Below are 120,162 nucleotides of genomic sequence, written 5' to 3' on the forward strand. Positions count from 1 at the left end.
TTATGCAGTAAACATTCTTGTGTAGTTATCCTCAAAAGTAAAAAAAAATGTGGGATTTGTATACGAGGGTTCAGACACGTTTCCGTGGTATTTTTGTGACACTAAAATATTTTCCTCTGTTTATTAGTCCTTTTTGCAGGTAGAGTGACCTTGGAAAGAACAACAATTAACTAACTGTATCTACACAGCATAGATCTAGTACCGAAATGTTACAAACTTACACACCAAAATTCTATATTAAGGATGTTTAAAGTATCTCTTTTGACATGACTTCACTATTTAAAGATCAATATAAGCTTAACTGCTTTTTCTTTTAATTTATTTTTAAGAAAAATTAGAAAACTTGCTTTGGTTGCAAATAAGACATTTTGAAGCTTAAAATGTGCTGTAAATTAAAAGAATAAATATCAATTAAAATTTGACAAGAAGAGTGAGGTGAAAAAATCAATACATGTTATTTGTAAATATTTTTAAAATCTATGGATAAAATCTTCAGATAAAAAACACATTTTATTTTCCTCTATAAAAGAATTCTAGAAGATTGTTGTCTGTTCTTTACAAATTGACCTTGAGGTATGTGATAAGTATACTATTAGTTATTCCGTGTGTCTATGTTTTAATGTCTGTTTCATCAACTCTGACTCTTAAAATCCCTTTCCAACGATATCTGCAAGTTTAAGTAAGTTTAAACAGTTGTCTTAGAAAACATGTTTTGACTCAATTTATAGACTGCATTTTTACAACCAGGGTCTTAATGGAAATTTATCCTTTACTTTGCAGCTTCAGGATCAATTTTTACATCATGGGATTTGACTTAACCAAAATCAATGAAGAAACGAGGAGAATTGTATCATCATCAGATAATGTCAGGCTGAAAAATGACAGCCTCAAAGAAAATAAGCCAAAGCTTGTGAACGAGAGACCAAAGGATAGTCACTAGGCCTATAGACCAACAATGCACTCAACAGGCATTGTACTACATTAATGTAAAACATTATAAACAGTATTAATTTTTTAATTCAACTTATAAAAGTTAAAAAAAAATGCTCAGTGAAAAATAAAACATTGTTTTGAAGGAGAACAGTTCATTAACATGGCATATAATGGTGTATTTGTATAACTTGCGTGAATAATTGTTGCATTCTCCATATTGCAGCATATGATCACACACAATTTATATAAAAATGACTTACGTTGACTCTGAAGCTTGCTGTAGTCGGCACAATGAACGCCTATAACCATGTCCCCAGCCTTGTGAACATTTTCTAGATACCCTGAGCAAAATAACGACACTAATTGATTCATTTTTGCTTAAGTAATACAATTGTGTTGACATTTTACTTAGAAGTTACATACCCGACTGGTGAGATAATCAACTTTTACTAACGTTATATAATTTTGAGAAGGAAATTTAATTTTTAAACATGACCATGACATAAATCATATGACAAACCGACAACCCCAAATTGCTTCATACACTGTACTTTATTTAAATGAACTAGCAGTTCACTGTCGTAAAATAGAAAACTTACAATTTAAGGCATAATCCGCATTGTCGCTGCCATCTATAGCCACTATAACTACTCTCTTCGTGGATGTCATGGTCCTGTGTCCTGAATTTCCTCGGTTACGACGTGGCCTCTACTGCATCAATCGGTGGACTGGTTACTTCGTGAATTATCGCTGTCGGTGGATAAAAAGCACAACACACATGAGGGAAAACAGAATGCTGTGTATCTGTCAACAAACGTATGGCTTCGATTTAACTTTTCTAAAAGATAATGGCGCAGTTGTAAAAGGTAAAGGGAAACAATATATATCTACTGTCTACGTTCTAAATCGATCGTTTTCCACATACGAAGAACCGGGTCAACGCAGGTAAACAGCTGACTTCGTCGTAAACAAACCGGAGTGTGAAATACGCACCAATAGAATATAATGCATGTATTCAATTTATTTTTAAACAAAACACGTGCGTATTTTTTTAGCTAACATTTGTAAACATGTGGTTTATTATCCAAGTTCATAGCACAAATCAACTGGCCATAATAACAAAGGAGTCGATCTGCAAAATGGGAAAACTACTTACATTGAGGAAGTTCTTTGTTAGCGGTCAACTCGTGGGCAAAATAGCATGTGGTGCGATATCGTGCACTTGTTTACAAGTACTCTCTGTTGTAGCATTGACATACAAACATCGCCCCTATCTATTTACTTACAGGAAGTACATGAGCCAGTTAATGGAAGACTAAGCATTCTTGTTTAAATTTCTTTTAAATTCTTATCACAGTTCGATGTCCCCTATAAATTGAGATGGGTTCATGTGATCTAAATAATTGCACATATTCTATTCGTGTTCTCTCTTCAGCCTCCTCATCTTCGCTAGCCAAGGGCTTCTGATACGCTACTCTCCTCATAAGCCCTTGGCATACAGTGTTAAAAAAAGTTGGGATTTTTTTCTCAAGTTGTGATTGGAAGTTGATCGACATCGTTCGACCAATCAGCAATTGTTTTTTGCAAATGAATATTTGCGTTCGGGATATATACCTTGACTCTTTAAGGACATTGGCAAGGTTCCTGGTTATTGTATAGAATTTTTCAAGAACTTTTGAGTAGGTTTAAATGCACTAAACAGGCTATATTCTGGATCGTTTTACCTACCAATCCATCATTCTTTTTTAGATTTTGTCAAATTAGAGTTTTCACAATTCTTAATGCATTTCCTATGTAAAATGTTGATAAAAGGGACCTACATAATTTTTCACCATAATATTTCTTCAAAACCCATTTATTTCATACAGCTTTTGTATTATATACATTATTGTATCTTCATTTCCTATGACTTCTAGATATTTTGGCTAAAAATGTATATTTAGAAACAAGACATGGATATACCGGCACCGATCATTATTTTTGAGTTGCGTCCCTTAACAGCTAAAATTGGTCAAGAGACTGGTTGATTGTTTTATCATGTAATTGACTGAATTGAAACACATTGTCATAAAAATATTGTCATGGATTTTTTAAAAACTTTTATTCGTAGTTACTAAATGCCGATTCCTTCACATGACCTAAGAACTGTTCTCAGTCGGCATGGTCGACCTACCTTTCAGCATATGTCACATCTTTGCCCTTTCCAGCAAACTGAGCATAACTATGGTAAATAATGACCTGTTGGCTCTTTGTCCCTGAATACAATGTACAACAAAGCCATTACAGCTTTTCTTTCTTGCTGTATAGATGATTCTACCCGTTGAAGGAGGTACACGTGCTTATGTTTACCTCTGTGACATACGCTTTATTGGTTTTCACCGCTTAGAGAATTCTACACGGGAGATCACTCTCAATCACTAGTTTATAAGCGAAAAAACCCATGTATTAAACCTTTTTTCTCCGGAAAACCCTGACTTGCCAATGTCCTTAATATCGGTAATGCAAAACTCAAGTAAACAATGATCCGTAAGATAACATGCCATTCTGTGAATAGCAATATGGTGTCATCCAATTTCTAAATCAATGTGCAAAATATGTGATTAAGAATCTACTGAAGATGTAGATTTGCATTTTTACATGTTTAAAAAACAAATTAATATAACTCAATACCTTCTTGTTAATTATTCTTTAAAAACAAATTTTTTTTAAATACGCTTTTTATTTCTGTCGATGACGCAATCTGTGCGTACCTGGTAAGAATCATGATCACGTGACAAAAACAATCCCGTCTTTTGTCAGCACCGTATGCCAAGGGTTTATGAGGAGAGGAGCGTATCAGAAGCCCTTGGCTAGCGAAGATGCAGCCTCCTCTAATCATTGTAGTGGGCTAGCTGCTATTCAGTCGTAAAGTCCTGATTACTGTAGCTAATATACTCATGACCGTATATAGGACCACCCCTCCCCCAATTTATTTTCCTTACATAGTATAATATATAAAACATGGCTACTTTATGCTTGGAACCCCTCAATAATAATAATAATAATGTCTTATGACCTTTTTTTTTTTGCTTGTCAAGGAATTTTTCCTTCGCAGTCCCCCCCCCCCCAACTAATTAGATGTGCCCTTCAAACTGAAGTTGCTTCCTACGGGCCTGATACTGATGGCCTCTAAATAAGGAGCATGTCTTCACTAGTCATTTAAGTACTAGAAACTACAGATAGTTGCCTCTAAATGACATCCTCACTGGCATTTAACTAGCTACAGATGGTTGCCTCTAAATGGTCGTCTCCACTGGACATTTAACTATAGCTACAGATGGTTGCCTCTAAATGGTCGTCTCTACAGGTCATTAAACTAATAGCTACAGATGGTTGCCCCTAGATGGTCGTCTATACAGGTCATTTAACTAAACCTACTGATGGTTGCCTCTAGATGGTCGTCTCTACAGGTCATTTAACTATACCTACTGATGGTTGCCTCTAGATGATCTTCTGTATAACTCATTTAACTTGCTACAGATAGTTGCCTCTAAATGACATCTCCACTGGTCATTTAAATATAGCTAAAGATGGTTGCCTCTAAATGGACGTCTCCACTGGTCATTTAACTATAGCTACTGATGGTTGCCTTTAGTTGGTCGTCTCTCCAGGTCGTTTAACTATAGCTAATGATGGTTGCTTCTAAATGACGTCTCCACTGGTCATTTATCTACTAGTATAACTACAGATGATTGCCCTTTGATGATCGTCTTTACAGGTCATTTAACAAGCTACAGATGGTTGCCTGTAAATGATGTCTCAATTGGTCATTTAACTATAGCTAAAGATGGTTGCTTCTAGATGGTCGTCTCTACAGTTCATTTAACTTGCTACAGATGGTTGCCTCTAAATGACGTTTCCATTGGTTATTTAACTATAGCTACAGATGGTTACCTCTCAATGGTCGTCTCCACTGGTCATTTGAATATAGCAACTGATGGTTACCTAGCTTCAAGCTGGTCGTCTCCATTGGTTATTTAACTATGGCTACAGATGGTTGCCTCTAGATGTACGTCTCCACGGATCATATGATTACTGCTATTGACGATTGCCTCTAAATGGTCGTCTCTGCGGGTCATTTAACTATAGCTACTGTTTGTTACCTCTAGATGGTCGTCTCTACAGGTCATTTAACTTGCTACAAATAGTTGCCTCTAAATAGTCGTCTCAACCGGTCATTTAACTATAGCTACAGATGGTTGCCTCTAAATGACGTCTCCACGTGTCATTTAACTATAGTTACAAATGGTTTCCTCTAAATGATCGTCTTCACAGGTCATTTAACTATAGCTGCAGATGGTTGCCTCTAAAGGACGTCTCAACCGGTCATTTAACTATAGCTTCAGATGGTTGCCTCTAGATGACGTCTCCACGTGTCATTTAACTATAGTTACAAATGGTTTCCTCTAAATGATCGTCTTCACTGGTCATTTAACTATAGCTGCAGATGGTTGCCCCTAAAGGACGTCTCAACCGGTCATTTAACTATAGCTACAGATGGTTGCCTCTAGGTGATGTCGCCACTTGTCATGTAACTATAGTTACAAATGGTGTCCTCTAAATGATCGTCTTAACTGGTCATTTAATTATAGCTGCAGATGGTTGCCTCTAAAGGACGTCTCAACCGGTCATTTGACTATAGCTTTAGATGGTTGCCTCTAGATGACTTCTCCACGTGTCATTAAATAATAGTTACAAATGGTTTCCTCTAAATGATCGTCTTCACTGGTCATTTAACTATAGTTGCAGATGGTTGCCCCTAAAGGACGTCTCAACCGGTCATTTAACTATAGCTACAGATGGTTGCCTCTAGGTGACGTCGCCACTTGTCATGTAACTATAGTTACAAATGGTTTCCTCTAAATGATCGTCTTCACTGGTCATTTAACTATAGCTGCAGATGGTTGCCTCTAAAGGACGTCTCAACCGGTCATTTAACTATAGCTGCAGATGGTTGCCTCTAGATGGTCGTCTCTACAGGTTATTTAACTATAGCTACAGATAATTGCGTCTAGATGGCCGTCTCTACAAGTCATTTAATTATAGCTACGGATGGTTGCCTATAGATGGTCGTCTCTTTAACGTGCTACAGATGGTTGTCTCTAGATGATCGTCTCTACAGGTCATTTAATTGTAGCAACAGATGGTTGCCTGTAGATGTTCGTCTTTACAGGTCATTAACTATAGCTACGGATGGTTGCCACTAGTTGGTCGTCTCTGTAGGTTTTTTTTAACTCGGTACAGATGGTTGCCTCTAAATGACATCCTCACTGGTCATTTAACTATAGCTACAGTGGTTGCCTCTAAAGGGTCGTCTCCACTAGACATTAAACTATGTCTACTTGTGGGTGCCTCTTAATGACGTCTCTTCTAGTCATTTAAGGACAGAATGAGATGGGACACAAAATGGATGCCTGGATTGGTTTGCATTTTTAGACCTATTTTAGCTGTAAATAATTAAACTAAATTGCTAAACTATTGGAATTTAAACTTGCTACGGTGTTCAAAATTATACCTTTCTGCAATTGCCCTTATTAATCTGTACAATTTATTCTTATCACTTTATAGGGCTTTATTGTGAAATTTTGACTGAAAAATTAATATACACGCGGTTAAACTTATTCACTTTACATAGTTAAACATGACTAAATTGTTATTTTCATGTTTTTGTTTTTTTTAAGTTTGTATCATTTGTCCTTAAGAAGCTATTTATGGTTACTTCTAAATGACCGTCTCCACTGGTCATTCAAATATTACTAATGAGGGCCCCGTAAAGATGTCCCTATTGATCATTTTACTGCATACCGATGACGGCGTCTTTAGCACATTTTCACTTATCATTCAAGAAGCTACAAACTCTCTCTTTCCGCACTAGTAACGACTAAAATAAATTTAGAGGAGACTTAACTGATATGCCACCATTACTTGATACTAAAATAACTAAGTAGACTTCATTAAAATGCGATGAAAGGATAATTTATTGCAATTGATCACAAAATATTAATACAAGATCTTAATTGTTCAAAATATTAGGATTAGCAAAATTAATTAATTGGGAACCAATTGCAAAGAAATGTGCCTCAGAAGTATCTGATGCGACTTTGGTTCGACTGGGTTTGAACTTTTAAAATATCTGAGGAAAGTTGCAATAGGACTTCCAACTTTTTAAAATGAAAATATTATTATTACAGAATTAATATGATTCTTGACTTTTAATAATCTTACCCCCCCCCCCCCCCAAAAAAAACAACAACAACAACAACAACAAAACAAAATTAAACAAAAAATAACGTTGATAGATTTATATGACAGATAGATGACAGAATTAATTTTGAATTATGTGTATAACATATCTATATGTAATACTCAATGTGTCTATATTGTATAATTATTAATGTATATTATTTATATTGTGAAATATTTTAACAGATTATTCTCTACCGTTAAACATGACAGATCGAGGAGAGAATTAATATCTAATCATGTATATTATGACCCAACAGAAATTTGGATCAACACCAATGCATTGCTAAAGAAGTGTTGTCCAAGAGCTCATTCTCAAAACGGACAAACTTGTAGACGTGTTAATTAATATAAAACGACAAGACCGATTACTAGTACATGTGTGTATGCACTGTATTTGAATCTTTCTGCACCAAGCCAGACTACTGTAATAAGACGCCTGATCCATCGCTCCATAAGCACTGGGATCCTCTTGGGATTTTTCTCTCTCAACTTCTTTAAACAAAAATGCTGATAATTTTGGGTTTTCTTTCTTTAATTTTGTTTATATAAAAAATCCTTTTTGCCAAGTCACCTTCCATCAAAATCAACAGCACATGGACATTGTTGTTGAAGGAAACCATAAACTAGTATAAATTAAAACAAGTCGATCAAATACATGAGGAGTGTTTGCCATCAATAATAATGAAATTATTGGAATTATATCGATTTCATTACAACCAGATAAATAGAAAAGGTTATTAGGACTTGAAAAAATAGTAAGTGGAATGTATTACAGCTTGGCTTCACAAAGTTTTATAGAAATTTATTCAACTGAGGCTTGCTCAATTTCTTCAGTTCTCTGAGAAGGGTGTCCTGACGTGGTGTTCTTTTGTCTTCTCTCTTTTTACTCATGATTAACCCAAGGACACAAAATGTAAAGGTCATCTACCGGGTACTAGTAGATAGTAAAATGGCTGAATTTTTTTTTTTACTATGTTTATCGAACAATGAGAGCTTAAAGTTTACCAACTTGGAATTATTTACCGGACAAATAATTTCTAATGACAGAATGTTATAAACTATTATAATAGTCTGGACAGTGGGAAAACAGTTTTTAGGAAAGTATAATTATAGCTTCATTATTGAAACCTACGTACCAGAGAGTCAGACCCTTCGAGGGAAGATATATATGTATATAGTAAAGGAAGAAAACTATTACTGTAGGTCAAATAATCTTTACCCTTGTGTGGAGAAGTTTAAAGCACATTAATAGATAAAGAAGGAATGCATTGACTTTGTCGAATTGCTCTGATTTTTGTTTGTTTGTTTGTTTTTTTTTTAATTAAGCAGTCTTACAGAACTATAAGCCACCCAAAAATAACAAATAGGAAAAGAAACAGGAATTCACATAATATTTTATATACCTTAATTTCATTATATAAATATAATCATCAATATAAAAATATATGTATACCTTTAAAACAAGTAATCAAGGCATTGTAACAGAAAACAGATATTCCTGAAAACCTATATGAATATGAAAGCATTATATAGGTTTGGCACCCTGGTGTTTCAACACATTGCCATCAGTATATATTTTGTGTTTTCCATGTCGGGTGTTTAAGAATAACTCCAATATTCCAATCAGTGGTGTTTATCTCCAAAATTCTCTCTTCTTTCCACCAAATTGTCTTGGATACACATAATCACATTTTGCATTCTATTAAAATTCATATTTAAGGCAGTGGATTTCTTTAAGTTTCTGTTCATTCTTTTTGCCGACACACCATCACCGGAACTGGTGAGTGATGTAGAATGTACTCACTGACACTACCGAGCAACTTCCGACGGATTTTACCGAGACCACGTGTTCCTGTCACAATCATGGCCGCTTTCTCCTCTTCTGCCACCTTCACTATACCAGGTCCTGGTTCTCCGTTGACTCGAACAATTTTACCTTCTATCTATAAAAAAGACGATGAAAATGAAAGGGGCTGTAACGAAAAGTGATTATTCTCATAAATTCTATAAACAATACAAATCGAGGACCGGGCAAAACAAGGACCGGAAATACCAAAGGTGAGATCAGGTGCCTAGTAGAAGTAAACATCTCCTGTCGACTGATCACCCAACGCCAACGAGCCGAAGATTATAATTAAAACCAATGATTGATATCAACAAACTACAAAGAAAGTGAACTCCATTTTCATTGTACAAACTAGTTTTTAAGATATATGTAGGCACCAAATGTTACTAGTAGTTTGGTGTAGCTGTAAACCTTCTCCAACTACACATGTACATAACTAGAAGTCAAAGAAAATTATAATACCCACACCCTGCTGTTTGACTTTAGGATAAGGCCATTTTTGTAAATCCCTTTTTAGACCCAGATGGTTAATGAAAGATTCCGCATTGGGAGCAGGTTCAAATTTGGATTATGTAAGACTTACCGCTAGTTATATATCAAAATTCAAGGAATAGAACATAATTTGTCAGTCATTGTAGGGCTTATGTTAAAGCAACAATTTAAACTTTCAACCCAATGTACGGCATTAAAGCAATTTATGACAACAGTGAAATACTGTAATTTATTTATTGAATAAAAGTGAAATTCTTACACAGTGTGAAAGGATATCAAAATGGTATTCTCACAGTGTGAGAATATCAGATGTACGACAAAACTCGATCAATTTTCCTTCCCATCACGAAGAGTATTTTTTTAAAAAAACCTCCCTGGTCTGTTATAAGATAGAGTAAATGAACCATCCTGACAGAGACTAAAACTGCCAAAGTTTCTCCAAATATATTGTTAAAAATCCATGTAAACTTACAAGTTTTTCAATTTCAGAATCGCTTAGCTATGCATGACATCTCAACCGCTCAACTATGACGTCACAGCCTATGACACCGTGTTATGAAAAGACAGAGTCAAAGGGAAAATCAAAGAAAATGTAATAAACAGAATATTCAATGTTTTGTAGATGAATATGGAATTTATTTCACGAGTGGGACAGAATTTTTTGATAATTTCACTAGTGCGAAGAAGATGAATATGCAATTTATTTCACGAGTGGGACAGGATTTTTTGATATTTTCACTCGTGCTTAGTACTCGTGAAAATATAAAAAAATCCTGTCCCACTCGTGAAATAAATTCCATATTCATCTACAAAACATTGAATATCCTCTATATATCTATCATTAGTGGATGTCGCTATAATGTAAGGTTACTATAAAAGTCGTGTCCCATTGAACATGACCTGCTTTAATATTTTAACTTTATCCTTTATTTGATAAATGTAGGTCAAGAGCAACATGTCCAAACATACTCTGTTATATTCAGCCTCACATTATCCACTCGATATTAGAACAACAATAAAACTGTTGGTACCTAAGAATGGAAGTATTAAAACTATCATATATCCACTTACCCAGAAGATGTAGGGAAACATCGGAAGCATGCAACCCAAGATGCACCATTTTATTAATAGTAATCAAAACAGACTTTATAGTTACTTGGGAACAAACCTGCTCAAAGAAGAGCTGTCAGATCACAGATACAGAAAATATAGATCAAGTACAATATCTGCAGCAGTACTGATAGTTTACATCTCAAGTATGCAAGATTGGTCAAGGTAAAAAATCTAGTTACTCCATATGCTACAAAATATCGTCTGATCACTAATATGTAGAAAATATATGTCTCCTGCAAAAATGTTAAAGCTTATCACTCATTTGAAAAATCTAGGTCCAGTGCAGCATCCTAAATCTTATTTATAGTATACACCGAAACCTTGACAAGTCCTTAACAGGATAAAGATTCTTATAAAACCCAAAATGTACAAAGAAATTCAAGCCAATAGCTTTTTGACTCCCCGGGAAGCCCATGTACATCAAAACTCTGGCATCTTACTACACATCTACAGATCATGGCTAAATATAAGCAAAATAACATGTAGATGTTAGAGTTTTGATTCATTGGAGCTTCACGGGAACTCAAAATGACAGGCGTATTTTTTTAACCACACGACCACACCTTTTAGAGACCTAGCTTTTAAAAATGGAAATTTCAAAACTTTGTTGCACATTTACAGGACCAGGCCAATCAGCAGCAAAAAGAAATTTTTAGCTATTTCTAAAAAGAAAGAAAGGATGAGGAGAAAGCATTACAAATAGATAGAGAGATGAACGGGGCACATTGTGAAATAAGCAATATGATCGAATTTTCTCTAGAAATCTTCACATTTACATTAAAATCTTTACATCTTGTCGCTTTTATTTATTTGCAAAGGTACACACAATTTTACATATGCTACTTCTACTTAAGCCCAAAGGGATGGATTTAATTGAAAGAAATACCTAGATAATAGGGGTTTCAATTCAAACTTCGGTGAATTGTCAGCAAGTTTCAACAACATGCCTTTAAATGGCTCACTGTACACTGTTTAAGAAAACAAACGCATACAAAAGGGATTTAACCATACCAAATAATACAGTTTTTATATTATATACCTTATGATACATACATTGTGGACCATGATAATTACATGCCAATAAATGTACCTTTGAATACAAGATATAATACTGATTAATATACATTATAGGCAATACTAAAACAGTGTCAAGAAGACATTTTACCTTGTACTTGAGTACTAAGGATTCAAACTTGGAGGCTAAGTCTTTAACTTTCTTCTCCTCGCCATCTATCAGGTTCGTTATTAGGTTTTTGTCTACAGACATCAGGGTCAGTGCTGTGTGGGGAAAGAAAAACTATTATATTTACTGTATTTTTTTAAAAAATTTTATATACTATACCTGTACTTAGGTGAAATTATTCACTCAAAACCTTATCAATGTTGTATATGAAAGCATATCAAATGTTATGTACTTATAAAATGCGGAAAAAGCATACAAAATAAATTAATTAGTTAATGATCAAGATATAATAACGGTTTTTATCATGCTTATAAGGAAAACTGAAAAAAGTCAGAACTTTTTATTGTATTTCTCTCAGAGTTCCAATATTATTCGAAAACAAAAGATCTTAAAACTGCACAAAAAGTGTAATTTGTAATATGTAATATACCTAATTGTAATTACGATTGAACTCCATTTCCAAAATAGTAACTTTGTAATTAAAATTCAGATTAGTTTAATTAACTTGTGATACTTTTGTTATTTAAAGTAGAGCTTCCAGGGAGACTTGATGCACCCAAACTTTAGGTTTAAGGTTTTGGAATACTGCATTCAAAGGAATAAACCTCAGTAACAGCACGCAGCCATAACTTGACAAAAAGTATTCATTCAAATTCATAAAAATTTATTTACTCATGAGATATGGTGTCTTTATAGTCTGACTCACGATAAATAATACTATATTTATTTTGCCGGTGTTACATACAAGCATCATTATTATCTGTTGAAAACATGGCCTTCGCAGCTTCCGCTTAATTTATAGTGTGGTGCTTGATTAATTTTCTAGTTCATTGTCGTTAAAAAGAATGCAACTTAAGAGAGCCGTGTTGCTAAGCTATTGCATTCTAGTACTATTATACATGTCTAAGGCCAAATAAAAAAATATGTGTGGTTCCGGTTACCCGACCTTCCCTATTTTATACCCCCGACCCTAAACTTTTTTTTGGGCAATTTTCATATTTTTTCCGGAATTTCCCCCGATTTCCATCAATGGCTCCAGTTTAAGTTTTAGTTTCAGCAATGACGGCCTCCTTGCAAAACATAGTGCAAGTGTTTAATAGTGTTAAATCCAAAACAAGCTAGCATGTAGGTGTCCCCCTACCAATATTGACTAGTATATTATCACACCACATCTAAATGCCATTTGCAAAGCAGTGATATGTATTATTTAGAAAAAATTAAGAAAATCATTTTGTTTAAAAAAAAAAAAAATCCCTACCTACCTACCTAATTTTTTTGGAAGTGTAACCGGAACCACACATATTTTTTTGTTTGGCCTAATCTGACAGTTTGATGTGCAAAATGGTCGTGTACGCTGTATACCTGCGTTAGTTTAACTAAGTAATTAACTTTCACTTAACGTTGACCATGCTCAAGACTGTACCTTACTTCATATGTACGTTGACTTGCTATACGTTTGTATTCGGTACAGTACACTTCGACTTCGTGGTAACACTACTCCTAGTGAGAATCTCGATTTACGTCCAGTGGCGTATATTCCATATAGGCAAAAAGGCTGAATTAGCCTACACATCATTTTCTCAGGGATAAATATTTGGTTGAAAAAAAGGGGAGAAAAGTTAAAGATAAATCTTATCTATTAATTCTATTTTGTTGCAAATGCCTAAAAATGATTCTTAGCAATCCGCACTTTTATACCTATCCAACGTTTACAGTTTTACTTTATATATATAATGTCAAAAATATTCCTATGGCTGGAAATTTTTAAAGCCGTAATTCAAGTGTTATATTATTAGTCTGTATCAGACAATTTCAAAACCATCGACAGCAACAGGAGTCCATGATTAGTGCAGATAATAAAATTAATTACTAAAAAGGAAATTAAACGTATTGTTGTAATTGGAGTATTTAGTAAGGAATTTCCATATTTTCTAAGCAGAGTAAAAGTATAAGTTAAGAGTTCTCAGTTTTGCTAAGTGGTCTTCATATCATGATATAAACTGAAAATATGTTTACATTATTGTTTTCACTGGTCAAATGATAATAGTAGACGTCTTCGAGTTCGCAAAAATGCTCCCACTGAGACATCCCCCAATCCCTATCGAAAGGAGGCGACCCGCTCCTTGCCTACCCACACTTTGCGCCTCAGGTTAAATCTGTGACTTCACAATAGCCTACACATTAGCAAAACGGCATTTATCCCATGTTTACCCTTTTATCCCGTGGATCTCACTCATTGGATATTTTTTTCATATCCACTGCTGTGTCGTCACAATGGGTTTCGCGTGAGAGCGATGAAGTAAAATGAAGTGGATTCCTATATCAATATTAGTAATATATCAGTATATAAAAATTGATACATGGGATAACAAGAATCTCCCATGATATGTAGTTAGACATGATTTTTATCCAACTCATTGTCTGATTTTTTATCCCCTCGCCAAGGCTCGGGGATTAAAAAACACACAACTCGTTGGATAAAAATCAAATCCAACTACAAATCATGGGAGATCCTACATCTACGCCACCGACGTCCCCCATGTTCCATATATATTTAAGTTACGCGGCGCCAAGTTAAAAGTGTCTCGCCGTGAACCTCCAGCATGCTAAAGTGCGGTAACACACACTTTACTCACATTGACTTGTTATGCTGTTATATTCGGCGCAGAGCACTTTGACGTATTGTACCTTACTTACGTTGACTTGTCATGCTATTGTATTCGGCACAGAACACTGTGGCGTCTTGTACCTTACTTACGTTGACTTGCCATGCTGTTGTATTCGGTGAAGAAAACACTGTGGCGTCTTGCACCCTACTTACGTTGACTTGTCATGCTGTTGTATTCGATACAGAATACTGTGGCGTCTTGTACCCTACTTACGTTGACTTGTCATGATATTGTATTCGGTACAAAACACTGTGGCGTCTTGTACCTTACTTACGTTGACTTGCCATGCTGTTGTATTTGATACAGAACACTGTGGCGTCTTGTACCCTACTTACGTTGACTTGCCATGCTATTGTATTCGGTACAGAACACTGTGGCGTCTTGTACCTTACTTACGTTGCTTTTTCCTGCTGTTATATTCGGTACAAAACACTGTGACGTCTTGTACCTTACTTACGTTGACTTTCAATGCTGTTGTATTCGGTACAGAACAATCTGACGTTTTGTACCTTACTTACGTTGACTTACCATGCTATTGTATTCGGTACAAAACACTTTGACGTCTTGTACCTTACTTACGTTGACTTGTCATGCTGTTGCATTCGGTACAGAACACTGTGACGTCTTGTACCCTTCTAAAGTTGACTTGCCATGCTGTTGTACATGTATTCAGCACAGGATATTATGACGATCAGTACCGGGTACTGCAAGCTCTACGTGTGCTAACTTGCTATGCTTTTGTATTTAGCAAAGAACACTATGTCGGTACAGCTCATTTACTTACGTTGACTTGCTATGCTATTATATTCGGCACAGAACACTATGAAGACACGTACTCGGTACTGCACGCTCTACGTACTCTAACTTGTTATGCTATTGTATTCGGCAAAGAACACTACGCCGGTACCGCTCACTTTACTTACGTTGACTTGCTATGCTATTGTATTCGGCACAGAACACTATGACGACCTTGTCTCCCTCTCTGTAAGCATTCTTCACGTACCCTGTTGATAAACAAATGAAACAGATTTCAATTTCTTTTATGTAAATAGTTTATCTGTTCATTTAAAATGAAATCATAGTTCATCTGTGCATTCAAAATGAAGTCATAGTTCATCTTTGCGTTCAAAGTTAAATCATTATTCAAGATTAAGGTTCATTGACCCTCTGATAAGAGAGGTAACTCTCACTGGGATAAATTTCTATCATTCCTTTAAAGAATTGCCATTTCTGTCGAATTTTGCTCAACAAAATGCCATTTCTGTAAACTTTTACTCCACAAGAAATGCTAAATTTATAAGCATTTTATTTGTTAATTAGATTTGTTTTTGAAATCATTAGCCTTAAAGCAAATTTTTACACGAGTAAACAGAGGGAAAATGAACATAAGAGGCCTGGGTGGTCGAGGCCATTTTTAGACTATTTAAGCCTCCTGGGAAAGAAGAGCTTTGTTTCTGCATTAAATATTACAGTTTGAACATGTGGTTTTTCTTTACTAAATAAAAATTTATGGCTAGAAAAATCATATTTCATATTTTTAGGTGGATCTGTTGGGTAATGTGTTAACCATCTAACCTTCTTTGAAAAGGTCAAGGTAAACTCCAACGGCTATTGGCATTGATAAATCAACAGCTACATGTACATGTAGCTAAAATAATGAGTATATCAGGTCACAAACAACAAAACTTTAACATAGCTATAAGAAAATTCACTGAAACAGTCGGACTGGTGGACTAACAGTCAATTTATATAATTGGCTTCATGTCTCGATTATTAATTTGTGACAAATCAAAAAACAGTAAAGAAAACTGAAACAGATGATTTGGCTTTGCTACAACAAGTAAAGTAAATTTACAGTAAGAAATAGATAGATAATGTATGGCTCTCAAGTGCTCACTGAAATCTTAATTGCTAGGACATTGTAGCAATTATATCCAGAAGAGTCAAAATATATAAGATAAAAATATGAATTATGGAAGTAAAATCTTGCAAGATTAGTCCTAATTAAGCTAAGTTCTAAGTTCTGAAAAGAAACGATTGATATCCCAACAGGTAAAAGCAGTTATTAAAATCTTTTAAAATGGATTTCGATTTACTTTCATTTTTAGGTAACTAAAACCACATTAAAATTCACAGGCTGGACAACTTAATTTTAAAGTCAATATGTGCACTAATATTGATTTTTATACAGTTTTCCTATACAACTGCCCATTGGAATCATAAAAATGGGGTCAAGTGTCCCTGGTAATCTACCATAATGGCTTTTCAAATTCCATGTAGTAAGATCAGGTACATGTAGACTAGATACAGAAACACGTGTCCCTGAAATAGTTTAAAGGACACTATATGAAGTCTGGTGCTTAAAGTGCGAGCCGGACTTATTTTAAGGTTCATTGATAAGAGAGATAACTCTTAATGACATAAATGTCTATTATTCATTAATAGATTTGTCCAGTTGAAATGTCTTTTTTGATTAATTTTGCATCGCAAGCTATGTATTATAGTTTGTATTTTACTTATAAGATACATTTATTTCGGAAAAATCATAAAAGTAAAAGTTGAAACACTGATATGAAACGGCCCTCACTGGTCTGAATTCTCCTGTCTCTATATAGTCACATGAGCTGATGAAATTCAAATGGAACCTCAATAAAGACATTTTATATGAGTGAGCAGAGGGTTTATGAACCTTAAATTCTAGACCCCCCCCCCTCCTTTCCACATGTACTGTACTCATGGATATGTAACCTTTAGAAATCGAGTTTAGGGAGATATGGGGGGGGGGGGGGGAGAGGGGGTAGTCGTTTTCAGGAGGACCTTAATAAACATTAACTATCATGATTACCTGCATGTGATAGGTATCTGTATGATTGTGTAACGTATCTATAATAAATGGATACGATTTAAATATGTATTATTAGTTTGCACAGGTGGCCTTCGAAACTGTATAGCTGGTCCCTTTCTCCCCTGTCTTTTTGTTTATTTTTTGTTGATTGATTTCATCCTATCTAGTCATATTGGGTTTATTTAAAGAGCAATCAATAGTTGATATGCAGATAATGATAAAACAAACATCATCAATATTCAGTGTACATATCTGATCCGGGTCTTATCGGCCAGCCCTACCTATCACCTTTACCTGTCAGGTGTAATGTATGACATCACATTCTACCTGATTATTACACAAATACTGTGGCTTGGTTTAAGATAATTCACATGGGTTGCGTTGCTATTTTCAGCATTATATGTGATTACTTGTGAATAAACTAATACTTACTCTATCAAATCATTAATATTTTTTTAATCTCAAAAGTCCAGAGACTTGGATATTTTCATTAATATCGAAAAAGACAACATTTCATGTATATATTTATATTCTTTCAATCGGATGTTTTGGGCTGTTACTCCGACAAATATTCATTAATGTCTCATTATCTAGAAGTGTCACGTGCAAATTTTCTTTAGTCATCATTTGTTTGTTTTACATACGAGTACATGTATATAAGTTCACTCTGCATACAATGTGTACTGTACAATGATGAATTATTGCGAGCTCTACAAGATTTTATCAACATTGACCAATTATTTTTTTTTTAAATTACTGTTTCTAGTTTGTTTGCATATTGTAATAATATATATGTAATGAAGAATAAAATAATATATCATATATGAGTTGGATTTCGTTTTGAATTCAGACATTGTGTACTAGTACCCCTAATGAATGTAAATTTTGAATTGTTACATGTACTCACAATGAAAGGCGTAATCCGCATGCTCACTTCCGTCCATTGCTATGACAATTGTTCTGTTCCCGTTGGACGACATATTTTTTTATAGGAAGATCTTTCACACACGACTGAGTGACGATCAGTGATCTTCTCTAGATTATTTGTCTTCAGTTTAAACACTGATACGAAACGGCCCTCACTGGTCAGAATTCTCCTGTCGCTATTTAGTCACATGAGCCGATGAAATTCAAATGGAACCTTAATAAAGACTATATAAACACAGATGTGACTGGCCTTGTGCTGACCGAGGGTGAAACACTTGTTCATAGTTCATTTTATCGACATTTGTTCAAGTAGCAGATTTTGTTGTTAAATCCATATACGTATCTCGCTATTTGATGCACGGCACATTTTGTACAATCTCATTCGGCCTTGTTCGTGATCAAACCACGAATACTGTTTTTTTTTCTTCTATATTTGGACAAAACCTTGGTGTTTCACCAAAACACGTGTCAACCTTGTACAAATCATAAAATGTATTGTAGAATGTCAAGAAATTTATTAGGTAATCCACAGGAATGGGAAAAGAGATCATGTAAATATTTAGTCACAAGTTTTCTTCCTTTTTTCATAAAAAAAAATTAATCAAAATGAAAAAGGGGAAATTACGAAAAGTGTTCGATCTAAAAAAAAAAAAAAAAAACAAACAAAAAAACTACAAACTATACAAATCTGTGAACAGGGCATACAACACGGAGTCCTGGAAATTTCATAGGTGGGATCAGGTGTTTAGGAGAAGATGGCATCCCCTGCAGGCCAGTAGCAACGGTTTCAAAATGGGGGATGAGGGTGGGAGTGGGAGCGCAACCACCCCAAAAAAAACGGACAAACAAAAAAAACCTCCTAAACTGTCCAAAAAGCCAACTTCCTTAAATAATTTGAGAGCCAAAAAAAAAAATAATGATAATAAAATAAAATAAATTTTACCAGTGCTCGACCTTACAGCAAGGGAGAGGGACAACCAGCATCTAAATTAAAATTTACCAAAGCAAAATACTATATTCAGAAATAAGTGGGAGCCCCCCCCCCCCTTTCGCGTTCTGCGGGCCCTGTCAACCGGTCACCCCCGCCGTGAACCCTATGTACGATTATTGATCAGGTAGACGGAATATTCCTTAGTCAAAATTGGTATAAAACAAAAGCCTAACAATTGGTATGAATATGTCTGTCAAATACGACGTAATGATAGGTTTGTATTTGCTAACGACGTCATTATAACGACCTTAGAATTAACGAAATGTTGACTTTAAACGAGATTGTTGATATCCCTGTAACATCAACTTGTTTTTCAGTAGCCATCGGTTTAAAGAGAAGATGGGCGAAAAGCCGTGCAGAATGCCTAAAGCTTCAGATATCTAAAAATCATATTCAAGCTGTGAATTTAGTATTTAGAGTAACGTTCTTATTATTGAAATTTGTGAAATTATGACAAACCAAACTTTCCTGTTGAAATTTTTTTCGGCAAAAATTATTCTGTTATTAAAGATAATAATCTTGTATTCTTGGGGTTCGAACCCTAGCAATAAAAATCCCGAGTATTAGAATTTTCTGTGAGACTAACACGCTTGCCACTACACAGCTCATAAGACATAGTGGCGTTTAATTCATGTTTGTGATAAGACCCTTGACTAAATGGACTTAAAGTATTTCTCGGAAATACCCGAATGCTGTGCATAAAAGTGTGTTTTTAAGGTATAGTGGGTCTTTGTTCCATGTTTTTGTTAACCGGAATATGTATTTTCTTACGCATACTTTGAGGATAAACTTCACAAAAATGAAGCGAAGCCCCACACATATGGAAAAATTGTGCTATGAGAAAATGATCTTTTTTGTCCTCTTTAGTGTGTGTTTGCTATTTCATAGACAAATAATTTCAATCTCTGAGATTTTTGCAAATTGTGGAGATTTTACATAAAGTATACTTAATTAAATCTTAGATGAAATATCAAATGAAATTATGTTGTAAGTGAGATTTAATTTTTCACCTTCACATCAAAAATTTGTCGCACCATGGGCATTTCACTCGCTTTGTTCGCCCGTCTTCTTTATCGTACTAAGAGCATGCTCTTGAGTATCGAATAAATTGGGAGATATAAACACCATATGCATGTGATAGTGTAATATTACCACATAAGTAAGGGGAGTTGATGATGGAAAGAGCTGAGGTCATCTTGTTTATCATACAATTTAGTTGTTAGTTGGCACTTATCGTCTATAGTCAGTAAAACATCACAAATATGAAACAAATGTGGCAGACTCTGTGGTGTCTTTTATTTCGAGTTCACTTGGATATATCGAGTCGTCATATGAATAGAAGCAACTATATAATTGATAAAACGTCGTTGATTTGTCTGAACGTCGAGTTGAAGACCATAGCAAGTGTTTTCTTATTCTCATGTAGAAGACTTTGAATAAATTCTCTTCATAGGAATATATAACAGGTCGGCTAATAAAGGAGCACAATTATTTCCCATGGAAATTCCAACAGATAATATGTTGAAGATATTAACACCCACAAGAAATTATGATTTCCAAATACACATTTTAAATAGATTAGAGATTGAAATTCTACCTTCATCTGGTTCATTTGACATTGAAGTTGATCAGATTTTAGATCAATGGGATACGAGAACAAGCTAGGCAAAGATGAATGGAGTGTTTTATAACACAAAAATTTATAAAAAGGAAGTCAAACAAATTCTTCCATGATCCTATAGCTACAATGCTATATTGATAAAGAGCACAGTCAAAGCGTACATTTTTTCTTTTCTATACATTATTTCAGAACAAAACCTACTTTATCAACTTGATATAATCTCTCGGTGCATTATTACTTGTTTATAGATTATCCTAATTATAAATGCCTTCCCATACTGTACAATAACGCCTTGTTTTTCCGCAGACTAATATTCTTTTTACAGACTTTTCCATATCTTACTTGTACTTCTCTGTCATGCCTGGTACCTTATTTCTTTTTTTATAGATTTATCTTAGAATTTTATCTTATTTTAACTGCTGATCTAGTCCTAGTGCTTACATGTACTTACCAGTACCGTATCTTTACAGTCTTACTTTCCTGATATTAAAAGGGGCCTGGACACAGTTGCATTGTTTACAGTTTACATTTTAAATTTCTATGCTTATTCAAAAAAACTATCCTTACATTTTAGTTAGGTCATCTATACGGACTAATATGACACCTTACAGTACTCTATAGGATGTACAGACTATCCTTACATCTTACTTACATGTCTTCTGTACAGACTATATCCTGACACCTTACTTTATTTTAATCTCATGTATCATACCATGGCACCTTTTGTGTCATGTACAGACTATCCTATTTATTGTATATACTCTCCTGACAACTTACTTATGTCTTATGTCTCATGCATAAACTATCCTAGCCGACCCCTTACTTGTGTGTTCTGAACAGACTATCCTGACACCTTACTGTTCTCTCATGTACAGACTATCCTGACACTTTTCTTGTATCTATTGTTCAGATTATCCGGATACTTTAGTTCTGTCTATTGTACAGACTACTTTTGTCTCATGTATAGACTATCATGACACCTTACTTCTGTCTATTGTACAGACTACTTTTGTCTCATGTATAGACTATCATGACACCTTACTTCTGTCTATTGTACAGACTACTTTTGTCTCATGTATAGACTATCATGACACCTTAGTTCTGTCTATTGTACAGACTACTTTTGTCTCATGTATAGACTATCACGACACCTTACTTGCGTCTATTGTACAGACTACTTTTGTCTCGTGTATAGACTATCATGACACCTTACTTCTGTCTATTGTACAGACTACTTTTGTCTCATGTATAGACTATCATGACACCTTACTTCTGTCTATTGTACAGACTACTTTTGTCTCATGTATAGACTATCATGACACCTTACTTCTGTCTATTGTACAGACTACTTTTGTCTCATGTATAGACTATCATGACACCTTACTTCTGTCTATTGTACAGACTACTTTTGTCTCATGTATAGACTATCATGACACCTTACTTCTGTCTATTGTACAGACTACTTTTGTCTCATGTATAGACTATCACGACACCTTACTTGCGTCTATTGTACAGATTATCCTACTTTGCTTTTTATTTTTTTTTTTTTACTGATTATCCCAGTACATTATATATTCTTCTTTATAAACAATCCCTATACCTTTACCGTTACTTTTTAGGCACGTACTATAGTAATTGTCTTATACTTACATACACACTATAGTAATTGTCTTATACTTATATACACACTATAGTAATTGTCTTATACTTATATACACACTTTTTTTATGTATTTCAAACATTATGATCAGAGATTATTTTAGAAATTGAATTTACAGGAGCAATGAATGACCATCATGAAACATCTTAAGAGTTACTGATTACTTTAAAATCACTGATTTTTGTGGAGTTTAATTTTCGTTGTTTTGTGGTATGAAGAGACCCAGGAATTCATGTCCCCCACGAAATGTAAAAATTTCAAATTAATAACAACTATAGGCACTTCTTCATCCACGAAATCAAATCCCCACTGACCAATATTTTTCCTAAAACCGCGAAAATTTGCCCCCCCCCCCCCCCGAAAATATGTTATTTTACAGTAGTTTGGATAATACCATCAATGGGTAAATATTTTATTTCACTATTCAAAATTTGCCAGGAGCTGTGTGCCAATATGGATTTCTTAAGCAATTTTAATACACATCTGCCAAATGCAGTTATCTAAAGTGGGTCAGAACTGTATGATTATTTACCAAATTGCTTTCAATTCCATGTCACCTTGTGTAGTTACAGAAACATTTTATCGTTAAAAGGACAACATTTCTTATTTCTTTTTTATACAAGCAATTCCAAGGTTTACTCTAAATTAAAAAAAATATCAGTTGACTTTTCAATGAAGGACTAATTTTAAAAAAAAAAAAAATTAAAGCCCTCATCATCAAAGATCTAATTGTCTTATGTCCACGTATGTTTTTGGTTGCCTTGTACTTTTACCTACATGCTGGTACCTATGGACAGAACACAACCCCCAGTAATATATTCCGGCCCAGCTTTTTTTTTCATTTGTTTTATACATAAATTCATCTTCTAGCAACAAGTGCAATTATATTTGATATGAAAAATTAAAAAAAATAAAGTCGAATAAACGTTTATATTTTATGATATGGCGTACATGTTTTTTTTTTTTTTAATGAAACGTTTATTCTACGTTATTTTTTTCTCATATGAAACTCATTTTTTCATAAAAACTTATAGAATAGAATAATTAATGAAATAAAACAAATGAAAAAAAATCCTTGAGCAGGTGTTGATATCAGGCACATAGTATCGTTTTTGAATAGGGGCAGCAAGAAAAAACATAGGTAATCAAAGAATACGAAGCTCACCTCGATGAATGTTATCTATTAGTAATGCAAATCTCAAATCATATTTTTTATGTCCCCGTATCGAAGATTCGGGGTTATATAGTTTTTGCCCTGTCCATCCGTCTGTCTGTCTAGCTGTCTGTTTGTCTGCAAAAACAATAACCTTGCCCATAACTTTTGATTGGTTGGAGCTATGACTTTCATATTTCAAATGTGTTTTCTTTGGGTACCATCATATTTGACCTTTTGACCTTGCCCTTGGAGTTTGACCCACTTTTGCAAAATTTTATGATACTTTAACATTGGCTATAACTTTTGAACGGCTGGTGCTTGGGCTTTTAAACTTCACATGTGTATTCGTCATTTTCTTATGCAACAACTTTCCAACCATTGAATTTGGTTCCTGTTTTAAACCAGAGGCCATGACATTCACAATTTTGAAAGAGGCACCAGTGCTCATCATAACTATACACTTAACATGCTTAGTTCAGTTACTTAATACCCATAGGCAGAGTAGGGGAATAAAAAAAATGCATTTCAACTAACCAGTAATATTCAGCGATAATCAGTAGTGACCCACCCCACAACAACCCCTGACCCTGGGTCCACACATTTAACAATTTTGGAAAAGGCACCCTTGCTCATCATAAATGTTTGATTAATGCCAAGGAGCAGATTTCAAAGCATTAATTCATTTTAAGTATATAATTAGAGCCCCCCCCCCTTCGGTACCCCTGACCCAGGGGCCTTGCAATTCACAAACATGAAAGAAGGACCATTGCTCATCATAGCTATATAGGTAGTTCATCTGCTTAATACCCAGCAGCAGAGGAGAACATTTTCAAGGAATTAATGCATTTTCAATATATAATCAATAGATCCCCACCCTGACACCAGAACCCCTGACCCTGGGGCCATGAAATTCATAATTTTCAAAGAGGTACCCTTCCTCATCATAACTATGTACAGGGTGTTTCACAATATATGTCACACATCTAAAGGCAGAAAGAAAAATTACAACAAAAACTACATAGACATTTTATGTATCATTTAAATCAGCAGATATACAAAATTATTATTTTAAGTCAAATGTATCCAAAATTCTCCATTTCAGTTTCTATGGCAACGATTTCCTAAAATGTTATACGCCACGTGTTGTCCTAAATACCTCAAGAGACTCATGTTCAGATTTCTGACCACTGCTTCGTACTTTTCACAGGACACTAGTGAAGTTTTCTTGTTTATATCTAGATTTTTAGAACCCCCAAAGTGCATATTTATTTTCTTATTTAAAGATGCACTTAAATAAATGTGTGATTTCAGAACTACCGGTATGTGCTGACGTCCACTTCTTTCGCTCTCTTTCAATCAATTTTGCAAACTTAACCGACTCTGAATGTCAGTTGGCTTTATATGCTGCAATGCTGAAATCTTGTATGTAGACACACTAAGTTCAAATTAAAAATTTCTAAATACACTTGATACACTTACATTGACCCAATCCATTTCCCTAAACTCAGATCTAACTGACTTTCTTAGGGTTTTGTCAATGATTGACTTCAATTTGACGATGTTCTCATTTGGTGTGTGTGTGGGGGGGGGGGGGGGGGAGGCCATGATTTAACTGTCTTTACATTACATTTTGTTCAAACTTTTTAATTTACCTTAATAAATAAAAACTAGACAGGGCTTTCTGGTCTGGATATTTTTCGTCATCACACCTATAGAATATTTAGGATATCGTGCTTATAATAAAAGTTTACAAATTCAAATTTTTAAATTTCTAGTTTTACTCCATTTTGAGAACAACCTGAAATCATGACATCACTGATTATATCATCAATGTACTTCATGGAATTATAATTTTCCCAATATTTTGCAATATCATAATTTTAGATTAATATGATTGTCTGTGATATTTTGGTATTTTTGGTATCGTGCTTGATATTCAGATTATGCTCATTTAGATGTGTGACATATATTATGAAACACCCTGTATGTAGTTTGTTTCTTTAATACCCAGCAGCAGAGGAAAAGATTTTCAAAGAATTAATGCATTTTCACTATATAATCAATAGAGCCCCGCCATAACACCAGAACCCCTGACCGGGGCCACGAAATTCACAATTTTCAAAGAGGTACCCTTCCTCATCATAACTTTGTATGTAGTTAGTTTGTTTAATACCAAGGAGCAGAGAAGAAGATTTTCAAAGAATTAATGCATTTTCACAATTTGATCAATTGAGTCCCTTTCTAACACCAGAACCCCTGACCCTGGGGCCATGAAGTTCACAATTTAAGAAAAGGCACCCTTCCTCATTACTGTGTATGTAGTTAGTTTGTTTAATACCCAGCAGCAGAGGAGAAGATTTTCAAAGAACTAATGCATTTTCAATATATAGTCAATAGAGCCCAGCCCTAACATCAGAACCCCTGACCCAGGGGCCATGAAATTCACAATGTTGAAGATACACTATTCCTCGTCATAACTATGTATGTAGTTAGTTTGTTTAATACCCAGGAGCAGAGAAGAAGATTTTTAAAGAAATTATGCATTTTCACTATATAATCTATATAGCCCCGCCCTAGCACCAGAACCCCTGACCCTGGGGCCATGAATTTCACAATTTTGGTAGAGGATTCAATGCTTATTACAATCATGCCAACAGTTTGACTGCTTGATGTCCAGGAGTAAAGAAGAAGAGTTTTAAAGATTGCATTGATTTTAGTGGTTTTGGCCCCACCCCTCAGGCCCCAGGGGGGCAGGGACCATGAAATTCACAATTTTTGTTCCCCTTCACCCATAGATGCTTTACGCCAAAATTGGTTGAAATTGGTTGAGCGGTTGCAGAGAAGAAGCTGAAAATGTTCAAATGTTAACACACAATGCATGACGAGACAAAAACAGATAGCAATAGTTTACTCAGGTGACCTAAAAAGATAGGACTTTATTTCACATGTATATTACCTTTAACAAGACCTTTCCAAATTTGAGCCCTTGACCGTGAAGTTTGACCTCTTTTCAATACTTTTAACACTGGTTATAACTTTTGAATGAGAAAAGGTAGAGCATTTATATTTGACATGTGCATTACCTGTGAGGTTTCAGAACATGCTATATTTTTTACCCTGTGACCTTGATCTTGAAATTTAACCTTTTTATCAAAATTTTGAAATTGATGAAAACTTCTGAATGAGAGATGACAAGTGCATTATTGTGACAAGAAGTTTCTGAATGTGCTATAATATTTGACCCAATGACCTTGACCTAATGTTCAAAGTTTTTACCATTGCTCCTTACTTTTGAAGGAGAAAGAGAGGGTATTTATAATTGACATTTGCATTACCTTTGACAAGAAGTTTCCAAATGTACTATGATTTTTAACCCCATGACTTTGACCTTGAAGTTAGATCTAATTCTCAAAACCTTTATTATTGCTTACAATTTTTAATGAGAGAAGATAGGGCATTAATATTTGACATTTCATAACTTGTTTCAAGTCCTTTCCCAATGTACTCTGTTTCTGACCTTATGAGGTTGACCTTAAAGTTTAACCTACAGTCTTTTTCATTTTTTTTTTACATTGGTAATAACTTCTGGATTAAAGAAGATAAGGCTTTCATATTTTACATATATATTTCTCTGACAACATCTTTCAGAAAGGTATATCATTTTTGACTTCATGACCTTGACCTAGAAGTTTGAGGGACTTACAAACAAGACAGTTACAATATGCCATAAATAACTGCACCCAAACAACTAAGACACTGAAAGCAGGGGACCACAATTCTTTGAATTTGCTTGAATTTGCTTGTCATACTTGTTTTCCACATTTTAAGTTGTATCTGTAGTAAATATTGTCCTTGTCGTGAAAAATAGAAATACTGTGATGACAACAATTTATTAATGGATTTGATTCTCTAACAAACTCTCTAGATAGTGTATGTCTACTTATAATATCACAGTCATGCAGTAAGTTCTCTCAGAATTTCAAAAAATTCTGAGTTTATATAGAGCAAAGAAATATCTCTTTATAAAAGAGGAATAGGAATTCTGTTTAGAATGATTGCTGATAAATTCCTCCTACAGTACACATTTCTTCTTCCTGGGGCAATAACAGCAGGCCCTGCAGAAAAGAAAAGCATGTTCTACATGGCAGTAAGAAATTGATTCTCCTCACAATTATAACATTAAATTTAACAAGTACACATCCGTATGATGAGGTTTATATCTACATGTATACATTAATAAAGCTTACCACTCTGGAACATGGTTCATGATATACGGAACTATGTCATGTCCTACAATAAAAACCAATATCAAATCATTTTTACTTCATATCCTTTTCAGATTACTTGTACATTCAGAATGTCAAGCTACTGTCACATACAACGTACGTATTTCTCATTTCAAGTATGGTTTAAACATATACCGGTAATTATTTCTCGTAGTAGAATTACTTTTACTACATGTTCTCAATTAAAATTGATTTTTACAACATATTTTATCTTCTTGTAAATACACATGTTCATCATTACACTTTTTCAAATACTGGGGCTTTTCATTTCTTCTCCAGTCCCTAATACATGTAATTATAAAATTTATCATTAAACACAATTTAAATGTGTCTAATTGTAGCCAATTATGAACCCGTGACTGGTAAACAGTTAACATGTTCTTATTATCAAAACAAAAAAAAAAAGCTTGCAATGTCTTTTCGTTATTTTTATCTACATCAGAGGAGGATCTAAGCTTTGATACCAATAGACCAGTAAAGAAAAAATCTCTCAATTTATTAACTTAAAAATTACTAACCTTTAATGAGTAATGTATTTAAAAATATTTAGTCGGAATGACCGAGTGATAGTTTAATACTCAAATACTCTTTGACATCCCTAATATAAACACATGTAATATATATATATTTTTTCTACATTTTTGAGATAATTTCTACAATTGTTTTACCTTTAAAAATTCCTTTATAATCTCTACTTGAAAAAGTCAAACATTTCTGATATTTTATTGAGAGGTCATAAAAAAATCAATGTTTGACCGAAGAGTGAGATATTGGACCTGTTGATGAGATATTGGACTGCTTACATCACACTGTAGGCGGGAACAACTAAATCTTATTTGCACCCGTTCGTGTTCAACAGTGACGGAATTGACCGAGTTTAACTACAGTGCGGGTATAGGAAATCATGGAAGCCAGAGATACATGTATGTCAAAAAAATATCAATAATAATAAAATAAAAGGTATAACAAAACATTTATTGACTGTGTTCTCTGGCAAAATGCATTTTGTCAACCCCTCAAACCAATCTGTTTGCCTTCAGCTTAAAGGCCTCAGGCAAACAGTTTGGTTCTTCGGTCTGAAAAAACACATATTGCCCTCAAACCCAGTCAATAAACGTATATTGTTAGATCTATTGCTAACTTCTAATTACAACTCACACTGCATAGTATCTTATAAGATTTTTAAAATAGTTGTTATTACATATTTTAGAATGTCCAACATGTGATAACACCAACTGTGGAATTATAGTTAACTGCAACAAAAATTTGTCCTTGAGAGAAACCATGACAGCACAGCCTCAGATAAAATACTTTGTATCTAAAGTAATAATAAGGGGCCTACCTTTGTGACAGACTTCCATACAGGACCTACAAATCCCTATAATCAAAGACAAGATATAAATGTTCTTAAACTAGGGCAAATTGTCCAAGATTTACTTTATCATGACACTAAAACATGCTACAAAATGACAAACAGAATGCAAGTCATTTAAGATTTTCCTCCAAAACTTTACATAACTTTGATATCATGGTGATTGCAGTAAGCTTACATTTAAATGAGCATTGTTTACACTGGAAGTAATCCATCGTTTGACCCTCGTTCTTTTTGAAGGTTTGAACAAAGCAACGCTTAGGGAGGTCACTCTCACATCTCAGTGTGCCGTAAATCACCAACTCACTGTTAGGTTTCTTATAAAAACATAGAAATGGTTAATGAGATGTATAATGGAATAAATCTTTAAAATGTACACAACATTGAGGTAAGAAAAAAATCCGTTTTTTTAAAATCAAAAAGCATTCAAAGGGATATAATAACTCCTTAATTACCATTCCAAGTTGCAGGACTGGCCTACAGTCTGGAGCTAAGACGTGGATGTCTGGGTACTCCTGTCCATTATATAAAATCTCCTGGATCATTTGCTGCATCTCACAAGGACTGCACTTCACGAAAGGACTAAAACAAGAGAAAAAAAAAGTAAGAACAAACATTTCACAGAGAACAGGCTAAATGACATTAATAATTTATTTTCCTTTTCTGATATAATCATTTCATCAGCATCATTACTAGCAAAGTAATAAGATCAGCTTGGATCCCTTCATTGTAAAATAGGAGATAAGGGGATTGGAACGCTTGGCTAGAGAAGATGCATATAATACAAAACTCCAAATATCTAAGTACATGTAATTCTATTTCTTGCAAGGTCTTTAACACACTGGTGTGACAGAACACATCTTCATTAATAAAGAACAATAATTATATTATGGTATACCTACCCAAACAGTACAAACTGAATGTCCTCACCTCACGCCACCACAGGGTTACCCTTAGCTTTCATGGCTTCTTCTACAGCTAGCTTAACTCTAGATACAGCTCTATATTCAAATAAATCACTGATCATTCAGTTACATCATAAGTGTTATGCTTCCACAGTTGTTCTCCTCAAGAATCAATATTATAAATACATTTGAGAAGTTAAAAATCTTTAATAAAAGATTATTATTTGAAAAAGTTCTATTTTCACTTAAATGAAGAAACAACGATACCAGATTACATCACTGTTTCTTAGCCACTTACACGTCAGCTGGCGCTATGACCATGTCAGACAGATGGATATTTTTGTCTAAGACGTTGATAGAAACCTTAACTGGCAGAACATCCAGGCGTGGAATGTGACTCTCTAAATGTCTAAATGATAAAATTAAATCATTTAGAACAGGAATTATAGTTGGATTCTGCAGACATAATGTATGCAGGTTCTACTTTCCTCAATAACAGTTACTAAGTCAAAAATGATCTTCACTTCACATACAATGCTGGGATATCATGGGAAAATAAAATAATTATAAAACAACAGTATTGTTTAATGGGAAAATAAAATTTCTTACTTGTCAAATGCATCTGCAATAAGCTTTGTACATGTATTAAGCTCTTCTTGAAGGGAATCTTTTTGTCTAGAGAGGCTGCCATTCAGATCTGTAGTTTGCTGGGTCAGTTCTGTGGTCAGTCAGAAAAATATAATCAGAGTTAGCAATAAATAGATAACTGTGTGAACATGTCCAAAACAGGTAATGATTCTTAATTAAAAACCAATTTATAAAAAAATGATGTCTCCCTCTAATATGTAGAAAATAAGAAGCAGCATCAAAAGTTAACATGAAGACTGGATGAAGCTTAAATAGCTTTGTATTAACAACTGAAAATTTCAACATTTACACATGCAGGATGTGAGTGAATTAAAAATATATGATATACATGAATCATCATAGATTGGACACATTATAACTTATCCAAGAACTATTGAGTCTTAATAAAACACAGAACAAGAAAATTCTACTCAGATAAAACAGCTAATAACTTGTATCCTTTGTAAAATACAGAGCTTTGAAAAAAAAATAATGGAAAAATTCACCTCTCTTCCTTAGGATGAAATTAAAACAAAAAAAGTTGATTTTGTTCTTTTTACAAAAACAAAAGTACTGTCAACTGTAAAGCACATGAAGTTTCAAAGCTTTTGGCAAAATAACCATATCAGATATATATTGATGTGTACCTTGTTATTACATGAAGATTGATTACAATGAAATGGGGCATAAAAAAGCACATTACAGTATATATAAAGAGTTGTCTACCTTCCTGAGAAAGGTTGTGTGTCTGTAAATCTGTGATAGCTTTAGTATACTCCTTGTCCAGAGTAGCCATCTTCTTGTGAAACTGGTCCCTTATATTCTACAAATTTTAAGTTGTAATGTTAAAACAAATGCTGAATATAAAAATAAATTTATCTGCATAAAATAATAATATCTCACATATTTCCTGTGTAAAAAATAATTTTTATACATGCATAAATGAATCTGGTTAAAATATATAAATTTTTCTTACCTGTAAGTATTTTTCATGTGCTGCTAAGCTTCTTTTCAGGTGATCTAAATCAATAATAGGTTAAACAATGTATTACTTCTGAAGAAAAAAATTGGGAGCAGACTGCAGGCTTAAAAGCCTATGTATGTCATCTCCCTTTTCTATCAGTAATTCAAATTGATTACTGTAAACAAGAATATTTATGTGTGTTGTTAAGTGAATTAGAAGCAAGAACATTACATGTGAGGGTTATTTCCGTGAGACCAGCATTTTGTATTGTTTGAACTGAATGAAATACGTTTAAAGGCACTAGTATGTGGAAGGATATTTGCACAAAAGTTTTTTTTTATTTAGTATAAAATACCCCTAAGTGTAAATTTCCACTTTATAGTATCATGTCATAAACATCGTAAGTACACACAAAAACTGATTCAAGTTTATAGATATTACACAAAAACTGATTAAGTTAAACTTGATCAAATTATAGATATTACACAATATCATAATGCACTGACTCTGTAGAACTTTCTCCACAGGTGAAAGTTGAATATTGGGTGTTTCATCATGACTGACTGAGTTTATCAATGTCTCAAAATATTTCTCTTCTTCTCTTTCTTTTTCTGCATTAATGGTAGCTAGTAAAGAAAAACAACAAAGACAATGTATACTGTTCATAGACAATACCAGCAACATATGAAGCTAATAAATATGATTATCTGACAGTTCTGGCTGTAAAAGAGAAATGATCACTACACAGTTAACATGCTCCTGCATTCCCTTTATATAGAACATTTTATTTTTTATAAAAGAGAAAATGTTGATTTTTAGAAAATATTCTTTTGGAGGGAAGGAGGGGAGGGCAATCAGTCAAGCATTATTGTTCAATTCTTTTGGCAAATATGATTGGGCTGTTATAGAGAAGAACTCTATATAGTTATTTGATTTCTTTCAATTTATATATTATTACAATGCTTCAGTTGTAACTTAGATTACTGAGAATGCCCCCACCTATAAGACTGTCATATTGGTGATCCTTTAGAAGTGAATTCTGATCCAGGTGAGCATTACAGCAGGGACAAGTGTGCTTCCTGTCCACCCACTCTTTTATACACCTTTGACAATACCTATGTCCACATGACGTCATGGTGGTACTGATTAACTGATTCATACATATAGAACAGTTAATGTAGTCCTCCAATTTATAAATCTAGAAGAAAAAAGCATAAGTACATGTATAAAATTTATTCTGATGGGGAAGAAGTCATGCAAGTACAGACGAACTCTTGGTAAATCAGTAAGTGGAATCTTGCTGTGATTAATGGTACAGTTAATACGAATTAATTACAATTTTCCCAAAACTGTTTAAAAAACAAAGGATTTTTAAAAATGCATAAAAAAAATATAGAAAGGTGTCAAAAAAATGAGTTTCACTGTCAATTCGCCAAAACGCTCAGATGGGGCTCAGAACGTATTTGCCAATCTACAGATTTACATTTCTTTGGCACTTCAGATTTGTTCCTATCTGAAAAAAGTATTGAAAAAGAAATTGAAAACGATGAGTATCATCTTTTCTGCAAAAATACATACAGAAACGGATAGAGGTAAGTTGGAGTCCTCCATCTTGGAATTTCTCTTATTTCCGCTATGAAATCATTAGCTGTCATTAGTCCACTATTTTTAGATTTCTATTTTTAGTTGGGAGTCATTCCGTTCATGAGCAACGATCGTCAATTGGCTTATTTAATTTTCAGTTATTTCAGCCAATAGATCAAGAGTTTACAGAGCATTACATCGTCCGATTAGAGGTATCAAAACACGAAAGATTACAGACAAAACAAACAGCAGAATTATTTTACCAGACGCATTCTCAACAATCAAAACACGCCCAGCTCCACTCTCTGATTCTCCATAAGGTAAGACGCTGTCCGATGAGAATCACATTGTATATGATTGAACTGTAAGACTTAGATGTATTAAATGGGTCTGTGTGACTGTGTCTCACTGTCTGTGAGGGTGTAAGTCTCCGCGCACCTGTCAGTCGGTGTAATCTGATATGATTTTTACACACATTTTTTTTTCTTTTAATATTTTCTGAATTTATCCGATATTGGATTGTGAAACTTCAATGAATGTGAAATCTCATTAATTCAAAAATTCCACAAGATTTACAATCCCCCTTTCACAGTACTGTACTTATACAATGAGTAATTGAGTATTACCTGCAGATCTGTAGCTCGCTGGTCTGACTGAAAAAAATTGGGATGGACGACCAGAGAGCTTCAGACGTTCAGTGCCAATCATTGAAAAAAATGTAGATTTGTTGTGTTAAAAAAAAGGCTCTGTTTCTTGATTTATTTCTGCATATGTCTCAAAATATTTCCATCCATGTATTCTTAACAAATTCTTTTACTACATCAACAACAAACTGCATGTACAAGTCATGCACAGAGTGTATTAGAATGAATTTTCTTGCCACTAAAAATTGGTCTCAATTTCGGGCCCATGAATGGCTTTTTACAACAGCTAAGTTTTAGGAATGTTTTGTTGTGGAAGTAGTAAAAGAATATTCCAAGAACACATGGTTGGTAATATTTTGAGATGGTAGCTTTAAAAATATACAAAGAAATGAATTGAAAAAAACAGTGCACTTTTTGTGTGCAATTAATATACACATTTTTCACTGGGTGGCACTGTACTATATATGTACAGGGCTAGAAATAATTATTTTTGTTTACTGGTCACTTGGGCTATTGCCTTCAATTTTTACTGGTCAGCTTAGTACTTTCACTGTCTCACTGGGCTAGTACATTTTAAAAAGACTGGCCCAAAACAATAATAATAATAGTAGTATTTTTTTATATTGTGATATTTAGAAGTGCAGCTTAACAAAACAAGAAACAGTAGAAGTTGGGGCACACAACCCTGTCCAGTTAACTAGTCCTACTGTGAATGAATATTATTATGCATAAAAAAATGCTGACCCAAAGGGCACATGCCCTCTGCAATGTACTAGCCCAGATTGAAAATTCACTGGCCCCAGACCAGCGGGCCATCAATTATTTCGAGCCCTGATGTAACTCTCTGTTGTCCATCCCGATTTTTTTAGACCAGTTATTATAGAGGGAATATGATACAATTAGATAGATTATTTCAAAAGACAGATGTAAGGTTATGGCTGCAATATATCAATTGTATTGATCATGAGTTCCCATGATAGTTTAAAACAGTTTAACACATACACATAAACACTGCAGACAAAATTGAAAAATTTGATAAAAATTGAAATAACCAGTCTACCAGCCAAGTTTAGTTTAATGTCCCCTCCCCTTATGTTATTATAGCGAGCGCAGCGAGCATCACGAAGCGCTGCTCACGAAGTGAGCTCAATAGACTAACATGTAAGAACAGAGGAAATTTGGAATGAAACCCCAACGGTCACGCTGTAAAACATATTAATGAATGTTGGATTGGATCAAAATAATATAAGGGTGTTATGTGTTATAAATTAATTAACCATAGGTTTTAAGTGAATGCAGTAGATAGAGCTATTTTATATAGCCTTAGAAAATATTCCCTAAAAGTTTAAATAAGAAATTATGTAGTCCTGTCAAATTGTAGATGTAACTGGTACAATCTCCTGTCATGAACAAAGCTTTTCACCAGTGACCTTGACATTGATTGTACTGGAACAGCTGTATAGTGAGATTGTGTTGATGAGTAGAGATGAGTTACATGTATGCATAATGTAATTGAATGATCAAGTCAGGAAAAGATCAATAACCGTAGATGTAGATAGTTGTACATGTTGTGTCTGTGTGCTGCTTGATTAATCCACTAATGGCATGACTGCTGGTACTACATGACAGTACTGAATCATTTGAGATGTGATTAATGCACATACATACATTTACAGATCTGTATAAAAGGGGGATGGGTATCGCCTAAAATTTTGTATCGCAATATATCACAAATTTTCCAAAAATATCATGATATTACCATGATATTTTTGCATAAAATTTTTACTATGATTTAAAATGAATTTCCATGATTTTTCTAACAATTATATTGTGAAAACATAACTTCACCTTTTTCATTTTTATTTATTATTAATAAAGCATGTTTGGATGCTTTCTGTGGGATGCCATGGTTTTACTGTTTTTCAACATTTTTAAAAGCCAGTAATTGTAATTGAAAAGTTTGAACAAAAAAATTTTTGATGTCCGTAATTTATAATTGCATACTAAGGCCATCTGTTAAAAAATGTTTGTTTGCCCTCTCCCAACCGATTGGCTAAAACGCCTACTCGAAACTTTTTAAACCTCCAGGAAATGTTTTTTTTTTATTCTTTGTGGAATTTTCTCATCCTGTTACAACTATTTTAATTTTATAAATACTTTGAATTTTAATAGTTTTTGAAAATTCAGCATTGATGCTGAAAATTTCTAGGAAAAAAATTTTCCCCACCTACCTACCTACCCAAATTTTTTTATCCTGAGTTGGGAGAGGGCAAACAAACATTATTGTAAAGATGGCCTAAATACAGGTATTTTAGTCTCAGTATCACGATATACTTGTGTATACTGATAAAATCTTGCATCCCTAGTGTAAATCTTTGGTAAAGCAGCCTCTGGATATTTATAAGTAATCTACACATGTGTATGAACTATTTTCAATTGGATATACTGGTTTGATTAAATAAACAAAAAAATGTAAACATTTAGTTAAAAAATGTATTAGTAACCTCAAAGAAAGTTTACTGGGAGCATGCACAGCTGTCTGGCTGCAATCAAGTTAATTTCACTGATAAAAGAATGTACTTCCAAATGAAAATTGTCACATTTTTTCTGAATTTCTAGCAGAAATTTATTAAAATGAAAAGATCCAAAGCATGAGAAAAAGTTTTAAACAAGTTAAGATTAGGTATATGCTGTTTTGAAATTTTATGTATCAGGGATGTATGTAATATATTTCCTGGCTTATATTGACAGATGTCTATGTACATGTTGGTTGAACATCACACATATTGGTCAAAACAAGCATCTGTGTGTATTATAATTAAACAGGACACATGATACTGTCATAATTCACTCAATACATTGGTTATTTGTACAACATCATCCTGTGCCTTATCAGTATTGTGAGAGAACACTGTTTATGTTGGTATTGATATGTTATAAAAGAATGATAGGTTAAGGATCGATAGAGATAAAACTATTAAGGAATTTATAGTCCCAAGTCTTAGCAGATTTTTGCATTAAATTAATTTTTTCATCAGTGTTACTCTAAAATTAAGAGCTTGTCTCGATTTTTGTATCTAATAGAGTTGTACAATCCATTAATTGTGTAGAAAATTTCAGATATATATATATATATATATATATATATATATATATATATATATAAAGCACTAAAAACCAACAACACTGCATATCCTAAGTGTCGGATCTACTAAGTAGATACAAGGTCACGGATGGAAATTTATATAAAGCACTAAAAATGACCAACGACAATTATTATTGTTCGTGTCGTTGGTCATTTTTAGTGCTTTATATATATATATATATATATATATATATATATATATATATATATATATATATATATATATATATATATATATATATATATATATTACATTTTCAACAGTGAAATACTGTGATTTATTTATTGAATAAAAGCGATATTCTCTCACGGTGTGAAAGCTAGAATACCAAAATGATATTCTCTCACAGTGTGAAAGGATATCAATTTTAGTAAGTAAAAAATAATTTCTGGCCTATCATAAGATAGAGATAGTAACTAGGCATCTTGATAGAGCTGTAAAAATGCAATTTTTTCCCCCAAATATGTTGCTAAAATCCATGCTATGTAATGTTTTCAATCTCACAACTGCTAAGCTATGACGTCTCAACCGCTCAACTATGACGTCAAGCCTAGCTATGACACTGTGTTAAGAAAAGACAGAGGCAAAGGGAAAATCAAAGAAAATGTAATAAACAGAAAATTCAATGTTTTGTAGATGAATATGGAATTTATTTCACTCGTGAGACAGGATTTTTTGATATTTTCACTTGTGCTTCGCACTCGTGAAAATATAAAAAAATCCTGTTCCACTCATAAATTCCATATTCATTTACAAAACATTGAATATCCTCTCTCTCTCTCTCTCTCTCTCTCTCTCTCTCTCTCTCTCTCTATATATATATATATATATATATAGTATAAAAGTAAAAAAAATATGCAGTAATACATACTTCAAAGATGCTACACCATGTACAAGATAGAATGTGGAGAATTGACAACAAAAACTGTTACCGGTAATTGAAGCAGTATAAGCATGATGAAATTTAACAGAACTATTCAACATTAAATTCATTAAGGAAAATGTTTGTGGCTTAAACTATCATGTTTTAAGTGATTAATTAGCATAAATTTTAAAGGTAAATGCATGTATGTATGATGTATGTGTATAAGGCAATATTTCTGAAAAAGTTTCTGCGTGCATGTTTTCCTCAACGTAAAAATTCAGCGTAAGTACAGAGATACATCAGTGATGAGAAGAGAAGTGTCAGTGTCCCATAGCATCAGTGTCCCGTAGTAACAGTGGTTGATATGTAAATGGTAACTTTCGGGGTCATGTTCGGTGTCCATATTGGATAAGTTTACATCTTGGAAGTTGGAAATAGAATCTTGTTGTGTCATTTATTGCAGATTGTAGATAGAGAGGTTTGTCAAAATGTCATTTATTTTTTCCATGTATTGTCTTAAGTTACACCCTCCCACAAGTCAGACTACCTGGTGGTTATGTGTACCACTATGATCAGAGGCATTTCTGGAGGGGGACATAATTCCGATCTTAACTGTTGCAGAGACTTGTTTAAATAGCATTTTTATGTCCTGCCATTAATATGGCCAGGGCATATATTAATATTATTAAGTGTGTGTCATGTGCATCTTCTGTACTTCCATCTACCCATCCAACACATTAAGCACAGATTCAAAGAAACTATTCAAGATATTTTTATCAAACTTCATATGCTGATATGCACTGGTGAGATCTATTCAACTGCATCATTTTTTTTTTACACTGACCTTCCCTTTGACCTTGTGACCTCCTTTTTCTTTAATTTATGTTCATCTCAGTTTCAAAGAAACTATTCAAGATATTTATACTGATACTTATTGGTGAAAGCTATTCAACTGCATCAATATTTTTTTTTTACCCTGACCTTCCCTATGACCTTGACCTTATTATTTAATTATGCTTTTCACTTAGTTTCAAAGAAAATTTTGTTTTATTCAAGATATTTTTATCGAAACACATACTGATACATATTGGTGAAACTAATGAAGATATTTCCTTCAAACTTCATACACCAATATAAATTCAATGGTGAGAGCTATTCAACTGTTTCATAAATTTCTGACCTTAACCTTCTCTGTGACCTTGACCTCAATATTCTTCATTTACCCTAATCTTAAACAAAGAGGCAAGGTATATATTTTTTTATTTTGTATTACTAATGGACCCTGGGTGGGGCATTCAAGTCCTATGATCATATTTCTGTTTGTAATATGTGTTTGTGCCATTTGAATAATTAAATGGTAACAATATCATATGATTAACTGGATTTAACCCTTTTATTATAAACATTTATGTTTAAATTAAAATTAATGTAAAATTTAAATGCATCATGATTTTATGATAATTATTGATATATGAATGTAGATTTTACAATGTTTGTTACAAAAATTGTTATAAAAATGTCCTTTTGTCTTTTGAATAATTTAGTAATGTCTGTAAATGGGTTTATTACTATTAGAAGCTTTTAAGACAAAGACTGTTGCGCCCTTTGTGAATAATTCATAAAGCAAATACAAGCATTTTAACCTTACCACGGTTGGGTTACTCTTTTACCTGCAAGTGTTACACATCTTTCTCCAGGTAAGTGTTACACATGTGAAAACTACACGAAAGTAAACACAGGTAAACTAAGATGTGAATTGTGGGTATATCTGGACAAAATTAATTGGAGGAGTGAAGGACAAGCTTGAATCCAGGACTACGTAATGTTGTCTATATAATCTACGATAGGACATACTTTACCTATTGGTAATTAAGTTTTTGGTACAAAAATGACTAGGGGGCGTACATATAGGGCAATTTGTCAGTTCTGTAATCCAGACACCATGAAAGCCAAAAACCAAGAAGTGTGGACACTGATACAGGCTTGCCCAAGCTGTCAAGTCATCATGTTTTTTTATCATAATCTGTGCCATCAATACTGACATTTGTCTGTAGTTATAAACTGTTTGGTAGTGCTGGCTGTGAAAGTGATCTAGACTTCTTACAGACTGATATCTGTGTTTAAGGTTCAGTAAAATGTTTACATTTTAGTGTGTGTATATCTTTTACTTAGCCAGTATTTACATTTTGTGACCTGTCATTTGATCTTATCTTCTATGGACTGTTAATTCAGCATTATAGGGGATTTTTGGGGGAAGTATAAGATGTACAATATAAACACCTGAGCATGTACTATATATGTTAATATCCTCTTACAGGAAGTTAAAATAATCAAGTTCGGTGGTGTCTTTTGATAAATACCTACATTATTATATTCAAGTATTTTCTGTCAATAACTGTCCAGGAAGACTTATGTGAATTGAGAAAACAAGTGCAAATTCTGGATAAAAGTAACTTCAGTGATTAGCTAAGAGAAGTACTGAATATTTGTTGATGGACAGTTATTTAACTGTACATTTCAGGTGTACAGAAGGAGGATGCAGTAGGATAACTATGATTGACTGAGGATTAGTACGACTACTTGATACCTGTGTATCTAGTGAGGATGAATGAAGCAGCGGAGATCACAGTCATAGGTAGGTATTACAGTACAGGTATCAAGAAATCAGCCTCACCTGACATTACCTGTATTTAATATTGCAAACATTGTAAAAGATAATGAGTCATTTTTGCCCAAAATAAATTACAAATGAAAATTATGTTAAAAATTTGTGTTTACATTTATGATTTCTTTTCACTACTTTAACTTAATTAATGCATTTTCCTCAACATAGGCATTATATAATTGCTATACCTTGTTCAAGATAAAACTAATCAGTTTGAATTACTGGTAAAACTTTCTTCTATAAATAAGTTGCAAATTGTAAGTTGAAAATCACTGTGTTTTTGAAATAATTTTTCAAAAGTTGAAAAACAACCAATAATTAAAGAAATGGTGTATTTCTCCATGTTTTGTTTGTATTTAAGTCCAGTGATTTATCGTGTTGGATGGGATACTATGGGAAACTGTGCACTCTGACAGACATTATTTTATGAATCAATATTTAGAACATGAAATATATACACTTACTACAACTTGTTATGTGTCAAACCTTGGTTTTATTTACCATCCAGAGCCTGGGGACATATACAGATATGTGTGCTTCACAGTGATAAATTTTTATCTGCCTGTTGAAAATTTTAAAACTAGTTATATCACATTGAAACACAATTTTGCCTAAAGAAAGCCAGATTAGCAATTGCCAGGAAAACAGAAAATGATAAATGATCACATGCTCATGACCTCACCTGAGTATTTGTGTTTTCCGTTTGTTAACTTTTCACATTTTCAACTTAACTTCGCAAAATTACTGGAAAAATTGCAATGAAATTCCAGTATGAAGCAAAGTGAATTATTATTTTCTTTCAATTGGAAAACTTAATGTCTTTACCAAGAGGAGATAATCAAGAGTTAGGTGTCCTTTTAATCTCTTTCAGCCATTGTGAAAATATGTATAAATGATCCACGAAATTATGTTCATAACAGGGTTTCAAACAAAGATGCAGATTAGATATATAGTATACAAATGTATTGCAAGTTCCACTACCCCCCAAAAAGCTAATTCCTACAAATTACAATATATAACTACAGAACTACAGATTCTGATACTACAGAGGTAGTAAATATACATAATAAGAAGGGTGATTTATGAAGGTGTTTTGGCCATTGATCTGCTTGTGTCAGTGAGCTAGCTTAAGAAAGAAAAACAATAAGAAAACACCAATACCAAATAAATCTGAATTTTTTAGAACGTTAACAGATTTTATTGGAATTGTCATAATCAAGCTTTATTATATAGCTGTGGTCACTCTGAAAACAACAGTGGAATTTCAGTAAATACAATTGACAGAATTATAATTATTAATGACATTAATGAGTTAATTAATCGTAAATGTCTTTAGTACAACAGAAAGTGAATAATTGATTGACCACTCCCTTCTTATTGGACATGGTTTACGATTTCTTCAGGATGTTTAACCTACAAATACTATAACAGATTAACAGGAAATTAATCTAACAATTAAAACTAGCCAGTTCAGCAGGTTTCTCTAATGAAGCTAATTTTTGTAACCTTTCCAAACATTGTCATGACCAGAATGTCCCCGAGACCTCACACATCAGTCTTATAAAGGCGATGGTCTATACCAGGTCCTGTTTTTGTGAACATTAACCGTTGGTTTGTTCCGAGTGCAATGAGGACTAGCCATATACACAGTTTTTCTGTTTTTATTACAGTACTTAATGCTAAAGGTTTACAGAGCAGAAGGCCAGGTAAGCATGGAGACATTTATATACTAAAATCAGCAGAATTTCTTTCTTCCCTCTTTCAAGAATTTATTACAAATACAGGTGTACTGTATATGAATGAAATTTTCTTCAAATCTGTCAGTATTTTTCAAGAATGTAAAAGGAGATGAATGATAAATATTTGGAATTTTGAGCTGCATTTGTTAATTTTGCCTTTATTTAGTAGAATGTTTCAGCAATTACTGAACTTTTCAGGAAAATGTAAATTCTCAGTTATTTTTGGAGTGGGATCAAAAAAGTACAGAACAGCGGTAGTCAAAGATCCGGATGGAAATCCAGAGTGGAGTGAGGAATCCACAATGTATGTAAAGCACCTCTGATTCATAATTAAAAATGAAAAAAAAAGAATTATAAATAATATGAAAAAAATTACCATTTCAAATTCATGTTTCTATTCTGCATTTTTAGAAAAAAAAATCATTGCCTATGTAAATTAAAATTATTTGAAATGCATTTCTAATATTTTGAAACTTTACTTCCAGTTTAAAAAAATTACCTCATCTTAATGATGTAGAGTGTACTTTGCTATAAACAAAGGATTTTCTGTTTCAGACAAGTTTCAAATCCTTTGGATCAGATTTTCTTTATTGTGACTGAGAAAGATGATATTCTGGGTCAGGTTCATGTGCCAATCACTAGTCTTCAGGGACCACCTGGACACACAACCTTAGTGTCCCTTCAACCCCACAAAAAGTGCCCCAACCCCAAGGGGGAGCTGACATATCGGTGCTATGTTTCCCAGTATAGGGAGGCCCACGCTCCTGTCATCAAAACAGGAAGTCCTAACAGGTTCCAGTCAAACTCGGCCACTCTTTCCTTCAAAAAAAGATTCAGCCTTGCCAATTCACCCGTCATTAACCTAAAGAACAAAAAAGACAGCAAGCAAAGTGGTGGATCAAAGTTATCTACACTAAATAAAAAATTCTCACGGTCAATTCAGGATATTTTTAGTTTTGGAAAATCCCATCAAGATGAAGAAAACGAGAAACCCTTAAAACCAAGAGCACTTACTCACATGAGTATAGGGACAGGAATGGAGTCTGCTGGCAGGTGCCCTATAATCACCTCAGTGACACCATCATTTGGTTTGATTGAGGGAGGCACCAAAGTGACAATAGAGGGAAAATACCTTGGTCTTAGCAAAGCTGACATATTAGATCTGAACATATGTGAATGTGAGTGTGTAGATTCTGTGATATGGGAATCATCCAATAGGATTCATTGTACCACCAAGCCATCTCTAGCAGGACTGGGAGATGTTGAGATTGAGACAGAGTCTGGTGGCATTGGGTGCCTTAGACAAGCCTATGAATATGTGGAGGAGTTGCCCTCAGGGGAGGAACCAGTGTTTGAGGAGGAGGAAGAAGTTGATGGCAGGAGGTCAGCAAGTTTTACAATCGGAACCTTCAGTGCCTCCTCATCTCCGCAGACACCAAAAAAAACTGTACAGGTGAGGTCTCAGTGAATATAGATACCCCCCCCCCCCCCCAAATAATTCAGATGTTCAAACACACATAAATCTGTACAGGTGAGGTCTAAGTGAATATACCCCCCAAAAATTCAGATGTTCAAACACACAAAAATCTGTACAGGTGATATTTCAATATATTAAACAAACTAGAGGAATCTGAATCTTAACATTCATGCTGTACAACCTAGTCGTAGCATATTATCAGAGTTTTACTCTAAAATGCTCAAGGTTGTACCTTATTCTCTGTAGTCTCCATATCGTCAAAAAACTAAAATAGCCTGTATAAGTAGTATTAAGTTAAATGGTTGATTGAATGCTTATTTATAAGGATGTGTTTGATTTGTAGGATTTGAGTCACACATGTACATGCACCAGTTCTTTTTAAACACAGAATAGAACAGGAAGCTATTTTAAAATGAAACAAATGTCATAATGTACAAGAAAATGAATGATTTAATGCACATGCTGGTTTCAATATCTACTGTATATCCAAAAGTTTTTATTATATATATATATATATATATATATATATATATATATATATATATACACACTACTTTACAGCTAGGTTTTTGTTTCGTCTACTTTCTTAGAATTGTATGTTACAAGTGTGTTAAAGTTAAAATATAACAAAAACATAATGCTATCCACACAGATAATATTAAATAACAGACATAATTTTATCCATACAGGTTAATTTGAATATCAGACAATTAGTTCTATCCGTACAAGTAATATTGAAAATCAGACATAATTCTATCCATACAGGTAATATTCAACATCAGACATTATTTTATCCATTCAGGTAATATTTAATATCAGACATAATTCTGTCCACATAGGTAATATTGAATAACAGACTTAATTCTGTCCACAGGTAATATTACCACAAGCAGAGGGTACAGAAAAAGTGAATGGGGAGCTGGAGGGAAACAAAAATAATTTCAAGAAGCACAAACGAAGAGCCAGTGAAGGTTTTATCTTAACTTCGTCTAAAAACAAAAATGGAGAACCAAGTCCAGAGCAGGGGCCTTCAAAGGAACATCTGCTATATCAGATAGAGAAACTCAGACTAGAAAATATTGGTAAGGGCTAATCAAAAGTCATGTGTGTTGTTTTAAATCTGTGCTGAATTCTTAGACCACAGTGGTCTTCCGGTACTTAAGAAGATTCTGTGGTGATATATCCCTCTTGGTATCTTTTCTTTACTAATAAATGAACATTGTTGGCTGTTTTCAAAAATTAAAAGGAATGGCTGATTTAATGGAGGCATGTTTTTATGCCCCCAGATCGAAAGATCCTGGGGGTATATTGTTTTTGTCCTGTCTGTCTGTCTGTCTGTTTGTCTGCTTGTCTGTCTGTTTGTCTGTCTGTCTGTTGTCAACTTTAACCTAGCCCATAACTATTGTGCTGTCAAGGGTAAGGCTTTAATATTTGACATGAGTGTTCATTATGACAAGACCTTTCTATTGGTACAGAAATTTTGATCATGTGACCTCAACTGTGACCTTTGACCTACATTTGAAAAACTTTAACATTGGCAATAACTATTGCACTGTAGTCTACGTCCCACTCCAGAATTGTGTTACCATCGGGGGCATAGTGTTTCACAAACACATCTTGTTTTTTGGGCAAATCTATTGAAGTTAAACAAAGAAAAAATGTCACAAGCTCGAATTGTACACCCTTAAACAGTAGAGCTACAGTCTCATCAGAAAAGTGCTAATTTACTGAGTATTGTAATCACTGTACTGTAAACCATATATTAAATTTGAAGTCTTTTATTCATGATTTACTGGTTTGAAATACATCTGCGACTACTAATTTTCACAACCAAGGAAGCATTTTTTACACTAGTAAATAATTTGTTCACAGAGAAAAATAATTGCAAGTAAAAGAAGGTTGCAGATATTTCTTGCACACAAATAAAAGTTGGTTAACGGTATATTTACTCAGTATAAAGAACTACTACTGAAATTCTGAAAATCATTGCTAGACATTTGATAACTCCATCCTTTTCTTTCTACTTTAGCACTTCGTCAGGAGAACAAAGATATGAAGTCTTATATTGATCGTTTACTCCCCAAAGTCATCGAGAATTGTCCCGAGGCTCTAGAGGCTGAGCGCTACCTCAACAAGATAGGCTGACAACATCTGATCTATATAAATGAGTAATGTGAAAAACCAGAAACTGCAAATATTCAAAAAAAAAGTGTAGAAACTTACAATCACCAAGAATCTTGTTTACAGATAGAGTAAAACTACTTACATGTGATGTAGATCCAAAAGACTTTGGATCAAAATTAGTAGTAAAATTTGCAATGCATCACTGAGTCAATTTTTAGCTCACCTGAGCCGAAGGCTCAAGTGGCTTTTCTGATCACAAACAAAATTTTGTCCAGCGTCCATCTATCTGTAAACTTTTCACATTTTTGACATCTTCTCAAGAACCACCAGGCCAGTTTGAACCAAACATGCCACACGGGAATACCCCCACACGGTATCCTTAAGTAAAGGGAATTCATATTTGTTCAAATGAAGGGCCACGCCTTTTTCCTAGCAGAGATAATTATGAGTAAGTGAAAAATAAATGGCATCTTTCAAAAATCTTCTTCTCAAGAACCATTGGGTTAGAAAATGTGAAACTTACGTGGAATCATCCTCAGTTAGTGTAGTGAAGATTCTCGTTTTTCAGAAGATGACCCCCAAGGTAGGGTGGGGCCACAATGGGGGATCAAAGTTTTACATAGGAATACATAGAAAAATCTTCTTCTCAAGAACAGCTAAGCCATGATTGGTCATATTTCTATGGAAGCATCCTCAGGTAGTGTAGAATCAAGTTTGTTCAGGGGATAGGGTGGGGCTACAATGGGTGATCAAAGTTTAACATAGGAATACATAGGAAAAATCTTTAAAAATCTGCTCAAGAACAGCAAAGCCATGTTGAGTCACATTGATATGGAAGCATCCTCAGGTAGTGTAGATTCAAGTTTGGTCAAATGATAATCCACAGGGGTAGGGATGGGCCACAATACGGGATCAAAAGTTTACATAGGAATACATATGAAAAATCTTTAAAAATCTTTTTCTCAAGAACAGCAAAGCTATGATTATTCATATTAATATAGAAGCATCCTCAGGTATTGTAGGTTCAAATTTGTTCAAATCATGACCCCCAGGCCACAACAAGGGATCAAAGTCATACAAAGGAATATGTATAAAGAATTTATCAATAAATATTTTCTTAACAATAACAGCAAGACCATAATTAGTCATATTAATTCAGAAACATCTTTAGGTAGTATAGATTCAAGTGTGTTCAACTCATATCTCCGGGGGTAGGGCAAGGCCACAATAGAAGGTCAATTGTAAAGAAAAAATTCTTGAAAAATCCACTTAAGCCATGATTAGTCAAAGAAATATGGAAGTATCTTTAGGTAGTGTAGATTCAAGTTTGTTCAAATCCCCCCCCCCCTCCCCACCACCACTTATATAGTTAAACGTTTTAATACTAAACTGATTTCTGCTTTTTCCTAGCCAAAGTGCTCGGGTGAGTGATGTGGCTCACAGGCCTCTTGTTTAACATCAGTTTATTATGCTTTGAAATATATCTTTATGTGATTATTCATGTATATTTTATAAGTTTATGGTGTTTTTATAATGAAATGTGTGAGTATTCTGACAGGCATTGAGATGATCAATTAGGGTAACCGGTATGTGGTGTTATGTGGTGTGAGAAAATTGTGATATTTGAATCATGTTTTGAGATATTGTGTAAAGTGTCATTTATGAACTTGATAATGTCAGAGGGTGGTTTGAATAATTTAGCCCCTGGTCTTTGTAAAGTACATTTATATGTTAGAATGTTTCTACAAAGTATTTATCATTTTATGATGTGTATATTTTTTTAACCATCCACATATGCAACAGATGCAAAAAAGTTTATAATATCCAAGTGTTCTTAGTTTGGAAATCTCAGAACCTTAATTTGCAACTATTTATGGAACAAGATCTGAAATTCTTTTTTTTTTTTTTTTTTTAACTTTTCTTAAAGTGGTTGTGAAGTTTTATTTACACCTTAAAAGTGTAAAGCCATTGTCCTTCAGGGTTATGTATTTTAAGCTTAGAATTTTTTAAATGATTGGGAAAACCTTCTTCCTACGAATATTATGTGTCTCCTTATAAAGACAAATTCTTAACTAGTGCTATGCAACAAGTAACAGTACTATAATATGTAAAAGATCTGATTTTTTAAATTGTAAACATATCAGCTGTTCCACTTTTGTTTAACATTTATAACCATGCTTTTGCATGTCACATATCCATATTTATCATGTAGCTTCAAGCATTAAGTACCATCTAATGAAATAAGTGCAAACTTTTTTTTTTTAATTCATATTGAACTGAAAGATACTTTAGAGGCTGTTTTAATGATTGTTTTGTCAGAAATTCAAATTGTTTCCAGAAAATGTTTTAGTCTTTTGAGCGTATTATTTTTACTGTAAAAGGAAAATAATTCATTTCTTGTGGATTTTGTATTTCAAGTAAAACACTGTCTTGTAGATTTTAATTAGATTAAAAAAAAATAACTGTGATTAAGGTTGTGAACTGTTACCATGGTTATCTTTGTCTGTTGACAAAATAAAATCTTGTTATACCAATTTATTTTCTTTTGAAATGATATATTTAAGGAATGAGTTTAATAGCTGCCCAATTTATACAGTATAAAGTGGGTTGGGGCTTTACGCTTTATAAACCGCGAAGCCGTTTATTAAAAAGCATAAACTGTTCCAACCCACTTTATACCATATAAATTGGGTAGCTATTAAATTCATTCCTTGTAGTTTAATTTTCATTCATTTAGTGTAAGGAATAAGATGATTGCCCTTAAAAAAATCTGCAAATTGTACAAAATTTAAAAGTAACATCAGGCGGATGGATACGTTTTTTAGGCAGGGCAACCCAATTTCTACGATATAAAGTAAATTTTTTATCCAATCAAATACCTCATTATAAAGTAAAGACATTACAATTGTATGCCATTTTGTACTGTGTCACGCTTTGAAAATGTTTTTTTAATCCTAGAAATGACCAAGGGGAATAACTCCAGTGACACAAACTGCATTGAAAAGTGTTGTCTTCAAAAGGCAAACAATGTATTTATTTTAACATGAACAAATATGTCAGGAATTTATTTAAATTTTGTTGAAACATTCTTCATTCTCTTAATACTAACAGTATTAGAACTATTATTCTTAAAACTATTCATGTACATGTACCTAAAAGAGTTTATACAAGAGTACTCTGACTTCGAATGTTTTCACTGTAATTCCTTTCTGCCACTTGGACTATTCTCCCTGTTACAGAAGAGTTAGAATGAGGGAATACAATGTACTAAAAATTAAAACATGACAAACGGCATATTAATAGTTTGAAACTCTTTTTAAGTTCAAGATGAATTAGATCTATTGGTGCTTTATTAAACAACAATTATTTTGAAGGTTTTGCTAGTATATTTCTACCTACTCCAAACATTCATATTCTTGTATACAGATCATTTGCATCCATTTCTAGTTAGAGGATCACTTATAATAAGTAACTCTAACAGATAACTGGGAGATCTCCAAAGTACATGTGTGTGAAGCTACATTCTCGCTTTGTGTTGTAGGAGGTCCTAAGATTTAGATGATATACACTGGAGTTAGACATCATTTTTTTTCATTCTTTTTTTTTTTTTGGGGGGGGGGGGGGTCTTTATCACAATTGGTAACTGTGTAAAGAAAATATTTAATATTAATAATACAGACAAAGGTGTCTAGCAATGAGATATTATTATCCTAATCTTTAAATCTAATCAGCTTTGATTAAATCACCCACTAGATAATGCAAATAGGTGTCCGACACTGCATAAAATAAAGCCCAATCCAATAGGATTGTTTTCTGAGGATAAAAGGCAGCAGGTCTGCATTGTCCAAGACCTCCTATCCATTAAATAGACATTTAAAACTGATCCAGTCCATGCGTGCAATTACGCATTGTTATTCTCTTTGTAGTTTTAAACTTTAGAACTTTTAAGATCGACGCTCTCAAAATGTAATTAAAAATCCGGCTAATGAAAAAGGAAATGAATTCAAGGCAATTTACAATGGCTGGAAATTGAATTTATGAAGAAATAATATTTACTGATTTGAACAATATGGAGGTGAAACTGTTTTCGATGCTAGTGTTAATGTGGTAAATTGAGACAAAACAATGAGTGTGGAGGTAAGACAAATTCCGATGTATAACAAACAGCAAAGTAAAATAATGTTTTCTTTAAGGTAATGCTTGATTCTGACAGAAAAGAATGCTTCATCACTAAATGAACATAAAGAAAATTTGATGTGATTTAAAAGTGAATAAAAGAAAAAAGCCAGACAATTGATTCTCCGATCGATCTGTTTTTCGTAAAACATATGGACAAATTTTCATTCAAGGTATATCACTATCTCTCTCTCTCTCTCTTCCTCTCTCTCTCTATTGCGTTGGAACCATTTTACTTTTTGGTTGCATTGAGCATCGAAATGGACGTTTACGGTAAGAACCTACTGACCTTTAGAAACGACTAAGTTTCATATATCCTAGGCTTAATTTAAAAAAAAAAACACGTCAGCACTAGTGAACAAAAATATATCGTAACTTATTAAGGGTTATTTCACTTTTCAATATAAAAAAAGGAAACTAATTAAAGTTATATATATGGCCTATCTGAGCTAAAAAATAAAAATATGAGATTAAGTGTAGATAAGCATTATATGTATGTTATTTACGTTCAAATTAAAATTTTCACCGACTTTGAACTTGATTAACCACATGTTTAACATACGGTTATTGTTTTAAATTTCTAATATCTTTGAAACGTGCATGATTGATTTAAATTGTGTAATTTACAGGAAAGCCCTATCTTTATATAAAGTAATACAATAAATAGAAAGATCTTTTTAATTTTAGTTAGTCTGAATTTATAATAAAAATACGCAATATATGACTTTAAGCTACACCAAGTACTCATGTAACTTAGTATTTTGAGTTACGGGAGCAGCTCCAAGATTTTATTTTATAGCTCACCTGAGCTGAAATATCCAGGGAGCTTTTCTAATCACCTGTTGTCCGTCTGTCCGTCCGTCCGTAAACTTTTCACATTTTCAACTTCTTCTCAAGAACCTCTGGGCCAACTAAAACCAAAGTTGGTACAAAGCATTCTTGGGTAAAGGGGAGTTTAAATTGTTAAAATGAAGGACTAAGCCCCTCTACAAGGGGAAATAATCAAGATAATCAAAAAAAAAAGACAAAGATCGGGTAGGGTGATTAAAAAATCTTCTTCTCAAGAACCACCGGGCCAGAAAAGCTGAAACTTATGTGGAAGCATCCTGGGGTAGTATAGCTTCTAAATTATTCATATTATGACCCCCAGGGGTAGGGTGAGGTCATAATAAGGAATCCAAGTTTTAAATTGAAACATATAGGAAAAATCTTTAAAAATCTTCTCAAGAACCACTGGTTCAGAAAAGCTGAAACTTATGTGGAAGCATCTACAGATTCTAAATTATTCAAATTATGTCCCCGGGGGTAGGGTGGGGCCACAGTAGGGAATCCAAATTTTACATTGAAATATAAAGCAAAAATCTTTAAAAATCTTCTCCTCAAGAACTACTGGTCCAGAAAAGCTGAAACTTATGTGGAAGCATCCTGGGGTAGTGTACATTCTAAATTGTTCAAATCATGACCCCCGGGGTAGGGTGGGCTACAATAGGGAATTCAAGTTTTACATTAAATATATAGCAAAAATCTTCTCCTCGAGAACCACTGGGCCAGAAAAACTGAAACTTATGTGGAAGCTTTCTGAGGTAAAGTAGACTCTAAATTGTTCAAATCATGACCTTCGGGGGTAGAGTGGGGCCACAATAGGTATTACAAAATTCTTGTAAAGAACAACAGGACCAAAATAACTCAGGTAAGCGTTGTGGCCCATGGGCCTCCTGTTTTATTGTTGTAGAGAAAGGGAAATGTACGTTGTTTTAAAAAAAAACAGCAAGAGGCCCATGGGCCACAACGCTCATCTGACTTACTTTTAGCCCTTCTGATATTCAAAAGATTTTAAAAGATTGTTATATTCCCATGAAAAATTGTGACTCCACATTACCCCCCGCCCTAAGTCTTAGGTCTCTGAATTCACACGCCATTTGGATGTTTCAATTTAATATCAATGACTAACACGGCCTTGCAGATATGGAGAAGAAAGTTCTTTTCCTGTAAACATGTATTATGTAAAATTTAATCCTAATTTTAGCCAATGCGAACCCGTAGTCTCTTATTTGGGGGAAAAATACTTAAAGCCACATAAATTACTAAGTTAGAAATGTTTGCAAATTAATGGTTCTATTATTTATCTATAGATTTTTTTCTAAAAATTCTTATAGAGTTCCATGCAATAATTTGATCTCCTAGGTATTGTGACCCATCCCCGGGGAGTCATGAGTTGAATAGGTTAGAATCTACTCTACGTCAAGAAGTTCTCACTTAACGAGGTTCGTTCCTGAGCTTTTGATCAGATTTTTGTCTTGACCTCTATTTAAAAAATTCTGTTTCAATGTTTTAGTTCTTACATCCAGTTTGGATTCTACAATGCTAATTAAACTATATTCAATTTAAACCCCATGATTAAATTCCATACTGAAATCATTAAGTGAGGAACTATATTTTGTGGCGAAAGGTTTTTGAGAGGAAATTTAAATACTCAATTTTTTCTCTTTCGAAATATTTACAGTATTGTTAAGTTTGGAATCCTATTTTTACATGCAGCCTGCACAGAGTTATTTTGTACACTGAAATATTTTGTGCTGGTCCTAAATAATATATTAAATTAACCGTCATGAATTCTATCATCATATTAGACAAATATAGCAAATATATTGTGAAAGTCCTGGGGGGAAAATAGCCCTCTTTAGGCTAAAAATTAACACTATTTAAGTTATATCTAAAAATTAACATCACAGACCCCCCCCCCCCCTTCTAATTTTCTTTTCTGAATATACAAGTCAATTTTAACCATTTTGCTTCAATTCAGAAAAATGTCATTACTTTTAAATGATTTTATTGCTTGTTAAAATTTTATTGCCGGAAAAATGGCATTTTTTTTAGTGCAAAAAGGTCAAATAATTGACTATGTGAAGTAATTTGAAACTTTTTTTGTTGCCACAAATTTTAAAGAGACTATTCAAGACGAAAAAAGACTGTGTTTGTTCCCATAATTTATTTGGATAAAAAATTTTAGAGGAAAAACTTTGAAACATTGATTTATGTGTTAGATGTAATTACAGTGCAAAAGGGTCATATTAAATGCTCCGTAGCGCGAAAAGAAGCGCATTGACCCCCATTTCTGGTTTTGATTTTTAATTAAGCTATATGTATAGATTTCAAAAATATACTTCATAAAAAATTCTCAATACTTTTGATAACAGGATCCAACCTCCTTAAGTTTCATCAATTTAATTTCCAGTAGTTCACGGCAAGAAAATTACAGTGTTTTTTTTTTTTTTTTTTTTTTTTTTTTTTTTTTTTTTAGAAGAAGAAGAAGAAGTCGAAAATGTAAAAGTAACAGACGGACGGACAGACAGACGGACGCCGGACAACGGGTGACCATAAAAGCTCACTTGAGCGTGTCTACAGATTTCACAATATTCAAACCAGAACAATCTGTTTTTCTATTTCATATTTTTTCTAGATGTAAATCGACAGGTTTTAGAATTGAAAGTTAGGAGCAAAATTCAAACATAAATGATAACCACCCTCTATTCCTGCAAGGTTTTATTCACTTAAGTAATGGTAACATGCAAAATGTGCTTGAAAATATCCGTTTTTATGCAGTCTTAATGTCACAGGGTGCAGGGGATTTAAATTTAACACTAATTTACATTATCTTCTTAAAGATCCATTTTAATTAATCTTGGATAAACCGTGAAATTGTAGTACTATACAGGTTTCTAACAGATGTGTATTTCTACCACTATTTAAAAGTCTCGCCAAAAGCCTTTAGATGTGTATTATTTACCCCACAAGTGCATGCGTTTTGTTGAACTTATGTTTGGTTCTTTTTCTCACGGCGGTTCTCTTCTATTAATTTTTCACGAATTATCAATACAATGTACCTCCGATTGACAGATCGCTATTGATTTTTCAACTCAAAACAGATAAATCAAAACACAGATTACATAGAGACTTGTAGGACCCAGATTAGCTGGGTAAATTCCTCTCGATATTTCTTCATTTGTATAGACGTATAGACGGGGGAATATGTCACCGGAGTACCGACAATACTGTGAGTAATTTTAGTACTTTGATTTTTCTTTTATTTTAAGGATTCCCTGGAGAAGATAAGATTGAATAGTAGTGAAGACTTCCTTTCAAAGCAGCACCGGCCCAATGACAAACTTAGGAACAGTATGTTTCACACTAAAGAATCGTTACTGATACATCGCTCCATCAGAATGTTCAGGGATAGACGACACTGCATGAGATTATTGGAGTGTATATACCGCCTTCCAGAGTCTCAAGTCAAAAATTAATCTTTATGCGGAGTATTTTTATAGTTCAAATAAGGAAGAATATCATCTTGCATGGTCACATTATCCTTGCATACATTCAATATCCTTGCAGATTTGGTCAATGCTAGGTAAAGACTTCAACAGATGTGAACTTTTCAAGAAACACACTGTTACATGCGTCATCCAGTGCATGACTGGGAACGCCGATTTGAGTTTGGTCATATGCATTCACAAAATGGGAATGTACAAAGTTTAGAACCTTTAATTCTGGGAGATGTAGTTCACAGATAGACCCTGCATAAGGCTTGACTGGTAGTGGAAATCTTAACGGGGTTGACTGGTAGTGGAAATCTTAAGGGGGTTGATTGGTTGTGGAAATCTTAACGGGGTTGACTGGTAGTGGAAATCTTAAGGGGGTTCACTGGTAGTGGAAATCTTAAGGGGGTTGATTGGTTGTGGAAATCTTAAGGGGGTTGACTGGTAGTGGAAATCTTAAGGGGGTTGAAATCGGGCAACAACATTTTTTGCATGCGTTTAGTTCCGGCACCCTTAATTTGTTTCAAATCTTTCGTCAGTACATTGAACCTGGTCATTGCTTTAACAATAAATGCTGTTCATAGGATAGAACTGGTTGTATGAATTCAAAGATGTTATCCACCATTCATGCCAGTCTGATCCAGATTCAAAGGTCCTATTTGTTGAAAGTAATATTCAGTTTTTTAATTGGGAAGAAATATCTTTTGTGAAATACTGAAAATGATAACTAATACCCTCGCGTTTCGTCTACATCACACTTTCTCTGTGTAGTCTTACTTCAAGTAAAGTTGTGGTAATACGTTTAACCTCATAGGGACATTGTCGACAACACATTATTTTATCTGTTTTAATTGGCATAAATGTTTTCTATTTATAGTAACGTCAGCATTACGTGAGCGTTGGCTCCACTCAGCGCCCCGCCCAGACATTGGAAAAACAATTTCCCCCCACCGTCTGCCCCTACATATTATCCGGAGAAACCTCCAGAACAGGGAGACATGTAGTGCGCATGCGTCCTTAGGAAACTGGACGAGCGAGGAAAAAGACAGCAAAAGACAAAGGTGGCAGAAAGATTTTGAAAAGAAGTGGAAGAATGAAATTGTCAAAAGGTAAAATGACCTTTTGGTCCAAGTATGATACATGTCCACCCATAACAGTATCAGTCGCTTGTTTAGTCGTTTTTCAATCATGAAAAAAGTATTCTTTTTCATAGAATGCTCTAGGCTCAACTCCAGCAAGTTCATAAGATAGTTTCCATGTCTTTAGGAAGTTCACAGTATTTATCTGGTTTTTCTTCTTCAGAAATGCATCATTTCAGCATCGCCTGCCTTACTGCCGTAGTGTTCATATCCCGCCAGTCCCTGTACGACAGCTGTCAGCCAGCTCAAACGTAGACACCCAACCCTTCTTCTACACCAGTGACTCTCCCCGCCCCCGCTCACAGAAGGAGAGGGAGCGTGTCAGTCGACACTTCATCCACCCCCAATGGAAATCGGAAAATATCTCCTGGGTTAGATTTGATCAACCAAAGACAAGGAAAATTGACAGATTTAGCTTATTCTGAATCATTCTGGACAAGAAACTGAATTAATTGATTCTGAAAAATTGCATTCATTTGGCTCTGGAAACAACTTCCAAGGTTATCTCCCTTTCATTTAAAATATGCCATATTCTAGAATGGAGTTGTTCTTAACTCCAGCTTTCTATTAAATTTGATCATTTAATTTTATTTGGCAAAAATCAGATACTGACAAATAATAATTATCTAATCTTTATTTAACAGATAGTTGGTTAATTGCATACAGAACCAACATACAGAAGCAAATCATTCTCTCTCTATGGTATACATTAACACTGTATAATTATAATGTAGGGTGAAATCTTAAATTTTCATACAACTGGTGTACAATGTATGAACTGTTGAAATAATATTTCAAAACATGTCAATAAACTTGCATATCTTGAAGACAATAAAAACAGGGCTTGCAGTCATTCTTGATTTTTTTCCCCCACAATGCAGCCATTCCATGTCATTGCAGTTTCCTCACATAGAGAAAACTGCAGTCTAATTAAACATGATAGTCCATTTGGTCTGACATTAAAACACAGTGTTGCCTGACACTAATAGAACCTCAATTTAACATCTCCCAATATCCCCGATATGAACAGAGATGATACAGAGAAAGGTGAAAGATGAGATGTGTAGTTGATGGGGTGATTTGTCCTAGGTTAGCCATCCTCCTTTGGGGGTGTAAACCAACCTAAAATCAAAAAAAAATTCAATTAAGTGTTCATAATATTTTATGACAATATTTGCTACAACAACAAGCATTCTGAGAGTATTGCATTAGCAATACTAGTCCCCTACCGGCAAGTGTAATCTGGTTCCGTTCCCGTTAAGAATTCAAAATGCCATAATTGCATCAAAAAATAATGAAGCGGGACGAAATGCAAACTTGATCTATAACTAATCAAGGTAAAGCCACATACCAAAAATCAGCTCAATATTTACAAGCGTTTAGAAGAAAATTGCGGAAAACCTGTAAAAATTGAAAAGGCCGTAATTCCATCAAAAATCAATGAAGCGGAACGAAATGCAAACTTGATCTGTAACTGATCAAGATACACTCACATACCAAAAATCAGCTCAATATCTGCAAGCGTTTAGGAAAAAAGTGCGGAAAACCAAGTGGAACAGACTGACAGACAGAGGGACAGACAGACAGACAGATCCAACCACAAAACATTGAATATCCTCTATTTATTATTTAGCTAATATTCTCTAATAAGTAGTCTGTTATAAAAATCATCTTAAAATCTTGGCAATTTATTAAACAGAGTCTGCATTACTTAATTGAGAACTCCTCAAAACATTCCAAACTCTACAATGTGTCCAACAAGCTACAGATTACACCACAGAAACCTTTATCTTGTGCAATGTATTTTTTAATATATAATATCTGACAAGAAATACAGACATATCATTGATAAAGATCTTAAAGAAAAAGTTTCTAACAAATCTTCAAATTAATTAAAAAAAACAATTACATGAACTGGTACTTTGGAGTCATTAAAATGCTTTTTGATATAATGCTTGATTCAAGATTTTCATTTAGAAACAAACCTACAAACAGGTTTGGGTAGTGATTGGACATCGGTTAATTTTCATAATCGATCATCGGTTGGAATCGGTTACTGCTTCCGATGCGATTTTACCGATTATAATCGGATTTCACAATTTTGTATACAAAAAGCAGACTATTACAATTATTTCTTTAACATGAATATATAAAATATATATTATTTTCTTTGTTGTTTTGCTTCTTTTACACTTTCTTGGCCTAAATAAATAATGTTTTTTGTTTCCTGTAACATTCCCAAAGAAATCAAGGGTCGGTAGGTCGGGAATTTTTTTTTTTTTTGCTTGTTATATAAATAAAGGGGTCAAACATCCCGGGACTGAATTATCCAAGTGTTATATTTATAGTGGACACCCAACATGGCTGCCTAGCGCGAAAACGAACTTCAAAAAGTTGGGGGGGGGGATTGAGTACTTTTTATATTTAAGGTAAATCTTGACTAAGTTGCATATTTTAAATCTGAAAAAATAAAAGGTACAATTAATATTTTTTGAGTAAAAAGACTCAACTGATTGATCAAACCAAAGTCTGGCAAAGAGCAAACACAGATTTGGCAGCAAAAAAAATCCACCCGGGGGTAAATTGAATGGGTCGGTCGGGTTACAGGAAACAAACATAATTTTTTTTTCAGCCTTATGTATGCATCTTTCGGTTCTTAATCACTTCTTCTTCGTGCTAGTTGGCTAGTAACAGATGCAGACGCCATTTTCTTTCATTAAGAAGAAATAAATTTTAAACCAGAAATGGATAATTCCGGAATGTATTGTATTAGAAGTATGTTTCCGATGATCGATTATGAAAAATTATAATCGATCATCAAAATCGGTAGCATTTTTTCGTCGACAATCGATGTTTTCTGATTATCGGTACAACACTAGGTTTGGGATTAACTAAATTGTTGTATACAAACAGCAGTTAACATAATAATTATAATCGTGTTATACTTTCAGAGACACAGAATGCCCTCATCTCCAGCTCATGCACCATGTACACTTTTATATAAGTTCAATACACCTATAATATTCTCTACAGGTGACTCTCATCCTCTTGAAGATCAAGGGACCTTAAAAACATTTCCTGAGATAGAGGGGTTTGAAAGGCGAAAGGAATCTGTAATTTTCAGGTCCAATCATTATGGTTCTGTTATTATGTTGAATGGAAGTATTTGTTGAAAATATTCTACCACATTTTTCTTCCCTATTTACTGGTATTTCACTTTATTTCAACAACAAAGATCGTATCTTGATTAAATGAGAAAAAAAATCTTTCAGTTTCAATATTTATTTGTTTTTATTTCATTGCTATGCTTAGAAGGACAGCCCCCCCCCCCTCCTAGGACCAGATTGCTCAGTGTTCTATTCAGTTATTGAGATTAGAAAATTGTGAAATGGTTTTCTTACTCTGATCGTGTATAAATAGAATAAACGATAAAGTTTCATAACTCATGAGAAATTTTCGAAATTCTCAAAATCATCATCTCACTGGCTTCTTTTTAAAATCTGTCATGAACTTTTCTTTAAAATTGACAATTAAACCAAATTATTTAATTATCGACTCTTGGACGACTCATGGGTGTAGTGTCACCTATGTAAACTCCACTCTAGTCCCAGGCATTCACTGTTGTTCATGTAAATCCTAGCTGAATTAATTACATGCTCGATTGGCATATATGTGCAATCAACACTTCGAGAGATCAAGAGTGAAAAACAATGAAAACTGTGTAACAGGACCCAGGTCTTGGTTCGAGAGAAAGAGAACTTCGAGAGATCTGAAGTTGGAGAGATTGGGAGTAAATTTGCTTAGTTATACATGTATATAGGGGAAAAAAAATGGACCGGTTTCACTTTGAGAGATCAAGAACTTGAAGAAATCTGAGTTTGGGCCATTGAGAGTCACTGTATTTGGACAAAACAAAATCTTTATTATGTTTATGTGATTAGAATCAAAATGATTTTGTTTCTATTCTCTGATGTAACACCTGAGCAGATCTTTATCCAAGACAGATGATAACAAAAGTCTTCACTCACCATTTTTTTCATGTATATGCACCAGGGATTTGAAAGACTGTTGGGCTCGTGCTAAGCTATACTGATTCTGAAAAGTAAGATATCAAAGTGAAAGGGCCTAGTTTACCTAGTTTAGGATAGAGACAGTTTGATAAAATGTTTTCAGAAGAGTACTGAAATGATCAAACCATTATGTTTTGTCCAGCAAAACCATAAACAAAAAACATTCACTTAATCTTTCATATCAAAAGTGAAGTGTCTATCTAAGGGCAACCATCTGATTTTATAAAACCACAGATTCACACGGACAAGTAACTGATTCCTAATAATCACCTAGTACCAAAATAAGGTGTATACAGGTAAGTGACCTACTTTAGAAGCACTGAACTGGATCCTGGCCTTGCCCTTGACCAGTGTGGCACTGATCTGTAAAATCACTGACTCCATACCATAGGCACTACTCCAACCCTGTAATATAGGCCCATTTCTGCATTACTAATATCAACCAAGACACAAAAAAATATCTAAGGGTTTAAAATAATAATCCTTAGGTTAGAATCACTGAAGAGAACCTGTTTTACCATATTTATACTTTGTATCAGCTTTTAGTAATACTGTGTATCATTCCTTTTCTTGGAATTTAAATTTTTCAATTTTTAATTTAGTCCATGTAAGCTTTAGGATTTAAAACAATTTCTACCCCTCCCCCATCCTCCAATAAAAACTAGTACAGCAAGGAAAACAATGAACTTACTTGTTGAGTTAATAACTCCATACAGGTAGCTCCTCCATGTAAGACATAACCTCCATTTAAGAACTTACTTGTCGAGTTAATAACTCCATACAGATAGCTCCTCCATGTAAGACATAACCTCCATTTAAGAACTTACTTGTCGAGTTAATAACTCCATACAGATAGCTCCTCCATGTAAGACATAACCTCCATTTAAGAACTTACTTGTCGAGTTAATAACTCCATACGGATAGCTCCTCCATGTAAGACATAACCTCCATTTAAGAACTTACTTGTCGAGTTAATAACTCCATACAGATAGCTCCTCCATGTAAGACATAACCTCCATTTAAGACTGGATTTACAACCCGCACAAATGGGGGCTCAAAGGGGAAATTATCCTGGAAATTCAAAAATAAAACTACTATCATCATCTTTTTTTAACAATTATATTTCATAGGCAAATCAGTTGTGTGATGCTTGTAAAAATAACACACTACTTTACCATTTGATGTGTAAATCTAAACTTTCTTACTAATGAATGAAACATTCAAATAATTACCAGTATGTATCAATTATTTTTTACATAAAGTTAATGTATCAGTTTTCCAACTTCAAATACAATATGTTAGAGAAACCCATGATTTGTGTTTGATCTTTATTCAGTGATTTGTTTCTTTCCTATCTTAAAATATTCATTGAGGGAATGGAAAACATACATGTTGAAAATATCAAATCCAATTATTGTAAACATACTCTTTTCCACAGGGTCATAATTCCGTGGAATTACAATTTCTGTTCAATCTGCGAGAAGAAAATTATGCAGATTTCTTGAATTGCAACTGCACGTCTTTATTGAAGTATGCTTTGACAAATTTCTGCAGAAAATTTGTTTACATAGGGTTAATTAATTGCAGAAAAAGTATGTCTACAGAATGGGAAAAAAGTACAAAACACCAAAGATTTTTTTTAATATTTCAAATTTATCAGTTGTACCCCATTTTCCATTATTGAGAAATTTTGATTATGTAGATTACCTTAAAGGTAAAGTTGAGGAGAATGTGATCTTTGCCATGTTCCTTTTTATACTGTAAGAGATCCTGATGGAGGGAACTATCTGAGTCAACCCTGAAAAGAACATCAAACATTATTATGTACATTAAATGTATTATATAAGCATATTGTATTACAAATGACAACGAACATTATTACTAAATGTACAGATAAGAATTTGCATTAACCATGTTCAATTAAATGAGTTTACTGTACATTATTCTGAATCAGATTTACAAAATCTTTAACTCATTCGCATAGTTTATGTAAACAGAAAGTACTTTACATCAATTTGTGTTATCTTTACAGAGATAAATCAGATGCAAGTATTAAGTAGAATTTACAACTATACTGTATATATATGTGCCTGTTTTATTTTATTATTATAATAGAATTAGAAACTTCTTACTTTTTTAACTTCACATTCCACTCATATAAACTGTCATTGACTAGATCAACGGAAAATATACCTGGCAAAGAGAAAGGAAAATTAAAATTACAGTGAATTAAAATATGCATTACTACTTGCATTGACCTAAAAAAAGGGTACATATGTAAATAGCCAATTTTAACACTTTACAGAGGAAACAGGTTTATGGGCTACAATGTTCATTTGTATACAAATATTAAATCTAATGTACATAACATACATATCCTGTAAATTCGAAAAGAAAGAACTCATTGACAGCCCTTTGATGGCCATCTTGGAACAATTCTTAAGGATGACTTCAAGAACACTACTATCAAGGTTTGAAGTTTGCAAACTACAATCACTCAAAATAGCAATAACACATTCAGGGCCATAAGAAAGATTTATTTGTATGAAACATATAAAATAGGGCAAATACATGTACATATTATGTAGTTATCATTGAGGAGTCAGCAAGATTCCAGTTCCCCAAGACGAAGCCTATTTTCTGAGGTGAGTCCAGTTAATTTGTGATACAATTCTATTTCATACCCTGTGCACAAAGGAATTTTTGTGATAAAAATATATTCTTTATAAGATGGGTGTTAATTTTTAGAACTTCACTTATATTGGATAAGGGTAGTGTGGATAAAGACTCAATACTTGGGACAATGTAATTCTATATTTAGATTGGTCGGGTGATGAGGCAATCTCAGACTCAATACTTGGGACAACGTAATTCTATATTTAGATCGGTCGAGTGATGTGGCAATCTCATTGTTTTTGCATATACATGTACACCTGCAGAATAACCAATTGTTAAAATCATCTTTTTAAGTTTACATGTTAAGTTTTTTCCTGGTCTACTGCCATAAAAACAGAATTCTACTATGGTTATTGAAAAGATTAAAGAAATGCCAATGCCACTATTCTCCAATAAATAACAATTTGTCACCAACAAAATATCAATAAATTTTAACATTGGTTTCATTTATTTTTGTCTGGTGTCATGAGGAAAAGTACCGAGACATCTTTTGATTATGAAGCAAATTGACGGGAGAAGTTTACTGGGGATTCCGATTACTTTGTATTTTTACTTAAGTGTGAAGCACAAATGAACAAGTAGTGGTTTTACAACAAAATCCCTCGACTATCAGGGTATACTGTATGTGTGCTTAAAAACAGGCTTGATATTTTAGCGGCTTTGGCATGGACAATGATGTGTTAATTCATGAATATCACAAAGAAATCATTTACAAATACAATATACAGCATGTTAGTGTGTAGTGCTAATTCAAGAATACTCCAACAACTCCATATCCAGTGATTGCGTTAAATTTTTAATACGCCAATTTATATTCTCAAACAAAATTGTCTGATGCAGGCATCATTTCTTCAATATTTAATTCATTTGCAACATTCCATCAGGTTCACAGAACTCTTCCAAAATAATAAAGCCTTAGAAGTTCATGTTTAAAAGGTCATAATGATCCATTGATTGTGTGCCCTTGCAATAGATTGATTTATGAAGAGTGTACCTTTAAACAAATATGCAGTATCACTTTTCCAGTTGTTAACTCTTAATGTAGATAAAATAAATGAATTCATTTTTTAGAAAGAAATTTCATTTAAATTAATGGTCTATAAAATATCTGCAATATTCTGTTACTTATACATTTTTCACTATGAAAAAGTAACATGGTCCACTTCTCACTGTATACTAAATGCATAAATTTTTACCATGATCTCGCATTGACAAGTAATATTTCCCATATAAATTAGGCCCCACCTCCTTATATGTAATCTTTACTACACTGCGTAATGAATATTCATGATTTTAATTTGAACGTATCTTAACTTTTCATGAGATTAAAAAAATTGGGTGTTCTGAATAGGTATATGTCAGTTCATCAAATTGATGCACCTTTTAACAGGGAATCAGTCTTTTTATGTTGATTTTCAAAGCAAAAACAAAATATATCAATTACCCTTATATAAAGAAAAATTCGAAGTGATATTGAAAAAAAAAAAAAAATCTGAAAACTAGATCAGGCCAAACAAAAAAATATGTGTGGTTCCGGTTACACTTCCTAAAAAATTAGGGTAGGTAGGTAGGGATTTTTTTTTTTTTTTTTTTTTTTTTTTTAAACAAAATGATTTTCTTATTTTTTTTCTAAATAAGACCTATCACTGCTTTGCAAATGGCATTTAGATGTGGTGTGATAATATACTAGTCAATATTGGTAGGGGACACCTACATGCTACATACTTTGGATTTAACACTATTAAACACTTGCACTATGTTTTGCAAGGAGGCCGTCATTGCTGAAACTAAAACTTAAACTGGAGCCATTGATGGAAATCGGGGGAAATTCCGAAAAAAAATATGAAAATTGCCAAAAAAATGTTTAGGGTCGGGGGTATAAAATAGGGAAGGTCGGGTAACCGGAACCACACATATTTTTTTATTTGGCCTCAGAAAAGATGAAATGTTTAATCAGACTGACCTAAACAGCCATTGATCACAACTTCATGTACAGAAATTTCCCTTCATCGACTTTAAAAGGGGAAGTTATAATCAATGCCTGATGGTAACTCACCCATTTTAGTACTCTCTGATTTGTATACATCCCTCAGTTCCTTCATTAACCGGTCAGTGGCCTGGACTGAACCAGTTACAGATCCCTACAATACATTAACATCAGTTACTAAGTTTTCTTCAGTAATATTTGTGTAAACTAGTTACATGCTGAATACTTTGTGCTTGTGTAAGAATTTTTGTGTCGCCTGCAGAGCAGAGTGACACTTAGGGATCACTTTACCCGATGTTTGTCTGTCTGTCCATCTGTCACACCTTGTATCTCGAGAACTGTAAAAGGTATGGATTTGATATTTTGCACATAAAATGCTTTGGACTTTAGCTTTTGTATATTCATGGTACCCACCTTGTGTCCCTTGACCTTTGACTTCATAATGCCAATATATAACATTATTTTGACATTTAAGAGATAAGTCTATGCTATTTAGCATATGCACTGTTTGTCATAATACATTATGAAAAATACCAGCATATTCCACATACTGGAATAATGTCATAGTATCTGTGTGCATTTTTCGAGATAAACAATTTTTCTTTGTTTTTCACTCAAAAATAGCATAAGTACCTATATCTGACCATGGACATGTGGTAGGTGAATTAATTTTGCCATTACGCATGTGTCAGAATTGAATTCAAATTAGCTTTGCTTAGCGCTCACACTGGGCTTACGCGAAGTAATTTGATGCGCAGTAAATTGATTTGAATTAAACTAATTTGCATTAAATTCTCCATGTGAATGCGGTTCAAATTTAATTTGCAGTAACTTGGGTTTAACTCGTATTAAACTCTACGTGTGAACAGGGCATAAATTATGCCTCTGTGACCTACCTGAGATAATCCTGCCTGTGGTTCCGTCATAACCTTCACTGGATTCTGTCTCTGAAGTTTCCTATCTAGTTGAGATAATCCTGCCTCTCATTCTGTCATAGCCTCTATTGGATTATCTCATGACCTACCTTAAGATAATTCTACCTCTGGTTCTGTCGTAACCTTCATTGGATTATCTCAGTTGTGACCTACCTTAAGATAATCCTGCCTCTGGTTTTGTCGTAACCTTTCTAGCACCATGACTTGTTCTGTATCAATCCCTTCTACTTCTTTCATCTTCTGTTCACTCCTGTTTATCAGAAAAATACTTAAACCATTCTTTTAACATTCATAAATTAGAAGTGTCAGTAGTACCAAATCTATTCAATTTACATTATTTTTTATAGAAGCAATGTCTCTCTTCATTCCTTCTCTATGTTTGTTCAAATACTATATTACTGCCCACATTTATCTTTAGGGATGTGTGATTTATTGGTATACCAGCATATCATAATTTTTTATTGCACGATACAAACTGTGATACAAAGACTGAAATATCAGTATTAAACTTATACATAAATAAAAATTCCCCCCCCAAAAAAAACAATAAAATTTTTTGTTCAAACTCTTGAATTACAATTACAGGAATTGTAATATATATATATATATATATATATATATATATATATATATATATATATATATATATATATATATTGTAAAACAGTAAAACAGCAGCATCCTAGCATCCAAAATGCTTTATAATTATATATTAATAAAAATTTTTAAAAAGTGAACTTATATTTTCACACTATATATTCTAGGAAAATTATGGAAATTCATTGAAAATCATAGTAAAAATTGTTTTTTAAAATATGATATTATTGCTTTTTCTGGAAAAATTTGTGATATATCGTGATACAAAATTTTTGGCTAACCCATTCCTGTTTATCTTAACAAAAGTTAACACATTTTTTTTTTGCCATCTGCATTTCTTAAAAGACTATGATAAAAAAACTAACAAAAAAAGGAGTTGGGATATTCTGTTACAGTATTTCATTTATCAATTGATTTATGTATATTTATTTATTTGTGGTTCCTATTGGGCGGTAATTTGTTTTAGTGCTAATACTACACTGTACGAAAAACAGGACAGAAATTATATACTATTCATAGACTTAAAAGCCTTTCAAATTACACTCCTTTATGGCAGTTAATTGTTAAACATACGATGGAATATCTTCCTCCATGTCATAATGGTCCTCATCTTCTTCTTCTTCCTCATCAGAACTCTCCTCGTTCACCTCCATCATCAAACCCTGACAAAGGACAACAAATACATATGGAGTGTGGAAAATCAGTACTATTATAACATAAGAAACTAAATGATAACAGTGTGATGTAGTCTAACAAAGCAAAAAAATTTTATTTCAACCCTATAAATAATGTATAAATAATTTATTTAAAACCATACCTTTCTTTAAACAACTGCATTTACTAAAAAGTGGTTATATCCCTTATGCAATATTATACTTAAAAAAAACAAGAGGCCCAAGGGCCTTAACGGTCACCTGAGTATAATACAACAATTTAGAAGTTAAATACACTGATAGATGAAGCATTGTTGCCCTAAAGCAAGAGAAGTAGGAAGATTAGGATCAACAAAATAATTAGTCTAGTATTCAGTATCAACTCATAAATTAAGTTCTAATCTGTCCCCCACTTAACACTATCACCATGCAGACTATTAACAAACTATTAGTGCTTCTGTACTATTTTTAAACCCATATTAAGACCTCTAGCATTGACCTCTCTTATGGTCTTTGAAGAACTTTTAATAAGATAAGTTATTTTTGTCTCATTTTTATTTATCTATTACTTATAGGTCTACCTGATTATTAAAACTAAGAAAGTACTTTTTTAATTATACGATAAACATTCTTGCATAATTATCTTATTCTATTAACCTTTCAAATACATTATTTACAGTGATTAATTATCAAAGGTGAATGGAAAAGGGGAATAACTTCTCTCAGTAGAATACAAGTTAATAGAGCCCTGCCCAGGACCAGAATGCTTAGACGAATGGTCCAGATGTTTAAAAATCTGGTAGAAATACGCTTACTCATATCATTTAAACTTTTACTCAGTTTGCTTCCGATATGCCCAGAAGCAGAGAAGAATTTCACAGGTACAATGCATTTTCACTACAGAATCAACAAAGCCTTACCCTAACACCAGAACCCAAGACTAAGGGTCAAGAAATTTACAAATTTGGAAGAGTTACCCTCATCATCATAACTATGGACTTCAAAGAATTAACACTTTTCCACTATATTATCAAAAGCCCCCCCCCCCCCTCGTTATGCCAGAACCCCTGACCCTAGGACCACAAGATTTAAAAATCCTGTTCGAAGCTCCCATTTTCATCATAGCTAAGCAATTTATTTATCAGCTCAACACTAAGGAGCAGACAGGATAGTTAATGATTAATTAATAGAATTAATGCTTTTTCACTATATAATCAATAGAGCCCCCCCTCCCCCCCCCTCCCCACATCCTCAAGAACCCCAAAAACTGAGGCAATATATTTAAAAATTTTGAAAGAGGCATCCTTGTCTATCATAATCATGCACTTAGTTTGTTTAAATAATCTCCAGTAGCAGAGAAGAAGATTTTCAGAGAATCAATGCATTTTCACTATATAATCAATAGAGCCCCACCCTAACACCAGAACCCCTGACCCTGGGGCCATGAAATTCACAATTTTTGAAAAGGCATCCTTATGCATCATAACCATGCACTTAGTTTGTTTAAATAGTCTCCAGTAGCAGAGAAGAAGATTTTCAAAGAATTAAAGCATTTTCACTATATAATCAATAGAGCCCCACCCTAACACCAGAACCCCTGACCCTGGGGCCATGAAATTCACAATTTCTGAAAAGGCATCCTTATGCATCATAACCATGCACTTAGTTTGTTTAAATAGTCTCCAGTAGCAGAGAAGAAGATTTTCAAAGAATTAAAGCATTTTCACTATATAATCAATAGAGCCCCGCCCTAACACCAGAACCCCTGACCCAGGGGCCATGGCTTTCAAAATTCTGGAAGAGGCCTACCTCCTCATCATAACTATGTACTTAGTTTATCACCTTAATGCCCAGGAGCAGAGGAAAAGATTTTCAAAGAATTAATGCATTTTCACTATATAGTTGATAGAGCCCTGCCCTAACACCAGAACCCCTGACCCTGGGGCCATGAAATTCACAATTTTGGAAAAGGTACTCTTGCTCATCATAACTATGTACTTAGTTACTTTATTAAATATCCAGAAGCAGAGAAGAAGATTTTCAAAGAATTAATGCATTTTCACTGTATAATCAATAGAGCCCCCCGCCCTAACACCAGAACCCCAGACCCTGGGGCCATGAAATTCACAATTTTGGAAAAGGCACTTTTGCTCATCATAACTATGTACTTAGTTCCTTTATTTAATACTCAGGAGCAGAGAAGAAGATTTTCAAAGAATTAATGCATTTTCACTATATAATCAATAGAGCCCAGCCCTGGGGCCAGAACCCCTGACCCTGGGGCCATGAATTTCACAATTTTGGTAGAGGGCTCAATGCTTATTACAATGATGCCAACAGTTTGACTGCTTGATGTTCAGGAGTAAAGAAGAAGATTTTTAAAGATTGCATTATTTTTGGTGGTTTTAGCCCCACCCCTCAGGCCCGGGGGGGGGGGGGGGGGGGGGGGGGGGGGGCAGGGACCATGAAATTCACAATTTTTGTTCCCCTTCACCCATAGATGCTATATACCAAATTTGGTTGAAATTGGTTGAGCGATTCTAGAGAAGAAGTTAAAAATGTTCAAAAGTTAACGCACGACGATGGACGAAAACAGATAGCAAAAGGTCACCTGAGTTACTCAGGTGACCTAAAAATGTCTGCACTTACTCTATCTCGTAAGAACTTATCAAGTTGACTTATGGAATCTGAGGCAGACATATCAAACAGTTCACACAGTTCAGACACCAATATACGAATTTGATGAAGAATCTGAAAAATAAAATGTATTGGAAAAATTTCTACTTTTTAATAAAAAGTTTTTATTACCATGTATCAGTAACATAATACAAACTGGCCAACTTAACATAATCCATGATTCAGTGTAAATGATATGGTATTATAGCTACGCAGTGATTTGACCCTAAACTTTGGATAAAACAGTTCAATTTTTCAAAACTAAGAAAGGAATCAAACTAACACAGAAATTATTAAAAGGATAGTAGGCTTCATTTTATTTAATTATGTAACATGGCAATATCACACTCCAAGAAAAAAAGGTGAAAAAAATCTTCTCTCTGTAAATTCTCTACTTATTAATATCCAACTCTTATAAGTTGCATACTTACCTAAAATATGGACACAGTTTAACATGAAGTATTTATACTGATAAAATATATACATACAAAATTAAAGGTGATCTGCAAATGGTAGGTATTAACATTTTGGGGAAAAAATACTTAATATATGAATATTTGAATATGAATAGAATAGTTTTCCTGAATTTCAAATATTGTTTTTGGTCAATCACATATGTTATGGTATTATAAATTCTGAAGCTTTTAATACTCTTTATAAATAAAATAAATATCAAATGTTAATATTTATTTATATTTCATGTAGATCAATCTCGGCTCTTGCCTTACTGTCTATGAAATTAAATCAACCAGATATTTTTCCGTAGACAGTAACAAACCTATAAGTAATAATTACACTCCCTGAGCTGATCATACTCCAATGAATCTCACTTTGTAATTTTAAGTTGCACATACAAGAATTCTGGATATATTTCACACATCCAATACTCACATTGTTTTTATCTGGTGGGGCATCACTTAAACTGGATATTACATTGCTCACAATGGTATCGTCATCCTCACTGAACCAGATTGGAGCTGACTGAGGGTAGGTTTCCTATTAATGTAAACATAGCATCTTATCAAAGATATTAAGAATATTGTTTTCATACTTAATAATAAATCATAGATAATAGCAGAGTAATGAACATAATTTCAAATTCAGGAAATATAAGCTTAATATTTCAATTGATCAAACAAAATACCGATAAATCTATTTTTCTTAGTACTTTTAAATTAAAGACAATCACTTCGTTACCACATACGAGGCTGATGGATGAAAAAGGGAAATATACTTCCTTTTGTTCTGGTTTACAGCTGGTCTTGTAGTGACAAAATACTTGAACTTCAGTTGTACAAAAACTGCGCATGATTCCTGACTTGCATAGAGTAAACTTGAATGAAAAGATATTACAAAAAAGCCTCATTTCACACTTGAGCTTACCATAATATTTGCGTGAACATCATACTTCCGACCTTCTCGACTGATAAATCGACACGTTAATTCATCAACCGAGGCTGACAAAATCTGGAAAACTTTGTGGTCTTTTGGGAAAACACTTTCCAGGAATTTAATGTCTTGTTTCAAATTGGCCAAACACGCCATTTTTCTTATATAAGATGAATCACAGTAATTTATGAAATTCCTTCAAAGTGTTACCTATACATCATTGTTCCCAACACACGCATAAAGATTTCTTTTTTCGTCCAATGTTGTGATCCATGAAACATGGCGGCAAGTCCAGAGCGCATGCGTGAGTAAGTATATTTTTCCGTCTTAGACGAAGAGGCGGATCTAAATTTATAATTGGACACGAATTTCAAAGATTCCCTAAGCTTGAAATTGTTCGTTTTTCATAAACAATTATTATGTTTAAAAATGACAAATCAGTGTTAAAAATTATTATGAAATATTGAAATTTATCATCAAAAGCGTGTATCTATACAAATTGTTTAAAGGATAAGAACAACTAGCTAGAGCGGGCGTTTTTATGATTTTTTTGCTGAGGAAGTTAACTTTGTATTTCTTGTGCAACAGTTGTGGTTTTTTAGTAGAAAAATATTGTAGGAAGAAAAAGTCGAAAAGACCTAGAATAGGTGGATGGGTATTTGTGGATTATCAAATGACAATTGCGTAACAAATTATGTTACAACGTTTTTAAGTACATATCACTATGAAAGATATTCCTTTTGATTATATTATTTAAACAATTAAATTTCATGTTCATTTTGATCGGTGTGTGTGTTTCTTTACCCGTATATTGTAATATAAATTCATGTACATACCTTGACCTCTTGCATGCAGAGGGTATAATTTATACATTATAGGTAATATAGGTAATGCATGTCTGTTGAAGTATAAATCTGTTGAACATGTTTCCCAAATTGGCGCCCAAATATTTGCAAGGAAAAATCATATGGTTAATATTGTGACTGGAAAGTAAGTTAGGCTTAGGTCTACCTAATTTTCTGATAAAAACGTTATTGTGAGCTACCGACGTACAAAGTACCCTATATATATAAGAATTAGGAGTTTTTCAAAAATCTTCATATGTGTACGAGTAGATATTGTGCATATTTCATAGTCACTCCCATCTTAATCACTAAATTAATATTTAAAAAATGTACGGTCTACCCCAATACTTTTATCTGGAAAAGGGACATTTTTTTTCATTTACTGATTTGGACGAGGAGGGCTTGAGGTATTATTATATATAAGGTATTATTATATTTAAGTTATCAAAGATATTAAAGCACGACGACTATTAAAGTTAAGCTAACAATTTTTAATTTTGATTCCAGAAAAATGACGTCATAAACGTGTGAACTTCATAGCCGAATGAAGGAAAAAAATCTTGAAAATTGTATAAAAGACCATTATAGATTACTGAATTGAGTAAAAAAGGGCAGAACCATAGTGTGCTAGTCATTTAATTTGTACTTCTTTGTCAAAAAAAAAAAAAAAATCAAAATACATGTACTACACAGGCCTCGATACCTCACCAAACTGAAACTATTCCCATTAGTATTTTCCTCTCTTTGCAGTCATTCACGTCATCCTGGTTTAATTATCTCTTTAATATAAACATTTTGATCAAATGCGTCTATGCTGAAGCGATCGCTAGAAGTGAATGATGATATTGAATTTCCCGGAGCTAACAATTTTAATGAATAAATTGAAGACAACAGACAGGGGAATTAACAATTAAGAACAACCTTTGAGATTCGATTCCTCATTAATTTCAAATGTTAAAACATCAGTGATCAAAAAAGTGATCTTTATTGTAATATCATACCGAGTCTGTGCACAAACAGAAAACAATGTCTTTCTAGGGAGAAGATGATACTAGGAGCAACACTCATCCTTTTTCTTGGGATTATATCAGAATCAGACGGTAAAACAGACTTCTTATTTTTAATTATGAAAAAATATGATAATTAAGATTTGAACGTAATATATCTATTTGTTGTTTACTCATACATTTTAATATTAAACTTATAGATAAGGTAAATATGCGTGTGAAACTGGTGGTAACGCGAAAGAGAAATTTTGCACGGTTAACGGGTAGATTATACAGTTTCTCCTGTCTCCAAATCCACAAAGTGAAATGAGACAAACTGCCATATTGACAGATCGACCAGGATATATTTACCTGCTTCCAAAATTCTCAAGAGCCCTCCAGAGTTAGTCTAATCCCCCTTCCCCATTCCACCAGGAGAAATTTTATTTTTAAATATTAAAATGAAGTAGGTTAACAATGGAATTCTCAAAGTCGAGGAACACTCGTGAGACCCTAGCTGCGGTGGACACACCCTTTACCCCCACATTATAACTTGGAACGTTTTGAACTACACTGTATTGGGATCCTTTCAATTAAAATTGACCCATTTATTATAGACGTATTAATTTGAATGTAGGTTAATAAAGGTGGCGCTCTTACTAAAAGTATACAGAATACTGAGACAAAAGTAAGTCAAAGTACTGCTTGCACAGTTTTTGTCCGATGTAATATAACGGATACCAAAAAAGTCTATATAAAGATACAATATTCTTAAATCTTCAAAAGTACTTGATACAATATTAACATTCTTGCACTCATTGTGCTCCTTTATTAACCGACCTGTTTTTATATTCATATGAAGCAGAATTTATTCGAAAACTGCTACATGAATAGAACAAAACCTTCAACTCGACATTCAGATATATCGACGACTTTTTATCAATGAACAATAGTTATTTCCATTTATATTCGACTCGATTTATCCTAGTAAACTTGAAACAAAAGACACCACAGAGTCTGCCTCATCTGCTTCATATCTGGGTGTTTTAATGACCATGACAAAGGCCAACTAACAACTAAATTGTATCACTAATGAGATGAATTCAGTTTTTCCATCGTCGACTGTCCTGACTTATGTAGTAATATTCCGTTATCACCTGCATATGGTGTTTATGTCTCCTAACTTATTTGCTACTCAGGAGAGTACTCTGGGTATGACCAGGTTTTAAACCGAGGCAGGCTAGCCACTACTCACACATAAGTTGATGTTACAGGGATTTTCAATAACCTCCTTTAAAGTCAGCACTCCGTAAATTCTATGGCCGTTATAATGACCTTATAAGCAAATATATATCATTGGGTCGTATTTTTGGCCGACTTGTTTCCTACCAATTGTTAAACCTTTGTTTCTATACTTAATTTGACTACGGAATGTTCCGTCCACTTGATCATTACATATAGGGCTCATGGCGGGTGTGACCGGTGTCGGTGTCGACGAGGGATGCTTACTACTAGGCACCTGATTCCACCTCCGGAATTTCCAGGGTCCGTGTTTTATGTCCTGTTTACAGATTTGTATTGTTTCAAGTTCTTATGAGATCAATCACTGTTCGTTATCTTCACCCTTTTTCATTTTACTACCCGTTCGTAAAAAAAAAAATATTTTTAAAAATCAATTTCCTTTAATAGTATTTAATACTGACACGTTTCATAGACATATGACCTGCAAGTGTAGTCTACAAGAAAAACAAATTTCAAGTGTAATACTCGTCTAACAATGTTAGTCTTATTAAATTAAACTTGGTAGAAATGTAAAAGTCCATAAGCAAACATTGCCTTGTAGCTGTTCGAAGTCCAAACAACGAAGTTAAAGTCTCTTGACGTTTTTGAACATTGATTGATCCACAATTATTTTCATTTAAGGGTAATTTTTTCTTTCTGTCATATTGCTAACGTAGGAAAGCTGCAATGCTGAAACTGGACATAAATAGTACACATAGTTCTACACTTGTCAAAGTCATATCCAAAGAAGAATTGAGAACCAAATTATCACGAGATTTTTTGGTCATTTTTGTTCAACATAATTTTAGACTATGTTTCTGTCATTTTGAAATATTTAATGGAAGGGGCTATACGTTATATAATTTTTGTTGTTGAATGTCTTTAAAAATATAATTAGAAAATTATACGTTTATGGAGGTATTTTAAGAAAATTCACACAAACTAAAATTTAAAGAATTTATGTCCTTTACCAAATTAGACATTTTAGCTCACCTATGCCGAAGGCTTACGTAAGCTTTTCTGATCAAAATTTGTCCGTTGTCATCGTTGGCGTCATCGTCGTTGTTGCAAACTTGAACATCTTCTTTTCCGAACCAGTTGACCCGGCAATTTCAACAAATCTGTCCTTGAGAAGAAGATTTAAAAAAATCTTTGTATTTTTTATGTAGAACTTTGATCATCCTATCACCGGGGATCATGATTTGAACAAAATTGAATCTACACTACCTGAGAATACCTCCATATAGATATAACTAATCATGGCTTTGCTGTTCGTGAGAAGATTTTTTCCTATATTTTCCTATGTAAAATTTTGATTGCCCATTGTGGCCTCCGGGGATCATAATTTGAACAAAATTGAATCTACACTACCTGAGAATGCTTCCATATAAATTGACTAATCTTGGCTTTGCTGATCTTGAAAGATCATTTTTAAAGATTCTTTCTATATATTTGTATGTAAAACTTTGATTGCCCATTATGGCCCCATCCTACCCTCGGGGGGATGATTTGAACAAAATTGAATCAACACTACCTGAGGATGTTTTCATATAAATATGACTATACATGGTTTTGCTGTTCTTGAGAAGAATATTTATAAAGATTCATCGTATATTTTCCTATGTAAAACTTTGATTGCCCATTGTTGCCCCATCCTAGCTACCCCTAGGAATCACGATTTGAACTACATGTAACTTGAATCTACACCATGTAAAAAAGCTTTCACATATATATAGGGGATATGTCTGAAAATCCTTTCAAGAACAGTAGGACAATGATGAGTGATATCAATATGTATATGTAAACATCATCAGGTAGTGCGGTCACTTTGCAGATTCAGTTTTCATCAATTACTGTCCATAGGGAGTCGGATAGAACCACTAAAGGGGAGCAAGCTTTTATTTGGAAATAAATAGACAAGGAAAAAATGTCTTTCAAGAACAGCACGGCCATGATCACTGATATTAAAATGCAAGCATCCTAAGGTAATCCAGACTGATTCAAGTTTCTTCAAATCACACAATCCCTGTGTAAGTTTAGGCCACAACAGGGGTCAAGATTTCAAAAAGAATGTAAATACGTAATGATTTTATTTTATAAAATTCTTTGAGAAAATAGCATTTAAATAGAAAAAATTTCAAAAGTTAATGGATTTCATTTTTCTTTTTCAAATTATGTATCCTAGAGTTAGAAGAGAAGGACTAAAGTCAAGGAACTATTTTTTTTACCTTATGAATGGTTACTTCTGCAGAACATGTGAAAAAATTGGAAAAAAAAATTTTCTTTTTAATCTGAAGATGAAGAACAGCAGGGCCAAAGTGACTCTAGTGAGTGTTGTGGCTTCAATTTAAATTTGTATTACTCATTTATGTAAATTCTCCACAATTTGCAAAAATCTCACAAAGATTGAAAATATTTCCCTGTGAAATTGCATACACACACTAAAGAGGGCAAAAAGGATCATTATCTCAGACTATTATAACACAAATTTTCGATATGAGTGGGTCTTCGCTCCATTTTATTGAAGGGTTATCCTCAACGTTTGCGTAAAAATGTACATTTTTTGGTTAACAAAAACATGGAGTAAAGACCCACCATACCTTAAAAATACACTTTTATGACACAACATTCGCATCTATCCAAGAAATACTTGAAGTCCATTTAGTCAAGGGTCATATCACAAACATTATTCAAGGTAGTACACAACACCCATGATATCTGTTTTAACGCTTATCTTATAAAGTACACAGAAAAAAAGAATAATTTCACTATAATAAGCTGTGACATGTTTTCACCATATTTTGAAGAAAAATTAGAGACATCCTATATATTGGTCATTTGGGACTGGGAGCCTACATTTTGTATCGTGTTTATGCCATCTACATGCCATATGAATGTCTGTTATTCAATGCAAAGTAATTTTGATCCATTTAGAGTAGGGACCTGATATTTAAACATGTTTATAACAGGTGTCCATTCTTTTTGTACAATAAAGGTCAAGGTCATATTAAGAGGTCAAAGATCAAATATAGTAATGTCATCTACTGAATCTGTTCATTTTTTTTGCATTTTGATTTATTTAAAATCGCTAAAATATCTGAACCCGCTGGTTCAAATATCCTCATTTTGACATATTTTAATCTGGGTTCCATTTCAATTATTCTGTTGATTTTGTGTAAAAAATCCAATAATACATTTTCTTTTCTGATGACTTAACGTGTGGCATATTTACATGTGAATTTTCAATTCCAGGGCTATGTATGTTCTATTTTTACATCACATTTTACTCAAATGTACCAGTATCAAACTATTTTACTAAATTTTAATACAAAAAGGTTGCCTTTATAAACAGCATCACACAAGTTTGCAATATATTAATTGGTTATTTTTAAATAATGGACAATCTCAGGTCGGCTGTTTAATTTCACAATTTTCTTACAGGCGTCTGATAGGCCATTTTTCAAACTATGTGGGCAAAAGATCTATGGTTGAATTTCTTTCATATTACATATAAAGACAGATTTTGTATCCTAGAACAAAATATCAAAGTTTAAACAAAATTGAAAATTGAGGAAAATTTTGGTCTTTCTATTGTGTACTACGTTAAATGCCACTATTCATCAGGAGCTGCGTAAGCGTAGTGGTTAGCGCGTTTGATACTCAGGATTTTTATTGCTAGGGTTCGAACCCCACGAATACCACATTATTTTTTAATAACAGAATAATTTTTGCCAAGAAAATTTTTCTCAGAAAAGTTATGTTTATCACGATTTCATAAATTTCAATAATGAGAACTGAATATGATTTTCATTTATCTGAAGCTATAGGCATTCTGCACGCCGGCCTTGTTCACCCATCTCCTTTTAAAAAATGCATAATTTGGTAGAGGACATGTATATTGAATATGATGTAGAAAGACATAATAAAATATTATCTTCTTGCACGACAGTAAGTTTTTAATTGCTGAAATAAAGCTACGATCAGTAGAACTAGATAAATTATGTTTTAAACAATATCGATGCTAAAGGATACAAAAAGTTGTAATTCCCTACGAAGTACCAACGACACATTTTATATTTACATGTCTGTCAGTCTGTCTGTCTAAAGAAGAGAGCGGATTAAAATCCATCACTTGAAGGATGAAAATTTCTAACATCATAACAAGACACTTGTTTTAGTGGGGATTCGGTACTGATATAACATCATTAAGGCACAACTACTGACGTTTTAATGCTACATGACAGTGCTAACAGATATATTTCCGTAACAAAATCACTAGCGTTTTGGAACCAGTACTTAGCAGCTTTTATCTGCAAGAATTTCATTTTTTGCCGGGTAAAGGGTTGTCAATGTAAATTTTAAAGAAGTCATTAACAACAAGCATTCTGAGAGTATTGCATTAGCAATACTAGCCCCCTACCGGCAAGTGTAATCTGGTTCCCGTTAAAAATTGAAAATGCCATAATTCCGTCGAAATCAATGAAGCGGAACGAAATGCAAACTTATCAAGGTATAGTCACATACCAAAAATCAGCTCAATATCTGCAAGCGTTTAGAAAAAAATTGCGGAAAACCTTGGAAAATTGAAATGATCGTAATTCCGTCAAAAATAATTGAAGCGGAACGAAATGCAAACTTGATATGTAACTCTTCAAGATATACTCACATACCAAAAATCAGCTCAATAACTGCAAAGATTAGAAAAAAAAGTGCGGAAAACCAAGTGGAACAGACTGACAGAGGGACAGACAAACGGACAGTTGGACGGACAGACTCAGAGGAAACCTATAGTCCCCTCCGGTTTCACCGGTAGGGGACTAAAAATGCATAGTAATTTGAGCAAATGACAGTGCGTTATTCATTTATTTCAGAACAGGAGAGGAAGCTCGCTTCCTTTCAGTTGACTGATGGGGATGTATTTACTGCTGCATCAGTAGCCACCTCTGGCGTAATCTCATCAATAGATGGCGCTAGTGTGATTGGATGCTGCCTCAAATGTGCTGAGATCGGCATTTGTACTGGGATTTTCTATGATATCACGGCAAAAGTCTGCAAACCTTATTCATTTCAGAATTATACGTCAATGACTATAAATGGCATTGAAAACTTCGTCAAGATTGTGCCAGGTGCGTGTAGGCCATTCTTTCTTTCTTTCATTCATTTTTAGTGGAATATACTATTATATTACATTTTACATTGCTTACAATATTAGTAGGATGAAAACTCATAAACTACTGCAATATTTAAAAAAAATGAGCAGCATAATATATTTACAGATTGTGAAAATCAGGGTCATGTTTTCAACAGCCAGCATAATCTATGTTTTGAACTGTTTGGCAACGAGTTACCATGGAATCAGTCTCGGGACGCTTGCGTGGGAGTCGGAGGACAATTGGTCTCTCTGGATACAGTAGCCAAAATTAACTTCATGACAAACTACATTGGCACTAAATGTAAGCGTCTTTGTGACTTACTCCGGATAAGTTTTTAAAAATGCTTCATAAACAAGCATTCTGAGAGTATTGCATTAGCAATACTAGTCCCCTACCGGCAAGTGTAATCTGGTTCCCGTTAAAAATTGAAAATGCCATAATTCCGTCAAAAATCAATGAAGCGGAACGAAATGCAAACTTGATCTATAACTCATCAAGGTATAGTCACATACCAAAAATCAGCTCAATATCTGCAAGCGTTTAGAAAAAACTTGCGGAAAACCTTGAAAAATTGAAATGATCGTAATTCCGTCAAAAATAATTGTAGCGGAACGAAATGCAAACTTGATCTGTAACTATTCAAGATACACTCACATACCATAAAATCAGCTCAATAACTGCAAAGATTAGAAAAAAAGTGCGGTAAACCAAGTGGGACAGACTGACAGAGGGACAGACAGACGAACAGCTAGACGGACGGACAGACTCAGAGGAAACCTATAGTCCTCTCCGATTTCACCGGTAGGGGACTAATAAAACATCCTTGGGGACTAGCACACGTGTACAATTGAAACTCTGAGGATTTTCAGAATTGTTGGCTGAGTGGGAATAAACTTTCCGACAAGGGGGGGGGGACCAAAACCTTGAATGTTTTATGAAGAAAAGTGTTTATTTGGCCTGTTTATACCGTTTTCCAAAAATGTAGTAAAGCAATTTATTGTCAGTTTTTTCTCTCGAGTATATACTTGACAGGTACGACGACAATTCCTAAAACGCAATAGGATCAAAGTATGTTTACGAGGTCGGAATCTCCAGATGGGTGCAACTTTTATTATAAATATATAAGATTCAGAAAAAAATATGTTTTTCTCATAGATAATTGATGAATGTTTATCAAATTGAAATACTCACTTCTAAAATATCTAGATTGTAATCTGTAATTATCAAGTTCATTTTTTCCCCTTTTAAGACTAAATTATATAGTCATTAATTTTAGATAATGAAAGGGAATTATAGACCCGAGTTTTTTGCCTTTCAATTGATTTCTTTTTTTAATTTCAAGGCTGACTGTCAATTTAAATTGTAAACAACTCATTTTCTCCATAGACCCTGACATCACTTTCTGGCATGTTGGAGCATCAGACGAAGAAATCGAGGGAGACTGGATGTGGCCAAACGGATCTCCAGCTGTAGGCATCAGAACATCAGATAATGAGACGGAACGGGAAGTGAGGGATTGTAGCGCCCTCAACCGAAACAAAAGGGATATCCAGGAAGTGAAATGTCATACTTCAAGAAGACGCATTTGTGAATGGTCTAACTTGATTCATTAACATTTTAAACCAAAAAAGTACATAGAAGACGACTTTAATATATTTACGAATGCAGTTATAACAATAGGTTATATGTGGCGAGTATGCTGTAATAACGATTGTTGCTCTCCTAGTTTAAGAAAACCATCGAAACACTCTAATTTACTCTTCTATTATTACTCCTCTTATCTGTGTAAAGCCGACAACGTTTATAGATATTTACTGACTACAGCAACTGAAGACCCCCCCCCCCCCAAGTAAATGATAAAGAAAGGCAAAAGCACTTATAGAAACTAGAAGACAACAGGTACAAAACAAAATAAAAACGGGACGACCAAAGAAAGATGACACCAGTCACGAACGAGGAAAGACAGTGCTTTAAAAAGACAAAACATAAAAATATACGACATAAATAAAAATAAGATAAACGACAAATATTAAGAATAAAGAAAAAACACCACAGTAAAAAATAAAGGGAAAAAAACAACTATTACTGTTAAAGACAAGCTACAATATTTGTTAAACAAAGATAGACGACAACATAATTATATACATATACTTTGAGCTATATATTAATTGAGTCGAAGACGGATCGATTCTAACTGAAAAAGGACCCCCTCCCCCCCCAAAAAAAAAAGCCAACAAAGATAGAAAGACGTCAACAATGTATAGACAACAAAGACTGTACATTATATGAATATAGATCATCGGAGGAGAACAACTATAGTCGATGGTGCAGTTCGATAACAACTTACGTAGGAGGCTGACGACACAAACATGAAAAAGAGGCCAAGGGGCCACAACGCTCACCTATGACCCTGCTTCTTTTCATCAGCAGATTTCCCCTATATATTCCTATGTAAAATTTGATCACATATCATGCCCCCCCCCCCCGCCCTACTCCCAGGAGTCATGATTTGAACAAACTTGAATCTACACTACTTGAGGATGCTGCCATTTAAATATTACTAATCATGGTTTTGCTGTTCTGGAGAAGATTTTTTTTTTAAAGATTGCTCCTTTTTATATTCCTATTTAAAACTTTGAACACATATTGTTGTCTCATCCTAAGCCCAGGGGTCATGATTTGAACAAATTTCAATCTACACTACCTGAGGATGCTTCCATATAAATTTGATAAATCATAGCTTTGCTGTTCTTGAGAAGTTTTTTTTTTTTTTTTTTTTAAAAACTTTTCCATATGTATTCCTATGTAAAATGTACTGTAAAATTGATTTTTGGGGGGTCAAATTTTCGTGGTTTGAGGAAAAAATATTGGTTTGTGGGGATTAGATTTCGTGGTTGAAGAGGTGTTGAGTTGTTACATATTCCAACTATTACATTCAGTGGAGAACATAAATTTTTGGATCTCTTCATACCACGAACATGACGAAAATTAAATTCCCACTAAAATGAGGGATTTCACTGTATCTTATAAAGCTTTCACATAAATTCATCGTTTATTTTGTCCCAGTGGTTCTTAAGAAGATTTTAAAATGACACAACGCAGTTTTCACTATTTCTTAATTATCTGCACTTCGAAGAGGATGTGGCCCTTCATTTGGACAAACTTGAATTCCCTTTACCCAAGAATACTCTGTGCCAAGTTTGGTTGAAATTGGTCCAGTGGTTCTGGATCAAGAAGAAAATGAAAATGTGAAAAATTTACGACGACGATGACAGACAACGGACAAGTTTCGATCAGAAATTTTTAGGCAAATTTGGGTTTGGGGTATAATGTGATGTTTTTTCAAACGGTCTGACGCTATAAATCGTTTCCATATGCTTTACTTACAATATATACATTGCTTCATTTCGCTCCAACGCATTTTACTTGAAGAATTTTTACATCTCTAAGTGCCTAATATTTAGATTTTTGCTAGCCTCCTCTACTTTCGGTAACAATCGCAGTGAATTTAAAGATAAATTTTGATTGCTTAAATAAGCTATAGAAAATTATCAAAAGTGAAACATACGCAGGGGCGTCGGCAAAGGGGCGGCAGGGGCGGCGGTCGCCGCCCCAATAATTTTGCCAAAAAAAAAAAATAAATAAATAAAAAAAAAATAATAATAAATAAGAAAAATGGAATTTTCAATGAGAAATACAGAATAACAAAAATTGTAATGGCGATATCTGTGGTCAATGGAGCGGCACGAATAACGGCAATCTGTGATTAATGGAGCGGCAAAGTGTGAAAGCTACTGTTTGTTTATAAAGACGCAAATTGGGATGTACGTATATACTGTACCTGTATCTGGCATGTGCAACAATAAGCATGGTATCCATCGCTACTTGCAAGTTTGCTACAAATTCTTCTTCAGGCCCACAGCTAGCAACGTTTTTGGAAATTCTATGTTTTGGGAGCAGGGTGGGGGTTCTCCAACTTTTTTTTTCTTTTCAAATGCTGGAGTTTGCCCGAGTTCAACCTAACTGCAACAATTCAATTCAATTCAGTTTGTTTATTTGCCAATTAAGGACCCTCATGGGCAAAAAGAAAGTACATTGTAAACACCTGTGTATTTTCATATAAATGTAATACAATGCACATACATACAAACAAAAGGTTTGTATGAAAGGGGGGGAGCAAGCAGCGTCTAAATGAATGAATTTTTACACATCAAAACTTAAGCAAAAAGACTTTTCTCAGAAAACAAGTGGAGAAAGTGGGGGGAAAAGTTGGAGGCGCCCCCCCCCCTTCTGCGTATAACAGGCCTGTTCATTATCTAACTAATCGGTCGATTAGTGTTAGGAAATCTTTGATGAATCGAGTTGTAAACAATTAAATTAAAGCAAAATACTTACTATTTAAACAACTTCAGTCGATATTTTTTATAATGTCATACGTTTTTCTGCATTTCAAAAATGGAGGTATTACGAAGATTAATCCCCCTGCTCAATTTTAATTTCTTAATTATGCATTCTTTCGGCAAGTAAAAAGACACATTATACGAGCACAATAGTAGAAAATTATATGTATTTTAATATTTACGTATACCTCGTCATAAAGCCTTCAAAGTTCTTTCTATGACGTTTCGGGAAAAAAAAACCCAACAAATTTAAACAAACTATCTCCAAGCTATTTAAAACTGACCCGGTTTTGTTTAATTTATAGTATATGTAACTTAAAACTCATAAAGCATTTTTTGTTGTTGTTGCATATTAAATTATTCTTTTTTAATCAGGATATACTTTTAAGCTATTGACTTAAAAGGAAAAATTAATATCAAGATTTTTGCAGAAATTTTGATTATTTAGTTTATGTCACAAAAAGTAGTTAGACCCCCCCCCTTTTCGATCTAGTTCGCCTCCCCAATGTGAAATACTTGCCGACGCCCCTGATACGACTCTATTCTGGTACCCTTCCCAGAATTCCGTTCGCGAACTCTACTACTGTAGAGAGTTCGCGAACGGAATTGTTGGAAGGGTACCTGACTAACACCGACTCCAGTAAGAGATTGTCAAAAGCTAAACATCTTTGACAAATTTTCCAGATTGCATTTTTTTATTTGAAGACCTGATTTTTGTGTTACATTAAGACCAATCAGAAATACCCTGATTAAAATATAATCAAAGACAATAACCGGAAGTAGAGCAGTCTAGCCAAAATTCTTAGGTACTTTGAGGTGTAAAGACGTCTATTTTTTCAAGTAAAATGCATTAATTGGACCGGAACAAAGCAATGTGTACATGTATATTGTAAGGAATATATATAGAAAAGATTTATCGCGTCAAAGCGTTCGAAAATATCCAAACCCAAATTTGTCTAAAAAAGAATGCCCTTCCTTAATTCCTTTTTTATCCATGCACATACTCTATATTTACATTAACTTACAGTATCCATGCGAACACCCATGACTGTCCTCTGAATATAGACAGACACATCCATACTCGCTTTAAAGGTCTGGCGACACGTTCCTCAAATATCTGATTTGTTTCGCTTCGTATATATAAAAACATATCCATAATATTAGCATTATCTTGCGATTTCTAAACTGTCTTAGAAAGTATATACAACAAAAATTGTGATATTGACAGTTCAACTGATTTCAAGTAGGATTAAATAGGAAACACCACCCTCTGCCAGTCTGATATCCTTCACAAATGCGTGTTAAGGGTCCTCAATTTTTTATGAGGAAACTTGTTAAAGTAGCAATACTTCAATGACAAATTCTTGGGAAAAATTATAAATTATTGAGGAACATGTCGTCTGACCTTAAACATGCAAAATGGACAAACAGGCCGTGAAGGGCTTTAAGATGGCAGGACTTCTGCAACATACAAACCTGTTATCTCATTGTTTAACAAAAATATGTTTCTAAATAAAGGATACATTATCATTAAATTATGTTTATAATTTGTGTGATTTTGTAGCCTGTAGTAAAGAGAGAGTATATAGTTATACTTAATTCTTTCTACCAAAATTTTTATTTTTCGATAATTTGTGTTTTCATTGTGCAGATTATAATTGGGGTTGGACCGTTAGATTGTTTGAGAATAACAAAATCAATACATTTACACCTGATTATCATCATCTGGGGTTATACCACTGATTAGTATAGTCACCTCGTTGACAGATCTACGTGTTGTTTTTTATCTCTGTACAGAATATTTAAACATACTGACTCAAAAATGGCATATAATTATCTCATAGTATTTCCTCTTCTTCTTCTTCTTCTTTTTTTTTTTTTTTTTTTTTTTAGAAATATTCTTAAAATGATAAAATACGTTTATAAATTCAACCTGTTGGGAAAGGCGGGGGGGGGGGGTTATTTGCATACATTACCGGAAGTCGGAATAGGCTTTTCAAAAGGTTTATCATAAATCAAAATCGAGACACCAAACATCGATGAACATTTGATTTCGTCGATCGACTCAACAACGAAATCCACAAAAATTGGTGTTCAACGAATAATGATGAAACCACAGTATATAGTTATGGATATACTATACACCCATACGTATGCAATGAATTCACCAATGAATTCACAGACCCAATATAAATCGCTTCAATACCATCTTCAGCAAAAGAACTTAGCAGAAATACTTAAAATACCTTACTCCTGATACAGATTAAAGTGCAAACAATTTTTCATAAAATTTATGTCTGACATGGCAGCCCTTACCGCTCGAGAACCCGACTCGTGAAGAACTCAAGTTTCTTCTACAGTCATATTAAAATTTGCATCAATACTTTTTAATATCCAGTTCAGGGAATAAGGGGCATTCTTTATGAAATCATCAATATTTCTGATTGAATTACTAGTTTAATTTAGAAAATGTCCCCAAGCGTCGAGCGATCGTTCTCCTTGACATGCTCTTCTTTACGTTAATTAGGCTGGATTTCGATAAAATATAATCAAAGTATTGTATACCGTGTATTAATACCAGTGTACAACTGCTAAAGATATTCAACGATTTTTAGTTACAGATGAAAACAAGCTGAACTTTTCCGACACAATGCATAGAACATTTGGGATTACCACGGTTAGCAACAAAAACAGAACCAATGTAATGTCTGTTTGGTGGTTTGGACATCTTATAACTTCTGCGTGTTTAGATAAAGATGGTCTGAGATTTAACGTTATTAAATCAGTATATATACAAAAATCAGTATCTCCCCCAGCATAAACGAGTAAACATGTACATTATACATAATATATATATTTGACCTAATTCCCGCGGACGGGGGTGGAGTGAGGTGAGGGTAGCCCAATATAACATAGCGCAAAAAGATGTCCATGCCTTACCTCCCTAAGCTACAAAAACATGAATCACACTACATATTTATACAAATACAAATACAAATAAATACAAATATTTATTGGCACAAACACAATTACAATAATTGGCAAAGGCACAACACATTATAAGAATCATCAATTGTTCATACATAAATATACAATATTTTAGTATAGAATGTGAGGCTATACATAATTATAAATCATACATCATTTGTATAATAATTATGTAATGCAATCATTTCTAGCTACAAGACATTTTTTAATAAGTGAGTGTGTTATTTTCAGTATTTCTGGACAATGGCTATTAAAGCAAAGCTTAACTTTTTGAGTATAAGACATATTTGATATTTTTCCTTGAAATAATTCATCAAGTTCCTTTCAAAAGTTAACCTATGTTTATTGTATTTATGGCAGCTGAATAGAAAATGAAATTCATCTTCAATCTCCCCTGTGTTGCAAATATTACAAAATCTTTTATCTGTGGGTATAGACAAATGTCTCCCTTTTTCTATGGCAAGGTTATGTGCACTAAGTCTCAACCTGCTAATAATTGATCTCTCTGTTTTCTTTTTTAATATATCAGTGTATCCACAGCGTTTGAAATTATTAAAAACAACTTGATAAAATTTTAGTTTTGATGAATTATGAATCTTTGCATATTCCTCTTGTAAGCAATGATCTGATATTCTTTGTTTCAATGTTTCTCAGAAGTGATTTTATTGAATTTTCTTTTTTGGTAATGAATGAAAATCCTAACTTATTGAAAATTGAAAAAATATTTTTAGTCCATGAGTTTGTTTTGACTGTTGCTTTATAGATTTTAAATCCTCAAGTATTCTTGGAAGTAATAAGATGGTTCCAAAATTTTATACTTGAAAAATGTATTCTTGTCTACAGGGGATGTCTACCTAAATCTGCTCTGCAGGGAGCATTAGTAGTTTTACAATGTACTCCTAAAATTTCCTTAATAAACTTCATGTGAAATTTTTCAATTATAGAATTTTCACCAATGTTATTATAAATACCCCAGATCTCACAGCAATAAAGAAGAACTGGTGTTATAATTGAGTCAAAGAGTTTTTCCAAAAGTTTACATGGATTATCCAAACCAATGGTTTTCTTAATCTTAAAATAGGCTTTTCTGGCCTTTTCCATAAGTACTGACATAGCTAAGTTCAGATTTCCATTACATTTCAAGGTTAATCCAAGATAACAAAATTTTGATACTGTTTGAAGAACACTTCCATTATATGTAAACTCATTGATGCAAAATTTACCATTTGAGTTAAAAAATAAGGACTTTAGACTTCTCAACATTGACCAGTAGTTTCCAATTAGAACAATATGTTTCAAGAATGTTCAAACAATTCTGTAACCCAGTTTTACTTTCAGATAATAAAACAATATCATCAGCATATAATAGACAATTTACAGAGATTTCACCAATTTGAACAGGATCACAATTGCCTGTTTTAAGGTCATCAACAATACCATTAATAAAAATGTTGAAGAGAGATGGGCTTAAGATATCACCTTGCTTAACACCACATTCAGATGTGAATGATTTACTGAGACCATTAGCAAACTTTATCTTGGTTTTTGTATTCTCATACATAGAAAATATAATATTGAACATATTGGTGTGTATATTGGATTTCAAAAGTTAATAATAAAGTCCAACCCTCCATATAGTGTCAAATGCTTTACGGAGATCGATAAAAGCTGCATAAACCTTTTGCTTTTTGTTTTTATAATAATCTGTTATAGTCTTAATTGTAAAAATATGATCTGATGTTCTGCTTTTTTCTTTGAAACCAATTTGATTTTCACTAATTAGTGATGCATCCTTGATAAAATCTAGCAATCTGAAATGAATAATCCGATTAAAAAGTTTACCTAGGTTTGATGTAATGGATATACCTCTGTAATTACAAGGATCAAGTTTGTTACCAGATTTATGTAAGAGTACCAGAATACTTTCATTCCATAAAGTAGGAAATTGCCCTGAGTTCAAAATAAAGTTGAACAGCTTTTGTAGTGGCTTCAGTAATACACTGCCTCCATTTTTTTAACATTTCATTTGAAATAAGATCCATGGATGTACTTTTACCTTGTTTTAGATTTTTATGGCATTCATTATTTCTTGAGTTGTAATAGGGGGACTAACATCATTCTCTAGTTTCTGTTTTAAAACATTAAACTGTTCTGCAATGAATTTGTGGAAATCATTCTGATTGCTATTCGCAGTATTCAGTGTTTTGAAATACTGATAAAATATATCACAGGGAAGATCAGGAGAGTTGTTATGCATATTCTGCATTTTATCTAGTTTGTGCAACATTTTCCAAAATGTTTTGGGATTGGTATCAAGATTGTTGTTAATTTCATGACAAATTTTTGTTTGTATGATTTTTCTTCATGTTTGCATAGCCTTCTGTATTTAGACCTGTATGTGTAAAAGAGTTTTCTCTATTGACCATTAAAAGGATATTGATTTACTAACTTTTCATATTGTTTCACTGTGTTTCGAAGATCAGTACATGACTCAGTAAACCATGGTTTTTTGTTGCATCTACGGAATTTGGATTTTGGTATTTTTGCCACATATTTTGTTGAAAGTTTTGCACAATCTTGCAATATAGTGTTAAATGAGTTCACAATTGTGTCACTATTTTCATAATCAGTATCAATAAATTCAGAAAATCTTGCTCTGAATGTTGGACTCTTGATATTTTTAGAATACACTTCAACAGATTCTTTAGTCCAAATAAATTTTCCTGGTAAAGGGTCTAATTTACATACATTGCTAATTTCTTGTTCAGAAAAATCATTGACAAACAAAGAACAGCTGATTGGACAGTGGTTTGAAAATAAATTAAATTCATGGATTTCAAAATATCCAACAGACTTCATCAAGTCTTGGGAGGAAAGTGTATAGTCAACAAGACTGCTCCCATTATATGTGAAGCAGGTGTGTTTACCAGTAAGATCACCAGTCGCTCTACCATTTAGGATTCTTAATCCAGATTCTTTACATATGTTGAGAAGAAGTTTGCCACTATTGTTAGTGTGTTTGTGGTCAAGATTATTTCTTGACAATGTATTATCATATCGATAATTTAAGTCATCATCATTAACTCGATGAGAATCAATGTCAAACAAAATAAAGTCTGGTTGGGTGTTAGTGTATGCATTGAAGTCACCTTGAATAATTATATTTCCTAATCTACTATATTTCTCAATGTCATTAAGCAAAAATGAATATATTGATTCTAGATCGGTGTTATTTCCACCTGAGTATTCTGGTGAAATGTAGACTGCAGCTAAATAAATATCTCTATTTAGTTTAAAATAGTTACGGTCAAGTTTAATCCATAATATATCTGGATGACTGTTTTTCAGTGTAATTATTCCTTTTATAATACAATTCTTTGCAAAAATACATATTCCTCCTGAATGTCGCCTAGCCTTTTTTTGTTTTTTCCTACTGCTAGAGTGAACCAGTTGAAAATTATTCAGTGTAATATCTTTGTTAACATCAATATCACCCAACCAGGTTTCTACAAAACTGATAATGCTAAAATTGGAAAAAATATTTTGAAATTGTGGGTCAGAGGTCTTCTCACTTGTGAGGCCTTCAACATTCCACATACCTAATTTCAAAAAATGTTCATTATACCCTACATGTAACTGCTTTCTACACATAATACAAATATAATTTTATCAAAAAGAGCTGATGGAGATTCCATATATCTAATGTTATAGTCACAAAGTTAATACCCCATAGATAAAAGGAATCTGGAGGTGGGGGCACTGATTATGGGCCGATCCAAGGGGGCGGTGTGGCCTGATGACCGACTGGTGCGAAATGGGGAACAGCAGGAGAAATTCTTTCCATTTGTCCCTTTGTTAGAGATTTCAGAGTTGCCGATAGAGCTTGGGATACTGTCTTTATGCCAAGGGCTTCCTTTAAGTGTTTAACTATAGCTGGTAAACCCACCTTCATGTTCAGATGAATTTTATCATAATACATGCTTTCTGTGGGCAAAAATTCATCTATAATTTGTACTTCTGGAAATTGTTTGCATGCCAAATAGATTTCTGTAATGGCTTTATCAATGATTTCATTTCCAAAGTCTTTACGGTACAAAAAACATAGTTTTATTCTCAAAAATGTTAATCTTACCCCCCCCCCCCATGTAAGAGTATTTAAACTTAATTGATATGACGATCAACTTGAACAACAAGAACCTGGACAGCTGCAAGTGCCAGTGATAAAAGGAAAGACTTTGCAATTGAAAACCATTGACTTTCCCATAACAGAGCAATGTGTGCATAAAGCATAGGAGGTCTGAGGCATCCAAATAAAATGGTATCAGATTCTGTAAACATGCATAAATTACTCAAAATTTAGCGCGATATTCCCCCTTCTACGGAAGTTTGCAATTAAATCAGTTCAAGTACGATCGGGATCGGAATTTTATTATAAGAAAATACATCGGGTTCAGGATTCAATTTGCTGTGCAAGTGTGGGAGCTCTAGAGGAAATTCGAATTGTAAATAATATCCATTTACTTGTTTTTTAAGTTTCCACCAGAATCATAGGTGCTTGAGGACAGGAAACCCCCCCCCCCCCCCTCAATATAGACCCCCGGGCCTTTTCGACTTTTTTTTTCATAAACTATCTTTTAGTAACATATTTGTGATATAATCCATACAATCAGCCCGAAAAATTACGAAAAACAAACATTTTATAAAAATTCGTCACTCTATATATAATAAAAAATATAGAGTGACGAATTTTTATAAAATGTTTGTTTTTCGTAATTTTTCGGGCTGATTGTATGGATTATATCACAAATATGTTACTAAAAGATAGTTTATGAAAAAAAAGTCGAAAAGGCCCGGGGGTCTATATTGAGGGGGGGGGGGGGTCCTGTCCTCAAGCACTTATGATTGCTAGATGTAAATTTGTTTTACCAGTTGGGAAGTTGTCCTGCAAAAAATTGGGTTAGGCCCTAAATGGATAAAACACGGACAGAACACTCCAGCCTCTGCAGGTATTTGTAATTTGTCACTACATATCACATTGTTCTATCCGCTGGCAGCTGCTTACCGATGTATACAGGTTGTGTATTTGTAGTGTCATCCTTTACTATTTTTTATTATAATTTTTTTTTCTTTTATTGTAAGGAAGAAGCGCAAGAAGGAAAAGGACAGAGCTAAGAAACATAAAAGTAGGATAACTTTAGTTCAAAGATACTCACCATTCTAGTTAGTTAAATTATGATATCCTTTTGATATAAAAGCCAAATGATATAAATATAACAGCTTTATAATAATTATCCGGTCCAGCACTTTGTCTTGATTTAGCTATATAGCTTGAATTAGCTATATAGCTTTATTGTGCTATTCACAATAGCTTGGTAAAGCCCTAAATATGCCGTTTCTCATAAAAATGTTTTTGTAAGAAATTAAACAGATCGACAAAAGTTGCAAGTATTGACTATTCATGTATGAACTATAGACTATCAAAAAAGCATTTACCGGAGTCAAAGATAGTTTCAACATTGCAGCTTTTGGTTACTTTTAAGCAAAAGATTAATTTCCATTGTTGGATAACTGCACACCTTGTGTGCTTTGAGGCCTGGATATATAAGTATGATTGCTTCACATTGTGCTCAATTAAATTATTACCAACAATTATTTTGCTGACCAGAATTGACCTCCTTTATATACTAGTATTTCATTCAAGAAGTAACAGTGTGGTCACAAATCAATTGCGTTATATAGCTCCAAAACTTTTAGAACTTTGAGTACAAAGTCTCTCAAGAAGATGCAATTTGATGAGCGCTTTTTACATGCATTGTTTTCTAAAGAGTTCAAAGTTGAATTCATGCAATCACTGCACCAATTCAAGCTATATAGCTTAATCAAGAGATTGTGTTGGACCTGATTATAACGTCTATGCTCTCCAAAATTTTATTGTAAATCTGATGTAAAAAATGATTTCAATGAATTATATGGCATACATCATTAAATAATAAATTCTTATTACTTAGAACTTTATTTAATGCCTTTCCACAAGATTGTAAAGTCATGAAAATTAATGAATTACCATACAGAGAATACATGAACAATAAATATTATGAATAAATGAAATTCTAATATTGACTTGGAAATGAAGTCATGCAAAATGTATGTGATATGCAGAAGTCTCTCAATATGTAATGTAAATTGTAATTATTGCTGCAGAGTAATGATTTAATTTTTGTAACATTAGATTCCCAACAAGAGAAGAAATGTGAGGATAACAAAGGGACAGAAGAAATGACAGGAGAGGAATCACATGGTAGCCAGAAAAAAAGGAAGAAGCATGGGAAAAAGAAGAAGAAACAGGTGGAAGAGATGACAAGTATTGATTTAAATTCAGTATCAGATGACAACAAAAAGGAAAAAGATACAATAAAACAAACAGATCTAGATAAGAAGGCAAATGTAGATTCTGGTTTGGAAATTCACACAAAGAGGTCATGGAAAAAGAAAAAGAAGAGAAAAATGGAGAAAGATGGATCGAAGAGTTTAGTATCTGAATCAAATGCATATGAAGAAAAAGAGTGTGTTTCATTAAAGAAGAAAAGAAAGAAATTGAGTGAAACACAGACAGATGACAAGAAAAAAGAGGAAGCAAATAATACCGACTCAGAGGATGTTTTAACCAAAAAATCAAAGAAGAAAAAGAAATCAAAAATGGACCACAGTAAAACTGATCTATCAGAGACAAATGGGGAGACAGATATTGACCTGAGTTGTAAGAGAAGTAAAAAAAGAAGCAAGGAAAAACTTGAACAGTCTGTGCAGGAGAAGGAAATTGTCGACCTCAGTGTAATTCATGAGAAAAGAAAAAAGAAAAAGAAACACAACAAGGATGTTGAGCACAAAGAGGATGATAATGTTAAAGAGGCAACTGGCTATATTGAGGCAGAAAGGCTTGCTAGAGATAAATCAGAGAGCCCCAAAATCAAGAAAAGAAAGAAAAATAAGAGGGAAAAATTGGATACTGATGAAGAACCAGTTACTAAAAAATCTAAAGACAATGATGTTAAAGTTATGAATGGAGAAAGGGCAGGTCTCCAAAACTCTGAAACAGCTTACTCTGGTCAGTGGACTACAGCCTCACTGGGGGATGAGCAGAGACAGAATAAGTTCTTAAGACTGCTGGGAGGATTTAAAGCAGCCAAAAGTGAGAAATCTCCTTTGTCTGCCTTAGAGGGGAAATATGGTAATGTGGCCATGACCCAGAAGCAGGAAGGTGTTTATATGAAGAGCATGGAAGACCATTATGGAAAAGCCATGACCTTCAACAAGAACCGAGGGTTGGGTCTGGGGTTTGAGAAACCACCATCAGAAGGAAAGAAGTTCTACATTGACAAAAATGTGTCAAAATTGAAGAAGTTTGATGATTAATATCAACTGAAAGATATAAAAATGTAAATCAGTCTGAACTTCAATGATTTATAAATTCATGAACTACCCTTGTTAGTATACTAGATTTCAATTCAAGAAGAAATGAAATAATTTTTCTTTGAATATATATTAATTGCTGATGGCACATGATCATGTGATTAGACTAAAATCAGGTAATTTTTCTGCTCCTACAATGTCCTTATTTATTGTTCACTGATTTTGCGAAAAGGTGAAGATAACAAACTGATTAATCTTAAAAAAAAATACAAGCAATACAAGTCTGTGAACAGGGCATAAAACACTGACCCCTGGAAATTCCAGAGGTAGGATCTGGGGGTCGTAACATAAAGGGTACTTAAGTATAAGACCATGCTTAAGTAGGACTTAAGTACAGTCTTAGACTTAAGACCGTACCTAGAAGCATGCTAAGATTTGACAATCTTAGCAAAACTTAGGCGGCCGGTAGAGGTGACTTAAGTATGTCTTAAGGCCCTTTCAAAATTGGCGCACGATCATAAGCGACAAAATATTCGTGCGACAGAAAATTTTTGATTTGGATCGTAAACTGTTGCCAAAATAATCGCATATGAAAAAGTATTCGTACGAAATTTGCACCATCTAAACCGACCGTTGTGCATTAAATCTTGCGATATATCTTGCGTCTATATGCGACTGTTGTACATTGAAAGCGAGTGTTGAAAGATAATGCGATCGGATCGCGCGAGTGATCAGGTAATTGGACGATTGAACGTGCGCCAATGCGATTGGACGTTCGGCGCTCGCGCGCTCATGCGTTCCATGGTACGAATGCTCGTGCGAGTCAGAGGGGGTATATGAACCGGCCGTTTCCGAAGCCCTTCAGTTGATACATGTATAGTTGAATGTGAGAGAAGATGCTCATACAATTTATATATACTAGTGCCAAAGCATGACAAATTGAGGCTGATAAATTATGCAATGATAGTAAAACGTTGCAAGATTACACGAGAGACGTTGAGCAACAGTCTCATATTCGCAAAACACAAGCATAGACAGCTGCGATTCATCTTACGACCTTTAAAAATCGTGCATCACTCTTGCGAGAAGATAAAACGTTGTAAGACGTTCGTACTAATGTTCGTGCGCTGCATTGCGATAATTTTGATCGCATTCGGTCGCGTCTGAATAGTGTGCATGTCTACTATTTTGAGGAGACTTGATGCGACCACTAAAACGCATGCAACTAATGCGAGACATCGTGCAACGTATGCGAGAGCTCGTGCGAAGCTAAAACATTCCGATCGCAAAGTGTTGTAAAGTGCTCGTGCGCCAATTATGAAAGGGCCTTTAACTATCTTATACACAAAGTTAAAACTATTAAATGTTGAATCTCGACGTTAAAACATTCTGCTATTCATATTATGCATTAAAGAAATAATCTGTTGCTGTGTAATACTGGTATGTGAATTTTACATATTGGGGGGGGGGGGGGGGGGGACTGGGTGAAAACAGATTTATTGACAGGCGCGTAGCCAGAATAGAAATGATGTGTACGCAGAGAACGGCAGGGGGTTGGATGGGGGCCGGGAGGTCTTGAGCCCCCCCCCCCCCCCGAAGTGTTTAAGGGTTCTGGTCAGGCACGTAATATAGCTTTTGCCAGCCAGGAAAACAACTTTAAAAATTTTGTCAAGCAAGGACGAAAAAGGAAGATTGTCAAAATTCGAAGTCCTATTTCTTGTGTATGTGTGTTTGTTGAAGGGGGGAGGGGGTGTCCATCTTTCACAAACCAAATTTTTATTAATACATTACCAAATTACCATGATTTAACAATGGAGCAACAAACAGTGGGGGTCCACCCTTTCAATGTACATTTTCAATAGTAAAAGGTTAAGTTTTGGGAATAAGTAGCTCCCCTGATACTACGTGACTGCTGGTGAGGACCCAGAAGCTCCGGAGTTTTACCAAATATTTCATTCATTTTCTTGAAATATAAAAATTATGCCATTTAGTTTTTGTTTAGGAAATAAAAGACATAGTAATATTTATTGCTTTACCGAAAATTAATATTCCATGGAAACTTATTGTACATATAATTGAGGCTAAAAATTTAACCGATATATTAATTGGTATCATATAATCATTCTTAACGTTTAAAAACACGTATACGAAATTTTAATTGTGAACAAAAAAAATATCGTATTGTAAATCATACTAGTAGATCATAGCATTCAACGATGTGGCTGAAATTTAATTCAAAAAATTAAATTAAATTTGACAAAATAATGAATGATTTATTTGGATTTGAGAGTTATTAAATAAAAGATTTCAAATTTTATCATACAGCCATAATAATTTAAAATTTAGATCGACACTGTATGACACAGAATAATTTGAAACACGGATATTTGTTGGATGGTACTGAGATTTTTTTTCTCCGAATAATTCTCTCATTTTTCTTATCTTTTTTTCTCTTTTTTTTTTCTGAAAATGATGTGTACGCACTTGCGTATTTGCGTATAGGCAGCTACGCGCCTGATTGATCACTGATTCCAAAATCACTCTCAACATGGCATATATCTCCATGAAAAATTATATTTTTGGGGATACTTTTAAAAAATCGAATAGGTTATAAACACTACCTACTATAAGTAACTTGGACAAAGAAAATCATGAAATAGTATTTCCGCTGTAAAAATGTGAGATGAAATACACTTTAAGAGACAGAGAAATTATTGATGAGTTAGAAGACGATTACTAGAAAACTAGTAAAGAGTGTTTTTAAATTAGATTCAATGTAGAACCGAAAAACGCGGATTTAGACATGCATGCAGGGCGTAGTACCTTCCTAGAGAGAGAGAGAGAGAGATGTTTATAGATTAGGACACACGAAAAAAAATCTGATGAAATCAATTCTCCAAGATTCTCAATTAAATTGAAAAGAAGTAATAATAAAGTATTTTAATATCATAAAAAGTCTACAGTCTTTCCTTGCTGACATTAGCTGATACATCGTGGGGAAAAAAATTAAAAATGTCCAAATTGTTTCCACTTCTCTAACAGAGTTTCAATTTCAAGTAGATAGACGTTCGGTTATCGTGCCAGGTCTGCGACAATGTCAAAGCGAGTTAATATTTTTCAAAACAAAAGAATAACAACAAAAGGTAAACTGAAAACATTGCAGTCTCGAGTGATGAACAATATTCATGCATTTACATTGAACCACTATTGCCACTTGTGACCGTGTAATATTGGATTTCAAACATTAAGAATAATTTTTAACAGAATTATATATTAGATACGAAATCTAATCCGACTTAGTATAATAGATAAGTAAGGACGTCAAATTTAATATATATTTAATTCAAAACGTAAATGAATCTTTTTCAAGCAATATATGTAAATAAAGTGAAAAACTAAAAGTAAGTATTCCCTGTCAATGATCACACCCATTGTGAGCCCTATGTATTGATCAGGTAGATGGAATATTCCATAATCAAATATAGTATAAAAACAAAGGCTTAACAATTGGTATGAAATATGTCAGTCAAAATACGACCCAATGATAGATTATGATTGCTAACAAGGTCATTATAACAACCATAGAATTTACGAAATGCTGACTTTTAACAAAGTTGTAGAAATTCCTGCAACATCATCTTATCTGTCAATAGCCTGCCTTGGTTTAAAAATTGATCATACTCAGAGTTCTTGATTATCGAATAAGTTAGGAGACATAAACACCATATGCAGAAACAAGGAATGTTGATGATGGAAAAGCTAAAACCATCTCGTTTGTCAAACAATTGAGTTGTTAGTTGGCCCTTGTCGTCTATAGTCATTAAAACATCGAAATATGAAACATGTGGCAGACTCTTTGGTGTCTTTAATTTTGAGTTCACTGGGATAAATCGAGTCAACATATGAATTGAAGTAACTATTCTGCTTCATAGGAATATACAAACAAGTCGGCTAATAAAGGAGCACAATTTGTTCCCAAATTTCACCAGTTTGTTGAAAGATTACAATTAGTGCCATCGAATTTCAACAGTTTGTTAGTTGGTCTCGAACAACTACATAGATGTTGTGAATGAGGAGCTACAGGATCCTTTCAATACGAAGGTCGTTCAATAAGTAATACAACATACGATTTATAATAATAAATGTTGAAGCAGTTAATTTTATTATGCCCCCGTATCAAAGATTCGGGGGTATATAGTTTTTGCCCTGTCCATCTGTCTGTCTGTTTGTCTGTTTATCTGTTTGTCCGCAGAAACTTTAACATTGCCCATAACTTTTGATTGGTTGGAGCTATGGCTTTCATAGTTCACATGTGTATTCCTTATGACAAGACCTTTCTTTGGGTACCATCATATTTGACCTTGGAGTTTGACCCAGTTTTACAAAGTTTTACCCAACTTTAACCTTAGTCATAACTTTTGAACAGTTGGTGCTAGGGCTTTCATACTTCACATGTGTAATCCTTGTGTCAAGTCCTTCTTTTGGATACCAACAACTTTGACCCTTTGACCTTGACCTAGGAGTTTGACCTACTTTTGGAAAATGTTAACCTTGTCCATAACTTTTGAACGGTTGGTGTAAGGGCTTTCATACTTCACATGTGTAATCTTTGTGACAAGTCCTTCTTTTGGATACCAAAAACTTTGACCTTTTGACCTTGACCTAGGAGTTTGACCTTCATTTGAAAAAACTATAACCTTGGTCATAACATTTGAACGGTTGGTGTTAGGGCTTTCATACTTTACATATGTAATCCTTTTGACAAGATCTTCCTTTGGATGCCAACAACTTTTTGCCCTTTGACCTTGACCTTGGAGTTTGACCTACTTTGGAAGACTTTAACCTTGGCCATAAACTGTTTTATAAAGGTCTCTGCCAAGAAGGTAAAAATGAGGGCTTGGGTGAAAAATGCGGTTCTTTGCAAAATCGCTGAAGAAACCAAATGAAGCTATGGTTATCTGGAAAGGCTAGTCTTCTCACAATACGGTATTCAGGTGGATAATAAAATTCAAAAGTGGAAAGGGGGATTTAAAAGATCGCAATCCAGGCCCGTAGGAAGCAATTTCAGTTGGGGGGGGGGGCACAGCCATACATTTTTCAGTTGACAGTTTAGGAAGCACTACCAAAAATTTCCCGACAAGCAAAAAAAAAAAGTCATCAGACGTTTTTATTAAGGGGGCACGAGCATATAGTATCTATATAGTATCTATGTTTACTATAGTAATCTATATATCGGCAAAATTATTGGGGGGGCACCCCCCCCCCCCCCCGTGCCCTTGGTTCCTACGGCCATGCAATCAAACTGAGACCAAAAAATATCGATGCTGTGAGCAATATGATAGCTGAAAATGCCAGATTTACAGCGAGAGACGTTGCTTAGACACTAAACATTTCATCATCTCAACAGTTGATAAGAGTTCTGAAGGAGGAAATAAATCTAAAAAAAAAACTACATGTATTTCTGTCAGAAAATTGTATTATTTCTTTACAGATGCTTACAAGAAAAAACGGTTAAATGTGCCAAGGGTCTGTTAAAAAATAAACATGGTAGGATAAACCTGCGTGATGGATGACGAAACATGGGTGCACTATTTATAGCCCAAATAGAAGGTCAATAATAAAAATTGGAATGAGAGAGGAAGTTGTCATCCTATTATTGCAAAGAGAAGCAATAGCTCCACACAAGTTATATATGGGTTTTTCTTTTTACTTGAGAGGTCAAGTGATACATGCACCTACACTCAAAGGAAGGGCCATCAATGGTAGCTTTTATGTTAAAATTGTAATGAGAAAAGATGAACAGGTTTTCTGCAAGGAAAGTTCAAATGTAAAGATGGAAAGGAAATTTTGAAGAAAGTTTAGCGTCCCCCGTATTTGCTAGATCTCGGTCATTATTCCAAAAGCCATCAAAGGAAGACGCTACTATTTTAAATCTGTCATGGGGAGTGCTATCCATCAGTTTCCTTTGGGTTACCCCCAAAAAAGAGTATGCTGAGGTGTTCCGGTAATGGGTAAAGAGACTTGGGACATGTGTAAAGGTTAACAGGGGATATTTTGAAGGATTAGATATATTAAGAAACTGCTTATTGTGCTTTTCTTATATTTGATGACCTTTTGCATTACTTATTGAACAACCCTTCAACTTTAGAGTACTTACGAATACAATCAGAGTGATCTTTACAAAGGTAATTTTGTAGATGACCAATCACAAGATGTGAAAATCTCCGAGTTCCATTTTATTGAAGAAGTAGTTGTCTATGATATAAAAAAACCTAGTTTTTAATTTATCATGAGGAATGGTTGTATAAAGTGTAGAAAAATCGTACGTTTCGATGTTACTAACTTTTGAAAAAAAATATTTTAAATCTTCTAAAAGTTCTTCGGATTTTTTTGAGAATCCACATTTGATTTACACCATTTCTGGAATATGCTGTAGAACAGTACGTCTGAAGTTTCTCTTTTACAGCCCCCTCCTTTTTAGTTTTCCCCTAACATCCATTTACTTGCTGATTACATAAACAAAACATTTGTGTCCGTATCAAAGTACTTTGTCCCACTCTCAGAAATCCAGGAACCAGTCGTGTTAAACTTACTACCAAATACTAGCACTCTTATAATAGCAGCTAAGAAGCATCAACTCAAAGAAAGCTGTAAGACCTAATGGTATCCCAAACTGTATTTAAAAGAACTTTCGTTAGTACCATACCCTGGTATTCAAAGCAATCTCAAAAGTTGTCTGTGCCATTTTAAACAGCTCCTTAAGGGAGGGAATGTCCCTTCATGATGAAAAAGTCTATCTTGTCCCAGTTTCTAATATATCTCAAGTGATTAATTCTAAGAAAGACCTGAGCCCAATTTTCCTGACACCAATACTTGCCAAACTTCTAGAAATCCTGTCACGATGTGGACTCAAGTCAGTTTTTAGCAAAGAGTGGCAGCTCAACAAATGCTTTCTTGAAAATACTTGACACTATTTACAAGGCTTCTGACTTCAGCAGTGACTTTGCCAGACGATTGCCAAATGACCTCAGTAAGTAAATATACAATATACACCATGTCAAACATGTATAACAGAGTGATACAGATGAAATGATAACACAAAGTTACCCTGCCAACAAGATGCAGAGAGTAAAATAAGAACAAAAAATTATATTGGACAAACAAGAATGGAGAAGAACCAAATGAAACACCAAGAATCCGAAATATTTATTTACTGTTATATGGTCACCAGAAAAAGTCCTTATATGAAGACTTTATGAAAACGAAAATATTCACCTAGATTTTGTGGAAAGTCGCCACTAAGATATGACAACCACCACAAAATCAATCATGGATTGGCGCTTGATAAACCACCTTGCAACAGTTACTTCCTGTGTCACTACTACTCAGGGTTAAGTGAGACCGACGTGATGAGATTGAACAAAAATTGAAAAATGAAAAAAACGGTCTGTGAATATTCAGTCATTGGTGACCTAATCATGATTGATAGTCTTAGCTTATGGTGTCTTCCATGCAAGTTTGACCAATATTTATAGATACTTGGAATAGACTAGCTCTAAAATCAGTTGCAGTATTCTATGTTATACATTTATCGACTGAGTTCGAGGGCAACATTGGTTTTGTCGGACCCAAGACAAACAGTTTGCATTGGTTCGAGGGTCGACAAACCGCATTTTGCCCGAGAACACAGACAATAAATACTTTGTTATAACTTTTATTTTATTTTTTGACAAATGTATCTCGTGCTGGCCTCCATGATGTAAATTTCTTTTACCAGCATTGCGGTAAAACTCGGTCAATTCTGTCACTGTCGAACACCAACGTATGCAAATACTAGTACGTTATAGCTGATCCCGCCCACAGTGTGACGTAAGAAGTCCAATATCTCATCGACAGGTCCAATATCTCACTCTGCGGTCAAACATTGATTTTTTTATGACTGCTCACCAAAACATTGGAAATGGTAGACTTTTTTGGTATAGATTTATATAGGAACCAATTTTTAGAGGTATATCAAAACAATTTGGTGACGACATTTAGTACTAAAAATTTGCTTATAGAAGGAAGTTCAATGACTAACATGTATCGAAACACAATTCTTGGTACCGAAATGAAAATTCTCAGAGAGAGAGAGAGAGGAAAAAATTAATGCATAACCTTTGACATGATCAATGTTGGAATATTTTTTTTTTTATCCAAGAGGAGACACAATAACAGAAACGTGTTTCAACTAGAAATACACTGGTAACAAAACAAATGTATACCAAAATTTTCCTCCAACAATTTGGATGAAATTTAAGTGAGAGCGATATGGCACCTTTTAGCCAGGCAGAGAATATTTAACTCGATACTTTTATAAAAACATTAATACTTAAGAATCATATGTCCTTGATATTTTTTGTATGTCGTTGATATGCCAAAATGTAGCTGGATATAGTACTTGTAGCATATTGGTATCAGCTGCGTTTCTTTTCTTTTCTTTTGTTTTGGTTTTTTTGTTTTCCCTAACAAAAAAAATACTATAGTAAACTATAGTTAACTATAGTTTACTATAGTAAACTATAGTAAATCAAAGTTCCAAAGTTTTCACTATAGTAAATCAAAGTTCCAAAGTTTTCACTATAGTAAATCAAAGTTCCAAAGTTTTTACTATAGTAAATCAAAGTTCCAAAGTTTTCACTATAGTAAATCAAAGTTTCAAAGTTTTCACTATAGTAAATCAAAGTTCCAAAGTTTTCACTATAGTAAATCAAAGTTTCAAAGTTTTCCCTATACTTAATCAAAGTTTCAAAGTTTTTTCATGTTTAACAACTTATGTATTTTTATAATATTTTTTTGATTATTTAGCCGTTCTAGGGGAGTGGTCGGATATTGGGTTGGTTGGGGCTGGTTTTTGTTGTACATCTTTATTTAAATATACAAAGTAGTTAATTAAAATGCAATATTCAAAGTTCCAAAGTTTTCACTATAGTAAATCAAAATTCCAAAGTTTTTACTTTGGTACTATAGTTAACAATAGTAAACTATAGTTAACTATAGTTTACTATAGTATTTTTTTGTTAGGGTTTGTCCTGAAGACAAACTGAAAATATGTTGCACTTCACTCAAACTATCAAAGATATATTTGCATGATCCAGTAAATGTTCAACCAAGCACCTATCCATAATTCCCGCCAAAATATTAACTGCTGTGAAAGAGAAACCAGACGTTATTCAAGATGTGACGTAAATAAAATAAGGGTTCTCAAGAGAACTTTTGGAAAATTTAAAAGAACTTTTCAAACATCAATAGCTTCAAATTATATGACTTTTCAACACTTTGTACAACCTCAAGATAAATTATTAAAGAGCAGGCTTATTGACATCATAGACAACTACCTTTTTCAATAATAATAATTTAAAAAAAAAGGAACGCGTAAATTTCATATTTTGTGATTGGTCATCTACAAATTAGTTTGTTCAAAATCATTCTGATTGTACATACAAGTACTCTGAAGTTTTTATTATAAAGATGGTCACCAAATTTGCTCCTTTTTGAACCGACCAGTTTTTTATATTCTTATGCAGCAAAATTGATTTATAAACTTCTTGTTCTCTGATTCTGTGACATTGAAATGACTTTGAACACATCATATCTGCAGAAACTAGATACTGTGAGCAAGCTCATAATATGATAAGCCCCCTTCCCCTTACTTCTGCAGCACATTATTGCTTGAAATGTCTTTTTATTACAAAAATATGGTCCAGACGAAAATTTACACCTTTTTAAACTTGCCCAAATTACCATGACATAAACTAACGCCATGGGTTATCTTTGCTTTCAGCACAAACATCCAGCGCCTCATTATGAGAATTATGTACGAACACAAATTGTACACTTTTTCTGTAGAGAACTTGAACATACAAAGTGTCCTTAAGTCAATGCTGTGACACATTCTCTGATGTCATCTTTATGTAAAGAATGAACTTCCGTTGGCTCTCCATTAAAGACCTCAAAAGTGCATGCCCAAATGATCTTTGGTCAATGTCTCTTAAAGACTGGACTGCAAATTGTGCTATTTTGCTGTCATTGACCTTGAACTTATTCAAATGACCTTGGGGCAAGGTCATGATTGACACATCCCCAGTTCATAAACAATTTACTGTCAAGTATGAACTTGCAATGTCTTTTCATTAAAATGTTATACATTGTACTGACATATGGGTGGATGGAGAGGCGGACAAGGTGGTTCCTATAACCCTTCCCTTTCAAGTTTCGTGTTCGGGGAATATAAAAATCCCAATACAATTTGAATATGCATTTATTACTCAACAATAGTAAAAATATGAGCAAGCTTTGATAAGAACCAATACAATGGACACTATACATTAATTCAGTTTACCTTTCAAAAAAAGCTTATAAACGCGAGTTTGACACACATTTTGACCATTCATAACTTTTTCCTCTAAAGTTGCCTATCAATTTTATTTTACAAATATGACATATAGATGAAACGTAACAAATACACAGCATCCATTTTCCTAACGGTGGTCGTTAATTTTACGCATATAATACGCATATAATGTTACACATATGTAATTTTTCCACAGTTTATAAGTAATGGTATCATGTTCTTTTCCCGTTGTCATGGCAACAATTTCACTACAGATATTTTGGTTTTGTTATTTTTGGAAAATAGGGAAATTCATTCTTAAAATAAACCTGCTAATCAAAATACTATATCTTATCACGTACAAGAAACATAATCCCAGAAAAATGACTGAAAATCATTGATTTTCATATTAAGATTTATGGACTTCCTTGGACAAAGGATTTCTTTGGATACCAGTCCATTGATATGTCTGAAATCATTTTCAATAGTGTTTGTGCATTAAGAAGGATAATATCCACTATATACCAAAAAAAAAAAAAAAAAAAAATTGAAAAAATAAATTTTTGACCTTCCAAGAAATGTTTGATGCTTGCTGATTTTGACTCCGAACTCTTGTGGCCTTCTTTTGAAGAGAATTTTGGTATTCCTATTTTTTGATTAAAACTTTGTTTGTGAATGAAACAACAATCACTGGATTGTGACAATACAATAATGTATAATTATTTTAAATTATTTCTACAATCAGGTAGAACAACTTATATATATCAAAAATGTTATTTCAAATTAGAATAAAACAAAACAGAACAAAAACAAAGAATCACATTACTGTGAAAGCCAGTCTTTAGGTTGTATTGTACTCGTAGTCTACATGAGGCTTCATTGTCTTGCTAGAATCGTGTACAACATAAAAGTTCCTCCGTTTCTCCTGCAGGCCACTAGACTCGCCTGGTCACATCAAGATATTTTTAAAAAGTTTTGGCATTCATCCAGTGCTGATGTAGGTATTTAATATATACACACTACCGAGGACTGTACATGGTATAATGATGATTTATACAAACCCTATTGCACAGAAGACTACATGCTTAAAACGATTGAGATACAGGTAGATGTGGGTCTCCTTACAGAAGTCTCCAGCACAGAGAAGACATTATGTTTTTCCTGTCGTTTTCTTTGCCCTGGGATTCATCAAAAATAATTTTTTGAAAAAGGGTTATGTTCGGTGTTATGAGGAAGACATAGCCTCGATCTGGCTTGCCCTTTTCAATCACATGATTTCACAGCCTTTCTTCTTACTCTTCACTTTACCAGCCGCGGGTTCAGGCGGAGGTGTGTAACTATATGAAGAACGACTTGTTGTGCCTGAAACATCAAAAAGGTACGAGTTTAAATAAGAAATATGTAATTATTGAATTCAATCTCAAATAAACAGCTTCTGATAACTGGAATTCGTTAATTTTCTGTTTTATGGATCTAGTCAGTTCTCTTTTAAATAGATACTATTTTCATCCATTTCTTAAACAGATATTGTCATAAATATAATTTTCAATCATATTTAAGAACCCATGATCTGGTACTCATCTATATATATATATATATATATATATATATATATATATATATATATATATATATATATATATATATATATATATATATATATATGATTATAATTATATATGCGTAGTCAACAGTTATCACTAACAGTTACAAATTAGAATTCTTTAGAGATGAAGGGGTAAATCGGACAAAATCGTCCCAAAAGTGCAAAGGTTCACACTTGTAAGCCTACCTTCTGAGTTTGATGACCAGTGATCTTCATTTGCGTTGTATTTGTACAGTGGCTTTTTGTCTGCATCAATTTGTATATCCCACCAGTCGTAGCTGTATGATTTCTGAAAAGAACAGTATTGTATGGTTCTTGAAAATAGCATATACTGTAGAAAGTGAGTGTTTGTTTTATTTATTTACAGACAAAAAGACCCCCCCCCCCCCAAAAAAAAAAAAATCATCAAATAAACAAAATAAATTATGTAGAAACTGAAGATCACATTAAGCAGTACGTACTACTCTTATGACAAACTCGGATATCTGGATATTGATCGTTATTGTAGTTCTACACCAGTCTTCTAGAGTAGGCTTTCCCTTCTAAAATCTTTCCCCTCTGAAAACTGGCTCCCCGGAAAATAGGCTCTAGAGTAGGATTTACCCAAAAGAAGTGACTCTAGAGTAGGATTTCCCCTACGCAAACGGGAAATCCCACATCAGATTCATTTTTGGGGTGGGGGTAGGGTCCTACTCTGTTTAATAGTTATAGAGTGCGATTTACCCCAGAGTCACCCCAATAAAATATCTTGGCTGTACTAATGTGGGGGGGGGGAGCACCATATTGTTACAAGTGTCCCTTTTTCAAAATGGCGACCAGATCCATTGAAACATACGAAGTATAAAAATTGAAAATTTTAAATCTCAATTTTCTCTGCAACCGTCCAACCAATTCTTTTGAAGCATTAAAATCTTATTCTTTTGATCAGGTCAAACTGGTTTCTGTTAAAATGTTGGTACAATTTAATCGGTTGGACAAATTTTTAACTGTATACATGGAAACAAAAAGGAATTCTATTTTTAATTGATTTATTTTCTCCAGTTGTCACTTCATGTACATAACACTGATGCATGTGTAAGTCCAAAATTCTGATGTTTTAATGTCAAAAATAGCTGCCGTTGCCATGAAACTAAAAATGAGTCATTTATTTCTAAAAATTTGAAATTTTGCAAAAGTTTAAGAGAGTATTTGCTCTCTGTTTTCAAATCCAATATTACACCGCTGGTGTCGAGAGGACATATGTTTCGTCTTGCAAAAGCAGTGTTTCTTGTACTGTTTTTGGTTTAGGTTTTTTTTTCCTTCAATTTTGTCCCTTTGAAGAACTACTTCAAATACTCACAGGTACCGCTGCGCCGAGAGAGACGGTTTTGAATTTTTTGAGTGACTTATTTTACAGACTCCTATTAGATAAAATGTTGGGTTGAGACTCGATGATTTGAACTACGTTTATATACCGGTATGTTAAGATTTCATACTAAACTCAACTATTCTTGAGTCAAAAAAAACTCATATTTCTATTTAAAAATCAGTTGACTTTCACATAAAGTTTTAGCCAAAATATTGTCGATATGCAAGAGTACAGATTCCGGGGGGGGGGGGGGGGGTTGGGGGGGTTGGCTATGGAGGAAATCCTACTCTACAACACCGGTACTATTGGTCGCTTTCTTCATTGGTATAAAATTTACTTGATATCGTCCGTTACCTTGATTGTTTAAACATACTAATAATTGTTTGTGAATTATTTTTCTGCTCTACATCTATCCATCTATCTGCACTTTGCAGTAATGAACATTGTTATGTATCTTCTGACAACTTCATTAGATAAGCTGATCCAAATTCAAGAATCTACTTATAAAGATTAATTTGAATAATACAGACTTGTCGAAATTCGTCGGTCCTGTCGGCAAGGCCGATAAAAATTTGTCTGGACCGATAACTCTCAAGAAAATGTCGGTCCAAATGACCGTTTGAAAAAAATCTCGAGTGAAGCAAATTTTAAAAAGATCGGGTTTGTGGTGCGCAGGTGAAAGTCACAGAAACAGCAGAAATGGCCGTGTGGTGACGATAGTCGATTAAATTTGTTACAGCAAAGACATAAAACGTGCCATTTATGTCTCTGATTAAAGATTCTCTATTCTAAGAAAAGAAACTTGTGAGATTGAAGGCTGTTGAAAATAATAAACGGCATTTTAGTGCAGTTTTTATTTTACTTTCTCAGCGTCAAAATAAAGTACGTATATCTGGTCTGACAAAACTTCGTCCGGTCCAGCAGAACATTTGACTTTGTCAGACCAAATGTCTGACAGTGATTTCAAAATTTCGACAAGTCTGATAATATTCTCTGCGCTCTCAATTTCCACAATAGAAGCACGAATATAGGCTCAAAGAATGCTACGAATGATTGAATTAATTATAATTATATTATTGTTCGGTAGTTTGTATATATCCTTTGTCAAATTCATATTTGTATATTTTGTAGAAATGCTTTCAATCTGATAAACATATTGTTTAAAGAATAATCTGAAACTGAAATAGTTGTAACCGATTTGAAACTAAATGTACATGTAATTATAAAAAAAATGTTAAGTAAATTAAATCACTTCCTCTTTTCTAGTACGAGATAACTGAAAGATGGTACGAAAAAGGGACCATTTGAAAAAAAAAAAAGGTTTTCAATCTTGAAAAACGTTGTTAGTACAATATGAAAAAGCAACATAAAAACAAAACTTAGATTTAAATTGTTACAAATGTCACCACTGTGGCCTCTTTGAGGCCCATTATGAGTTTAAAAGTTTTCTACAAATTTTATTTAAAGATACCAGTAACCTAAATAGGATTCAATTTACGACTTTACGTTATAACTAATGTTATGTATTGTTATATATCAGTTACCTTCTCTTTGTTGGCCTTGGCACTGTCCTCTTTTGGTTTTTTCTCCCCGATTTCTTTCATCAAGACCTTTGTATCCTCCGTGAGTTTTCCCTCCTTTTCCAGTTCATCTGTAAACGCTTCCAGCTGATCTTCACTGGATTCACTATAACACACTAAAGAAAACGACAAAAAAACCGCTAGAAAAAACGACAAAAAACAGTAGAGAAAGCAATCACAAAACACTAGAGAAAAGGACAAAAACACTACAGAAAGCAATCACAAAAACACTAGAGAAAAGGACAAAAACACTAAAGAAAGCAATCACAAAACACTAGAGAAAAAGACAAAAACACTACAGAAAGCAATCACAAAAACACTAGAGAAAAGGACAAAAACACTACAGAAAGCAATCACAAAACACTAGAGAAAAGGACAAAAACACTACAGAAAGCAATCACAAAAACACTAGAGAAAATGCCAAAAACACTAAAGAAAGCAATCACAAAACACTAGAGAAAATGCCAAAAACACTAAAGAAAGCAATCACAAAAACACTAGAGAAAAGGACAAAAACACTAAAGAAAGCAATCACAAAACAATAGAGAAAAGGACAAAAACACTAAAGAAAGCAATCACAAAAACACTAGAGAAAATGCCAAAAACACTAAAGAAAGCAATCACAAAACACTAGAGAAAATGCCAAAAACACTAAAGAAAGCAATCACAAAAACACTAGAGAAAAGGACAAAAACACTACAGAAAACAACAAAAACACTAGAGAAAGCAATCACAAAAATATAGAAAACAACAAAAACACTAAAGAAAGCAATCGCAAAAATAGAGGAAAACATCAAAAACTCTAGCGAAAACAATCACAGAAACACTAGAGAAAACGACAAAAACATTAGAGAAAGCAAACACAAAAACACATAATATTCAGAATAACAGCTTTCTACACTAAAGTACACACAACAAGTTATAAATCTTTTAAAAAATGTACATATACATGGTTGATCATTGGACCCAGTATCTAAACTGGATCACACATCTCTCTTCAAATAGAAATTGCTGAGTACATACCAGCTAAAAACATTTGAGTGATGAGGTTGAAGTGATTGAGGTGAAGGAAACAGCCCCCTGTTTGCTCTGCAATCTCTTCATAAAAATGTTTCTCCGATCCCTCCGATCTATTACACAGGACTCCGTATATCTGAAATAAAAACGCATTAGATCAACTTAGTCTTCTATTTTTCTACATAGCGAATTTTTGTCTTCATGTTATGACACAGATATTAGAAATGGAAGTTTCTGATGAACCTGTTACCTTTACGCCCATTCCTTTCAGCAGCTCTACCTCGTTCCACCAATTTATGTTTTGGTCAGTGTATGAGGGTGGATGGGGAGGCGCATCTCCAATGACTACCAAAGCCTTAGCAGAATCCTCAGACCAATCCAAGAACTTGGCCTTGTGTAACATCCACTCATAGCACTGTTATAAGAATTAAATTGTCACATAAAAAAGTTAAGTTCTTGTGGTCTAAAGATTCCACTTATGAAGACTTTTTACGACTCAAGCATGACATTTAGCTGTGCTATAAAATCTTTGAGAAATATTTAATTTTGTTTGGGAAGAAATAGGCAAGTTGTTGGTTGTGTTAAAAAACCGACCGTTTAAGGAAACCTTGGACATACAGAAATAGTCTGAAAGATTAGCAAGTACACGGTCAGTACGCCTATATCCCTGTATCCCTATATCCCTGTCTGTCTTTCCTTCCACATTAATTTAATATCTCTACAGAATCAGCATTTTAAAAAGCATCTAATTATAATATTGAATTTAAATATGGGGTTCGGTGAATCAAAGGAAATGAGTGGAATTAAATATCAATGACGTTTTAAGAGTTTTTTTTGTGTGTGAAAAATACCTCAGGGGTGTCGCCTCCCCCTGTGCTTGGTGTGTTATTGGCGAAGTCAACCAGTTGCTGGACATCTGAAGTAAGATCTAGTTGTCTGATGACGTATGTATTCTGGTCACAGTAGTCGCCATGGGCAATTAATCCGACCCGGATGTTTGGGATATCTTGCAGTAGTCTTCGACAGGTCTCTTGCAGATTTTCTCGAACCTAATATTTTAATTTGCGTCAAGCTTTTAATGATAATATCATGAAACTGAGATCCTGAGAAGAAATTAAGAAAAGGAAAATTACACATCATACAATTTTATAATCTTTAACATTGATAATGTTTCCCAGTTGATCCATGGTTTAAATGCTAGGATATTTTAAACATCGTTAATTACAAAGGACCTTACCTTATTCAGATAGCTTGCCATACTTCCTGTGGTATCGAATGAAAATACCACCTCCACGTTTTTCCCTCCAGCGGCGAAACTTGATAAAACTGCCTAAATACATGAGTGCATGGCTATGAAATCTATTTTATATTACATCGATGAAAGAATATTACAAATACAAATCAGAGCTCTTTTTTGTAAAAAAGAAGAAAGGTAGAAAACTCTGTATATAGTATTTACTCACATCTTTTATTTCCTCTGATGCTTCTTCGGTATTTTTCACGAATGGGTCTGCAAAATACAACCTGGTGCTTTAATTGTGCATTAATCTGAAAACTCAAACTTGATTCTGAATTTGCTCAACGTTTCCTTTATATAGAAAGGAATCCGACTTTGTATGGCCTAGAGACGTACCATAATTTGAGGCTTTGGGTTTCTCCTTGGCTTCTATCGTGCTCTCCTCTCCTACTCCCTGAGAAAACAATGGCTGGTCCTCTGTTAAGGCCCTGCCCCCGCTCAACTAGAAAAATATACTATATGTAAATATATATACTCTATATATAAAAACTGACTATTCTTAACAACTGCTCGACTAATGTCCATACTATACATGGGTTATATAATTATGTAAATAAGGACTCGGAATTTTACTTTAATAATGATAAGAATACATAGATAGTAACAGAAGTATAGAGTGTTATCCAGGGGAATGACAAGATTTTCAGAACCTCGTTAATTTCTGGACTTACATACTTCTTTATATAAACCGTAAAAGTTAAAAATTGTTTATTTACCGGTATAAATATATATTTTCAAATATCAGGGTTGTTTTCTTTACAAAATTAAGTAACAGAATCACAAAATTTTAGAAACACTGACCAAGGCATAAAAAAAGTAAATGTATATATTTATTTATATTCATATATTATATATATTTATTTCATTTCAGTGATTCATAAATATAAAAACTGAGAAAAGGTGCTACATGAACGGAAAAAAACTAATTAATTCTTGATCAATATTGTAGAATAAAAATTTGATTCAATTTGGTAAAAATGGGGTTTGTTTTATTAACTTCAGTTATTAGATATTTTATCGTTGTTAGGAGCACGACCTTTTTACCCGATCCCTAAAGATCAATTGCTAACTTTAAATAATGGTGGTAGACCAAGATGGCGTCTCTTACGGTGCAGAAGTATTGCGTATGATCAAAAAGACACGCAGACAAACCTTGTACCTGATATTTAAATGACGACCCGTCTACATCTTCACTCTCCGACAGAGCAGACGATATCGAGGCAACCAAATCTGTCGTCTGCACGGTCACCGGAACTGAACGTCCATCAGGAAGTTTGACGTACACTTGGATTGTCCGTGGGATAACGACCTGTAATATTTTATTTTAAATATATAATATATATTTTTAGTGCAAATTGTGAAGATAACAAACGGTGTTCAAAGGTCCAATTAAACAATGAAAAATGAAAGCTGAGCAAGCACGGACTCCTTAAAACATCAGAAGTGGAATCAGGTGCCATGAAGGAGTAAGCATCCTTTGTCGACCGATCACACCCGCCGTGAGCCCCTTGTCATGATCGGGTAAAGGAAGAAATCTGTAGACAATTCAGAATGAAAATAATGTCCTAAGAATTTGTATTTTAAAAAAGTCAGTCCTAGATCTAGAGACAAATTGTATTTGCCAGCAAGGTCATTATATCGGCCAAAGAATTTGCAAAATGTTGACTTTAAGCAAAAATATTGGTACCCTTGTACATATTGTTGTATCATCAACTTATTTGTTAGTAATTTAGAATTTGTTCGAACATGCTCTTGAGTATCGAATCAACTGGGATATATATAAACATCATTTACAGATGATTGCGTGTGTACATGTATTGCTACATTGAGAGAAAAAGTAGAAAATAAGAAAAGTTAAATATCATATTTATCATAAAGTTTAGTTGTTTGTTTGCCATCAAAGTCTTTCTCTTAAAAAACATCTAAATATGAAATGAATGTGCCAGACTCTGTGGTGTCTTTAATTTCGAGTTCAGTGGGATATATCGAATCAATATACATGTATATGAATGATAATGAAAATTGTTAATTGATAAATATTTCCATTTCCATTTGTTTTCTCTGTGATAACTCTTTGAAAGTTAGGAAAGTTGATTTCCTGATCATTCTAAAGGAATGCAAATTTCGCCAAGCGAAAGGTCAGGAGCTAAGAAGGCCTAATATGCATGTAATTCTCGTGCACCTGTCTTTGTATTTGACGTCAGTGGGCGGGGACTATTGAAATTGACATGTGAGGCCTCGTGTAATTTAAATCTATTAGTCTACATTTTTAAAATCTAAATTTACATTTTTATTTCAAAATGAAATGGAAATATAAGGAATCACTGTCTAGTTAGTAGAGTATACCAGGGACATCAACGATAGTTGGAAACGTGGGATAATTTATGCATAACGGGCTTCGCCCGTTATGCAAATTTATCCCCCGTTTCCAACTATCGTTGATGCCCTGGCATACTCTACTAACTAGACAGTGATTCCTTAAAACATCGTCGATATATACAGCAGTCGAATTAAAGGTCCTAGCAATAGACTTTTTAGTTCACCTGATCCGAAGGCTCAAAGGCGGCCATTCTTTTTCATAGGAATATATAGAATTTAAAAAAAAAAATCTTTCCAAGATCTACAAGCCACGGAAGCATCCTCAGGTAGAGTAGATTCTTTGTTCAAATCTTGACCTGTGGAGGATAAGGTGGGGCCATAATGTGCAATAAAAGTTTTACAGAGGAATATACTAGGAAATCTTTTCAAAAACTTCTTCTCAATAATAGCAAAGCCATGGTTAGTCATATTTATAAGAAAATATCTCCAGGTAGTTTAGATACAATTTAGTTTAAATCATGACTTTATAGGGGTATGGTGCGGCCACAATTTGTGACCAAAGTATATGGGGGGAAAGTCTTCTGATGAAGAACAGTAGAGCCATATTGACTTAGGTGAGACTTGCTGTCCCTAGGCCTCTTGTTTCTTTTCATGTCGAACTTTTTGAAGAAATTTTGCTTCTTAAGAATACAAAAACAGGTCTGATGATAAAAGGTGCACAATTAGTATTTTTGACAATTCCAACAAATTTTTGGAAGACTTGTTCTCCAAAGACTGTATAGATATTTGGAGAGAATTGGGAACTCGGGCATCTTTTTTATATCAGCCTCGGGTACTTGTGTGTAGAATCAGAATGATTTAACTTGCAGTAAGGTTGTAGATGACCAATGACAAGATGAAATGTAATGCATAACAATAAATGTACACAATTGTACATTGTACGCTGAAAGGATAAGAGGTATACTTGACAAAAATGTATTTTTCATATTGATAAAAACAAAATATTGAAAATATTGCATTTTTTAAACGAGTAATTTGTGGTATATGTTGACGTTTGATACTGATTTCGTTTACTTTACATCATTGTGGTATATATTACTGAGGATTACTAAGGGCAATTACATATTTAAGAAACTGTGCTGTTCGGACATTAAATCTTTTTAATGAGTCAAGATTCTGCATCATAAGAACATTTTAATTATTTATTTATTTATTTTGATAACTTTTATCCATCACTTGTTTTACTGACCAGGATGTACTGTATCAGTGACAACAATATCCCTCTGTTCTGATTGAGTGTTATACTCTGACTAAGCGTATAACTGAATGATTATACCAGATAAAATCAAACAAATTGTCAAAACAAGTTTTATTTTATCACATTTACCGCGTACATTAAAACAGAAAACGAATCATTAAAGGATGGAAAATACCAGTTTGTCTTAGCAGTATTACCCCCCGCAAAAAATATTTAAAAAAATATTATTCTATAGTATTTAGTATAAAACATTTTCTTATTAATTTGATGCACTCTGCATTTTATGATTTATAACACCTTACCTCAGCCTTGAGTATGGTTTCGGCCCTAACTCCGTACTGTCCCACCGTTTTCCTCCCGTCCAAGATTTTCCCCTGATACTTTAGGATGACCCTGTCGTCAGGGACGCCCTCCTCCCTCCCCACGTGTTTGTTGATCTCACTGATTCTACTCCCAGGGAGGAGGTTTAGGGTAGTCGTTCTCCCCGTGGGGAGTTTAACATACACGTCTACAGCATTCCCGGCCATTTCCTGGTTTTTATTTTGATTAAACTGTACACCCGGTAAGTTTTCGTAATGTTTGATTGTACAGGATATCTTTGTTTATATTATGGAGCGATCTGATCTCTATTTTTATAAGCCAATCAGTGCGCGTATATTTAAAACACACCGGCCTGGTATTGCTAAATTTAGATTCCCCAGCCTAGTTCTCAATCGCTATCCAGAGTTGTCGTTCCTTTCATTCGCCCATGATCCTACTCTGCTCGAAAAATCACCATTTACACATGTATTAGATTTTAGTACGATTAAAGCATGTGTAGAAGATTCCCTGTTTTAAATCATCTTATTCAGACATCTAAATACATAAAATCAAAAGATATAGTTTTTAATCCTTCAGACCGTCAGACTTGTGTCAGGGATATAAATGATTAGATCTAAACCTTGAATGAGTTTCTTTCTTTTTTTTTTTTAAATGTGACAAATAAGCTTTCTGATTGTAAATATACATAAATATGAAAGAAATATGATGCAATAAAATCCCCCCGAAATTACTTTTTCTCCAATTTGTCATTTTTTTTCAAACCTAAGCCCCCCCCCCTCCCATAGAAATTTTGATATTGAAGTTTTCTATTTTAAAAAAAAAACAACTAGATTTTGAAGTGATCCTATTTTACGTTGTTTTGTTGCACTCCTGAAAGATGAAGTTAATTTATTATTTTAAAAAACAGTTTTGTACTTCTGTCTGCTGTAAAATTTAAAATTAAAACCATAGAACACAAAAATTCATAAAGTTTTGGCAAAATCAAGTTGCAACGAAATTGTGCAATATTTGTATTCCCAATAATTCATGGTTAAAAAAAATAATTTTTTTTAAAACTTTGCTTCATAGTTTATATTTTGGGTTATTTCCTATTGTTGTCACAAAACTACCTACAAAAGTATTATGAAGATAAAAATTATATTTTATAGGACATTAAAATTTACTTTATGTGACACTGTTAAAAACTGGGGTCAACCTGAAACATTCTACTCATCAATTTCTTTTTTTTTTATTTATACATATTTGATTCCCGATAATTCTAATATTTTTGTTGCACTCCTGACCAAGAGCATGTGAGTCTTTAAAGAAGAATTGTGAAGCATAAGTTACACCAGAACGTGAGTGAATTTTTAAAAAAATGACCAAACACATATTTTTTAACTTGCACTAAAAGTACAGGCAATGGGAATTTTCTATGTCTCAGAATACGTCTTTTGATAGTGTCGAAATACCTGCCAAATATCTCGTTGATATCTCGATTCACTAAAAAGTTATGCCCAAAAATAATGCTAAAATGTCAGGAGTGCAACACCTTTTTGTGATCATGTCATGACATTTTGAAAAATGGTTTATGGTGGAAATTAAAACTTTTCTGATAATATTCAAAGTATTGAGCTTTAAACGTAGACTGTAGACAAGTTAAACCATGTCAGGAGTGCAACAGAAAAAATGTACTGTTGCCAAAAAGACATCGATTTTAAAATATGAAGGAAAATTAAGTCAAAAAAGAATTTTCAATGTGTAAAACAATAACTGATTTACAATTTAAAACTTAAAAATGTTATATAAATCACAAGCAGCATTAATGAGAGTCAAGTATCTGTGCATACCCAATAATGTCAGGAGTGCAACATTTAATGTTTTGTTCTCCAGCATGAAAAAACTATTATCATAATATGATTCTCTGATTTTTATTTTTGGAAAATAAAGACTCAAAGAACATTTTTACCAAATAGATTTATCAATTACAGGATCAGATCTATATTTCTATCGTCAGGAGTGCAACACATTTTTTTGAAGATAAAAGTTATATGATGAAAAGACTTCTACTCATGCTAAGAAATATTCTTTAATTAATAATGAACTATTTGAATAATCTAGTACTAAATTATTGACAGTTTTATTATTAAAACCCTTCTCTTTTTCAATTTTATCAATTCAGATTTGTTTTTATCTTTTCTTTGATTTTTTAAGAATGTGAAAAATAAACACACTGAAAAATTGTTATAAAGTTCAAGTGATTCCACCTCAACTTCACTGAAACAACAGAACAAGTTCTGATGTAATTTTCGCTTCACAATTCCACTTTAAAGACACCCATGCTCTTGGTCAGGAGTGCAGCAAATATGGTAGAATTATTGCTGATCAAATATGAATAAATATAAAGAAAAAAATGATGATAGAATGTTTATAGTTGACCTCAGTTGTTTACAGTGTTTGTCCTGTGAAGGAAAATATGCTATAAAATATATTTTATCCTCTAAATATATATTTTAGCTAGTTTTTTGACATAAATAGGGAATAATTCAAGATATGAAGTCAAGTTTAAATACTTTCATGTGTTTTAATTATGAATTATGCACAATTTCGTTACCACTTGATGTTGCCAACACTTTATGAATTTTTGTGTTCTGTGGTTTATATTTTAAATTTTACTGAAGTCAGGAGTGCAACAAAACTGTTTTATAATTATCAATGATCTTTATCTATCTTTACTAAAAATAAATAATAAAAAAATGTTTGATACTATTTGTTGTTCAAAACATTATGTCTGTCAACCAATTACAGACATTTTACAGTCAATTCAGAGAATAGTTTTCATCACTTAACGTATATTTTCAAATACAATGTATATATATTACACATTGCAAATAATCATGGTTTGAAGTCTTGAAAATATGAAAAACTTGCCGTAAATGATAAAAAAAATATCAAAACGACGAACTGATTTACAAACTAAGAATGAGTTATTGTGTGTTATAATTTTTAAAACAATGTTAAATAAAATCGGATATCAGATGTCTGGAATGTAACAAAAGGTCGCGGCAAAATCTAGTATTTTTTATTAAAAAAAACCTGTACATGAATATCAAAATTTTCTTTTGGCTTAAATTTAAAAACTGATTTAAATGGACAAAAAAATTATTTGGGGGGAATTTTAAAGTTTCATATTTCTTTCATATTAAAACTTTTCAAACCAGAATTGAAAAAATAATGTAAAATTACAACCAAAACGCCAAATTTTTTCCACATATACAAGAGAAGAAACTGAATCAAGGTTTAGATCTAATCATTTATATCCCTGATACCATTTGGAAGCATAAAACACTAACATTTCTTTTGATTATGTATTTTAGAGTGTCTTTTAGGATATAGTGATACATGTATTTTCTTTTTTCAATAAAGTTTTACTAATAAAAATTCTGAAACTTTTTTTTATCCAATTGTCTATTCTATTGCAACTTCGGGAATTTTAACTAGAATGCTTTTACAGTATGATGATATAAGTGAAAAATATGTTATGGGTAGTTGATTTTTTTTTAAAAATTTAATTTGGTGGTCTTTTTTTTTTAATTCACCCACGTGTTCTGTTGTTTCTGTGAAGCTGTGGTAGAATTACTTGAATTTTATAACAATTTTTCAGTGTGTATATGTGTGTTTATGTTTAATTAATTTCATATAAAAAGAAACGAAAAGAAGAACTCACATCTGGATCGATAAAATTGAAAAAGAGATGGATTTCAGTGTCAATAATTTAGTACTGAATTATTCAAATAGAGCCATATTGATCAGACAATACTTATTGGTATAAATAGAAGTCATTTCATCTTTTTAAAAAAATGTTTGTCACTCCTAACCGTAGAAATATGGATCTGAAACACAGACAGATCCCATAATTGATAGATTTATTTGATAAAAGTGTTCTTTGTGTCTTTATTTTATAAAATATAAAGCACAGAATCATATACATAAAAAAGTTTTTCCATGTTGAGAGAGCAAAACATCAAGTTTTACACTCCTAAAATAATGTAAGATTTAGTTACTTTCTCTGTCTTATTTCAGTCCAGATTTTTTTTACTTACTTTGATATCCTTTCACACTGTGAGAGAAATCACTTTGATATCCTTTCACTCTGTGAGAGAATATCACTTTTATTCAATAAATACTAGTAAAGCACAGTATTTCACTGTTGAAAATGTAATAAATTCCTTTATGTCAAGCGTGAAAATGTAATAAATAGAAAATGTAATAAAATAAATGTAATAGAAGAAAATGTAATAAATAGAAAATTCAATGTTTTGTAGTTGGATACTCGTGATACAGGATTTTAAATTTTATTTTTACTCTTGCTTCGCACTCGTGAAAATAAAAAAAAATCCTGTTCCACTTGTGAAATAATTTCCATATCCAACTACAAAACATTGAATATCCTCTTTATGTACAGATACTTATATTAATAGCGATTCTCTGTAACCACTTAAACTTCTTTGCCACGTATGGTCACCGATTTTAATGAAACTTTGCCCATTTTTACAACTTGACACCAGAAACATATATCAAACAAAATTTCGTTGCTATGTGTCTTGGTTGCCATGGTAACAGCCAGAAAAGTTGAAAAAACTGAGATTTTCAGCTACTTCGAATCTTTATTAAGCCTTAATAAAGACTAAGAAAAACAAACAAACCATTCTCACAAAAACATGACACCTTGTTGCCACTTATGCTATAAAGAAATTATTTAGAATTTATCTCTAAGTGAGTGGTAACCATGGGTACATTTGGAATACATTTGAGATGCTGAAAAATACTCAATATTCACAAATGATAGATGTTACATGATCAAACCCAATCAACAACTTAAGAAAAACAATAAAAAATATTTGACCTTAAGTAATCAGGTATTGGCAATATTATTCTAAAAATAACTTTCATGGTTGCCATGGTAACACAGTGTTACAATGCAAAATCTGTTGCTATGATTGGTTTAATGCTACTATCTTGAGGAAAAACAATAAAATTCATGACTGGCACATATACATCCTTAGGACCTTGCAACACCAACAACATAAGAAAAATTGGGACTGCAGTGTAACCATGGAAACAACGTACTAGTTGTTTAAAGAGATATATTTTTTGCTGCTTTAGGAATTCACTTACCTTTTAATCAAGAAACATATTATTTGACTAACCTTGAATAGTACTTATCTGGTAGAACTAAAGTTGAATATCATATATTGATAAAGTTTGT

At 33.5% G+C, this 120,162-nt stretch overlaps 9 protein-coding genes and 1 pseudogene across 10 annotated transcripts in view; 4 read left to right on the forward strand and 6 right to left on the reverse strand.

The window, feature by feature from the left end:
• Positions 1–1,852, reverse strand: part of LOC133183306 (universal stress protein Sll1388-like) — a 4,904-nt gene extending 3,052 nt beyond the window's left edge. The window contains exons 1-2 of the mRNA XM_061318265.1: positions 1,533–1,852; positions 1,194–1,274 (exon numbers count right to left, since the gene is read on the reverse strand). Of these exons, the coding sequence (XP_061174249.1) occupies positions 1,194–1,274; positions 1,533–1,602 (151 nt within the window). The 5' untranslated portion in view covers positions 1,603–1,852. The remainder of the gene's footprint in view (positions 1–1,193; positions 1,275–1,532) is intronic.
• A 6,744-nt stretch (positions 1,853–8,596) lies between these two features.
• LOC133183307 (universal stress protein in QAH/OAS sulfhydrylase 3'region-like) lies at positions 8,597–18,635 on the reverse strand. Its single transcript, XM_061318266.1, has 4 exons — positions 18,274–18,635; positions 15,445–15,525; positions 11,835–11,947; positions 8,597–9,161 (listed from the first exon to the last, which is right to left on the reverse strand). The coding sequence occupies exons 1-4, from the start codon at positions 18,344–18,346 to the stop codon at positions 8,964–8,966; spliced, it is 465 nt and encodes a 154-aa protein (XP_061174250.1). The 5' UTR covers positions 18,347–18,635; the 3' UTR covers positions 8,597–8,963.
• Positions 18,636–27,592: 8,957 nt separating this feature from the next.
• LOC133181778 (E3 ubiquitin-protein ligase RAD18-like) lies at positions 27,593–33,513 on the reverse strand (the record flags this gene model as incomplete). Its single annotated transcript, XM_061316367.1, is given in 13 exon segments — positions 27,593–27,836; positions 27,969–28,011; positions 29,350–29,385; positions 29,558–29,696; positions 29,835–29,961; positions 30,282–30,380; positions 30,583–30,693; positions 30,894–31,002; positions 31,638–31,734; positions 31,888–31,931; positions 32,382–32,501; positions 32,875–33,073; positions 33,454–33,513. Coding segments are annotated over 13 exon segments (1,227 nt in total), but the record flags the coding sequence as incomplete, so codon positions are not given.
• Positions 33,514–33,661: 148 nt separating this feature from the next.
• On the forward strand, positions 33,662–48,653 carry LOC133181776 (uncharacterized). Its single transcript, XM_061316365.1, has 7 exons — positions 33,662–33,779; positions 40,636–40,749; positions 42,450–42,485; positions 42,717–42,822; positions 43,074–43,971; positions 44,870–45,077; positions 46,025–48,653. The coding sequence occupies exons 2-7, from the start codon at positions 40,719–40,721 to the stop codon at positions 46,138–46,140; spliced, it is 1,395 nt and encodes a 464-aa protein (XP_061172349.1). The 5' UTR covers positions 33,662–33,779; positions 40,636–40,718; the 3' UTR covers positions 46,141–48,653.
• Positions 48,654–50,142: 1,489 nt separating this feature from the next.
• LOC133181779 (uncharacterized) lies at positions 50,143–56,603 on the forward strand. Of its 2 annotated transcripts, XM_061316368.1 has the most exons (4): positions 50,143–50,256; positions 54,390–54,471; positions 55,489–55,720; positions 55,914–56,603. In XM_061316368.1, the coding sequence occupies exons 1-4, from the start codon at positions 50,245–50,247 to the stop codon at positions 56,173–56,175; spliced, it is 588 nt and encodes a 195-aa protein (XP_061172352.1). In that variant the 5' UTR covers positions 50,143–50,244; the 3' UTR covers positions 56,176–56,603. The 2 variants fall into 2 exon arrangements, with proteins under 2 accessions (XP_061172352.1, XP_061172353.1); XM_061316369.1 differs by lacking the exons at positions 50,143–50,256; positions 54,390–54,471 and adding an exon at positions 54,288–54,349.
• Positions 56,370–71,032, reverse strand: LOC133181777 (ubiquitin-conjugating enzyme E2 Q2-like). The gene is made up of 12 exons (XM_061316366.1): positions 70,728–71,032; positions 70,236–70,340; positions 69,318–69,419; positions 66,589–66,677; positions 65,572–65,668; positions 64,553–64,637; positions 61,953–62,013; positions 61,528–61,618; positions 60,784–60,891; positions 60,130–60,225; positions 59,779–59,845; positions 56,370–56,872 (listed from the first exon to the last, which is right to left on the reverse strand). Exons 1-12 carry the CDS (start codon positions 70,887–70,889, stop codon positions 56,841–56,843), a joined length of 1,095 nt encoding a protein of 364 aa, XP_061172350.1. The 5' UTR covers positions 70,890–71,032; the 3' UTR covers positions 56,370–56,840.
• A 1,511-nt stretch (positions 71,033–72,543) lies between these two features.
• LOC133183308 (uncharacterized) lies at positions 72,544–80,751 on the forward strand. Its single transcript, XM_061318267.1, has 4 exons — positions 72,544–72,678; positions 78,717–78,971; positions 79,122–79,298; positions 80,385–80,751. The coding sequence occupies exons 1-4, from the start codon at positions 72,624–72,626 to the stop codon at positions 80,609–80,611; spliced, it is 714 nt and encodes a 237-aa protein (XP_061174251.1). The 5' UTR covers positions 72,544–72,623; the 3' UTR covers positions 80,612–80,751.
• Positions 80,752–86,594: 5,843 nt separating this feature from the next.
• LOC133182434 (uncharacterized) lies at positions 86,595–87,649 on the reverse strand (annotated as a pseudogene).
• Positions 87,650–91,303: 3,654 nt separating this feature from the next.
• Positions 91,304–93,951, forward strand: LOC133183309 (lysine-rich nucleolar protein 1-like). The gene is made up of 3 exons (XM_061318269.1): positions 91,304–91,392; positions 91,526–91,569; positions 92,616–93,951. The coding sequence occupies exons 1-3, from the start codon at positions 91,355–91,357 to the stop codon at positions 93,797–93,799; spliced, it is 1,266 nt and encodes a 421-aa protein (XP_061174253.1). The 5' UTR covers positions 91,304–91,354; the 3' UTR covers positions 93,800–93,951.
• An 11,058-nt stretch (positions 93,952–105,009) lies between these two features.
• On the reverse strand, positions 105,010–115,148 carry LOC133182435 (uncharacterized). Its single transcript, XM_061317285.1, has 12 exons — positions 114,896–115,148; positions 112,176–112,325; positions 111,353–111,458; positions 111,183–111,229; positions 110,957–111,049; positions 110,571–110,768; positions 109,970–110,134; positions 109,726–109,855; positions 108,667–108,818; positions 105,961–106,063; positions 105,465–105,530; positions 105,010–105,113 (listed from the first exon to the last, which is right to left on the reverse strand). The coding sequence occupies exons 1-12, from the start codon at positions 115,118–115,120 to the stop codon at positions 105,010–105,012; spliced, it is 1,539 nt and encodes a 512-aa protein (XP_061173269.1). The 5' UTR covers positions 115,121–115,148.
• Between the last annotated feature and the right edge of the window lie 5,014 nt (positions 115,149–120,162).

Source organism: Saccostrea echinata, unplaced genomic scaffold (assembly GCF_033153115.1).
Source record: "Saccostrea echinata isolate AGI-Se365-2 ecotype Australia unplaced genomic scaffold, CSIRO_AGI_Sech_v1 ptg000009l, whole genome shotgun sequence".
In the NCBI taxonomy this organism is placed as follows: domain Eukaryota; kingdom Metazoa; phylum Mollusca; class Bivalvia; order Ostreida; family Ostreidae; genus Saccostrea; species Saccostrea echinata.

Excerpts from the sequence above, each read along its gene's own strand:
- LOC133181777 (XM_061316366.1), bottom strand. The coding sequence starts at position 70,889 with ATGGCGTGTTTGGCCAATTTGAAACAAGACATTAAATTCCTGGAAAGT. Across the intron at positions 69,420-70,235 it reads CCCCACCAGATAAAAACAAT|ATTCTTCATCAAATTCGTAT; the intron begins GTGAGTATTGGA and ends TTTATTTTTCAG. Across the intron at positions 66,678-69,317 it reads ATAAGTTCTTACGAGATAGA|GGTTTGATGATGGAGGTGAA; the intron begins GTAAGTGCAGAC and ends GTCCTTTGTCAG.
- LOC133181779 (XM_061316368.1), top strand. Across the intron at positions 54,472-55,488 it reads CAATGACAAACTTAGGAACA|TAACGTCAGCATTACGTGAG; the intron begins GTATGTTTCACA and ends TTCTATTTATAG. Across the intron at positions 55,721-55,913 it reads AAGAATGAAATTGTCAAAAG|AAATGCATCATTTCAGCATC; the intron begins GTAAAATGACCT and ends TTTCTTCTTCAG.
- LOC133183309 (XM_061318269.1), top strand. The coding sequence starts at position 91,355 with ATGGATAAAACACGGACAGAACACTCCAGCCTCTGCAG. Across the intron at positions 91,393-91,525 it reads GAACACTCCAGCCTCTGCAG|GAAGAAGCGCAAGAAGGAAA; the intron begins GTATTTGTAATT and ends TTTTATTGTAAG. Across the intron at positions 91,570-92,615 it reads CAGAGCTAAGAAACATAAAA|ATTCCCAACAAGAGAAGAAA; the intron begins GTAGGATAACTT and ends TTGTAACATTAG.
- LOC133181776 (XM_061316365.1), top strand. The coding sequence starts at position 40,719 with ATGAATGAAGCAGCGGAGATCACAGTCATAG. Across the intron at positions 42,486-42,716 it reads TTTACAGAGCAGAAGGCCAG|GAAAATGTAAATTCTCAGTT; the intron begins GTAAGCATGGAG and ends TGAACTTTTCAG. Across the intron at positions 45,078-46,024 it reads ACTCAGACTAGAAAATATTG|CACTTCGTCAGGAGAACAAA; the intron begins GTAAGGGCTAAT and ends TTTCTACTTTAG.
- LOC133183308 (XM_061318267.1), top strand. The coding sequence starts at position 72,624 with ATGATACTAGGAGCAACACTCATCCTTTTTCTTGGGATTATATCAGAA. Across the intron at positions 72,679-78,716 it reads GATTATATCAGAATCAGACG|AACAGGAGAGGAAGCTCGCT; the intron begins GTAAAACAGACT and ends CATTTATTTCAG. Across the intron at positions 78,972-79,121 it reads CTTCGTCAAGATTGTGCCAG|ATTGTGAAAATCAGGGTCAT; the intron begins GTGCGTGTAGGC and ends ATATATTTACAG.
- LOC133183307 (XM_061318266.1), bottom strand. The coding sequence starts at position 18,346 with ATGTCGTCCAACGGGAACAGAACAATTGTCATAGCAATGGACGGAAGT. Across the intron at positions 15,526-18,273 it reads TGCGGATTACGCCTTTCATT|GGTACGTGAAGAATGCTTAC; the intron begins GTGAGTACATGT and ends GTTTATCAACAG. Across the intron at positions 11,948-15,444 it reads CAATAGCATAGCAAGTCAAC|CACTGACCCTGATGTCTGTA; the intron begins GTAAGTAAAGTG and ends TTCCCCACACAG.
- LOC133182435 (XM_061317285.1), bottom strand. The coding sequence starts at position 115,120 with ATGGCCGGGAATGCTGTAGACGTGTATGTTAAACTCCCCACGGGGAGA. Across the intron at positions 111,050-111,182 it reads CATCAGAGGAAATAAAAGAT|GCAGTTTTATCAAGTTTCGC; the intron begins GTGAGTAAATAC and ends TCATGTATTTAG. Across the intron at positions 108,819-109,725 it reads CACTCAAATGTTTTTAGCTG|TGTGTTATAGTGAATCCAGT; the intron begins GTATGTACTCAG and ends CGTTTTCTTTAG.